Below are 144,179 nucleotides of genomic sequence, written 5' to 3' on the forward strand. Positions count from 1 at the left end.
TAAGATCATGAAGGAAAACACCAGCTTTAGCACTGGCCAAGCCATTCTTCTGCTTGACCCAGCTTAATGTTAGCATGGCCTTCGGAGATCTGTCTAGATCTTGACTGAAGAAAGTCTATTAAATGGCTGTACTATTGGCAGAACTGTAAGTCCACCACTGCTCAGGTTTCTCATCAGTGAAAATTGACTAGTAAAACTCAAGGATGATCTAAAGATCCATTGAAATGATACAGGCAAGGAAAGCTTTCTGCAGACTACAAAATGCTGCCAAGGTGAACTGAGACACTACTTTTAAAAGTCTCTCCTCTCTTCCCACAGTTTGATTGCCGTCGGCTGACCTAATCGAGTCTCGGCATCTCTGAAGATATACCCACTTTGCTCACCTCTTGTCCCCTTCCTGTTCTCAATGAAATAAACGCAATCCTGTTAACTTTTCTATTAACAGAGCCTTCTTGTTGCCACATGGTGTATCCTAAATCCATGACTCTCAACAGCCATGTCTTGCAACAGAGAACCAAATCCATATTCCCACTCTTCCCAGACATCCACCAGGCACTATCTCTGACTGTTAATACTGTTAATATAATCTCTTCCCCTCTACTAGACTGGTGAGTGTGTGTGTGTGTGTGTGTGTGTGTGTGTGTGTGTGTATGTATGTATGTATGTGTGTATACGCACACATGTATAAAGGCCAGAGGCCAACCTTGAATGTTGTTATTCCTCATAATCTTCTCACAAAACAGCTAGTCTGGCTGGCCAGTGAGATCCAGATGTCTCTGCGTCCTCAGCATTAGGCTTATATGTAGTTACCATCACACTTAGCTGTTTAAAGTTGGTTCTGGGGCTCAAACTCCTGTCATAAAGCTTGCAAAGCGAACACCAGCTGAGCTTTCTTCTTGGCTCTGTCTATATGCTGTCTATAGGCCACAGACAGTCTCTGCCTCAACAGCATGAAACAAGAAGCTTCAAAACTGCTCACATAAGAATGAAGTTAAAATGAATTGAGGCAAAATAATTTCATTAGATATTGTTACCCTTAACTTAGTTCTTAGATAGAGAATATTCTTTTCACATATTACCAAATTGTGTTTCCAGTTATTGTACATGGCTGTTCTGAGCTCCACTCCACATTTAAGCAGACATCGCACTCCTTGAGTAGATGACAGATGCAAAAGCTAATGAAGCATGCTCCAAGCAAAGACTCCAAAGTATTCACTTTACTGTCCCTTAGCAAGACAGACAACCCCCAACTCCTTTCCTTTGGATTTATAGGAAAGTCACTACACTATGTACGTATTGAAGCTCCAATATCATATTAACCCAATCTTATTTAACAGTTCAACTTGACATCTAGCCCTTTGGGTTGAGTTCTATATTTCTAAAACTTGGAAATACACACACACACACACACACACACACACACACACACACACACACACACACGGGGAAGGAGAGGTTGCGGGGAGAAAAAGCATTGACCAGGGCCTAACAGGATTATCTGAACCTTGTATTCATAGCTGTCCCTTCACCCGTTCATGGATTCTTCCAGGAAGGACCCATATTTTCTGTTCTCTGTTGTCACTGTGCTCAGTTCACTATGCTCAAATTATATTCATCAATTGTTCTATGCAAAGGGTTAGAAGCCCTATTCTAACTGGTTAGAGATAATATTTATTTTTCAGAGCAACACACATGCTGATTTTGTGAGCACATGGAAGACAGACCTGGTTAGGAATAGAAAATCGATCAAAAAATGGCTCTGAGATTGGTGGATCTGGCATGGGGCAAGGTGACAACAGAGTATGGTGGGAAGTGTGTGGAGTTGAGAGGCCCTGAGAGTGAGATCAGAAAGCCAGCTCCCGGGGAAACAGAGAAGGCTGCATGCACCTCCACCCTTGGCTCCAGGCCTCTGTTATTCCTTATTCAACTGTAAAGTAGGCTTGGCAGAATCTGTGTAGTTCTCATGTTTTTACTTTAAGGAGTATTGAGACACCTGATTACAGATTGTCTGTAAAAGCTTTGAGCTCTTCAGAAGACAGATACCGAGAGCTGTTCAAAGGATGGCTCCCTCTACTGATGGACAGTTGTTACACTCTGTTACATAGAGACAGAATAAATGTTACATTGAAACAGAATAAATGACCATCAGCAATGCACCTGACTGCCCCCCCCCCTTAAATCACTACTTGTGGGATTTTCTCTTTCAAGGCTAAATTAGAATTGCTCTTCATTACTTTTTCACTGGCAATTAAAAAAAGATCAAAATGGGACTTTTAACAGGAAGTCAGCATGCTAATTTAAAAACAACAGAACGCATCTCAGGGATTCCTTCTTTTTTAGACTATCTTTAAGACTTTCTGGAGATAAGTGAATTTGCTTTGGGGGAGGAGGAAGCCAGAGCTCCAAGAACTAGAAGAAGAAGAAGATAAAAGTTGCTAGTTTTGAATATTTCCTTTTTTTTTTTACACCAACTGCCAGACTCACAAACTTCCAGGAACCCTGCTACTGTTTTGATAACTGGAAGCTCAGAATATGCCTGTCACCTCATTATCAGGATGCTGCTAACAAGGAAGCAGGGGGATGCTCACACTGTGCTGCTCTTGGTATCTGTTTCTGCCTCACATCTCTTTCCACAAAGAACAGTAGTTAGAAGATGAGCTCTCAAGGTTAGAATGACACTGGAGTTAGATAATTTTCTTTTTCTGATTTGCTTATTTCTTTGCAATCTACTTTCCTTCCTGGGTTGTTGACTATAACTACTTGCTGATGTGTTCTGGCTTTATTTCCTGCCTTTCTCTTGACCGGTTTGCTTCTAGAAGCATCTTCACTGAGAATCGTAATTGCTAGAATTTTCAACAGTGAATGATCACTAGCCATAGTCATTGTTCTTGCTTCTTCCTTTTTCTTTTTCCTCTCTCTTTGTCTCTTTCTGGCTCTCTCTCTCTCTCTCTCTCTCTCTCTCTCTCTCTCTCTTGCTCTCGCTCTCTTGCTCTGTCTTGCTTTCTTGCTCTTACTCTCCTGCAATCATTAGCTCATTTATGGAAGTGAGCATGTAGACAAGAGATTAAGAAAGAACAAAGATTGGATGTAGGAGCTGGCTCGCTGTAGGGAGTGAGAGGGAACGGCCCAGGCTGAAAACTAAATATTTCTCACACATGCTGCAGTGTGGACAGAGGCTGAGGTAAAAGGGAAGGTTAAGGGTTAAAATATCAGACTTCAAAGCACTGAAGAAGATTGATAAGAGTACTTATAGTTGGATATGAATTAACCATTTTAGATGCAGAAGAAGAAGAATAGGACTCTGGGCCATTGATGAACAGTCTAGCTATCTTCCCCTTTGAAGGATATATGTAAATCAGTATTCTTTCCAATGCTGTTAAATGTTACAAATTAAATTGTAAGTAGGAGTGGTTTCTATTAAGAAACTTCCAGCAAGGAAAGAACCCAGATGCCCTTCAACAGAGGAATGGATACAGAAAATGTGGTACATCTACACAATGGAATATTACTCAGCTATCAAAAACAACGAGTTTATGAAATTCGTAGGCAAATGGTTGGAACTGGAAAACATCATCCTGAGTGAGCTAACTGAATCACAGAAAGACATACATGGTATGCACTCATTGATAAGTGGCTATTAGCCCAAATGCTTGAATTACCCTAGATGCCTAGAGCAAATGAAACTCAAGACGGATGATCAAAATGTGAATGCTTCACTCCTTCTTTAAAAGGGGAACAAGAATACCCTTGGCAGGGAAGAGAGAGGCAAAGTTTAAAACAGAGACTGAAGGAACACCCATTCAGAGTCTGCCCCACATGTGGCCCATACATATATAGCCACCCAATTAGACAAGATGGATGAAGCAAAGAAGTGCAGACCAACAGGAGCCGGATGTAGATCACTCCTAAGAGACACAGCCAGAATACAGCAAATACAGAGGCGAATGCCAGCAGCAAACCACTGAACTGAGAATAGGACCCCCGTTGAAGGAATCAGAGAAAGAACTGGAAGAGCTTGAAGGGGCTCGAGACTCCATATGTACAACAATGCCAAGAAACCAGAGCTTCCAGGGACTAAGCCCCTACCCAAAGACTATACATGGACTGACCCTGGACTCTGACCTCATAGGTAGCAATGCATATCCTAGTAAGAGCACCAGTGGAAGGGGAAGCCCTGGGTCCTGCTAAGACTGAACCCCCAGTGAACTAGACTGTTGGGGGGAGGGCGGCAATGGGGGGAGGGTTGGGAGGGGAACACCCATAAGGAAGGGGAGGGGGGAGGGGGATGTTTGCCCGGATACCGGGAAAGGGAATAACACTTGAAATGTATATAAGAAATACTCAAGTTAATAAAAAAAAAAAGAAAGAAAGAAACTTCCAGCAAGCTAACTACCCCAGATGTCACAGACTGAGAGATAACTATGAAATAACCAACATGGATTGTATTCATATCTTGGTAGTTGTGACATTAACTCCCTGTCATGGGAAAGCTACAAGCTATTCATGTAAATGGGAGAGAAAAGAGAGTTGAGAATACTTAACATCACTTGAAATACCTGCAGAGTTAGATGGTAGAATTGACCACCAAATGACTAACTCCTAAGCAGAAAGTCTAGAACAATGGTACTTAATCTTACTAATTCTGCAGCCCTTTAATACATTTCTGTGTATTGTGGTGAACCCCCTCCCTGTATAAAATTATTTTTGTTGCTATTTCACGCTTATAATTTTGCTACTGTTATGAACTATAATGTAAGTATCTGATATGCAGAATATCTGATAAGAGACCCCCATGAAAGAGTCACTTGACCTACTCCCCCCAGATGGGTCATGACCCACAATTTGAGATTGCCGGTCTAGATTAATAACTAAGAAAACTACAGTCAGAGCCAAAGATGAACATAGAGGGGCTTCAACTACTTCTAACAGGCTGGAAAGCACACACAGGACACATGATTTTCTCCCTGTTGGGTTTAGGGGAACATGCATGGAGCGTGAATGGCTTGATCTATGGGAACCTAAAGGTCTAACGAATTCCATTTCAATTACCTCAGTCTTTGTCCCGTTTCTGACAAGGCCCTATAAAAGGTTGTAGACAAAAGAGTGTAGGAATGTTTTCATAGAGGCCCCTCCCACTCTTAAGAGTTTCTCTCAGTTTTCCTTAATTCCTTGCTTTTCTGCCATTCTTCTTAATAAAGCTTGCTTTCACTGGGCATACTTCTACAAGAGTCTGTGTCTTTAATTTTCACTGATACTCAATATCAACCTCAAAGACACTGTCTCGGGTTGATATATGGTGACCACTGGAGATCTGGTACCTTAGAACTCTTCATCACTGTCAACTACTCCGTACCTTCTCTATGTTAGTTTCATCCTCCAGGGAGCCTGAAATAGTCTCTACATTTTAAAATAATAATTAACAATGACAAGCCAAAAATCAGTTGACTTAGAAAACTGAGCCGGAGTACTTTTGTTTCAATTGCCAAAGTTGGATGCTAAAAGATTCCGTATCAAAATTACCCTCCACACACAGTGGTAGACTTGATCTGAGCAACAAAAGGACACAATATTCCTCATCTCAGCCGGTTGCTGGAATAATGTCCACCATGACTGACCAGTAGAAGCAGAAGAAGCTTCTGGGTGTTGAAAACACCAAAGCCTTCCAAAGACTCTCTGAAGGTCTCAGGTGTCTACTTAACATGTTTCCGAGTACCCTGAGAGGGGCCATTCATGACACAGTAATAATTGCTGCCCATATGACTTTTCAGTGTAAAATATACTGAACAAATGTTTAATGAGTCCTCTGTTTTGAAACCTTTTCCTCCAGGAATTCAATGCCTTTTAGGATTTAGTATTACTGTTGTAGCTTGGTGTCATTGGTTATTTTAAATAACAAAAATGGGCCTTCTCAATAATGGTTCTTTACCCTATTATATAATTCAAGAAAGAGAGAGAGAGAGAGACAGAGACAGAGACAGAGAGACAGAGACAGAGAGAGACAGAGACAAAAACAGAAGCAGAGATCTTTAATATTCACGGAATGCTAGGGTAGAAGCAGTACAATGTTCTGGCTTCTTTACTCCTTGCCTCAAAGTTTTACTTCTAGAAAATCTCTGACTCAGTGTTCTCCTTCAGCACACACATACATACACACACACTCTACATACATAAGCATATAATATCTACATTATGTCTTACTGATTTGTGTATGTGTGTGCATGTATATGTGGGCCTCTGTGTATGTTTGTGCCTATGCCTGTGTGGGACTGTGTGAAATTGGACATTAACCCAGAGCCATTAAGTGTTCATCAGTTTAAAATTTTTAGCTAGGTCACAAACTAACTTATATGATACATCTCCATTAAGAAGTCTGAAATGCCCTGGCCTAGAAACTTAGCTATGATCTCAACCAGCAAATACACATTTGTGTGTGTGTGCCACACCTTATATGCCATTCATAATTAGGCAGGGAGGATGGACAGTCAGCAGGCATTTGGAAGTGTGGTGTATGGTAAGTAAAGGGAAAGCTATCACCGTTGGAAAAATATGCTAGCACACTTAGGTAAGAGAAGATTTTCCATGAAAAACAATATGGTTTTCATTGGGTACAGGGGCTAGAGAGGAGATAAGTAGGTGAAGGGAAAGAAGATGATAGTATAATAATGACTTGTAGTATGCTCAGCTCATAGAAAGACCTGCACACACTCACTCTGTTTCACACAGCTTATCATTTGGCATTATTGTTAACAGTTGGCCTTCTTTTGCAAGAATAAATTAACAGGAGTTAACGCATATTCAAGTAACCTGGGATGTAATTTCTGATCCCTGAAAGTGACATGCCCAGAGGACCTAAGGCCACAAAAAGCTATGGGAAGTCTGGAAAGGAGCCTAGACTTGGTCCTTCTGTAAACTTTGATGGGCACAGTATGACCATGTATGTATCTCAAAGGCAATTGCACTTCAAACCGCCTAGCTAATTATATGGAGACTGGAGAATTTCAGTCCTTTTTTCCAGACTTACTTCTTCAGGACAAGGTCACTCTCCTAGGCAGAAGCAGAAACATTGAATACATAGGATAGGCTTCCTCTCTACATTTTTATTAAAGTTATGCTGTATACCTGGATTCTTCCCAGATGTCTATGTATAGATTCTAATGAAATCCAGAAATCCTTAGTTACAGGATAATATCAAATTTACAAATGGAAGCTTGTTTTATTCCCTGCTGAATGTGTGAATGGGTGGATATCTTCGTCTTCTCCTAACACTGAAGAAATCTCTAAGCAATGAATAAGGAGCATTGCTGGTCACAGAGTCAAAGTGAACTTAAGGAAGAGAAGCGATGTATGTATAAGAAACCCTCCAAAATAAGTCTATTCCAAGACATGTGACGGAGGGCTATACAAGACAGCACATGTAGGGACTTGAGGAGAGAACTGAGGTAGTCAAGTGACTTAAAGCCCTGTTCACTGTGGAATACAAAGTCTTCCTTGACACCTTCTGTGTTCTATTAGTTCAACGGGGAAAAAAATACACAAATAACTTAAGAAAAATCAATGTTGACTTTGTAAACTATTAAAAACTTGACTAGAGTGAATTATTTTGTTTTGTTTTCATTAGTTAATCTGTGTCCAGAAGTGGAAGCATGTGGCACAATCTCACTTAGGTTTTCTGGTGCTGTGGTCCCTCTTAAGATTCACGAACCCTGAATATTGACCTATGGGCCACGCAATTCCTCTTTGCCCTCACAAAGATAAATTTCATATCAGCCCAGCAGCTAGCCATCATCTATTCTCAGGGGAAGAGTATATAGCATGACCTCCCTTGAAATATTAGCTCTATTTACACTTGCTTGTGTGGACCACATTACTCAGGAGTCACCACAGGGAAATGGAGCCTCCAGTAGATAAAGCGATCAGAACAAACCCCTGTAAATAAATCTGAAATTTCAATGAAGGTCGTGCCAGGCCTGATTTATTCCTCGGAACCCTATGAAATAATGTTGACCAGGTAAGTGGTTTTCATTTCCTCCCTCCATCCACATGAGAGAGAAACATTTAGCTCTAAATGCTTGCCTTTCATGTTACAATGAGTGGCCAGCCAGAGAGATGTTACCTGAAGGGAAGTAACCTTTATTAATTTATTAGATTCTCAACAATGAAAGGCCAAGTCTTCTAGCAAAAATTTTCTTGATTTTAACTTAATGGAACAGTTGAGTTTTACAATGTAATGATTCTACTGAGAAAAATAAAGCCAACAGGACTAAGTGATTTTTGCCTGTTTATTTTTAATTTTGGAGCTCAAAAGAACTCATATGTCTTTTTGAAAGTGAAGTTTCTAGTTTTCTATTTGTCTTATTACACATAACTCACATGTAGCCAAGAGACAGAGGCCCCAGAGGATCACCCACTGAGCAAGAAAACTAGATACTTATTAGTTTTTAAAAAAAAAAAACAACAACAAAAAACAAACAAACAAACAAACAAAAAAACAACCAGGGGCTAGGAGATTAGCTTTGTAAGTAAAATCTTGCCACAGAAGTGTGAAAAGCTGAATCCCATCCCAGGTACCCATCTAAAGAGCTGACCTTATGGGGTATGTTTTCCAACACTGGGGATTTGGGGTGGATTGGAGACAGACTCCTGGGGCTTGTTGACCAACCAGTATAGCCAGATGCTGCTCAAAGGAGGGTGGCAGGAGCAGCACTTAAGGAACAACACACATCTGACCTCCACATGCATGCACACCAATGTGCAGATGCATAAAAACCAACACATTTATATACACGAACATACAAGTGCACATGCATACACACATAAATGCACATGCACGTGTGCACACACACACACACACACACACACACACACACACACACATACACACGAGTCAAGAACTCTCACATGAGCCTGGGGCTGACATCACTATGATTCTTGCTTTCCCTGATATGTGAGAAATGGCTACTATGTGTAGATATCAACAAGAACTGCCGTGAAGAGAAAAGGAGACTGTCCCTGAATTACTAGAAACCACACCCTGACTTCATGTAAGAAATATGAGTTCTTGTTTAAATCTACCTAGTGTCTTCATGTCCCTCACACTTCCCCAACTTTGTGCAACTTTACTTCTCTTCTAACAAATATGTCTTCTGAGGGCATGGTTACCCTGTGGAGAGGAACTCAGTGCTTAGTCTTTCTAGCAATTCGATCTCCAATATAGTGTGATCCCCCACTCTGGGATATATATATATGTTGGAGTTTCAGTCCCGGCTCACAAAGGTTTGAGGACATTTTAACCAGGGAGAGAATTAGTGAAAACCTGAGGGCTGCTCTTTGTCATGCTGAGGCCCTTGCCTGAGTCCTTCCTCTTTTTTCCATTCGATCGGGCTTTATGTGTGCTTTGATCCAAGCAAAACATAACAAAGATATTTTTCAGTTTCAAAACTCCAACTACATATCCACTGAGGGCAAATCCGGCACTGTCGTTAGGCAACAATGATGCTTTGAAATCCTGGCTGTAGAATTTTGTGGAGCACAGTCTCCTTTGCCTTTATGTGAATAAAACTCTTTACAATGTCTCTGATTCATGATGCCTCCCAGTCTCCCCAGCACAGCCTTGCTTTGTGAGTCCCTTCTTGCTGCTAAAGAAAGAGAGGACAAGAATGGCTAAGTGACTCACCCAGTTATTCACAGGGATTAAAACTACTGTAAGGAACAAAATGAGCTATCTCTGTGGTCCCATTTTCTGCCTTAGTGATGCTAATACCAAGCACCACCTGGAGTACCTGGTCCTTTGTCTCAGTTCCAGCTTATTCCATTCTGGTCCCTTGTTGGAGGAGGGTGAGGGGTGGCTTACTACCTAATTTCCCAGCCCCCTATAAATGTATTTTGTGAACTTCTCATAGGCCTTCTTCACTATATGTCTCATTTTTTTTCCATCATAAGCTGAAGAGTGAATCCAGGGTCTTGTGCTTGTTAGGCAAGCGCTCTACCACTGAACTTCATCCTCAGCTCTTAGGTCGCACTATTGAGAGACTGGACAATTTCTCATGAATCCATACAGGGAACCTCAAGGACAGGAACATGGCCCTGCTTCTTTCTGTTTACAGAGGCGCGCGTTCTACTTCATGGTAACAGTGTTTGTTTGACAATTAGTCCAATGTACCTGGGCTGTCCTCTGGTAGGTCCCATGCACCTCAACTCAGGGACTCAGATGGATCTGAGCATTGCGGGTAATCTTGAGAGGACCTAACTCACCCCATTTTAGAATAGGCAGCTATGTCAGGCCTTAAGCTTCAATTTCCCAGGGCAGCCCAGGTTTCTCAGAAAAACCGCAGAGAAAGGATAGGCAGTTAACAACTACCCAGACAGCTGGCCAGGGGTTTACAACAAACATGGAAAAAGGCTGAAAGACCCCTGGAGTGGGGAGACCCTCACTCAAGTCTCGGGATGATGCGACCCCCCAAGAACTCACGTGAGACCGACCGTGCTGTAATAAACATGAGGTTTATTGATAGGAACTAGTGCACTGGGGTCGAGACTCATATCCCACACAGGGGCAGTGGAGTTCGACCCCAAAAGGCTGGGAGAAAGGGTATTTAAAGGGAGAAACCACAACCTGAGGGGGCAGGGATGGTGTCATTGGAAAGTGTCGAGAATACTAGGGAAATATCACAAGGAGGAGCTTCCTGTTTCTCAAGATTGTTAAACTTTATGGTCCACCAGTTCCTGGGAGGAGCTTCCTGTTTCTCAAGATTATTCTCTAAGATTTTAATCTAACTTTATGGTCAGCTAGTACAGGTAGAGGGCAGGGTCTGGAATTTGAGGTATTTGGGGCTTTTTTAAACTTCTGACTTCTTAGCTGCATTTTGTATTCTTTCAAGGCCATTTAAGGTAATCCTCTCTTCTTCAAGATAGGAATCAATCAGAAGTTTACAAATATCCCATGTCGTATGCTCAACCAATCCTGACAAAGTTGACCAAACGGCAACTGGAAAACCCCTAACTGGCTTTAAAAGGAGGTTTCGAGCTTTCCTCGTGATTGCTATTTGGCTTGGAAGGTTGACCCCTGCATGTTAGCTGTCCTTCCGTACTATCTGAGTCTGGGCTCTTCTTTCAGTGACTTTTCCGATCCTAAAATTCTGACTAGGGTTATTGTTGCCATTTCTTCTAGACTCTGACCCACAGTTACCTGGCAACGGCTAGATGAGCTTGACTCACTATAAAAGGGGTTGCTTGCCCTCCTCACTCTCTTCTATCTTCCCTTGCTCTTTCCCCATGTCCCTGCTTCTCTTCCCATTCCCCTCTTTCCCTCTCTCTCCACATGCTACTCATGGGGCCGGCCTCTACTCTCCTTCTCTTCTCTTCTCTTCTCTTCTCTTCTCTTCTCTTCTCTTCTCTTCTCTTCTCTTCTCTTCTCTTCTCTTCTCCCCTCCCCTCCCCTCCCCTCTCCCTCCCTCCCTCCCTCTCTCTCTCTCTCTCTCTCTCTCTCTCTCTCTCTCTCTCTCTTCCCTCAACTCCCCTCCTCATGCCCTAAATAAACTATTCTACACAATACTGTCCTGTGGCTGGTACCTCAGAGGGAAACGATGCTTCAGTATGGGCTTGCAGAGGCTCCCCCTTCCCTGCACCATACCTCACCTCCACCAAACGTATCCCTGGCTTCTCTTTCTTTTTTATAAAACATAACAATTATAAAGAACCTGGAATAAATTCTGAAAAACAAATTCTCTTTTAGCCCCACCTACATTTTAAATCACAGGAGTCTGGTAGTGATGGTGGCACCTTCCTAATTCTAGATGAACAAAAACATTGTAGTATGTGGTCATCCTTTGGTACAATTATTATCACCATTATTATTGTTATTATCTCACTAAATGAAAAGAATAACTACCTAGAATTTGGGGATATTGAGGTTGTACGCTGCAATTAACAGACTACAATTGATCTCCACTGAGTTTCAGTCTTCTAATCTATAAAATGGTAATGTTAAAAGATGCTGATAATTCACAAGCTAAAAGTCTATGGTTAAAGTAGGGTCTTTCTTGACAAAAGCCTAAAGGTCTGCTGCTGAATAGGAGTGGACGCTTAGACTGTGTTGGGCTATTGGCTGTGGGACTTAGGCTAGATCTGACAAGTTGTGAAGGGGATTAGCTGTACTCATGAATATGGTGTGGTGGGGTGGGGTACTCACTGTTAGAATAAAGGCAACAAAAGATACCTTTGGCTCATCTGGGGTCAAAGTAGGCCCCTAAGAGATTGTGCCATGCAAAAGATGTGACACAGGTTTATTTCAGAAAGAGTGAAAGACCATCTTCTCGTGGGGGTATAACAGAGAGAGTCTGTGAGGTTGGGGGATGGGGGGAAAGGAGGAAGGGGGAGAGAGAGAGAGAGAGAGAAAGAGAGTTGAGGTGGTCAAGACCTTTTAAAAGATGTGTGTGTCGCATAGTGGAAACATACAGCATCTGGCAGCAGGGGCGGATGATCTAAATAGAACCTGAGTCATTGAAAGGCAGACTAGCAGCGCCTAATTTACAACACTCACCTGACTAGACCCTGGGAAAGAACATAGGAAATCTGTGTGTGGAGTATGATAATCAATTGCTCTTTTTTTAATTTATTAAATACACCAGGTATTATTTTTCTTTGTGAAAGTCTGCCAATAAACATGAAGGCCCTCTGAAATTTTCAGAGTAAGCAGACAGCATCATTATCGTTAACCTGATAATAGTCACTACAATAAATAAAATCTATGCAGAAATCTCTGAGTCTGAGTCAACAAGGTTGAAAGATGAGTACCTATCAGCCATGGCTACATCTGCATTGCCTCCACCACCCCATTCCACACCTAGATTCCATACATCCTCTTCCTTGGCCCAGCCTGGTTAGTATTTTGACCACTCATCATCATTTTCCTGCAACAGCCAGTGTTTCAGCCTAGTCTGGCCAACCATATCTTCTTAGCAGCCTACCTCTAGGCTTCCGTAGACTAAGCCCATATTCCTTTGGCCAGACCTGTCTTCTCTCATCCAAGATTTAGGATTCTGCCAGGACCCACTCTATCTTCAACTACCCTACGAATACTTCTGGGCCAGTTCTTCCACCATACCACTAGACTTCACACATCCTCTTCCAGGGTCTAGAATGGTGAGTACGCCTGACTTCTTGCCCATGCCTTTTTAACTCTCCAGGTTTAGCATGCATCCCACAACTAGTGGACCTACTCTACTCAGAGGAGCTCTAGGCTTGGGCTGGGATCCTTTATACCTATATGAAACCACAGAGGTTGCCCACATCATATTCAACATTTCTATCCAGACATACTGAACATATACTACATCCTATATACTGACACAGTCTGCTATGTAGACCTCATTCATTCTTGCAAAGTCATTCCCAACCTCTAGACCCAACCCAGTCCACACTATCTTTTCTTTCCCAACCTGTTCGATCTATAACAAACTCAGAGTCAACAAAAGAAGTCCACATGCCCACATCTCATCACAAGAAAACCAATAGTAGTAAAAATCAGTGGTTGGATGACATAAAAAAGGGTCTTAGTGGTGTCTTAGTTAGGGTTTTACTGTTGTGAACAGATACCATGACCAATGCAAGTCTTAAAAAAAAGTACAACATTTAATTGGGGCTGGCTTACAGGTTCAGAGGTTCAGTCCATCATCATCAAGGCAGGAGCATGGCAGCATACAGGCAGCCATGATGCAGGCAAAGCTAAGAGTTCTACATCTTCATCTGAAGGCTGCTAGCAGAATATTCACTTCCAGGCAGCTAGGATGAGGTTCTTAAAGCCCATACTCACAGTGCCACACCTACTCCAAAAAGGCCACACCTATTTGAACATGGCCATACCTAATAGTGCCGCTCCCTGTGTTGAGCATAAACAAACCATAACAGGTGGTAACCACTAGGGTGGGTCTGAAATAGACTGTGGAGAAGGATATGGAATATCTGGCTTGGTAGAGAGGTTGAATGTACTACAGAAGGGACCTGTAGTCCAGCAGCAGATAGAGTAGGTCCTAAAGTATGCCTAGAGGTAAATTGTAGGGCAGACAGGGAATGGGATGGCTAGACTAGGCAGAACATTGTATGTGGGACCCAGGTTAAATATGACTAATTGGTGGTGAAATCATAGATGGAGAAGGTCAGGGAATCTCACTGGTATAGACTCCAAATATGGAAGGAAAGGGTCAATTTTAATCATTCTTACCATAAATAAGTTAAATCTGTGGAATAACATACATATGGTATAAATCTTAACCAGATGATTAGAATGTATATATATTTCAAAACATCTTTAAAACGAGAAATCTATCTATGTTATTTTAAATTAAAATTAATTAGTTAAAATTAACTAGGACACATTTTTTGTCACCAAAATTTCTCAAAAATATTTTTAAGAATATGTATGATTGTTTGCCTATGTGAATGTTTGTATGTATGTGTGCCTTATATTTGCTTGGTGGCCTCAAAGGTCATAAAAGATCATTAGATTCTCTGGAACTGTAGTTACAGATGACTCTAAGTGACCATGTAGGTGACTGGGACAGAATCTGGGTCCTCTGGAATAGTAGTTGTGCTTCTAAGTGCAGAAACATTCCTTCAGGCCCTTGAGACTTCTACTCTTTACAGAAAAATCATGATCATTGGGCTTCTACAAACAATAAACATTTATTGGAATCATATGGTCATCATATGATTATGAACCATAGTTAACAGTATATATGATTCAGTAGTTGTCACTACAATGTCAATAAAACATCAATTAAAGTCAGGGAGTTTTCCTCAGCTTAGAATGTACCACAGTGGTAGAGAATATGTCTAGCATATGCAAGGCCCTGGGTTTGATTTCCATTACTGCAAAAATTAAAAAGTAATAATTAGACAGAAATACTTGCTAGCATTCCTTTTCATGTGAATATATACCATGTATTATAAAGACTCTTAAGATTGATAGCACTCATTTTATTAAAGAGCAAAGACTGGCAGATTAGAAGTAGAATTTTAGTAACTTGGAGAAATTGAGGAATTGGTCCACTTTAATTTTATTTCAAAATTTTCTTGACTTTTTGTCAGAATATAGAGCAATCCTCTTCTCATTCTGGGCTTAATGTTGCCTCTCATACCACTCTTGTTCCTCACAGTTGCTTTTTTTTTGTGCCTTCCTTTCATATCCATGTACCAGCAATCAAAGGATAGTACAAATCTGACCATGGGGGGCTCTCATCTCATCACAACCCTGACAGCCTGTTGGGAAAGTTCTCACCCATCAACATGGTGTAGGGGTCTTCCCAGTTGCTACCTTCAAACCTCTGAGAAATTCTCTTGGACATAGAGTGGCTTTTAGCAATCCATGGCTGCATCTCTTGATCCTTTCCTGGTTCCCCATTTTCTTGTCACTCCCCTCAATCTCTGTGCACTCTACTCACCAGACTTCAATCTTTTGTTTGCCTGCTGCTCATGCCCAGCTGAGTCCCTGAGCATCTACTGTTTTCTACTCCTATAATACTTAGTAAACACTCAACAGACATTTTGGAAGGCATGAACATACGAATAAAGAGTCTGTGTTCTGTTTTATTTTATGGCAATGAAAACTCACACACAAAAGCGATATGAAGACATTATTATAAGCCTAGACAGAAAAGAGAAGTTGGTGTTTTGAGACAAAATGGGAGTGGGGCAAAATTCCCAAGTAGACATATCTCCTGCCATATTTGCCAGTTTTCAGCAGAATGGAGGGTTAGAGAGTAACAGGCTGCATAGGGTGATGGCACCAATTTCTTGAAGTGCAGAGAATGCTGTATTTGAAAGCTTTTCAAAAAATCACTTGAAGTAATTAATGCTCTAGGAGACACTAATGAACTGGCAAAGGGGCTAGAAATTTATGAACTTCTGTAGTGATTTGGGTGATGGTATAGCCAGACTATTTAAATTTAGAGGCAATTGCCATTTTAGTGAACAGTTCTTTTCTCCCCATGCCAACATTTGTGAATAATTATATCTACTTCAGAATACTTAGATAGGAGCTGACTCCAAGTCCAAGAAATCTCAGGAAATTTTGGAAAATGCCAGAAGACTAAGTAGCACCCCATCTGTGTCTTAATTTATAGTATATTTTTAAAAGACACCTTCCTTTTTTTCTATGTCCATCTCTTGTCTGGAAATGGTGCAGGAAACTACCCTGATAAATGAAAGACGAATACCAGGTGGTCTTTTCCTGATCTCCTGTCTACCCAAGTGACATGAGCTCCACAAAAAGATGCCATTGCTTGTTTGGTGATATGGTAATGGATACATTGAGAGACATTCTAAAAACATTACCATCTGAAAGTCATTAAGTCTATGCTGTTGATAAGTGTTTTAATATTTTTGACTACCTAAGACTGTTTATCTAGGAAAGCTCTGCTGTTGATAGCAGCAGAATCCTGATTCTTCAATGTGTTGGGCCTGGGAGTTACCTTACAGGCAGTCATTGCTCATACTACAAGCAGGCACTCAGTGTTGGCTTCTCTTGTGTTGCAATGATTTCAGAAGCTTAAAGATGAGTTGTGGTATCATTTATAGAAAATGGATTGTATTTTACTTTAGTGTACACTTTAATTCTACTCTAAATCTGCCCACATATAATCAGTTACAAAATAAAATTCATTGCTTGGGATTTAATCTCAGGTTGGTTGTTCCACCATCCATTTCGTGTTACGTTGCCTGACTCTATATATGGAGGTCAGCCCATATTAGCACTGGCAAGTTATGACATACAACCTTTTTCCTTAGTTCATGCAACTTCACTAATGTGTTTATTCTAAGTCAGTCTCCTTGGTAGCCCAGACTGGCCTTGAGCTCAAGATCCCCCAGTCTTTACCTCCCAAGTGCTGAGATTAAAAGTGTACACCACCACACCTAGCTTAAGTTCATTAATATTTAAGAGTATGTAAACCACACAGGCTTCATGCATCTTCACTATCAATTATTTGTGGTTATCACGGTGAGCTAGAAAATAGCTAATTGTGTGAAATTCCTGTGGTAATGTGGTTAGGGCCCTTTCTTCATGTGGAAACTTCATGTCTCTATTGATTTCAGTTGGTAAATATTAAAGAAAGCTAAATCCTGGCAGGATCTATGAATCACTTTTCTGCTCATTGACAGAATGCCTACACTAACCTCACATTTTTTTTAATGGGAAGGCTTGCATATATTCCCTATTTAGGCTCTCAGAATTCAAGATGTGGGTTTGAGAGAGTTGTCCTCTACTAAATATGTGCCAAGAGAAAAAGGGGGGATTTTTGATGGCACATATAGTCAAGTTTTATACCACTAACTGACTTAAGTGAGACAAAAAGATAGATTAAAGAAAACACACTCTGAATGAGACATTTCTGGATTAAATCAATAGGACAGGAGCACAATCCACATAAACCTATAGAAATACTGATACCAGTCTGGTAGGCCTCTGAGGAACATACTACAAATGTATTCTTACTAGACACTTGCTATAACTCCAGACAGAAGCAAAGAAGTAAAGAAGGTTGAATTAGCTTGCTGGGTGACCACGTGGGTATAGTTCTTAGCCCCCCATACCTGCATTCCATCAAAGGACACATTTACTGTTTTCCAGGAATTCTCAAGCAGTTAGGATGAGTGTAAAATTTGAATCACTTATGATTTACATGATGACCAAGCAGTTGGTGCCAACCTGGTTATATTGAATTCATGGTGGCAGATAGAGATGACTGAAGGTGCTGAGGAAGCACTGACTTTGACAAGGAGACAAGAAAAATCACAGACAGGCAAGCAGTGTGAGGAGGAAGCCTCAACAGTTCAGAAGGAGAATGAAAGTCTATGAGTCAGTTTAGACTAGAAGACACAGATGAGAAAAACAGGCCTTTGCTGGGCATGTACCTCGTGGTAAAACATTTTGCTAAGCGATATCACTTGTGGAATGCCTGGGATTCAATCAACAGTAACCTGCACACAGAAGAAAGATTATCTTTTAGTTTCAAGGTGATCCTTGGCGTATCTCCTTTGGTCCATGAGCTATGAACTTCTTGTAAAGCAATCTGCACAAGGCACTTAAAACGAAGCCACATTTAGTTGGCCGTGTTTTCAGTTGTAACTAAAAATGTTCTGTCATCAAAATCACCTAACCTAGATTTTGTTTGGTTGTTTATTTTAGCATCATGTAAAACACCCCTCTGCAATTTTACATGTTTCAACTCTCTAGTGCTTTGATCTGGTTAGAACATATGCTTACTAATTCAACACATAGTTATTGAACTCTTCTCTATGAGAGTCCCCTAGCTGGGTTCTGGGAATCTAAAGACTAATGAGATACTACCTTTCTCAGAACTCACAAGCTCATAACTAGCATTTGTAGGAGAAGCATAAAATTAAATTTAATGAGATGTACTGCATTATGGTAGTAATATCACATAAGCTTCTTTGGTGGAAAAAGAGGAGGAGGAGGGGAGGAGGAGGGGAGGAGGAGGGGAGGAGGAGGATTGGAAGAGGATTGGAAGAGGAGAGGAGGAGGGGGATTGAAGGAGGAATGGAGGAGGAGAGAGGAGGCAGAGGAGGAGGAGGAGCAGGAGGAGAAGGAGGAGGAGGAGGAGGAGGAACTAGTCTGGAAGGACTATGGAGATTATGGTCTCTCTAGAGAAAGTTTCTATAGGGCACTTTAGGAAGTCCTGTCAATGGTGGGAACCCTAGGCTCTATATGATAAGATAGAGCTACAATTTGACTTTCATATTTTCTTATTATCTAGAAATTATGCTTCATGCCAGGATATGAAAGTGATCCCTGACCTTCAAAGGGAAGAAAATCCCTCCTAAGAGGAAAAGAGAACCATAAATGCACTGTTCTTACCTTTTGGACTCTTTTTCCCCTCTCCTTCCCTCTGGTCTCCTCTCCTCACTTTCCCTCTCCTTCTCTCCCTTCTTTTTTTTCTTTTTCTTTTTTTTCGGAGCTGGGGACCGAACCCAGGGCCTTGCGTTTGCCAGGCAAGCGCTCTACCAGTGAGCTAAATCCCCAACCCCCTTCTCTCCCTTCTTTTTCTCTCCTCTCTTTTCTTCTTCTCTCCTCTCTTAACCCCTCCTCCTCCTACATTTTTCCCCTACTCTCCACTTCACTGTCTTTCCTGGAGATGGTGTACCCAGGAACTCACACATGTTAAGCATAGTCAAAAATCTCTACCACTAAACTATATCCCTCACCTAAACTTATTTATGTTCTTTCCCATGCCTGAAACTCTCTCCCTTATTTCTATAAGGAAAATGTGGTCACCTATATTTAGGATAAAAAAATTGAGGTTATCCTGAAAGGAAAGAGCACATGCCAGAGTACATTTTTCTGGTATTGTAGGAATGGCAATTCAGGGGTAAGTATGAGTTTTGAGAAAGTAGAGGAAGAAGAAATGGAACAAATGAAATAATTGTAGGAAAAACACGTTTGTCCCGTGTCAAACATTTATATAAATCCCTTATCTGGATTCGTTAGTTAGACCCAGATTAAAGGTGTCTTTCTACCTCAAAATTTGGATTAGAAGTGGATTATCCTACTTCAAATTAAGCAAAAATTCTTTCACTGGCATGTACTCCATTTTTGAATTTTAGTTAAATCCAGTCAGGTTCACAACCAAGAGTAGCCATCACAGAGGGCTTGGTCTGTGCTTGAGTAGGAGAAGGATGAAGGATGAGTGGAGAATCAGGACACTTTTCAAGGTTTCTACCTTCAGGTAGCTAGGTAGATGCTTTTACCACTTGTGGAAGAAGAAGAAGGAAAAAAAAACAAAAAACAAAAACAAAAACAAAAAAACCTGAGAACCGGATATCCGTGGATAAAGGCTCAGTTTCGGTATGTTGAATTTGAGTTTCTTATAGGGTGTTCCGCAGGAGTATATACTTCAGATACTTTCTGGTCCTGAAGCTCTGGATCCAACAACCACCATATATACAAGATGGTTATGAACACACCGCTATCCACAATATCCTGAAAGAAAATAAAATAACTACAAATAAACCTAACTAATGAAGTGAAGGACCTCTACAATGAGAACTTTCAACCTTTGGGGAAAGAGATAGAGAGATAGTAAAGAATTGGAAGACACCCAATGCTCATGGAGAGGTATAATTAGTATTGTGAAAATGACTATTTTACCAAAAGCTATTTACACATGCAATATAATCCAAATCAAAATTCCTGGTCTCCTTAATCATAAAGATTTTTAAAAAATATCCTAAAATTCATTTGAAACTAAACCTTAAAACACCCCAGATCACCAAAACAATCCAGAACAAAAAGAATAATGGGGAGCAATTACCGTCTCTGATCTTAAGATATCTTACAGAATCATCTTAATGACATTCTGGTATACTCATAGATCAGTGCTTTATTCAACCTTCGTCAGGGAAGCTTCCTCTTGTAGCAGATGGGAACAAATACATCCAGACACTATGCAGAGAAACAAACAGGGGAGTGGTGTGGAAGAAAGAGACAGAGAGAAAGAGCGAGGTAAGAGACAGACAGACAGAGACCTTGGAATGCTCAACTCTAAATGGGATGTCTTTATTAAATATCTCCCTTCAACTCTCAGGGAAACCCAAGGAAGAGGAGGTGGAAAGATTGTAAAAGCCAGAGGGGATGGAAGACACCAAGAGAACAAGGCCCTCTCAATTAACTGAGCAAAACTTGTAAGGACTCAGAGACTAGAACAGGAAGAACAGAGCCTGTGAGAGTTAGCATCAGGTCCTCTGTGTATATATTGTAGCTTCCAGATCAGTGTTTCTATAGAAGTCCTGAGTGTGTGAGTGAGTGGATCTCTGATTCTTATGTCTCATCTTAGGCTCTTTCCTTCTGTTGGTTTGCCCTGTGGACATTGATGTGACAGTTTTTCTAATATCTTATTAAATTTTACTTGCCATGTTTTCTTGTTATCTCCTAAAAGGCTGTTCTTTTCCAATGAAAGACAAAAACAGAGTTTGAAGATCTAGATAGGAGGAGAGATAGGGAAGAACTGGGAGCAGTAGAGGGAGGGGAAACTGTAATCAGGATATACTGTATAAGAAAATATTTTATTTTCAATAAAAGGAGAAAATATTTAGATGTATAAATTGTTTTCATTTAAAAATACAATACCCAACTTAAGAACCAAACCAACAGAAATTTTCAGATGATATATATATATATATGTGTGTATATATGTATATATATGTATATATATGTATATTCATGGCAATAAAACAACATAGTGTTAGCACAGAGAAGGACATGTGACATAAACCAATGGTGAAGAACTGAAGACCTAAGCAAAGCTACACATTGCCTCGGTTATTTAATATTTGACAAATATGGCAAAAATATAAGCTGGAAAAAAGAAAGACCTTTAATAAGTGACGCTGGGAAAATTGGATAATCACATGAGAAGAAGAGTTATACACATAATCTATAGCATTGCACAGAAACTAACTCCAAATGTATAACTCACATAAGCATGGAATGCTGCAAAGAGTGTAGCAGCACCCGCCAAGACACAGGTGTAGGAAAGGGCTTCCTGGGTAGGACACAGTATGCCCAAGAGTTAAGGCCAATAATTGAAAAGCAGACTTCATAAAATAAAAGGCTTCTGCATAGCTAAACAAACAGTGAACGAGGTGAAGAGGAAGCCCACAGAATGAATCTTTACCAGATATACCTCTGAAAGAAGATTAATATTCAAATACATAAAAAACTGGAAAACCAAAATGTCAACAAAATAAATAAACCATTCAAAAAGTGGTCCTGGGACCTAAATCGTGTACTCTCAAAAGAAGAAATAAAATGTCTAAGAAATATCTCAAAATAATTATTATCCTTAGGAATTATAGAAATGCAAATTAAAAATTTTTAGAATTTCTTTTTACCCCAGTCAAAATGCCAAACCCCAACAAACCCAGCAACAACAAATGCTGGAGGGGATGCTGGGAAAAGGGAATCCTTCACTGCTGGGATGGTTGTAAACTGGTGCAGTCACTATAGAAACTAGCCATACCCCTCCTTAGCATATGACCACAGGACTCAATATGTTTTTTCCCAGATACTAGTTCAGCCTTGTTCATTGCTGCTCTATCCCCAGTGGCTAGGAAATGGAAACGACTTAAGTTTCTTAGGAGGGACAGACAGATAATAAAATGAATGCATGGAGACTAAGGATCACCATTCAGATTTAAGGAAAACTGAAATCATGAACCAAGAACACTTCTCTTTGCAATAGAAGGAGACCATTACCAGAAGCTGAAACCAATCAAAATTCAGAGTTGAGGAGCTGGATTCCAATGGATATACATCTAAAAACAACTCCAGCATCTAAGACTCGGAACAAGGCAAAGGGGGTGGAAAGATTACAAGAATCTGTGAGACTGTCTCCTAGAAATGTTAAAAGCTCGTCCCATAAAGTCTCTCCAATATGACTACCCACACATGAGATTAATAAGGATGACACCAATAGACAGAGCCAAGTGGATGGGGGAAAACCTAGGAGGCCTCAGTCCTACACAAAGAACTATAGGTAACTAAGGAATGCTGAGATGGGAAAAATAGTTCTTTTCAGGAGAGAGGACACCAGTTGGTCACCCGATAAAAAAAGATCAGTCCTAGAAAGTATACATATATGTAACATTCTAGATTGACCAGGCTGTATTTAGTAATACCTGTGTATACATATACATATACATATACATATACATATACATATACATATACATATACATATACATATACATATACATATACATACACATACACATACACATACACATACACATACACATACCCATACACATACACATACACATACACATACACATACACATACACATACACATACACATACACATACACATACACATATACATATACATATACATATACATATACATATACATATATATACATTCAATGAAAAACAAGGTTATGAATTTGAAAGACAGTAGAAAGGCGTGTAGAAGACTTTAGAAGGAAGAAAAGGAAGGGAGAAATAATGTAATTATATTAAAATCTTAAATAAGAAAATTTGTAAACACTTTCTCCAAAAGAAAAAAATAAGTTTGGAAATGTACCTCTTTGGTAGATGCTTGTGTGGAACACACAAAGCCTTGAGTTTAATTTTCAGCATTAGATACATAAATGTGGCCATTTACAGAGCCATGCACATACAAATTAGTCTGTGGTGTTGAAAAAGAGCTCAACTGTTAAAACCACTTGCAGATCTTGCAGAGATCCCCACAACCACATAAAGGTTCATAACTGTCCTTAAGTGCAGTTTCAGAGACTTCTGGTACCCTTTGAGGGTACAAATATTATGCAAATACATACATACAAACAAAACACCATATACATAAATTGTAAAAATATTTTTCTTAAAAGAAATACTGAGGTTATATTAAAGAGCATTGGTGACAGACTGACTCTCAGTTTCTTATTTACAACTACTGTAGCATCCAAATTAGTGTTTTTAAGGGTGTGATTAAATCTACTCACTTAGAAGTTCTTTTTTTTTTTTTTTGCATGATTGTCTTTTTTTTCCTCCATCTTTATTAAATTGGGTTTTACGTTTCACTTGTTACTACCTTTCCCGGTTTCCAGGCAAACATCCCCCAACCCCTCCCCATCCCCTTCTCTATGGGTGTTCCCCTACCCATCCTCCTCCAATTACCGCCCTCCCCCAAACAATCATGTTCACTGGGGGTTCAGTCTTGGCAGGACCAAGGGCTTCCCCTTCCACTGGTGCTCTTACTAGGCTATTCATTGCTACCTATGAGGTTGGAGCCCAGGGTCAGTCCATGTATAGTCTTTGGGTAGTGGCTTAGTCCCTGGAAGCTCTGGTTGCTTGGCATTGTTGTTCATATGGGGTCTCGAGCCCCTTCAAGCTCTTTCAGTCCTTTCTCTGAATCCTTCAACGGGGGGTCCGGTTCTCAGTTCAGTGGTTTGCTGCTGGCATTCGCCTCTGTATTTTCTGTATTCTGGCTGTGTCTCTCAGGAGAGATCTACATCCAGTTCTTGTCAGCCTGCACTTCTTTGCTTCATCCATCTTATCTAGTTTGGTGGCTGTATATGTATGGGCCACATGTGGGGCAGGCTCTGAATGGGTGTTCCTTCAGCCTCTGTTCTAAACTTTGCCTCCCTATTCCCTCTCAAGGGTATTCTTGTTCCCCTTTTAAAGAAAGAGTGAAGCATTCGCATTTTGGTCATCCTTCTTGAGTTTCGTGTGTTCTGTGTATCTAGGGTAATTCGAGCATTTGGGCCAATAGCCAATTATCAATGAGTGCATACCATGTGTGTTTTTCTGTGATTGGGTTAGCTCACTCAGAATGATATTTTCCAGTTCCAACCATTTGCCTACAAATTTCATAAAGTCGTTGTTTTTGATAGCTGAGTAATATTCCATTGTGTAGATGTACCACATTTTTTGTATCCATTCCTCTGTTGAAGGGCATCTGGGTTCTTTGCAGCTTCTGGCTATTATAAATAAGGCTGCTATGAACATAGTGGAGCATGTGTCTTTGTTATTTGTGGGAGCATCTTTTGGGTATATGCCCAAGAGAGGTATAACTGGGTCCTCAGGTAGTTCAATGTGCAATTTTCTGAGGAACCTCCAGACTGTTTTCCAGAATGGTTGTACCAGTCTGCACTCCCACCAACAATGGAGGAGTGTTCTTTTTTCTCCACATCCTCGCCAACATTTCCTGTCACCTGAGTTTTTGATCTTAGCCATTCTCACTGGTGTGAGGTGGAATCTCAGGGTTGTTTTGATTTGGATTTCCCTTATGACTAAAGATGTTGAACATTTCTTTAGGTGCTTCTCAGCCATTCGGCATTCCTCAGCTGTGAATTCTTTGTTTAGCTCTGAACCCCATTTTTTTTAATTTAGAGAATACTTTATTAGTTTTTGTAATCAAACCCACATAGATAAGACCTTACATATTTAATACAGTGTGTTACCCCTGTACAAATGGAAAAAACTTAAGTTCAACATTTCTAGACCAATATGGCTGTTAATTTCTGTACAGTGCCAACTCAACACAGTAAACGGGGATACTTTTTTCCAAAGTTGACAGCACAGGTAAAGTTTCAAAAAATTCAAATTATATATCTGTATATATATATTTATATTTATATAAAAAGACCAATAATAGCAGTGTGTTATGCATCAACAGCAGCAACAGCTTTTCCAGGTTCTGCAGTCATCTGAACAAAACTGTAGAGACATCCAGCACACTCCATTAAAAAAAAAAGTAAAAAAAACAAAACCCGAGAAAACAGCAAAGTTCTGTTACTCTTGTGGTACCTGGCACCATTTTTTTTTTAAATTAGCTTCTCAATCATCATCTGGAAAGAAAACATTCTGAGCAACATCATTAAAAACAGCTCTGATAAAGCACGGTCACTACTACGTATCATAAAGCAGGTACAAGCTATTTTACATCCACAGAGGTATGATACAGTACTGTCCTACATCTATAATACTAGAGGATACAATTTAAAAGGCATTATTTGAGACTTGATTCTACTTTTCCAGCAGAGGGCCCAAAGGATGGTGTGACACAGCTTTGTAAAGAAACATACTCTAGACAGGATTTCCTTTCACTAGTGGCACAGTTCTAAGGATTCATTCTCTCCATGAATGTCAGCTAAAACCGTTATTAAAAAAATGAAATATCCCTAGAACAAAACCGTATAACCACCGGATTCACATGAAGATGACCTAGTGGAGACAAGCTGGACCTCACCTTACCAACAAGCTATCAAATCTGTTATGTTTAAACAGTGAGACCTCCAAGGAAGGAGATGCCAAGTAGTGCTTCAAAGCTTCGGACCACAATCAAACACAGCATCCTTTTCAACAGAAGCAGAAGCTCATCTGAATATGCTCATGGATGCTGACATCAACATTTAATCATCTCCTCACTCATTCAGGAAGAGGGGGAGATCAGTTACTACTGTACTTTATTGTGTTCAACCAAATCACCATGTTACAAAAATAGCAAGCTGCCATAATAAAAAATAAGGCTCCTCTATCCAGCACCAGATAGCATCATTTTACTTTCAAGCCTAGAAATTGCACACTTGTATATAAACCAATCGAAGATGATGATTGAGAGTTCATCTTGGTGGATTTTTCCTTTGATGAATATGAAGTTGTCCTTCCTTATCTTTTTTGATGACTTTTAATTGAAAATTGATTTTATTTGATATTAGAATGGCTACTCCAGCTTGCTTCTTCTGACCATTTGCTTGGAAAGTTGTTTTCCAGCCTTTCACTCTGAGGTAGTGTCTGTCTTTGTCTCTGAGGTGTGTTTCCTGTAGGCAGCAGAATGCAGGGTCCTCATTGCGTATCCAGTTTGTTAATCTATGTCTTTTTATTGGGGAGTTGAGGCCATTGATGTTGAGAGATATTAAGGAATAGTGATTATTGCTTCCTGTTATATTCATATTTGGATGTGAGGTTATGTTTGTGTGCTTTCATTCTCTTTGTTTTGTTGCCAAGATGATTAGTTTCTTGCTTCTTCTAGGGTATAGCTTGCCTCCTTATGTTGGGCTTTACCCTTTATTATCCTTTGTAGTGCTGGATTTGTAGAAAGATATTGTGTAAATTTGGTTTTGTCATGGAATATCTTGGTTTCTCCATCTATGTTAATTGAGAGTTTTGCAGGATACAGTAACCTGGGCTTGCATTTGTGTTCTCTTAGGGTCTGTATGACATCTGTCCTGGATCTTCTGGCCTTCATAGTTTCTGGCAAAAAGTCTGGTGTGATTCTGATAGGTCTGCCTTTATATGTTACTTAACCTTTTTCCCTTACTGCTTTTAATATTCTTTCTTTATTTTGTGCGTTTGGTGTTTTGACAATTATGTGACGGGAGGTGTTTCTTTTCTGGTCCAATCTATTTGGAGTTCTGTAGGCTTCTTGTATGCCTATGGGTATCTCTTTTTTTAGGTTAGGGAAGTTTTCTTCTATGATTTTGTTGAAGATATTTACTGGTCCTTTGAGCTGGGAGTCTTCACTCTCTTCTATACCTATTATCCTTAGGTTTGATCTTCTCATTGAGTCCTGGATTTCCTGTATGTTTTGGACCAGTAGCTTTTTCCGCTTTACATTATCTTTGATAGTTGAGTCAATAATTTCTATGGAATCTTCTGCTCCCGAGATTCTCTCTTCCATCTCTTGTATTCTGTTGGTGAAGCTTGTATCTACAGCTCCTTGTCTTTTCTTTTGATTTTCTATGTCCAGGGTTGTTTCCATGTGTTCTTTCTTGATTGCTTCTATTTCCATTTTTAATTCCTTCAACTGTTTGATTGTGTTTTCCTGGAATTCTTTCAGGGATTTTTGCGATTCCTCTCTGTAGGCTTCTACTTGTTCTCTAAGGGAGTTCTTTATGTCTTTCTTGAAGTCCTCCAGCATCATGATCAAATATGATTTTGAAACTAGATCTTGCTTTTCTGGTGTGTTTGGATATTCCGTGTTTGCTTTGGTGGGAGAATTGGGCTCCGATGATGCCATGTAGTCTTGGTTTCTGTTGCTTGGGTTCCTGCGCTTGCCTCTCACCATCAGATTATCTCTAGTGTTACTTTGTTCTGCTATTTCTGACCGTAGCTAGAGTGTCCTATAAGCCTGTGTGTCAGGAGTGCTGTAGACCTGTTTTCCTGTTTTCTTTCAGCCAGTTATGGGGACAGAGTGTTCTGCTTTCGGGCGTGTAGTTTTTCCTCTCTACAGGTCTTCAGCTGTTCCTGTGGGCCTGTGTCTTGAGTTCACCAGGCAGGTTTCTTGCAGGGGAAAAGTTGGTCCTACCTGTGGTTCCAAGGCTCAAGTTTGCTCGGGGGTACTGCCTAAGTCCTCTCCGCGGCGGCAGCAACCGGGAAGATCTGCGCCGCTCTTTCCGGGAGCCTCCGTGCACCAGGGTTCCAGATGGCGTTTGGTGTTTTCCTCTGGCGTCTGGATGTGCACAGAGTGCAGTCTCTTCTGGTTTCCCAGGCGTGTCCGCCTCCCTGAAGGTTTAGCTCTCCCTCCCACGGGATTTGGGTGCAGAGAACTGTTTATCCGGTCTGTTTCCTTCAAGTTCCGGCGGTGTCTCGGGCGCAGGGGTCCTGCCGCTCCTGGGCCCTCCCCTACGGGAACCCAGAGGCCTTATACAGTTGCCTCTTGGGCCAGGGATGTGGGCAGGGGTGGGTAGTGTTGATGGTCTCCTCCGCTCTGCAGCCTCAGGAGTGCCCACCTGATCAGGCGGTGAGGTCTCTCTCCCACGGGGTTTGGGAGCAGAGAGCTGCTGCGGGCCGGGATCCGCAGGTGTGGGACTTCCGGTCCACTTAGAAGTTCTTGATACCCAGTATTGGTATTGCTTCATGCAGCTATGATGTCAAGAGAAATGTCAAACGATTTGATCATGGCTGCCACCACAGAACCCACATGAAATTCTCAGTGACATATACAGAGCATTTGCGCACGTGCGCGAGCACACACACACACACTCAATCTTCTGTGCAGTATGGGCAGCAGGCACACATATGGTACACATACATCCATGCAGACAAAACACTAGTACACATAAGATAAAATAAATGTTTAAATTCTTTGTTTAGTTTTCAGTTCTGCCATCTGTGCTGAGGAGAATGAAGTGCTTGCCTGCCCACCTCTGGAAATATGGTGGAATGAATTTGCTCAACTCTGTGGGCCTCACTTTCCTTGTCTGCAAAATGAGGATGACAGCAGTGAGGAATTAAAACAGACGGATTCTTGGTGATTTGTTAAAATACAATACACTACCATTATTCTATACAATGGAAGTCTTGGACACATTCCTTCTAATCAGAAATTTGTATCTTCTCGTATCACCCCACTGTCTCTCCTAATTGTAAACAGTACTCATCTGTGTTTGCTAATTCAACTGTTAGACTCAATAAAAGAGTAAATATGTGGGGCTGGAGAGATGGCTCAGTGGTTAAGAGCACTGACTGGTCTCCCAGAGGTCCTGAGTTCAATTCCCAGCAACCACATGGTGGCTCACAACCATCTGTAAAGAGATCTGATGCCCTCTTCTGGTGTGTCTGAAGACAGCTACAGTGTACTTACATATAATAAATGAATAAATCTTTTAAAAAAAAGAGTAAATATGTACTCACTTCTCAATTTGCCTTATTTCATTTAGACACCTGTGTTGTAAATAGCAGAAGTTCTTACTTTTTAACAGTTGGGTTGGATTATTGTGAGTAATCACGTTTTCTTTATCCACTCATTTGTCTTTAAACATTTAGGTTAATTGCAACTTCGGTTATGTGAACAATTCTGCAACAAACACATCTCTTTGACACATTGGATTCATTTCAGTGGAATCAAACTCAGTACTAGGATGGAGAGATCATATAGTAGTCATATTCCTGAGTTTTAATGAAAAATTCTTTTAAAGGACTTAAAAAAGATAATTTTTAGAAAAAAATTAATAATTTTTTTTAATCTTTAAAAATAGTTTCCATAATGGCTGTCCTAATTGACAGTCCTTGCGGAGCCAACACACACAGCTCCTTACCAACATTTTTCATTTTTCATTTCCACAGCAGTTACTCTAATGTGTGTGAAGCACTGCTCTCCCTGTGGTTTTATTTGCTTTCCCATGTTGTCAGTGATTTGAAAATCTCTGACTTCCACTAGCCTTTTCTGGATCTTCTAAGGAATGTCCACTTGGGAAACTGTGCACACCATTAATTGTGCTGTTTTCCTTTCTGTTGCAGCGCATGCATTGTATGTTTTAAATAATGCCTATTTTTTTTTCAGAATTCTACTTGCAAATATTTTCTTCTATTCTGTAAATTCTCTTTCCCTCTATCCATCATTTGCTGTGCAAATCCTGTTTGGTTTAAAGTATGTCATTCTGTCGTGATATGAATAAAAGAAACTCATACACTTCTTCAATCTGTACATGCGAATCCTCTTTCTCAGGCAGAGCCCAGTTCAGCACCACCCAACATCAAGTATGTTTGATACTAAGTACCTAGAAGTAATTTAAAATTTTCTGAATTTTTTCTCATGCTTTTCTGTGAAATTTTTTTATATGTTGGCCTTATTTCCTCCATAAAACTGTAATTTTTCTGGATAAGTAGGATAAGGTACACAAAGGACTCTTGATGTCCTTTGCACCTCCATAGACACAAAACATAGTAAAACATACTTGGCCAAATAGCTTATGGAAGAATGTACAGTTTATCTGCCTTTCTATATATTTTCGTACAAGGAAATATGAATTAAATACAATGTAATATTTAAAGAAAAGACATGGTAAAAATTAGGCAATCATAAAATATGGAGCAAATTAATTTTTGCTGTATTTATTTTATATTTAAATTATGTGTGATTCCTATGGTCACTTGATCTTTGACAAAGGAGCTAAAACCATCCAGTGGAAAAAAGACAGCATTTTCAACAAATGGTGAACAAATGTTCAACTGTAGGTCAGCATGTAGAAGAATGCAAATTAATCCACTCTCATCTCCTTGTACAAAGTTCCAGTCCAAGTGGATCAAGGACTGGACATCAAACCAGACACAAAGAGTCTTGAACACATGGGCACTGGGGAAAATTTCCTGAACAGAACACCAATGGCTTTTATTCTAAGATCAACAATCGGCAAATGGGACCTCATAAAATTGCAAAGCTTCCGTAAGGCAAAGGACACTGTCATTAGGACAAAACAACAACCAACAGATTCAGAAAGACCTCTACCAATCCTACATCCAGTAGAGGGCTAATATCCAATATGTTCAAAGAACTCAAGAAGTTATACTCCAGAGAACCAAATAACCCTATTAAAAAATTGGGTACAGAGCTAAACAAAGAATTCTCAGCTGAGGAATATTGAATGGCTGAGAATCACCTAAAGAAATATTCAACACATCTTTAATCATCAGAGAAATGCAAATCAAAACAATCCTGAGATTCTGCCTCACACCAATCAGAATGGCTAAGATCAAAAACTCAGGTGATAGCAGATGCTGGTGAGGATATGGAAAAAAGATGCACACTCTTCCATTGACTCCTCCATTGCTGGTAGGATTGCAAGCTGGTACAACCACTATGGAAATCAGTCTGGTAATTCTTCAGAAAATTGGACATACTACTACCTGAGGACCCAGCTAAACCACTCCTGGGCATATACCTAAAAGATTATCCAACATATAACAATAACACATGCTCTACTATGTTCGTAGCAGCCTTATTTATAATAGCCAGAAACTGAAAGAACACAGATGTCCTTCAACAGAAGAGTAGATACAGAAAATGTGGTACATTCACACAATGGAGTACTACTCAGCTATCAAAAACAATGACTTCATGAAATTCATAGGCAAATGGATGGAACTAGAAAATATCCTGTGTGAGGTAACCCAGTCACAAAAGAACACACATGGTATGCACACACTGATAAGTGAATATTAGCTCAAAATCTTGGAACACCCAAGATAGAGTTCACAGACCACATGAAGCTCAAGAAGAAAGACCAAAGTGTGGATGTTTCAGTCCTTCTTAGAAGGGGGAACAAAATACTCATGGGAGGAAATATGGAGACAAAGTGTGGAGCAGAGACTGAAGAAAAGGCCATCCAGAGACTGCCACACCTGGGTATCATTCCCATATACAGATACCAAACCCAGACAAGAATGCCAAGAAGTGCTTGCTGATAGGAGCCTGATACAACTCTCTCCTGAGAGTCTCTGCCAGAGCCTGACAAATACAGAGGCAGACGCTCGCAGGCAACCATTGGACTGAACATGGGGCTCCCAATAGAGAAATTAGAGAAAAGACTAAAGGTACTGAAGGGGTTTGCAACCCCATAGGAAGAACAGCAATAATAACCAACCAGACCTCCGCCCCCAGAGCTCACAGGGACTAAACCACCAACCAAAGAGTACACATGGAGCTCCAGACATGGCTCCAGACACATATTGTAGCAGAGGATGGCATTGTCGGGCATCAGTGAGAGGAGAGGGCCATGGGCCTGTGAAGGCTTGATGACCCAGTGTAGGGGAACTCCAGGGTGGGACTGTGGGAGTGGGTGGGTGGAAAGGAGCACCCTCATAGAAGCAGGGGGAGGAGAGATGTGATGGGGGTTTCCAGAGGGGCAACTGGGAAAGTGGAAAACATTTGAAATGTAAATAAATAAAATATCCAATTAAAAAACAATTAAATACAAAAGCAGATTCTTAATAAAAAGTACGTGTGATTTATGTAATAATGTAAGTTCTATGTGACTATAACTCACCCACGGAAGTATATGATGTACAAAGCCCTTTCATATACAATATCTTATTTAACTTAGAAAAGAAACCCAAGGGAGCATGGAGCAAGTGGCTGGTGCTCTACACAGAGGAATGAGTTACAACTTCTTTCCAGTCAGCAGAGAAAGACTCCAGAGGTAATTGCATATCAAACCGAAAGTTCATATAGTTTTTACCATTTTATTTTGTCTATGACCTCTACAAAGAGTAGCATCTAGTCTAAAAGAATAAATAGGACCTTGAAGATGAAAGACAGTTGCAAATATGACAAGAGCTTCTACAAAGCAAGTAACTCAAAATGAAAATAAAAGTATTTCCTCCAGTACTACTCTTAATTTAGAAGACTTTTTTATTATTTTAGCAAATAATTACATTTTATGCCTTGGAGAATATTATTATTGAACATGTTAGCATCAGTCATATATGTGTCTTTTTCCTTACCAAACATCGTAGTGAATAAGGAAATTAGGTAATATCTATGTTCCACTCCATACATAGATCTTCTGGGCATAGATTCTAAGAGCCCAGCTCATGTAATCACTGTTGATAGCTAAAGACAGCAAACCAGAAAGAGAAAGCTGAGAACAGAGTAGATCACAGGTCTGTTACTATGGTAGTATTTTACATTAATGTATCATGTCCTAGTTTCTTAGAATCTCCTCTACCAGGAAACATGGTCTTGTGTCCAAAGTCTACTAAAAATCAGACAGTAGTTTCCAATACATGAAATATGCTCTATTACACTTTCCAGGTTTTTTTAATTCTATTTTTGTGAGCTTCTTTGGCTGAGGAAAATGTGGCTGAAGTAACAATGTCTTATGTTCCAACTGTAAGCTGGTATATATTTCAGGAAGCATACTCCCAACCCTCTTGCTTCACAGAATGAAGCCACAACTCCCAATAGTGATGTCGTGGCAACATAAAAATTAATACATTTTTATGATACACAGTAGGATATTTGAAAAGGATGCTTTAAACTATGGGAACCATGTTCCTCCCCTCAACCCTGTTTGACCATCAAGCCAAGATCATGGCATACACACCAACTGATATTATTGTAACACGTCAATAGTTTACTAAGGAGCAGATTTGATCTACATCTGTATAAGAGAAGATTTACAAAGGAAAGAGAAATAAAGTTTGAATTTCTACCCTTCCAAAAGCACCATTATTGAAATGCTTTTATCATTAAAGGCATGAGTTAGGAAGAAGTAGAATAGTTCTGAGCAAGCAAAGATTTGTGGATGAAAACAGTAGTTGCCTAGGAGATTTCTGCTGGTCTTATACGACATGCATAATGCCTTCATGTTTCACATTTCTGTAAAACACTTGGTTTTGGAGACTGGCAAATTTAAATATAGAAGATGAGCTGAGGCGGATGTTTCCTTGAACTGACAGCAGTCCATGTGACCACAAGCCAAATACATTGCCTCAGACTCTCTCTACTTGAATGCTAGCATTTCCATGGTAATTATTGTTGGTAGTTTGTAGTGATACTGATACAAATAACAGAGCTCAAGAATTTTCAACTCTTTGATTAATGAATAAGACTAAGACAGTACCTTCATTCAACTCTTTTTAATGAAAGTTACCACCCAGAATTTTTAAGTGAAGAATGTTATTTCAAAAACATGCAGCTAAATCTATAGACCATGTACACTTACACAGGACTCACGGAGTCTATCTAGAAATAATTAGTATCCTTTGCCATCTCAAGTTTCCTATTATACTTTTTAGTTATATTTAACTCTCATTCTCTTAAACAGTTATGCAGAGTAGAGTGTCTCCGAAAGCATGACAACAATCTGAAAACTTTTTATACTTCGTTCCATGTCATGATACTGCCTATGTGAACAATAGTTAATTTTACATAGCACTGGAGTAGAGCCAAGACTGGGGATCTAAAGCAACGATAACGTACTGGTGTTACAGTATGTTACAAACCTCCCTTGCCAATGGCTTTCACATTGAATTCTCTTCTAATGCTTAACTCTGGGGTATCTAGCTTCTTCATATGCTGCATATTTAAATATTTGACAAAACCTCCTTTGCTGAACTAAAAACGTTACATTATAAGTTCAAGCACTACAGAATACTTTATCAAAAGAAACACACACACCACACACACACACATGCACACACACACTCACACGCACACGCACACACGCACATTGGAAACATATTTTTGTTTTCCCCTTTCTGTACTTGCGCCGAGCAGAGAAATCTTTGCCTATTCATTTCTTTTGACTCCTTTTTAATCTCGGTTTTTACGAGGACACTAATGACCCTCCCAGATTGTTGCCCTCCAGTGAAATAGCAGAACATTCATAGTGGCAGAATTCCAATGGAAAGTGTTCTGAGCTCATTGTAAATCTTCCTGTTCTGTTGGTCTTCAAACAACAGGCTTTGCCATCTGCCTTATGAGTCCAATTCTTTTTGCAGTATTTCACACGATCTAAAATAGGGTTATTGCCATGCATGTACTAGGGTTCCTGGAAAGTATTAATTAAGTCCAAAATATTGCACCAATGTGCAGAGTGAAATGTAAGACAAAGGCCATGGTGTGTTTATCACACCACACGCTCTGCATTCCACATTGACCGTTCTCTCCAAACTGGAGACAATTGGATTGTAGCTGCTAACAAAGTTAAACCTGAAGGCTTAAATTCAGGTGAATGAGATAAATTGAAACAGATCTTATTGCTCCCAAACACTCTCTTGGAAATAATAGCATCTTGACATTTTATCAGTCACTCAAGCGGTCATTCCCTGAGGTATCAGCCAGAGCTTGAAGGATAGAGCCGTAAAGAAAAGACTGTCAGTCATAAACATCCCTCAAAACCAGGAAAACCACAAATGAGCCCTTAAGTAACGGAGGACGCAATACCCTTGATATTTCAACAATTACTGGCAATAGCAGGCTTTGTTCTGGACATCCGGTCATTTTTACCCAACCCTTACTTGTCAGGACAGAACAGAAGGTTAAGAGGGATGCAAAGAAAGACAAGAGGGACAGAGAAGAAAAGGCAAGAGATGAAGAGGGTCTAATGTAATTACATTGGGCTGAGAGCGAAGACTTAGCTGCATATTTAGAAAACCTTATAGGAACTTCCCAAGGACAAAAGCCAGTGAGGACTGATTGAATGACATTAATATTATTAAGCTGGAAGTGGATCTTGGAGATCATTAGAAAGATGTTTGTACCGCTTAGCTGTTTCCTCTGTGGCCATTTCAGGTGTCAGTTTATAGTGGAGAAAAATAGCAAGGAACACATTGGAAGGAAGGGGAAATTGGAATGAATAAGAAGGTGAGTAAAGGGAGGTGAAATGAATTTAACTTTGCAGGGCGCTACGACCTTAGCACTGTGCTGTGGAGAGAGAAAGACTAATTTTAAGTGAACTTCGGTGCAATTATTTTAGCAACTGAGACTCAAGAAAATGAGATTCCGCTTAGCATACATCGTCACAGAGTCACCCACACTCGAGAGACAACAAACACAGGAAGGTTAAATGCCCTAGCAATAATATTTGTGGACTTTCTCAATGCAGAGATCAGTGATTCCTTAAAGCAAAGATATAAATACTCGCCCGTGACCGTTATCGAGGAAAACACAAGTCTCCACTTTCTTGCCTTATCAGATCAATTTTAAGTAGGTTTCTCTTGGACGTCTCTAACATTTAATGAGGAGCGAATTGTTTTTTTTTTTTTCTTTCTGTTTCCTCTACCCATGTTGACTTTTTGATAATACCTAGGAGAAAACAATTAAAATAAATGGGTCTCTGACAGAGTGTTAATTTGGTTGTCTCTGAAGAAATTGGAAAGGTTCGTTTTATGGCTGTTTCCTCTCGTTTCGCAGTTTATCATAAGTGCTTAGACTGAACAGAGGACTTCTCTGAACAGAGCAAGAAGTTTAACTGTCTCTGGATATTTCTTCAGCCTTCACGTAAGAACCTGCCCAAACAGACTCAGCTCAATATGAATCCACTTTCTTGCCAACAGCTCCCAGTCTATAGCAATCAGTATCAAACCGCCATTCAGATCTATCTCTATGCCGCAGAAATAAGTAAAAATAATCACAAAATAAGTGAATGAGTTCAGTACCCATCACATAAAATGTTCCCAAGCAGTTTAGTTTTGAGCAAAGCCATGACATAGCTCATTTTTAAGTTCTATGGAAAATGGGAAGAGAATGAAATTAATTTACCAGAGCTTCTTGACCATCTATATACATATACACATGGTCATATACACATACACATGGTCACATACACATACACATGGTCACATATACATACACATGGTCACATACACATACACATGGTCATATTCACATACACATGGTCACATACACATACACATGGTCACATATACATACACATACTCATGGACATATACACATACACATGGTCACATACACATACATATATATGCAGTCAAGAAACTACATGTGTATCTGTGCATGTGTATGCATGCGCGTGTGTGTGTGTGTGTGTGTGTGTGTGTGTGTGTGTGTTCGTGTTTTATGTACAAAGCTTCCTGATAAGGCATTAACCATGAGGGAGCACAAAGGTCAATGCCTTCAAACTCTACTGATGTCGTTCTTGGCCTAGGATTCCTTTGTCCATCTTCCTTTTCTTCACCTCGTTCCCATTTTATGACTTGCTTTCCTGTGGTGGAGCGTTGACTAGCTTGACGACGTGAAAGAACAAACTCACCTCTTGATATAAGTCGAGATATGCTTCTTAACTTTTTAGTTACTTTTTAAAACTTTTTCTTTCTTTATCTGTACCTATAGTTCTAAATTCGGTTAGAAATTTGGAATATCTAAACTTTTCAATAGGAAACAAGCAGAGCAGAGCAAATATTGAGTTAAAATGGTCCCCGTTTGAAATAAACAAATGACATTTTGCCTCCTTAAATGAACCATGCATTTTGTTTTCATTAAAAGAATAACATTTCTCTCCCGTGGCTGTATTTTGTAATCCGGCATCAATACAGGAACATTTGAGTGCTTTTGTTTGGCTGACCTGTAAAACAATTTATGGCGACCCCAATATTTTCCTCTGTGGACAATAAAGTCCAAAATAGCTTAATTCCAACCATATAGAAGCCGCCTGCAATATCACAACAAACAAAACTGCACAGTGGAGGACACACAAGCCTTCCACACAAAGGACTGCCCATTGATTTAAACCTTGAGTACACACACAGCCTGAAAACACAGGTCACAAACAAAGGAAGCTTTGAGGAGACCATTTCATGGGAACAAAAGCCCCAGTTCTTTTGGTGCTCCTAAGAGAGAAAGAAAGAGAGAGAGAAAAAAAATGCGTGTCATCTCTCGGTATGAAATAAATGGCGCATTTTGTATCTTAGCTATGGTGCCATTGTTCTTTAAAGCAGAAGCTTTACATGGAGAATCTGGTTGGTATAGGAGGGTGCTGAGATGAATAAAGGCTTTCTATTTCTCCCCCACCCATCCTCCCCTCTCTTTCCTTCTCTCTCTCTCTGTCTCTGTCTCTGTCTCTGTCTCTGTCTCTGTCTCTCTCTCTCTCTCTCTCTCTCTCTCACACACACACACACATACACACTTATGCATGCACAAATGCACCCATCCACGCCTATGATGCGCTTGGTCCAGCTTCCCAGATAGTGTCTCAGGGTTCTATTTTCTATCTTTCTCTTATTGTGCTTGGATCCTTGTCATATACTAGTTCCCAATTTGGGGATGTTGCCAACCAAAAATATCAGGTTCTGGAATCTAACTTGCCTCCCAGAGAAGGATATACTTGCTGAGATGTGAGGTCAATTAGTCAAAACAGTAAGAATCAATAGAAGAGAAGAAAGATAAAATGATTCAATGGGAAAAGGGAAAGAATCCGACAAGGGAAAATAGGAAGTAAGAAGAATATTGAGGCAGGGAGGAGAAATAATTAGTTCCCTGGCTATCAGCTGTCATTCAACCACCACAGACACTCTTAAACAGCTCCAAGAGTGCCATATTTCTAGGCACAACTGAGGAACAGGAGAGGTGATGGGATCATGTTTATTTTGTCCATTTCCTTTCCCCAGTTCATGTTTATATGCATTCTTCGTTCAGCCAAAAAGTATGAGTGAGTCAAATCCTATATTATATTTATTTACAGCCTATGCTATTGTGAAGACAGAAAAGAGAGACTCTGACCCAATTGTTAAGGGAACTTACCTGCAGATTGAAATGGGAGAATTGGATATATATTAATGAGTAGGTGGAAAAAAATCCCTACTTGCTCTGGAAGTGGTGTAAGAAGCCATGCAGTGTCTGGCTGTACAAAGAAATACCAAGAATAGGATAGATGTCAGGAACAGCAGAGCACTGAAGTCTGTGCATAAGAAAGGAGGGGCAGGGTTGTTAAAATGGGGATAAAGAACAGAGCAGGAGGGAGAGCATAGAGAGTGAGTGCTCCAGTGAAGGTAAATACGGAGGCTTTGTGAGAAACGGGGCCAATACCTGAGGATAAGTTCTTGTTTTGTTAGCACGCAGACTTTCAGCATAGATTTCAAAAATCATATCCGAGGGATTAGCTGCAAGTCATTCTTGGACAGTGGACATATCAGAAATAATCAGGAAAAGGCATATTACGAAAGGGATCTAGAATTCAGGAGGTGAGAAACGGAGCCTCACTCTGACTTTGACAACAAAACCAGAGATGCACTTACCTCAGACAGGGAACAGGAGTTCAGGATAGGCTACAGCTTAGGAAGAGAAGAAACTGGATCTGGCATGGACGTATAGAGCTATAGAATACAATGTCAACCATGTAACAAAGGCCCAAAACTCGCTCAAGAAGAAAAAAATCAGAGCAGGCAGAATTGAGGTGGTAGTGGGTCAGACAAAGTAGAATTCCATGCTCCAGCCTCACCCTGCTCTCATTAACTCAAATGAAATATGTACACATATCACAACAATAGTAAATAATTTGAAAGCTGTGTCCTGGTCTTGGAGGCTTTGTAAAGACATTCAAAGCCCAGAGTGGATTAGTAAGCGTGTACCTCTGCATCCCAGTACTGGGGGAGATAAAATTACATTGGAGTATCACCAGGAGAGCGCTAGCTGTCATTGACCTTTCCACTCTGTCAAGCAATTATTCGGATATATATTGTTCCACATTATCAATGGTAGTGTCCCTCCTGTGACTTCCCTGTATTGGAGACACAGTGTGCCCTTGCAATGCTACTGGATTCTTATCTGAAGCGAGAGAATAGAGTTGCCAGCTGTCCAGGGTCTCACTTCTGATACTAAGAGCAATGGAACACTGGGAATCAAGGCAATAAAACTTTTCATTATAAAAAGAAACCAAGGTGGAGGCACAGGGGATTAAGATCAGATATTAAAATGCAGCCAGTATTAAAATGTGTCAGAAGGAGGGAGCAGGGAGCAAGAAATAGATTTTCATGTAGAAACAAGTGAGTTTGGGAGAGAAGCAAGTCATGGAAACTCAAAGCTTTGCAGGTGATTAGAGCTCCAAGTGAATTAACACTGGGAATGCAAACAAGTGTCTTTAAAAAATAAATAATTAGCCCCTGAGAAACTTCCACTGTACATAGAGAACCTTCTAGAGCCAACCCCCAGCAGCCATCATGTTGCTTGAGTGATCATTACCATGTGGCAGATCCTGTTTTGTACCAGCATCGCCTCCACTCACCCCCATCACTTACCAGGCGGCCATTCCAGAACATTGACAGGAACGATGTAATGATCCCATGAGTGAGTCAACAGTGAGACCTCTGGAGAGGGAGTCTTCTCCAGAAGTGGTCAGTAGCTGAGCCTACTCAGAATTCTGTAGTAACCCAGCCATTGATGGGAATTTACTATGATCGTAAGTGCTGGCTCCTGGAGAGCGAACCTATGTATCATGCAACAGAACGGTTAAACTCAAGCACCCTTCCTTCCATGTTTTTATTTACTGTAAAGTCCTCACAATGAAACTCTCTCCAGCCAAGGATAGGCCATCTACCACCCTTGCTTCTTTGGTGTTCAATCCACCCCTGGACCATCTTCTGGAAGATCTGTGGTCAGTACTAAGCACATATAGAATTGAGTACATCAGGCCACATCCCCTATTGTCCTGTATAGTCATCTCTAATTCTTATTATTATTTGCCTTTGGAGGAAAGAACATGGCTAACAAGCACTGCTTCTAAAAATTCCCTTCCACTTCATGTGGCCTTTACAGCTCAAAGCACTTGAGCAGAGCTCACCAGAAACCAACATCTGTACTCAGACTGCACAGAAGTGGCAGCTCATTGTTACCCTGGAAGTTTACTTTTTGTGTTTGGTTCAATATAGTATGACCACAATAGGTAACTCCCCAGTGGTGTGGATCTCTCTTGTTCTCTTTTATTCTCTCTCTCTCTCTCTCTCTCTCTCTCTCTCTCTCTTTCTCTTCCTCCTCCTCCCCTCTCTCTTTTTCATCCCTTCCTTAGTTTCCTCCTTTCCTCCTTTCTCTTTTTTCTTTTCATGTTCCCCTCCTTTCCCTTTTTCTTTTTCTCCTTTCTGTCATAAGCCTCTAATTTTATCATTATTCTGTTAATGATGCCTCAAGCTTTTTAATATGCTCAGAAGTCCTGGCACTTTTGAGGGTACAGATGCAGTAACTCTGAGTGAGCAGGTCTGAGCTGTGGCATTTAGAACAAGGCCCTGGTGATCCCACTGGCTATGCCACTGTCCTGCCGAGGGGATTTTGAATAACTATCCTCAAAATACCTCCCAACATTTCAGTTCTAAGAATTTTCTGGAACATCTAAACATAGATGGGGAAACAGAGAAAGGAGATGTATAAGAGCATTTGCTCCCTTAAATTTTCTGACCCTCCAGGAGGAAAAGGTAGCAATCATTGAAGACTCTTTGCCCCCCTCCTGTGCATTGTACTCTTATTATCTCAATGAGCCTTACAGCAAGGAGACATAGGGATTATCACCCCTATCTGTTGCATAGTTAAGATGCAGAATATCAGAGTGACTGGGAAATCTACCACAGCAAACAGCAAGTGACTGTGAAACCTAACACAAGAAACACTGTGTTCTTTTCTCCATCCCCCTTGAGACTATGTTTACATAGCAAATACTAAATGCATTATTTCTAAGGCAATAGGTGAATCACTGGTTCACACCAGAAGCCTTCCCTCCAACCACTAGGGTAGAATGAAGTACAGGTGGTTTCCTGACTGTCTTCCCAAACCATCACAGATTTTATCTATCAGCCCCATCATACCTCGAAACAACCGGCTACCACCCATCCATTAACCAATGTCAATGGACTCTTCTTGATTAGCATCCCTGCCTCTCATAATTGTGAACTTGAAGATCCCAGTAGTCCCATGCCGAGCCATAGAAAATCAGCTGAGTCCACTCTATACCCTCGGACAAATCCCAAGATTACTGTTCTCCCACCAATTAGAGCAGTTTAGATATTAAGCAAGTTTATCAACCACAAACATAATTTCAAACTTATTAACCTCTAGTGAAGAAAAGCTTTAATAGGGCTAAAAATATGGTTCAATTAGTAAAGTGCTTGCTGTGTAACCACAAGGACCCAAGTTCATATCCCTAGAACCGCAGTAAAAGCCAGTGAGCTGTGGCACGCAGAGAGCCACTGTGCAGGACAGATGGATACAGGAACTTGCCACTTAGTTGATCTAGCGAACTTGGTGAGCATGAGGTTCTGTGATTGTCTCAAGAAAGCCAAGACAGTGAGAACTGAGGAAGACATCTGACATGAACTCCTGGCTTCTCCCTGCACACCTGTACCACCTGTGTACACAAGTGCATACCTATATAAATACATACAACTTTAAAGAACAAATAAGTAAGAAGGGCCCTAGCAAATCAGGTGCCACCATCTCCAATTGCCAAAACAGTGAAATGTGTTATCTCCTGTTCCATACAAATCAGTCAGGACTTCTCATGCCTTTAGGGTTCTCTATTTTGAGTCACAAATGATAAAGCACACAAAGTTTTAGTCATTTCTATCATGGGAATAGGGATATTAAAAATTACATTCCACTTCTAATAGCTTAACTAACAACTCGGGTAGTAACATTGTCCCACCTCTTATTTCTTTATTTTTTAAAAAGGATTTATTTATTTATTTTATGTATATGAGCACACTGTCACTTTCTTCAGACACACCAGAAGAGGGCATCAGGTCTTGTTACAGATGGTTGTGAGCCACCATGTGGGTGCTGGGAATTGAACTCAGGACCTCTGGAAGAGCAGTCAGTGCTCTTAACCACTGAGCCATCTCTCCAGTCCCCACCTCTTCCTTCCAACTGTTGTTCTAGCCAGTTTTCTAAGTGGGGAGTTAATGCAGCAATGTGGGCTTTGGTTTACTTACACTGACTGTGGGTAAGAGCTTCACCGGATACAAAAGGCATTAACATTTCAAAATTCACTGAAATTTTTAAATTGATTTAAATGATATGTGACATTTCTTTATATTTTTCAGGTTTGTGTGAGCTTGCGTGTGTGTGTGCGTGTGTGTGTGTGTGTGTGTGTGTGTGTGTGTGTGTTTATTATCCATTTGATCCTATACTATCTTTCAAGAGAAATTCAGTAGGTAGGTATTCTACCAACTGAGTGGATTTTTTTTTTAATGTGATAGAGGCTAACTGGTGTAACTGGAATGTCCTAGATTAAAAAACAAGTTTTGTCATTTTGATATCTGGACCTTGGAATCTCTAAACCCTTTCTTATGTTCCCTTTATAAATATTAAATATAAAAAAAAAATCTCAAAAGTCTGTACTAACCACCCCAAGTTGATAAATGTTTTTAATTACTTTTGGAAAGAAGGGACAAAAAGGAAGACTGAAGGAGAAATAATGAAAGGGGAGAAAAAGCAGGGGTGGGAGGAGTAAAGCAGGGAGAAGGAGAGAGGGAGGGAGATGGAGGGAAGTAATATTTTTGTCTGATTCATTCAGAAAGGAAGTAGAATTTTTCTTACTCTTGAAGGATAGTTGAAATATTCCTGGTCAGCAGAATCAGGAGTTGACAGGATAAAAGTTCGTTTGAGGCTAGCATTGTGTGTACAAGTGGACTTGGTCAAGCATGGAGCACTCTCCAATAGGAGAGTTAATCAGAAGTAAGGGCTGTGTTTTTAGTGAGATTTTGCTGTGCCAAACTCTGTCTGCTGCAAAGAGAAAGAAAAACTGAAATAAGAAAATAAATATCTCTCTTTCCAGAATCTAAAGCAGAAAAAAAAAAAAAAAAAAAAAGAAGTAAGGGCTGGAGAGACATTAAGAAAGCAAACTGCCGGGGTTGGGATTTAGCTCAGTGGTAGAGCGCTTGCCTAGCAAGCGCAAGGCCCTGGGTTCGGTCCCCAGCTCCACAAAAAAGAAAAGGAAAATAAAAAAAAAAAAGAAAGAAAGAAAGCAAACTGCCCTTGCAGTGGATCCACATGTGGTTCCCATTACAAATCAGGCACTTCATGACCATCTGTAAATACAGCTTGACAAGCTCTGATGCCGTCTTCTGGCATCCCCTGGTACCTGTTGCCACATATGCATACCCATACACAGACACTCATACAGAACATTCAAAGTAAATCCAGACCGAATCTAAGACCTCAGTTGAGATCAAGGTGTAGTGGGAGGTTTTAGCTTCAGAAGTATGAGGCTATCATTATTTCTATTTCGGATAATTGCATACTAATGTTTTATTATCATTATTGAATAAAACAATTAAGGAGAAAGTAAATAAAGCTGAGAGGGAAAGTGTCTACAGTAGCAGCATTCCAGATATCATTTTCAAAGGTCTTCAGCATTAGTTATCCACCCCCATACTTCCTTCTCTATCTTCCTGTCTCCCTCCAATTCATTCATTGTTTCCTGTGCTGGAGCTACATTCCCCATCCCCTTTCTCGATCTGTGTTGTAGCCCACTTTCCTTGAAGTCCCCACCCTCACTGACACATTGCTAGTTTCCTGTCTTCTAAATCTACATGTCTAAAGATTTAGGGTTGGGGCTGGGGATTTAGCTCAGTGGTAGAGCGCTTACCTAGGAAGCGCAAGGCCCTGGGTTCGGTCCCCAGCTCCGAAAAAAAAAAAAAAAAAGTAAAGATTTAGGGTTATATGTAACTGTTCATCTAATAAGTAAATCAGCTTGTACTATCTTTATTAATCTAATTCTAGCTGCTTCTCCTCCTCCTCCTCCTCCTCCTCCTCCTCCTCCTCCTCCTCCTCCTCCTCCTCTTCCTCCTCTTCTTCCTCCTCCTCTTTGGCATTAGAATACAATCTGAGAAAAATGGGTAGGACTTTATAAAAAGTCCTTAGAAAATGATTTTGAATTATGGTCCCTGGAGCCCACAGGTCACATAAGAGTTTATCAGCTTCAATGCTGTGAACATTTTAAGGCTGGAAATTGTTTCTTGTGTCAGATTTTTCTGTGCCTTTAGAGAATTTATATCCATATCAATGACTTCTACACACTCGATTTCAGTGAAAACAGCCAAATGTATCTGAGATATAGCCACATACCCCTGTCTGACAAAGTCATTCCTTCCTGAGAAGGAAGGAAGAGCTCTAGAGAGAGCTGCAACAATTGCTTTGAAAGAACAAAAAATTAAGAAAAATAAATGAACTAGGTTTTCTCTTTCCTCTAAGCTTCTCAAGTCATCAAACTTTGCTACATAATATCATTCACCCAGATGAACCTTATTCAAACCAGTAAGTAGACATTTAAACACAACCACATTAAATACACCCCAGCTATGAACTAGTTAACTAATATTCCACAGGAACTTATAGACAATTTCCCTGAAGAAATTAATTCCTCTACAAAAGTACCCTGAGGACTCAAACACAAATCACTCTTCTTACTTGAGACGATTTATCATTTTTTAGAGCTTATAAATTATACACACCAAGCAGCAATTTTATACACCAACAAGCATAGTAATGCAGTCAGGAGGCAGAGCGGCTGAAGGGTACTCTCTCCCAACAAAGGAGGGGGCCGGCTAACGGCACTCTGCTTTAGAAGTCTTTCCAGGGACACAGCTTTGTTTTCTGTCCTCACTGTCTTAATAGATTTCATCTTCCTCTAAAAGACAAGTCACAATCCTTCCCCGAAGACAGCCTTTATCATTAAGATGGTTCACTGGGGCAGAGGGCCAACATCATTCAGTGTGTGACAGGACACACTGACCATGTGTGACACCTTCCTTCAGGGCCAGTGTTCGGGAGAATAGAGGAGCTAAGGTGGAACTTGCAGAGGTTATCTAGTCCCTCCTCCTACCTCTAGGGAAACTGAAGTAGAAAGCCATTTATAAAGGACAGTCATCACTCCCTCCCCCTATTTTTATTCTCTCAAAATGGGGTCCCACGAGTTGATGAGTTTGGCTTTTATTTCACAGTAATTAAGAGAATGTGCAGTCCTAGCATACCTCAGTCACCACATTCACCTCTGCTGTACCCATCTAAGCATCACTCATAATGGCCAAGAATTCAGTGTTCAGTATCCGTACATTCAGTTCATACAGACACAGCCTGACTGCCTTCCCGTGCTTCAAATGAAAAGACTCACTCGGACAAAGGTCAGATGCCATGGCCACCTTCATTGTAATGTTTTCTATTTTCCCGTGATTTTGAGTAGGAACTTCCACATCGCAATTAAGCTGTACACAATAGGTACAAATAGAAAATAAAGTCATTACGGTATTTAGAATCAGAAGGCACCTTGAGATGCCTTTACGAAAAGCTGCATGAATCAGTTCTGAAGTTCTAACTCATAGTATGGTGAGAATTGACTATAATACTTGACACACATTATGAGATAGTTTCTGCGCATTTGCTAAATATACATAGACAAGAGCATACTCTCATGTGTACATACACAGACACATATATGTGCACAGGCATTCATACAAACATATATACAGATGTAAACATACATACCAACACCGAGCCTAGATACACAGACACATGAATACACATACACAAACATCTATGTGCATATTGTACCTAAGTGAGTTTGTGAATTTGTTACTTAATATGATCGTGTATACTGTTTTCCACTGTATGTAAATATCAGATCATTTAGTTGTAGAACTTAATAAAGCCAAAAATTACCCAAGGTCACTCAGCTTCTCATCAACCTGTGAAAGGTAGGGCTGCTGGTCGCTGACTCAATCCAATGTTCCACTGATAGAAGTCATATTACTTCTCAGGAGCAGCAGCAAAAGCTCTACTCCTATGGACTCCTGGTTGCCAGTAACAACCAGGAAGTCTTGGAAGTCTTGTACTCAGGTCAAAAGGAGCATTTATTTTCTGTTATCTTTTGAGGATGCCCAGTATCCATCTTCTCCCTCCCCACTTCAAGAATCTATTCTTTCCCCGGTAGCATGACAAATCCCTTATCACCATGTCTCTTCATCTCAGCCGTGTTGTTTAAGTGGATTTGGCTTTAGCATCTGCTCCATGAGCTCTTTTAGATCCAAACAGTGCTGGAACTCACTCAGTTGTGAGCTCTTCAAGATCAATTAATTTGTCAGACTCCTTTCTTCCTCATGAACAGGAATAAGATATCTGGGAAGGTTGGATAACATACAGCATGATTGCAGCCAGGAATCCCAACCCCCCCCCACTGGTTTGTGCTGTTTGGAGAGGATTTTATTCTACCATTTTTCTTAAGAATTTGGAAGAGCCCAAACCTAAAGATATAAGATGTCCTATTAGAGGTCACAAAGTAACAACTGTAGAACAGGTCTCCATCTTAGTTATATACACTTTTACATAATTCCAGAAACAAAGAAAGTATTATGGAACCTGTCACCAGCTAAAAGTGCTTGTTCCCAAGCCTGATGACGTACATTCAGTCCAGGAACCCACACAGTAGCAGGAAAGACCCAGCCCCCAAACCTGTCCCCTCATATCCACATGCATGCATGTCATAGCATGTGTCTATACTGTCCCCTTTCTCACATGAGATAAATAAACCAAAATATGATTTTTAAAAGCTTTTTAAAATTAATTATTCTTTGCATTACAGCTCTGGGTAAGCCCTCTAAGCTGCAATGAAACATGTCTTCTGAAGACGTAAGAATTCATCTTTTGAACCAGTTTTGAGTTTATACTATTCTACATGTTAAAAAAAAGTAATCTATCTTATACTTTTACATATAATAATGATCATCTTTAAAAGTCATAAATGTCACATTTGGTTAATACTTTTAGTCTTTAAAACACAACATTGATTGTCGAAAGCATTTTTATCACTTCACAGTGGAGAAATCTAAGGCACATTCTCAAGGTGACTAAAGAAAATTGCACAGAAAGTGGTTGATAGAACACACGACAGAATTAAGACATGCTTGCTTTATCACAAGCACAGAATAGTTCTCCCTTCAGTCATTTTTCTTGCTATGGTTACAGATATATAATATTCTCTTTACAGTTTTATTATGATGTTCATAATTAAAGACCCTTTGTGGCCAGAGAACTCAATATGCCAATGTTTTCATAATTTCAAGATTAGTGAAAACTTACACAAATGTGAAATACCAAAAGGCTACTGGAAGAGAGAGGATAAGAAAATGACATATTTTTTTAGTGTTGCTCTTAATTTTTGTTGGTATTAGTTGATGAGACATCCACTTTGGTCATCTGAAGTCCAAAACATCTTTGTAGCTAAAAAAAGTCACACTCTTCCCTTCCAGTGAATGATGGTATACATCAATACACGTCCTAGACCATAATGAAATTGGTGTTTGATGGATGGACGATACAGTATTATTGAACTGTCTTGGAAGCACCAGCAAACCAGGCAGAGACACTGAGTTCTGACTTCAGGGATTTATTTACACAAACTACTCATCCCCAGCTCCCATCTAAGGTCAGGAACTTTCCCCATTCAGTGGATATTTTAGAAGATTTAGTGAGGAGTTCAGGGAAATGAGCTCCCCTAATCCCCTTTATTTTCTGCGGGTTGGAGGAAGGGAAAGAAAGGAACCAGTTATGGATGCTATCTAAGCTTCAAATATGATAGCAGACATACTCTCTCAGACACTGCCTTTGAAGAAAGAAGAGATGACAAGAAGGTCAGGAGAAAAGAAGAGTCTCTAAAAAGGCTGTACCCTCTTCTTCAAACCACTAATTTTCTTGTATATCTATTTAATGTATTATGGATTTTATTATGATTTAATTTGGTAAGCTCTGCTTCAGTCTACATATCCTGAAAGAATAGCAAACTGTGAGACAAATCAATGAAAATGATATACACCCTATCTTTTCATCCTGAGACACGACTCCATAGGCCTATGCATGTTCTCATCACCTCATCCAGCAGACCACCGGGTTCTGATCTCATTTCATCATTCTCGCACCTAGGTAAACAAGGCTTTATCAACAAAATCTTATGGAATTCAAAAGTGAATTCCAGAAGTCAGAGTATCTTGGCTAAGATTGAAATACATAGTCAACTCATTACAAATGTCCTATATATCCTATTGCATTAAAGAAAAAAGAGAAAAGAAAAGCATATTTTTAAATATGAATTACTGCCTTTCTATTTTAGCTTGAACTGTCTTCTTTAGAAGCAACCTTGCCTCTCCTGAAAGAGTATTTTTCCATTGTGTTAGAGTCTGTTTCTTCTCTGTTGGTGTCTAGTGCCCTTCATAGATGACCTCCGCCTGGCAAAAAATACCAAGCAACGGGCCAATTGTCACACCTCATCTCTTCCCTTTTACAAAAGAGACGGAAGACTATCTTTGAGACCCCCTTGGAAGTATTTTCTCACTAATCCAAGAATGACTGTTGTGTTTGTTTTCTGGCTGGTGCCATGTGAAAGCATTCATGGGGCCTCATGGACCTTGTCTTGTCTCATTCCAATCCATTCTTGGAACATTTGGGGGAAATGCATCATTGCTCCGCTGGTAGGAGACAAGTCTGTGTCCCTGCCCGAGGCTGACAGCCAGTGCATCTATGTCCTTGGTCGCCCATGAAAACATCGCCTGCCATCTCTGCCAGGCATCTGAAACCTCATTCACAGGGAGGGGAAGGTAAAAAAAAAAATTAACTCATGTGTACTCACAGGAGGGAGATAAACAGAACTAAGTGATCATCCGAGACAGACCAAGACCAGAGAGGAAACAACAGTCTCATCCTATATGAGTACTTTTCTAGAAAAGAACTGGAGAGGGAATGAGTTCTGCAGGTAGTATGGTGAGAAAATTTAACCTTCACATAAACACCTGGGTTGCAATAGAAAGCTACAAATGGGACCGTATGGAACTAATTGGTATAGAGCCACTAACTAGCAGTAAGATTGGAGAAGGCTAGTTACAGGTATCCACTATGCATTAAAACAAAACACCTGATACAACAACTTAATCAGAGAGGACCATTCAGTTAATGTTTTCTGAGGGTTTATCCCACGGTTGCTTAGTCCTGTGCATTTCAGAGCACCCAGATACTGGAGGCATGCAACAGAGGAGCTTCACCCTGTGAGAGACAGAACGCAAAAGAGAACAACCACCATGGTGAGCTTTTTCCCCTTTCCTCTCTTCGATCACACCTAGTCTCACAAGCAAAGCTGTTGCTTCCATTCAGGGGGATTCCACCACCCATAAGTCAATCATCTCTGGAAATGGCCTCACAGACTCACCAGAGAGGTGTGACTTACTAATCCCTTCCGACTGCTGTTTCGTCAAGTTGACAGTTCAGATCAGTTATAATGCACCAGACAGCTAGTGTTGCAAACACCAAGGATCTGTGTAAAGTTAAAGGGGATGCTGTTCACTGCTGCACTTGACAAACCAACCAAACATTCACTGCTCTTGGTCAGGATGTTTAATCACAGGAACAGACAGGTAACTGGAACAAATAGCTTCTGTTTTGGCATATTTCACACATACCCTTCTGCTCAGATTTGACCCCCTTCCCCACTGCCCTTTCTTGTCCCTCCTGGTTCTATCCACACTGTTTCCCTTCCTCCCCATGACAATCCAAAATGTGGATTCTGTTCTTAATTCTTTTAAATTTGTTCTTTGATAATTTCATACGTGTATACAATGAATCTCATTCATATTCATTCTACTGCCTTCCTCCCTCTCTGCTAAACTCGCCCATGCCATCATCATATTATACACACAAACACACACACACACACACACACACACACACACACACATTCACTAATTCCACTTAGTGTTGACTGTATGCACATTAATGTTGAGATAGATATCCATTGGGTAACCCATTAAAGACAACATCCTAAAGAAATTTCAACTCTCCCTTTCACAGGGGGAATTCTTAATTGCTATAGTATACATGAGACAGAACTCGCTAAGAATCAAAGCAATGCATGTTTACTCTTACATAAAGTGACTTGTCTGTATTAGCAAGAAAGTTAATATGAGAAAATAGAGACTAGAAACATCACAGAATGAAAATCTCAAACTCGAGATTCGTGTTTCATCTCTTAAGTACACACATGTGTATGATTCAAATTCAATTCACTTTTGGTCTGTGATCAACTCTGCTTCTCAGCAACAACATTCAAGTTAAGTAAACTGATGCATCTGGACTTAAAATGGGTTATGTCTTGATGAACTCAGACAAGAGTTGAAAATAATATAAGTTGGATATGCAATTAACTTATCTAACATGTGTAGTATCATAGTTATTCCAGCCTGTCTTAACTGTACTCAAAACACTTAGGTACCCAACCATTGGTCTAAGTTTTCTAATGTAAAGCCTGTTGCATAATAAAGCGTTGAGGATATAGGAAAGATCTCTGGGTGGGTAAGGGTGCTCACCATGAAAGCCTGCGTTAGGATCCCTCCCAGAAAGTAATGAAAAACCCAAGCATATATATGAGATATATATATATAATAGATAGTTAAGAGATAGAGCTAGATGAAAGGAAGAGAATGAAAAGGAAAGGAAAGAAGAGGAGAGGGGAAGAGAGGGGAGGGACAGGAGAAGAAAGGAGAGGAGAGGAGGGGAGGGGAGGGGAGGGGAGGGGAGGGGAGCAGAGGGGAGGAGAGATCAGGGAAAGGAAAGGGAAGGGAAGGGAAGGGAAGGGAAGGGAAGGGGAGGGGAGGGGAGGGGAGGGGAGGGGAGGGGAGGGAAGGGAAGGGAAGGGAAGGGAAGGGAAGGGAAGGGAAGGGAAGGGAAGGGAAGGGAAGGGAAGGGAAGGGAAGGGAAGGGAAGGGAGAAAAGTTGAAAACTTAAGTTGTTGATTGAAATCCTTAACTCAAAATCACTGGCAACATGGTACACTATATATCATAGCCAACTTACCCTCATGCTTCATTGGCTAACAGGAACTACACTAACACCACCACCAGGGTCAGACTATTAGTCAAGCATGGAAGAAAATCAGTGCTCAAAGCTTGGACCCCAGTTTCTATTGAACTTGCACCACTGTAACTTGAAAAGTTCTAAGTTGAAAGATTCACATTGGGATGATCTAGAAACTATTTGCTAATGATAACTTGTTTCTGTTGTCTTTAGCACATTTTGTTCCCATTATATGTCATGGTCTGTACAAGCAAAGTTCATTCAGCTGCTCAAAGGGTCAACCAAAGCTCATATAAATAACAAAACAATATGAGGATGCCTTTGACCTTCACAAACCAAATACAAAGGCTCCTGAGGGATCTCCTGTTCTTGACAGGTCCTGTAGTTAGTCAAAGAGAGACTTTGGGCTACCCAAATTCCTTGCTTGATATCAGCAGTCCCATAACCAAACCCAATATGGTCACATGTGGGGACCTAGTGCACCAATACTAAATATGTCTCTTCTCAATATCAGAGTTTTGCAAAATTGCTTGTCTGACTAAAGTTACTTGCTTTGACTTTATTTCTGAGAGATGGCTCCAATGAGTAATGAGCCTTCCTTTACACCCCTATTCTCAAATAGTCATAATAGAAGGTGCCAAGCACCAGGCTTGGGATTTTAACAAAATAAACAACCTGGTTTGCTATCTCCTTTTATGCTGGAAAGGGAATTTGTCAATTGTCAACTTAATTTTTCCTCTGGACTCACACCTATTTGCTGTAATAAGACTTTCCCCCTGGGTTCCACTCCAATGTGTGGCAGGAAACAGGATTTGGGGATTGGCGTCATCCTTCTTGGATCACATTTTCCTTCAGCAAGTCTGCTATCAATTCTATAAGCTGAAATAGCATTTTAATGCCTTACCTGCCGGTCAAGAATGTTCCGTTCAGTCGACCTCCACCTCTGCTGTGTTTCTGATGCTGTTTACCACCCATTTTCCTCCTGTCGTAACCACATTTTTATTTTTTTTATACAAATGTGCATTGCGCTCTTTCACTTGTGTCTCTAGTCTACAAAACATTAATCTAAGATAATAAAAAGACAGAGTGGGTGGAAGGGTAGGAAATAGTCTTCTCTTGCCGGAAAGACCATTTTAATGAGTTTTATTCTTCAGTTGGGGAGATGCTCTTGACCTCCTTGGCCTGACAGGATGTGATTTCTTGACACTTAAGAGTACCACAAATGCATTTTCATCAGTGCTGGGTAAGGTGGCCACCAAGGGGATTTCTACTGCACTTAACAAAGCTGTGGATTTGCAACACAAAGTAGGGTTTTGTTTACCCTCTCCCTCTGTCCTGAGCATGGTATTATTCCAGAGGCATTTCGGCTTCCTCACAAACTGTCCGTGACCAGAGTACTTTTCAGTGTGTTTAGGATCATAATTGGCTAAAAAACCCAAGAAGTATGCCTGTGGTGCAAGACAGCTAAAGGTCAGGTGTGACCCCGTGGGGCTCTTTCTGAGGTTTGCATAACACAGAAACACAGATTTCAAAGCACCTTGTCCACTCTCCGGAAGTTTCCAAGCCCTCCTCTGCCTTCTAGGGAGTCTTTTCTCCCTGCCAGAGCCTCCACTGCAAAAGCAACCGGACCAAACTGTCACTGAGCACCCAAGGTGCGGCTTGCCTCCATGCTCGCTTCCTAGGAAGATGACCACCATTCTCATAAAGATGCATGGCGCAAACTGTTCCTTCTGTTACCCAACAGCTCTGAGCAGGGACATTTGTATTTTCTGCCAAGGAAAAGAATAGCATTTATTTAATGGATGCTAAGCAAAGGATATTCACAGTTCACGATTCTGAGCCGAAGCCCATCCTTCACAGACAGCGGGTGGGAAGGAGGTCATCTGTGTATTTGACTTGTACAGCTAGGCATGCACACTGGCTCCCTACCCTTCTGGCTGCATGTTGGCATGGGCTGAGGGTCGCGGTGCCCCTACCTCTTCTCAGCACTTGAATTTGCTCACAAAACATACCTGTTCCCCCTTCCTTGCTCCTTTCCCCTGAAAACTTGAAGCCGCTCATGTTTCTTACATCTGGCACTCCTCCACCAAATCAGGGTCCTGCTTCCACATTATCTCGTACTCTTCTAAAATGTAGCCACAAAGCTGAGAGAAAAAAGAAGCCTAAGACCATGGCGGGAGGGATAATTTTCCGGGAATTGATCGATCCAGGTTCTTCCACGGGTGCCCTAAATAGATGAGAAGTAATAAATTATCACTCATTGATGTTCAGTTTAGTCACCCTATGTGTGACCACTCATATGTATGGTAATTAGTAATGTTTATGTGCATGTTCACGCATGTGTATACACATGGAAAGCATGTGTTTGTAGAGGCCAAATCTCACCTTATTTATTGAGAGAGAATCTCTTACTGACCTGGAGTTAGTCAAGTAGTATAGGCTGTCTGGCCTGCGAGTCCCAGGCATGTAGATTCCTCTAATCCCTCAGCACTGGGATTCCAAGAATGCACCGCCAGGCTAAGCAGTTTTATCTGGGTTCTAGAAAGGAATCCGAGGTCATTGTTCTTGCAACCCAACGTTGCACAGACTGAGCGACCTTACTCAGCCAGTTTTACTGACCTTTAAGAGGGAACAAGTTCACCTTGAAGCATCACTGTGAGATCACATGAAGCCACAGGTCAGCATGTGGTCCACAGAGGACACAAGTTAGATGCACTTCCACTTTGCCCGGGAGAAAACTGCAACTGGAGAAACTAGCAGGAACTTTCTGAGCAACTTCTGCCAAGTCATTCAAAGTTTCTGTAAGTCCATCTACAAATAAGGAAAACAAAACACTCCATCCTCCCTTCCCTGAAGGATTATTGCAAGGATTAAATGAGATGTTCATTAAGATGAGAATTTTGCAATGCAAAGAAAGCAAAAAGTGTTGCCAAGAAATTAAGTGTTGTTATGCTTGTCTCATGCTTACTCCTAGTAACTTTGAATTCTAGAAACTGTGACTTCTGAAATATCATCTGCTTTAACCAAGCCTATCTGAAAATATAATTGTACCTTTTAATCACATGCAGACACCAGTCATAATGCTTGGTACTCGAGTTCTGGAAAGGCTGATGATACTATACTGTTTCTTGAGTAGGTTTGCTCCCACAGCTGAGACAAAAAAAAAAAAAAAAAAAAAAGAGGTCTTCATACCCTGAGCTACTCACAAAATGGACAGGTACCTACGTACCTGTAATCGTGTTGCCATTAGTCAAAGCCTCGTGCACATCATGTGTCTCTGGTTTCAGTTGCTCAGTTAACTTCTGAGAGTACCCTGAGTTTTCAGATTTGGGATTTCAGAGCCATGTCCTGAGTCTTTTTTACTGCTGGCCTCTTGATCCTCTCCACCTTCCCCTAACAGATACTCTGTAAACTCCAGTTGCCAAGGTCATCTGGGATGAGGAGTAGTAATAGTCAAGCATGTCCAATTGCTTGCCCAATCCTAGCTTCCTTCCTTGGGTATAAATTCTCAGGCTCCTACTTAAGATTTTGCTCCCAGTCTTGATGTTTATTCCTATTCTTGGTTCTAGAGCCATTCCTTGTTATATGTAAGAGTTTTGATCCTTTCTTGGGTGACTTTTCACAGTTCCCCACCTGACTGCAAATTTAGCAGAATTCGCAACTCTTTCTGGCTGCAAATACCAACAGTCAGATCAGTCTGTCTCATTCTATATTACATGATTTAAGAAATGTACTGGAAGACAGAGTCCAAGTTTCAGCTATGGGTGGACCCTCTTCCTTACAACTCTATCTTTACCTTCCTACCTCCTGAAGACATATTGCTGATAGCTACAGAGAATGCAGACCCAAGACTCAGACACCCGGAGAGAATAAATCCACCCAAGATCCATCTGCAGATTCCACATGACAGCTTAGCTCCTGTGGCCTCAACGGATTAAATACCAGTAAGAAACAAGTAGGGCACTATGGATAAAATCTGAGGAAGAGGGAGACATTCTGCATTGGGGAGACTGAAGGTATTGCTGGCAGATAATTGTATAAATTCCGGCACTGCCCTCCTTACTTGACTATTGGAGGTCCCTTGGGGTATGCATACTACAGAGTCCTCCACAGCCTGTAAATACCCTCAGGCTGGGCTGCTGGCTGCAGGTAAAAGTTAGTCGCTGATGCTGAACACTTCTCTCTATTATCTGCCTGAATGGGCCAGCCCTGTTACCTAGGCTATACAACCCTATCCAACTCCCAGAAGACATTGCTGCTCTCCTGGGTACCATGGTCTCATGAGGCACTAAAGATGCTTCAGCTGTACTCCATCACATATTTGTCAACCTTCCTCTTGATTGAGCACTGGGGCTGTGTCTGAACACTATCTATCTATCCAGCATCTTGATTGATGAGTGTCACAGTGCCTATGGCTGTCCTTCCTGCACCTCATCAGGCACTCTCATTGTCTCAGGAGATAAGAGTGTCAAAATACTTGGGGGTGATCAACAGAAGAGTCTGAGACAGAAGCAAGGCTCTGGTTTCTATTTCATTCTTTTTCTGGGTCTAATCACAAAGTTTCAAACATAGCATTCTCATGCCTTCTGTATTCAGAGGCTTGAGTGGAAACAGCTTTCCTGTCTTTGGATATCATCCCAACCATGAGATTTTGTCACAAGCTTAAAGTCATTGTGCTTAGCTCGTCTAGACTTTAGGCTTCTTTTCTCCAAGAGACTGCTAGCCTATTCAAGTAAATTGACCTTGATACATCTATAGACCTGATGATGGGTAGACAATCTTCAGGAACCTCGTCTCTGGTTAGGATTTTACCACACAGTCAGAATTAAAGAGAAATAACTGGATCAATCATTAAACTAAAATTTAACGTTGAGTAAGAGTTCTTTTTTTTTTCCCTCAACATAAGATTAGCAAAATCACTACTCTTGGGGCAGGCTTATTACAAGGACAACAAAGATTACAAGTAGATCTGCCAGACATTTGAGTAGTTTGAAACTGGGTTTGTTTCCAGTGCCGATCCCATACGGAGCTGACTGACTTGCTGATGACGGCAGTTTGAGAAGCCTGGGATAAAGAAGCACGGAAAGGCTGCAGTCAGAGCACCACGTTGACATGCTGTGGAATGTTGGTGTCGCTAAAGGCATTGTCCTAAGCTGTTTCTCCCAGCATCCCCTGGAAGAACTGTCAATTGTCTGGCCTTTACAAAGTGAAATTGACATTTACAAGCTGAGAGTCAACAGAACCTGAAGGGAGGGGTACAGATGCTCCAGGCAAAGCCAGGGCCCAGCTCCCTGTAGGCAGGAAAGCAGGCCCAGAACTCTGTGTGAGTAATGGGTCAATATCCAATACCACCAAATCAAAGGCTGAAGTCTCTTTGCATTCTGAGGAATGGAAATAGCCTTTAAGGTATGGAAATCATCATTGTCAACCCAAGCCTGACCTATAACTTCTCCAACATCAATTAAAACCCTCTTGTTTAAAGGAGAAAATAGCATCACTTGGGGGAAAGATATTGCAGGTCAAACTTTGTCCATTTGGCGTCAGAGAGAGGAAATGTTATGCCAGAAGCAAGCCACTGTTGGAGCTGTTTTCACACTGACTAAGGATCACTGTGTCTTTACTCTCCCTGTCCTTGGGTTCCACAGGTCTTGCTGGAACTGGGAGGCAGAGTCTGGGTACTATGCTTCCTGCATTCTCTTCTTTACAGTGACGAGCCTGTTAGGGATACGGGTGCAAACTCGGCTCTAAAATAAATTTGAATAGGTGATTGATTGTCTAATTAAAAGAAATTAACTAAATACTTAACTTTTTTTGCATGCTAGAAATAAAATGTAAACCAGTCAGAGAAAAAATGAGATTCAAGTACATGTGGTACTGCATTCCACTCTATGTGAATATTAAACTGAAGATATAGAACACAATTTGAATATTTGTATTTAAGCTACTCATAGAACATATTTTAATCACATTCTGTCCCTTCCCCTAACTCCTATTGTACCGTCCACCAAACTTCATATTTTTCTTCCTTTCTCTAAAAAAGATGAAGCACAAAAATAACTTTCAAAAATAAACTGAGGATATATACATCAAATTGACAATTGTCATTCCCTTGGGTCAGGAGTATGAAGGACCAGAACAACAACTAAAATAAGCTTCATCTATATATTCTAACTTCTATACAGAAAAGAACTAAAATTCACAATCCATTTGTGTGATTAGAGAAAAATGGTATAGCCTTCTTTTTTGTAGCCTTAAAAAAAACAGTTCATTTTATGTCATTATTCATTTATACTTTTTAAACATTCTATTATATCTATTTGGGATGTGTGTGCATGTGCATGTGTATGTGTTTGTGTGTGTGTGTGTGTGTGTGTGTGTGTGTGTGTCTGCATGCACACACGTATGCACACAGACAGATGTTCCTACCTGTCATAGCATGGCATATAGTAGTTAAAAAAATATAAGTTCTCTCCTTTTCTCACCTTTCCCTATTTAGATTTCTGTGGATCTAGGGAAACAAACTCTAGTAATCAGGTTTGACAGCAATCACCCTACCCACTGTGCCCTCCAGCACAGTATTTGTCTTGCCTCTTTGTCTTAGAGCTGTTGTTTGGGATTGTGAAGCTCTTTTTCTTCTTTCCAAATGCTAAGGGTTGAACCCAGGTACACCCATGAGTACCAGGTAAGTATTTTACCACCAAGATACAACTGTAATTTTACTTTGTGTTGAAAAGTGACATTTCTATACTTGTTCTTAGACAAACCTTTATTGTCAAATCTAAGAACATGTCTGAATATATCTTATATAGATGTGGTGGTCGAATTTGATTCTGCCTTATCTGTCTGAGCCGAAGCAACAGGAGGCAGGCTTCTTTTTAAAGAGCAAATGCCCTTCTTCTAGTATATCCTCAGCCAAGAAGCACTTTAGGCTGAATTCAACTATCATGTAAGAGTCCTTTTTTTAAACATGTTGTTTTATTTACCTGGAGGGCACATTTTCAGTAAATTGCTGCTTTTATTCTTTTTATTATTTCTTCTCTCATACAGTACATCTAGATGGCTACCTCCCGTCCCTCCACTCCTCCCAGCTCCTACCACACCTCTTCCCCTTGTCCACTGCTTCTTAGTTGCCCTTCAGAAAAGAGCAGTCCTCCCAGAGATATCAAGTGAGCACAGCATAAGAAGATGCAGTGAGACGATGCACAATCTCTCATACCGGGAGTGGGTAAGGAAAAACAGTGGGAGGTAAAGAGTCCCAAGAACAGGCTAAAGAGTCATAGACTCCGCCACTGTCAGGAGTCCCTCAATAACCTAAGCTGGTAAACAAGCTAAACAACCACCATGTATTTGCAGAAAACCTAATGCAGACCCATGCAGGCTCCAGGATTGCTGCTTCAGTCTCTGTGAACCCTTATGAGCCCTGTTTAGTGTTCTCAGAAAATTATTTCTAAATCTTTTTGCATGTAATAAATAGGAGAAAATAAAAATAACCCTCAAAATTATATAGCATTCTCCACTTACAAAGAATTGCTGCTTCGTGATTTTGTTAATTATGATGCAACTCGGAAGGTATTAAGGTTGGTATTACTTTATGCATTTGAAAAAGGAAAATGAAGCTCCAAAGAAAAAAAATAAATTCTTCTGAATCACAGCGAGGTTTATAAGGACTGATAGCAGGGTTCAGGTCTGTCGTTTATGAGCTATCTATCCAACTGTGCATGTTTCCTTCCTTCCTTCCTTCCTTCCTTCCTTCCTTCCTTCCTTCCTTCCTTCCTTCCTTTTATCCTTTTAAAAAATTAACTTGGCTATTTACCTTAAATCCTAATCACAATTTCCCCTCCATCCTTTCCTCCCAGTTCCACCTCTTATGGCTATCAACCCTCCTTGGCATATCAAGTTCCAATAGAAATAGGTGCTTTTCCTACTGAGCCTACATAAGGCAGCCCAGTTAGGGAAACGGAATCCAAAGCCAGACAACACAGTCATAGACAGCCTCTGTTCCAGTTGTGAGGGGTCCCATGTGAAGACCACACTCCACATTTGTTCCACTTGTGTGGAGGAACTTCGTCCATTCCATGAATGCTCTTCTGTTGGTGGTTCAGGCTCTGTAAGCCCGTATGGAGCCAGGTTAATTAATTTTGAAGGTGTTCTTGTGGTGTCCTTAACCGCACTGGCTCCTCCAATCCCTTTCCCGATCTTCCATAAAATTCCCTGGGCTCTGCCTAATGTTTACTTGTGGGTCTCTGCATCTGTTTCCGTCAGCTGCTGATTGAAGCATCTCAGAGGACAGTTATGCTAGTTTCATATCTGCAGACATAGAATATTATTGAGTGTGACGGGTAGGCTCTCTCTCATGTCATGCGGCTTGAGTTGGTTCAGTCATGAGTTGGCTATGCCCTCAAGTTCTGTTTCATCTTTATCCTTGAACTTCTTGTAAGCAGAACAAATTGTGGGTCAAAGGCTTTCTGGATGGGTTGCTGTCCTCATCCCTCCATTGGCAGTCTTGCCTAGTTACTGGACGTGGCCATTTCAGGTTCTATGTCTTCTATTGTTGGGAGTCTTAGAGAGCGTCACTCTTATAGGTTCCTCAAAGTTTCCATTATCTAGGGTTCTAGTTTATCCCTACGATGCCCCACACCACCAATCTGCATTCTACCCCACCTATTTCCCCTCCCACCCCAACTCCCATCCAGTTTTCTCATTCTATCCACCCCCGATGTCTATTTTATTTCCCCTCCTGAGTGAGATTCATGCATCCTTCCTCAGGTCCGCCTGTTAGGCAGCTTCTTTGGATTGTAGCACGGTTATCCTGTACTTTATGACTAAAAACAAATTATAATTAAATACATACCATATATGTCTGTGTCTACATGACCTCACTCAGCATGATATTTTCTACTTACATTTATTTGCCTGCAAATTTCTTGATACCCTTGCTTTTAATAGCTAATTAATACTCCATTGTGTAAATGTACACTTTCTTCATTCATTCTTCAGCTGAGGGACATCTAGGTTGTTTCCAGTACCTGGTTATTATGAATAAAGCTGCTATGAACATAGGTCACCAAGTGCCCTTGTTGTATGGTAGAGCATCTTTTGGATATATACCCAGGAGTTTCTGAGAAACTGCCAAATTGATTTCAAAAGTGGTTATTTATAGGGTTGCATGTCTGCTCCCCCATAGGGCATGGCCACTCAGAAATGGGATGTGGAAAGTTGACCTTGCTTACCCCACAGTGTCGCCAATAGGGTGTTGGGCTGTAGGGAAGCCCTGGGACACTGCTCTGGGGTGGGAAAATACACGGGACAGCTGGAGCTGGCTTGGGGGTACTAGGGCCTGCAAGGAGGCTGGGCCCATCTGGTTCTCAGGTTCTCAGACACCCAGGTACCACTGAATGCTGTGGAAAAGCTGAGAATGGAGTGCGGGCGTGCAGGCTGCATCTATCCCAGGGCCGGGATGGAAAAGAGGGTTGCTCCGGTTGGTCCTGAAGGGAGAGTCCTTGGCTTGGCAGCTTGAACTTGGTTTGACTTGGCTGCAGCCGTGGCGGAGGGCACAGAGAGGCCTTCTATGGGAGATTAGACAGTGGCTCTATAAGCGAAAGCTCCCCATGGCAGATCCAGATGAAAAAAGGCAGTCCATTTTTTTTGTTGTTGTTTTAATGCTTTTTGGTATTATTATTATTATTATTATTATTATTATTATTATTATTATTATTATTGGATATTTTCTTTACTTACATTTCAAATGTTATCCCCATTTCCCTATTTCCTGATTTCCCCTCTGGAATCCCTATATCCCTTCTCCCCTCCCCTTGCCTCTATGAGAGTGTTCCCCCACTCACCCAACCACTCCCTCCCTCCCTCCCATCTCCACAGCCTGGCTTTCCCTTACACTGTGGCATTGAGCCTTCAGAGGGCCAAGGGTCTCTCCTCTCACTGATGCCTAATAAGGTCATCCTCTGCTACACATGTGGTTGGAGCCATGGGGGTCCCTTCATGTATACTTCTTGGTTGGTGATTTAGTCTTGGAGCTCCGGTGGAGGGGAGGTCTAGTTTGTCGATATTGTTGTTCTTCCTATGGGGTTGCACACCCCTTCAGCTCCTTCAGTCCTTTTGCTAACTCTTCCTTTGGGTGGGGGAAGGGGCTGTTTTCAGTGCTGTGGTTGGTTGAGAGCATCTATCTGTTTTTCTCAGGCTCTGGCAGAGCCTCTCAGGAGACAGCTATATCAGGCTCCTGTCAGCAAGCACTTCTTTGCCTCTGCAATATTGTCTGGGTTTGGTGACTGCATATGGGATGGATCCCCAGGTGGGGCTGTCTATAGATGACCTTTCCCTCAGTTTCTGCTCCATACTTTGTGTCTATATTTCCTCCTGTGAATATTTTGTTCTCCCTTCTAAGAAGTACTGAACCATCCACTGTTGGTCTTGAGCTTCATGTGGTCTTTGGATTGTATCTTGGGTATTCCGAAATTTTGGGCTAATATCCACTTATCATATGGATAAGTGACTGAGCTACCTCACTCAGGATATTTTCTAGTTCCATCCATTTGCCTAAGAATTAGGTCATTTATTATCATGGCAGAAAGTGGATGAGTAAAACCATACCCCAATTCTCAGGGAGGAGTGTATGAGAAGGAAAGCTTATTGGCTAAGCCTCCAGGCCTTTAGGCACCTCATTAAAATGGAGATCTGTCTTGAGCCTGTGACGTGTGATCATGTTGGAGTGTTGCCCTTACATGACTGATGGCCACAAATCTATGGAGGGCTGTGGCTAGTGAGGCTAGTGACAGGGGCCTGGTGCCCAGGAACAGGTGAAGCACCTACAGGTTTCAAGCCTGAGCTCAGCCGGGAACCAGGCTACCTTTCACAGTCCCTCAGTTGTACAAGTTTGAGCTCCAACCAGCAGTGGAGGAGTGTTCCCCTTGCTATACATCCTGACCAGCATGAGCTTTCCCTTGAGTTTTTGACCTTAGCCATTCTGACAGTTGAAGGATGGAATCTCAGAGTCATTTTGATTTGCACTCCTCTGATGAGTAAGAGTGTTGAACATTTCTTTAGGTGTTTCTCAGTCATTAGAGATACTTTTGTTGAGAATTCTCTGTTTAATTCTGTCTCCATTGTTCCTTTGGGTTATTCAGTTTGCTGATGTCTAGTTTCTTGAGTTCTTTTTATATTTTAAATATCAACCCTCTGTCAAATATAGGGTCAGTGAAGATCTTTTCCCAATCTATAGGCTGCTTATTTGTCCAATTGATGGTGTCTTTTGCCTTCTAGAAGCTTTTCAGTTTCATGAAGCCCCAGTTATTAAGTCTTGATCTTAGTGCCTGGGTTGTTGATGTTCTGTTCAGGAAGTTGTCTTCTGTGCCAATGAATTCAAAGATAGCCCCCATTATATTTTTTATCTGATTTATTTTGTCCAGTTTTATGTTGCAGTATTTGATCCACTTGGACTTGAATTTTGTGCAGGGTGATAAATATGGATCTGTTTGCATTCTTCTACATGTAGATATACAGTTAAACTACCACCATTTGTTGAAGATACTTTCTTTTTACCATTGTATACTTTTGGCACCTTTGTCAAACATCAAGTGTCTATGATATGTGCATTTATTTCTGAACCTAATTCTATCCCATTTATCAACCTCTCTGCTTTTATGCCAATACCAATGATATTGCTCTGTAGTACAGCCTGAAATCAGGTTGCTGATACCTCCGGAAATTCTTATTGTACAGGATTCCTTTAGCAATCCTGGAGGGTTTTTTGTTTTTCCATATGAATTTGAATATTGTTCTTTCAAGTTCTGTAAGGAGTTGTGTTGAAATTTTTATGGGAATTACATTGAATCTGTAAATTGCTTTTGTTAGAATGGCCACTTTTACTATGTTAATCCTTCCAATCCCTGAGCATGGGAGATTTCCATCTTCTGTATCTTTTTCAATTTCTTTCCTCAAAAACTCGAAGTCTTTCACTTGCCTCACTACAGTTATACCAATATATTTTATATTATTTGTGACTATTGGGCTATTGTGAAGGATGTTGTTCTCTTAAATCTTTCTTAGCCCATTTATTATTTGTATAAAGAAAGTTTTCATTTTTTTAGTTAATTATGTATCTAGTCATATTTACTGAAGGGGTTTATGAGCGTAGGAGTTCTGTGATAGAATATTTCGGTCCATTTATGCATACTACCATATCATCTATAAATAGATATACTTTGAATTATTCTTTCCAATTTGTATGCCCTTGATCTCCTTTAGTTGTGATATTACTTGAGCTAGAACTTCAAATACTATATTACAGAGATAAGGAGAGAGTAGGCAGCCTTGTGTTGTCAGTGATTTTGTGGAATTGCTTTAAGTTTCTCTCCATTTAATTTGAGGTTGGCTATCAGTTTGCGGTATATTATCTTAATTGTACTTAGACATGCCTTGTTTCCTGATCTCTCTGAGATTTTTATCATGAAGGGATCTTGAATTTTGCCATCTAATGATGTAACCATATGTTTTTTTTTTCTTTCAACTTGTTTATATAGTACATTACATTAATGTATTTCTGCATGTTGAAAGAATGCTGCATCCCTGGGATGAAGTCATGGTGGATGATGATGTTTTTGATTTGTTCTTGAATTTGTTTTGTAAGGCCCAGCTCTCAGACATCCAGGTGCCTCTGGATGCTGCAGAAGAGCTGGGAATGGAGTATTTTTGTCTCAATGTTCATAAGAAAATATTGGCTGAAAATTTCTTTCTTTCTGTGCTTTAGGTATCAGGGTAACTGTGACTTCATATAATGTTTGGCAATATTCCTTCTGTTTCTATTTTGCAGCATAATTTGAGGAGTATTGCTCTTCTTGAATGTCTGGAAAAATTCTGCCCTAAAACCCTCTGGCCCCAAGCTTTTTTTTTCTTTTTTCTTTTTTTTCTTATGTGTCCTTCCTTATCTCTTCTGTTTATATTTGGTATGAATTCTGTTTTGTCAGGTATTAAAGTGGCTACACTGGCTTTCTTTTTTAGGTCTATTTTGTTGGGATCCCTTTTCCCATTCTTTTAGCCTGAGGTGATGTCTATCCTTGATGTAAGGTGTATTTCTTAGATACATCACAAGGATGGATCCTGCTTTCTAATCCAATCCAATAGTTTGTGTCTTTTGGGGATGGGAATTGAGATCATTACTATTGAAAGTGCTCATGGAACAATGTTTATTGATTTCTGTTATTTTGCATTACAGTATGAGGTTTTTCTTCCTCTTGATTTGCAGGTCTAGGATTATTTATTCCTTGGTTTCTTGGGTATAGGTAACCTCTTTAGACTGAATTTTTAATTCTAGTGCCTTGTGTAGTGTGTGATTGGTATAGATACTGCTTAAGTTTGATATTATTGTGGTATCTTTTTCTTTCTTCGTCTACCATGAATGATAGTTTTGCTGGGTATAGTAGTCTGGGTTGGCATCTGTGGTTTCTCAGAATTTGTAGAACTCTGAGTCTCCATTGAGAAGTAAGGTATTATTCAAATGGGTCTGGGTCTGTCCCCCCCCCCCTCCGCCCATGTTGAAGGATACTTCTCCTTCCTCTATTCCTATTATATTCCAAATTATATCCCTATATTTTATTCTTAGTCTATTCATGGATTTGATCTTTTCATAGTGTCCTAGGTTTCCTGGATGCCTTGTGTCAGCATTATTTTTTTTTATTAACTTGAGTATTTCTTATATATATTTCGAGTGTTATTCCCTTTCCCGGTATCCGGGCAAACATCCCCCTCCCTCCTCCCCTTACTTACGGGTGTTCCCCTCCCAACCCTCCCCCCATTGCCGCCCTCCCCCCCACAGTCTAGTTCACTGGGGGTTCAGTCTTAGCAGGACCCAGGGCTTCCCCTTCCGCTGGTGCTCTTACTAGGATACTCATTGCTACCTATGAGGTCAGAGTCCAGGGTCAGTCCATGTATAGTCTTTAGGTAGTGGCTTAGTCCCTGGAAGCTCTGGTTGCTTGGCATTGTTGTACATATGGGGTCTCGAGCCCCTTCAAGCTCTTCCAGTTCTTTCTCTGATTCCTTCAACGGAGGTCCTATTCTCAGTTCAGTGGTTTGCTGCTGGCATTCGCCTCTGTATTTGCTGTATTCTGGCTGTGTCTCTCAGGAGCGATCTACATCCGGCTCCTGTCGGTCTCCACTTCTTTGCTTCATCCATCTTGTCTAATTGGGTGGCTGTATATGTATGGGCCACATGTGGGGTAGGCTCTGAATGGGTGTTCCTTAAGTCTCTGTTTTAATCTTTGCCTCTCCCTTCCCTGCCAAGGGTATTATTTTTCCTCATTTAAAGAAGGAGTGAAGCATTCACATTTTGATCATCCATCTTGAGTTTCGTTTGTTCTAGGGATCTAGGGTAATTCAAGCATATGGGCTAATAGCCACTTATCAATGAGTGCATACCATGTATGTCTTTCTGTGATTGGGTTAGCTCACTCAGGATGATATTTTCCAGTTCCAACCATTTGCCTACGAATTTCATAAACTCGTTGTTTTTGATAGCTGAGTAATATTCCATTGTGTAGATGTACCACATTTTCTGTATCCATTCCTCTGTTGAAGGGCATCTGGGTTCTTTCCAGTTTCTGGTTATTATAAATAAGGCTGCGATGAACATAGTGGAGCACGTGTCTCTTTTATATGTTGAGGCATCTTTTGGGTATATGCCCAAGAGAGGTATAGCTGGATCCTCAGGCAGTTCAATGTCCAATTTTCTGACAAACCTCCAGACTGATTTCCAGAATGGTTTTACCAGTCGGCAATCCCACCAACAATGGAGGAGTGTTCCTCTTTCTCCACATCCTCGCCAGCATCTGCTGTCACCTGAGTTTTTGATCTTAGCCATTCTCACTGTTGTGAGGTGAAATCTCAGGGTTGTTTTGATTTGCATTTCCCTTATGACTAAAGAAGTTGAACATTTCTTTAGGTGTTTCTCAGCCATTCGGCATTCCTCAGCTGTGAATTCTTTGTTTAGCTCTGAACCCCATTTTTAATAGGGTTATTTGTTTCCCTGCGGTCTAACTTCTTGAGTTCTTTGTATATTTTGGATATAAGGCCTCTATCTGTTGTAGGATTGGTAAAGATCTTTTCCCAATCTGTTGGTTGCCGTTTTGTCCTAACCACAGTGTCCTTTGCCTTACAAAAGCTTTGCAGTTTTATGAGATCCCATTTGTCGATTCTTGATCTTAGAGCGTAAGCCATTGGTGTTTTGTTCAGGAAATTTTTTCCAGTGCCCATGTGTTCCAGATGCTTCCCTAGTTTTTCTTCTATTAGTTTGAGTGTGTCTGGTTTGATGTGGAGGTCCTTGATCCACTTGGACTTAAGCTTTGTACAGGGTGATAAGCATGGATCGATCTGCATTCTTCTACATGTTGCCCTCCAGTTGAACCAGCACCATTTGCTGAAAATGCTATCTTTTTTCCATTTGATGGTTTTGGCTCCTTTGTCAAAAATCAAGTGACCATAGGTGTGTGGGTTCATTTCTGCGTCTTCAATTCTATTCCATTGGTCTATCTGTCTGTCTCTGTACCAATACCATGCAGTTTTTATCACTATTGCTCTGTAATATTGCTTGAGTTCAGGGATAGTGATTCCCCCTGAAGTCCTTTTATTGTTGAGGATAGCTTTAGCTATCCTGGGTTTTTTGTTATTCCAGATGACTTTGCAAATTGTTCTGTCTAACTCTTTGAAGAATTGGGTTGGTATTTTGATGGGGATTGCATTGAATCTGTAAATTGCTTTTGGTAAAATGGCCATTTTTACTATATTAATCCTGCCAATCCATGAGCATGGGAGATCTTTCCATCTTCTGAGGTCTTCTTCAATTTCTTTCCTCAGTGTCTTGAAGTTCTTATTGTACAGATCTTTTACTTGCTTGGTTAAAGTCACACCGAGGTACTTTATATTATTTGGGTCTATTATGAAGGGTGTCGTTTCCCTAATTTCTTTCTCGGCTTGTTTCTTTTTTGTATAGAGGAAGGCAACTGATTTATTTGAGTTAATTTTATACCCACCCACTTTGCTGAAGTTGTTTATCAGCTTTAGTAGTTCTCTGGTGGAACTTTTGGGATCACATAAATATACTATCATATCATCTGCAAATAGTGATATTTTGACCTCTTCTTTTCCGATCTGTATCCCCTTGATCTCCTTTTGTTGTCTGATTGCTCTGGCTAGAACTTCAAGAACTATATTGAATAAGTAGGGAGAGAGTGGGCAGCCTTGTCTAGTCCCTGATTGTAGTGGGATTGATTCAAGTTTCTCTCCATTTAGTTAAATGTTAGCAACTGGTTTGCTGTATATGGCTTTTACTATGTTCAGGTATGGGCCTTGAATTCCTATTCTTTCCAGGTCTTTTATCATGAAGGGGTGTTGAATTTTGTCAAATGCTTTCTCAGCATCTAATGAAATGATCATGTGTTTTTGTTCTTTCAGTTTGTTTATATAATGGATCACATTGATGGTTTTCCGTATATTAAACCATCCCTGCATGACTGGGACGAAGCCTACTTGATCATGGTGGATGATTGTTTTGATGTGCGCTTGAATTCGGTTTGCCAGAATTTTATTGAGTATTTTTGCGTTGATATTCATAAGGGAAATTGGTCTGAAGTTCTCTTTCTTTGTTGGGTCTTTGTGTGGTTTAGGTATAAGAGTAATTGTGGCTTTGTAGAAGGTATTCAGTAGTGATCCATCTGTTTCAATTTTGTGGAATAGTATGGATAATATTAGTATGAGGTCTTCTATGAAGGTTTGATAGAATTCTGCACTAAACCCGTCTGGACCTGGGCTCTTTTTGGTTGGGAGACCTGTAATGACTGCTTCTATTTCCTTAGGAGTTATGGGGTTGTTTAACTGGTTTATCTGTTCCTGATTTAACTTCGGTACCTGGTATCTGTCTAGGAAATTGTCCATTTCTTGAAGATTTTCAAGTTTTGTTGAATATAGGTTTTTATAGTAAGATCTGGTGATTTTTGAATTTCCTCTGAATCTGTAGTTATGTCTCCCTTTTCATTTCTGATTTTGTTAATTTGGTCGCACTCTCTGTGTCCTCTCGTTAGTCTGGAGAGGGTTTATCTATCTTGTTGATTTTCTCAAAGAACCAACTTTTGGTTCTGTTGATTCTTTCTATGGTCCTTTTTGTTTCTACTTGGTTGATTTCAGCTCTGAGTTTGATTATTTCCTGCCTTCTACTCCTCCTGGGTGTATTTGCTTCTTTTTGTTCTAGAGCTTTTAGGTGTGCTGTCAAGCTGCTGACATATGCTCTTTCCTGTTTCTTTCTGCAGGCACTCAGCGCTATGAGTTTTCCTCTTAGCACAGCTTTCATTGTGTCCCATAAGTTTGGGTATGTTGTACCTTCATTTTCATTGAATTCTAAAAAGTTTTTAATTTCTTTCTTTATTTCTTCCTTGACCAGGTGATCATTGAGTAGAGCATTGTTCAATTTCCACGTATATGTGGGCATTCTTCCCTTATTGTTATTGAAGACCAGTTTTAGGCCGTGGTGGTCTGATAGCATGCATGGGATTATTTCTATCTTTCTGTACCTGTTGAGGCCTGTTTTTTGACCAGTTATATGGTCAATTTTGGAGAAAGTACCATGAGGAGCTGAGAAGAAGGTATATCCTTTTGCTTTAGGATAGAATGTTCTATAAATATCCGTTAAGTCCATTTGGCTCATGACTTCTCTTAGTCTGTCTACATCTCTTTTTAATTTCTGTTTCCATGATCTGTCCATTGATGAGAGTGGGGTGTTGAAATCTCCTACTATTATTGTGTGAGCTGCAATGTGTGTTTTGAGCTTTAGTAAGGTTCCTTTTACGTGTGTAGGTGCCCTTGTATTTGGGGCATAGATATTTAGGATTGAGAGTTCGTCTTGGTGGATTTTTCCTTTGATGAATATGAAGTGTCCTTCCTTATCTTTTTTGATGACTTTTGGTTGAAAATTGATTTTATTTGATATTAGAATGGCTACTCCAGCTTGCTTCTTCTGACCATTTGCTTGGAAAGTTGTTTTCCAGCCTTTCACTCTGAGGTAGTGTCTGTCTTTGTCTCTGAGGTGTGTTTCCTGTAGGCAGCAGAATGCAGGGTCCTCATTGCGTATCCAGTTTGTTAATCTATGTCTTTTTATTGGGGAGTTGAGGCCATTGATATTGAGAGATATTAAGGAATAGTGATTATTGCTTCCTGTTATATTCATATTTGGATGTGAGGTTATGTTTGTGTGCTTTCATTCTCTTTGTTTTGTTGCCAAGACGATTAGTTTCTTGCTTCTTCTAGGGTATAGCTTGCCTCCTTATGTTGGGCTTTACCCTTTATTATCCTTTGTAGTGCTGGATTTGTAGAAAGATATTGTGTAAATTTGGTTTTGTCATGGAATATCTTGGTTTCTCCATCTATGTTAATTGAGAGTTTTGCAGGATACAGTAACCTGGGCTGGCATTTGTGTTCTCTTAGGGTCTGTATGACATCTGTCCAGGATCTTCTGGCCTTCATAGTTTCTGGAGAGAAGTCTGGTGTGATTCTGATAGGTCTGCCTTTATATGTTACTTGACCTTTTTCCCTTACTGCTTTTAATATTCTTTCTTTATTTTGTGCGTTTGGTGTTTTGACAATTATGTGACAGGAGGTGTTTCTTGTCTGGTCCAATCTATTTGGAGTTCTGTAGGCTTCTTGTATGTCTATGGGTATCTCTTTTTTTAGGTTAGGGAAGTTTTCTTCTATGATTTTGTTGAAGATATTTACTGGTCCTTTGAGCTGGGAGTCTTCACTCTCTTCTATACCTATTATCCTTAGGTTTGATCTTCTCATTGAGTCCTGGATTTCCTGTATGTTTTGGACCAGTAGCTTTTTCCGCTTTACATTATCTTTGACAGTTGAGTCAATGATTGCTATGGAATCTTCTGTTCCTGAGATTCTCTCTTCCATCTCTTGTATTCTGTTGGTGAAGCTTGTATCTACAGCTCCTTGTCTCTTCTTTTGGTTTTCTATATCCAGGGTTGTTTCCATGTGTTCTTTCTTGATTGCTTCTATTTCCATTTTTAATTCCTTCAACTGTTTGATTGTGTTTTCCCGGAATTCTTTCAGGGATTTTTGTGTCTCCTCTCTATGGGCTTCTACTTGTTTATTTATGTTTTCCTGGAATTCTTTCAGGGATTTTTGCGATTCCTTTCTGTAGGCTTCTACTTGTTAATTAATGTTTTCCTGTGTTTCTCTAAGGGAGTTCTTCACATGTTTCTTGAAGTCCTCCAGCATCATGATCAAATATGATTTTGAAACTAGATCTTGCTTTTCTGGTGTGTTTGGATATTCCATGTTTGTTTTGATGGGAGAATTGGGCTCCGATGATGCCATGTAATCTTGGTTTCTGTTGCTTGGGTTCCTGCGCTTGCCTCTCGCCATCAGATTATCTCTAGTGTTACTTTGTTCTGCTATTTCTGACAGTGGCTAGACTGTCCTATAAGCCTATGTGTCAGGAGTGCTGTAGACCTGTTTTCCTCTCTTTCAGTCAGTTATGGGGACAGAGTGTTCTGCTTTCGGGCGTGTAGTTTTTCCTCTCTACAGGTCTTCAGCTGTTCCTGTGGGCCTGTGTCTTGAGTTCACCAGGCAGGTCACTTGCAGCAGAAAAGTTGGTCTTACCTGTGGTCCTGAGGCTCAAGTTCACTCGCGGGGTGCTGCCCTCGGGCTCTCTGCAGCCGCAGCAACCAGGAAGATCTGCGCCGCCCTTTCCGGGAGCTTCAGTGCATCAGGGTTCCAAATGGCCTTTGGTGTTTTCCTCTGGCGTCCGAGATGTATGTGCAGAGAGCAGTCTCTTCTGGTTTCCCAGGCTTGTCTGCCTCTCTGAAGGTTTAGCTCTCCCTCCCACGGGATTTGGGTGCAGAGAACTGTTTATCCGGTCTGTTTCCTTCAGGTTCTGGCGGTGTCTCAGGCAGGGGTCCTGCCGCTCCTGGGCCCTCCCCCACGGGAGCCCAGAGGCCTTATACAGTTTCCTCTTGGGCCAGGGATGTGGGCAGGGTGGGCAGTGTTGGTGGTCTCTTCCGCTCTGCAGCCTCAGGAGTGCCCACCTGACCAGGCGGTGAGGTCTCTCTCCCACGGGGTCTGGGAGCAGAGAGCTGCTGCCGGCCCCAAGCTTTTGTTAGTTAAAAGACTTTAATGACTTCCTCTATTTCTTTATGGGTCATAGCTCTATTTAAATTGTTACCTGATCTTGATTTAACTTTAGTAAGTAGTATCTATTAAAAAATTGCCCATTTTGTTTAAATTTTACAATTTTGTGGAGCACAGGTTTTAAAAGTAAAACCTAATGATTCTTTGAATCTCCTCAGTGTCTGTTGTATTATTTCCCATTTCATTCCTGATTTTATTAATTTGGATATTGTCTCTCTGCCTTTTAGTTAGTTTGACTAAGGGTTTGTATATCTTGTTGATTTTCTCAAAGAGCCAATGCTTGTTGAGTCTTTGTATTATTCTCATTCTGATTTTTTTTTCTTAAAAAAAAAATTTCAGCCCTGAGTTTGATAATTTCCTGCTGTCTATTCCTCTTGGGGAGTGTTTGCTTCTTTTTGTTCTAGATCTTTCAGATATGCAGCTAAGTTGCTCCTATGAGATTTTTCCTATTTCTTTATAAAGACACTTAGTGCAATGAACTCTACTTCTTAACATTGTTTTCATTGTTCAAACATTCCATAAGTTTGGATATATTATACCTTCATTTTCATTGAATTCTAGAAAGAGTTTAATTTTTTTCTTTATTTCTTCCTTGACCCAGTGGTCACTGAGTAGTAAATTGTTCAGTTTTCATGACCTTTCAGACTTCCATTGTTTCTGCTTTTATTGAATTCCAGATTTTAATGTGTGATGATCTGATAAAACTAACAAATGGTTAGTTTAATTTTCTTGTTATCTGTTAAGGCTTGCTTTGTTACCAAGTATGTGGTCAATTTTGGAGAAGGTTCATGAGATGCTGAGAAAAAGGTATATTTTTGTGTGTTCAGATAAAATGTTCTGTAGGTATCTTCTAGGTCCATTTTATTCATAACATCAGTTAGTTTCATTATTTATCAGTTTAGTTTCTATTTTGGTTGCTGAGAGTAGAATGTTGGAGTGTTGACGTCTCCCACTATTAATGTGTAGGGTTTGATGTATGATTTAAGCTTTAGTAATTTTTTTTGTCAGACCCTTCTGGGCCCCCTCAGTGTTTATCCCCTGCTGAACCTTGCTGATGCATGTGAAAGCCTTCTTTCTTTAGAAAGGAACATTCTGATGACCTTTCGGTTTGGTCAATGAGCAGTTACACCTGGGCAGTAATATCATTGAGTCAGTTCCTGTTTTATGTTCCTGTTTTTCTCCTGAGGGCATAAACTTGTTTTCCAATGTGCTTCCTGGAATTTTCTACCTGGTGGACTTGGGATATATGTACTGTGAACCTCAACAAAGCTTTGGCATTCTTGTAATACGAATGACACGAGTATGTGTCTTTTCTTAAATCCTCCAGGCCTATGCCTGGTTCTTGGTACCGTGGTGGCACAGGCGCTGTCAGTTTCTGTTTATTTGTTTTTGTTTAGTTTTTATGAATGTGGGTGCCTTACAATTGGAGCATAGATTTGACACATCATCTTGGTGGATTTTTTTCTTTGATGAATATGAAATGTCTTTCCCCATCTCTTTTGATTAATTTTAGTTGGAAGCCTATTTTATTATATATTAGAATGGCTATTCCAATTTACTTCTTGGGTGTATTTCCCTGGAAAATCTTTTTCCAGCTCTTTACTCTGAGATAATGTCTGTCTTTGTCACTGAGATGTTTTTCTTGTATGCAGCAGAAGGATGGATCCTGTTTTTGTATCCATTTGTTAACCTGTGTCTTTTTATTGGGGAATTGAATCTATTGATGTTGAGAGGTATTAATGACCAATTGTAGCATGTAATTTTAAAATCTATGTTATTGCCTTCACAGAGAAGTGCTTTGAGCTCAGCTCTGAGAACACGCAGCTGCTGGTCCCACTCCCCACATAGCTCTACCAATGGCTAGTTGGTTCCCTAACTGGGAACTGTACTCCCTCAGCCTCTCGAAGCTAGCTCCGCCAATCCTCTAACAAGTGCCCAGGCTCTGCCCATTCTCCTGCCCACCTTAGTCACCTTAGGTTATAAACACCAGACATCCTTAATATTTTAAAACTAGCCCAATATCTGGATGACTGAACAAAGAATATCTTGCTCCATCCTCCTTAGCCTCTGCTGCCCGCAGAGGATACAAACTATTTGTACCCTGAGACCTACATGTCTGCTGCTTCCTCCAGTCCACCGTCTCCTCTCCCTTCTCTTTTTGTCCTATTCCTCTGGCTAAGAACCAAAAATTCCATCTTTGCCCAGTGATTTTTATTGACACAATCAAGAAGGAGTTAGGAAAACAATACCTCCACCTACAACCAATGGGTGTTAATTTTTGTTAATTTGATATTGATGTGTGTGTGTGTGTGTGTGTGTGTGTGTGTGTGTGTGTGTGTGTGTGTATGGTGTTTTTCTTCTTTTGGTTTTGCTGGTGTGGGGTTATTTGTTAACCTCCTTGGATTGGTGTTTTCCTTCTAGTATTGTCTATATATTTATGTTTGTAGAGAAATAATATTTAAATTTAGTTTTGTCTTAGAATATCTTGGTTTCTCTACCTATGGTGATAGAAAGTTTTGCTGTGTATAGTAGTCTAGGCTGGCATCTATAATTTCTTAGAGACTGTAAGACATCTGCCTAGTCCCTTCTGGATTTTAGACTCTCTGCTGAGAATTTGGGTGTAATTCTGACAGGTCTACCTTTATTATTTGTCTTTTCCCCCTTGCAGCATTTAATATTCTTTTGTAAGGCTCAAAGTGAGTCTTAATTACCAGGAAATGCCCCCCTCAAGTGAGAAAAGAGACAAGAGGTTTATTTTTCTGGTGCTTCAGGGTCGACCCTCAATCAGTCCCTTGCGCCAAGTGACTAGAAGGTGACCCCAAATGGCTATAACAAGCAATTTTATACTCTTTAGGGGTACAGGTTCCATCAGCAAGGTTATAGTTTAAACATTTGGCTAAGCATATTGACCCTTTAATCTATTGGCTAGCAAGCATATGACATGCATTTGAACTCTATCTGGGACCAGAGGGTAGATAACTATTAATAAGTACATTCTTCAGATTTTCAAGAATGTCCCTGCTTTTCCTGAGAACTGTTTGTAGAGAATGGAACTTGGCTTAGCCTTGACCTGAGGTGGGTGTAAGGCTGGTGAAAGCCCCTAGGGTCCTTCACTTTGTTCTGTACATTTAGTATTTTGGTTATTATATGAGAGGACAATTTTCTTTTCTGCTCCCATCTACTTGATGTTCTGTAAGCTTCTTGTATGTTTTTAGAAATCTCTTTCCTTTCAGGTTGGGGAAATTTTCTTCTTTGTTTAAAATATTTCCTGGGCCTTAAAGAAAAGAATCTTCTCCTTCTTGTGTTCCTAGTATTCTTAGAGTTGGCCTTTTCATAGTGTCTCAGATTTCCTGAATGTTTTGCATTAGGAATGTTTTGATTTAACATTTTCTTTGACCTTCTTTTATTGTATCTTCTATGCCTAAGATTCTGTTGATGATGCTTGCATCTGTAGTTTCTGTTCTCATTCCTGAGTTTTCCATCTCCAGGGTTCCCACAGTTTGTGTTTAATTTAATGCTTTTATTTCCATGTTCAGTTCTTGAATGTTTTATCCATTCTGTCACCTATTTGTATTTTCCTGTATTTCTTTAAGGAATTTATTCATTTCTTTTTTAAAAATATCTATCATTTTCATGAGACTGGATTTAATGTCATTTTCTTGTGCTTTGGCTGTGTTAGGATATTTAGGACTTGGTGAGGTAGAATAGCTGGGCTGTAGTGGTGCCATACTGCTCTGGATATTGTCATGGTTTTTTGCTGGCCTTTAGGTATCTGGTAGTCCTTGGTGCCAGCAGACCACCAAGTATGAAAGCAGAGTTGCAGGATGGAAAATGGAGTATACAGGGTAGAGGTATATTTTGCCAGAGTTGGGTGTGCTTTAGGGGGACTTGGCAGGCAGGGGATTGGTAGGGAGAGTTTTTCTCTCATAGTCCTTGGTGCTCATAGACCTCAGGGAATACACATAGCTTTGTGGCTAGAATCAGAGTGCAGGAAACAGAGCACAGTTCATTGTGTTGGGCATGCCTAAGGGGATCTGGCAAAATGGGCCTGGTGAAAAGTCTTACTTGATTGTCCCGAATGCTGGCAGTCCTGATTTTCCATGGTGCCAGCAGAAAAGCTGGATATCTCTGCTGCCAGCATGCCTCTGGGCCTGTTCATGTTTTCAGTGAATATATATTAAACATGTACCACATGTGTGAGGTATTTTGAGTTGTTTAGTTCCTCTGGCAATTATGCTTATATAACTCCTTATTTTGGTGTTAAAAGCCACTGTTGTAGACCAAATTACCTATCTTTGCCTTGTTCTTCATGTTATTTGCTGAATTAATGTTAAAGTCCTTGTCTAGTTCCAGAATTCTAAGAAATTTATTTTTTCAAATTCTAAAATTCTATTTAAAATAAGCTAGTCTTTCTTACTTGACCAGTTTCTGAAAAATATTTTAGAGAGATAAAAGCCTAGATAGAAAAGAAATTCATTAAAAAGAAAAAAATGAAGGAAGGGAGAAAGAAAGGGAAGATTATCCCATAGACTTCTTGCTATAATATGGAGCTAGAACCACATTGAGTAAATGTGTCCTGTGACTGAGGACATAAAGCAAATAGTGGAGCTCCACAACTGTGTGGAAGCTTTTAGAATGTCCTCAGTGCCTGATTTATACTACAAACTGCTTTAAGATTCTGAATTTGATCCCTACTTAGAACAAGTTACATACTACTAAAACACAGTCTTATAAGGCCTCTGCTTTAACAACACAAAGCACATAGGCATCCTCCTTCTTCTCAAAGCAAGGTACACTTTCCAGGTCACATATCATCTCATTTCAGCCTCATGGTCTAGCATGGCATTCCTACACCTGAGTTCTAATTTTCCAGCTCTGTGACCACAGGGAATTATCTGTCTCACAAAGCCTGGGTTTCTCCATGTGTACAATATTAGTCATGAGGTTCTAGGAAGACTGAAAGATAGTTCATGTAAAGCATCTAGCAATGTCTGACACAGATTCCTCTACAAATGCCAGATGTTCCTTTAGTCATATTTGTAACTCCCCTGTCACATAGATAAGACCTCTATTATTTATACATTAAAAAATAATATAGAACAAGGCTGAGAGAAACTGAGCTGGCTATAAATGATGGTAGGCCTAGTAAGGACATTAACAGCTGCTTTTACCTGCTAGGTGACAGCCCTACATCATACTATCTGTCAGAGATACAGTTGCTCAGAAGGAGAGATGACTGTTCTCACTGAAAGCCTTGCTTTAAAACCATCTGACCTCTTGTGCCTGTAAGTAGACTTGAAACTAGAATGTTCTGTCCTATTAATCTTAGATTTTATTCTAGGCAAGGTTAACCCAAAGACTTATGATTATGTATTCTTATTTGCAGACAATTCTACCCTATACATCAAAGACCCTAAAGACTACACGAGAAAAACCTTCAGAACTGATATCCACTTGCAGTAAACTTGGATGTTACAAATCACCATACACAGATTAGTAGCCTCTGATATACCAGAAGCAAATGTCCCGAGAAAGACCTACAAAAATAATAGCATTCACAGCAACTCAAAAAATTGTTTGATTTAAGTAAATTCTTTTAAATGACAGAACTGTTATCTCAGAGCTGTGATGAGTGAACTGTATGGCCTTCTATATTAATTATGAAGCATGTAAATTTTGAAACTGTGAAGAAAGATCATGTTAGATGTTTTAAATTATTTGATATTTTATTATGGTTTTATTTTAATTTTATTTTTAAGTATTTATTACAATTTTAAAATATTAAAAAAGTTCCCATAGAGGAGGGCCCAGGAGCAGCAGATCCGCTGCATCTGAGACACCGCCAGAACCTGAAGGGACCGACCAGATAAACAGTTCTCTGCACCCAAGTCCCGTGGAAGGTAGAGCTAAACCTTCATAGAGGCACACGGGCCTGGGAAACCAGAAGAGACTGCACTCTGCACACATTACTGATTCCAGAGGAAAACACCAAACACCATCGGAACCCTGGTGCACGGAAGCTCCCCGAAAGGGTGGCACAGACCTTCCTGGTTGCTGCCGCCGCAGAGAGCTTGTGGGCAGCACCCCGCGAGCGAACTTGAGCCTCAGGACCACAGGTAAGACCAACTTTTCTGCTGCAAGAAACCTGCCTGGTGAACTCCAGACACAGGCCCACAGGAACAGCTGAAGACCTGTAGATAGCAAAAACTACACGCCCGAAAGCAGAACACTATGTCCCCATAACTGGATGAAAGAAAACAGGAAAACAGGTCTACAGCACACCTGAAACACAGGCTTATAGGACAATCTAGCCACTGTCAGAAATAGCCGAACAAAGTAACACTAGAGATAATCTGATGGCGAGAGGCAAGCGCAGGAACCCAAGCAACAGAAACCAAGACTAAATGGCATCATCGAAGCCCAATTCTCCCACGAAAGCAAACACGGAATATCCAAACACACCAGAAAAGCAAGATCTAGTTTCAAAATCATATTTGATCAGGATGCTGGAGGACTTCAAGAAAGATGTGAAGAACTCCCTTAGAGAACAAGTAGAAGCCTACACAGAGGAATCGAAAAAAATCCCTAAAAGAATTCCAGGAAAACATAAATAAACAAGTAGAAGCCCATAGAGAGGAGTCACAAAAATCCCTGAAAGAATTCCAGGAAAACACAATCAAACAGTTGAAGGAATTAAAAATGGAAATAGAAGCAATCAAGAAAGAACACATGGAAACAACCCTGGATATAGAAACCCAAAGGAAGAAATAAGGAGCTGTAGATACGAGCTTCACCAACAGAATACAAGAGATGGAAGAGAGAATCTCAGGAGCACAAGATTCCATAGAAATCATCGACTCAACTGTCAAAGATAATGTAAAGCAGAAAAAGCTACTGGTCCAAAACATACAGGAAATCCAGGATTCAATGAGAAGATCAAACCTAAGGATAATAGGTATAGAAGAGAGTGAAGACTCCCAGCTCAAAGGACCAGTAAATATCTTCAACAAAATCATAGAAGAAAACTTCCTTAACCTAAAAAAAGAGATACCCATAGGCATACAAGAAGCCTACAGAACTCCAAATAGATTGGACCAGAAAAGAAACTCCTCCCATCACATAACAGTCAAAACACAAAACACACAAAATAAAGAAAGAATATTAAAAGCAGTAAGGGAAAGAGGTAAAGTAACATATAAAGGCAGACCTATCAGAATCACACCAGACTTTTCGCCAGAAACTATGAAAGCCAGAAGATCCTGGACAGATGTCATACAGACCCTAAGAGAACACAAATGCCAGCCCAGGTTACTGTATCCTGCAAAACTCTCAATTAACATAGATGGAGAAACCAAGATATTCCATGACAAAACCAAATTTACACAATATATTTCTACAAATCCAGCACTACAAAGGATAATAAAGGGTAAAGCCCAACATAAGGAGGCAAGCTATACCGTAGAAGAAGCAAGAAAGTATTTGTCTTGGCAACAAAACAAAGAGAAGAAAAGCAAACAAACATAACCTCATATCCAACTATGAATATAACAGTAAGCAATAATCACTATTCCTTAATATCTCTCAACATCAATGGCCTCAACTCTCCAATAAAAAGACATAGATTAACAAACTGGATACACAACAAGGACCCTGCATTCTGCTGCCTACAGGAAACACACCTCAGAGACAAAGACAGACACTACCTTAGAGTGAAAGGCTGGAAAACAACTTTCCAAGCAAACGGTCGGAAGAAGCAAGCTGGAGTAGCCATTCTAATATCAAATAAAATCAATTTTCAACTAAAAGTCATCAAAAAAGATAAGGAAGGACACTTCATATTCATCAAAGGAAAAATCCACCAAGACGAACTCTCAATCCTAAATATCTATGCCCCAAATACAAGGGCACCTACACACGTAAAAGAAACCTTACTGAAGCTCAAAACACACATTGCACCTCACACAATAATAGTAGGAGATTTCAACACCCCACTCTCATCAATGGACAGATCATGGAAACAGAAATTAAACAGAGGCGTAGACAGACTAAGGGAAGTCATGAGCCAAATGGACTTAACAGATATTTATAGAACATTCTATCCTGAAGCAAAAGGATATACCTTCTTCTTAGTTCCTCATGGTACTTTCTCCAAATGTGACCATATAATTGGTCAAAAAACAGGCCTCAACAGGTGCAGAGAGATAGGAATAATCCCATGCATGCTATCAGACCACCATGGCCTAAAGCTGGTCTTCAATAACAATGAGGGAAGAATGCACACATATATGTGGAAATTGAACAATGCTCTACTCAATGATAACCTGGTCAAGGAAGAAATAAAGAAAGAAATTAAAAACTTCTTAGAATTTAATGAAAATAAAGGTACAAAATACCCAAACTTATGGGACACAAGGAAAGCTGTGCTAAGAGGAAAACTCATAGCGCTGAGTGCCAGCAGAATGAAACAGGAAAGAGCATATGTAACCAGCTTGACAGCACACCTAAAAGCTCTAGAACAAAAAGAAGCAAATACACCCAGGAGGAGTAGAAGGCAGGAAATAATCAAACTCAGAGCTGAAATCAACCAAGTAGAAACAAAAAGGACCATAGAAAGAATCAACAGAACCAAAAGTTGGTTCTTTGAGAAAATCAACAAGATAGATAAACCCTTAGCCAGACTAACGAGAGGACACAGAGAGTCTGATTTAACAAAATCAGAAATGAAAAGGGAGACATAACTACAGATTCAGAGGAAATTCAAAAAATCATCAGATCTTACTATAAAATCCTATATTCAACAAAACTTGAAAATCTGCAGGAAATGGACAATTTCCTAGACAGATACCAGGTACCGAAGTTAAATCAGGAACAGATAAACCAGTTAAACAACCCCATAACTCCTAAGGAAATAGAAGCAGTCATTAAAGGTCTCCCAACCAAAAAGTGCCCAGGTCCAGACGTGTTTAGTGCAGAATTCTAACAGACCTTCATAGAAGACCTCATACCAATACTATCCAAACTATTTCACAAAATTGAAACAGATGGAGCACTACCGAATTCCTTCTATGAAGCCACAATTAAGCTTATACCCAAACCACACAAAGACCCAACAAAGAAAGAGAACTTCAGACCAATTTCCCTTATGAATATCGACCTAAAAATACTCAATAAAATTCTGGCAAACCGAATCCAAGAGCACATCAAAACAATGATCCACCATGATCAAGTAGGCTTCATCCCAGGCATGCAGGGTTGGTTTAATATACGGAAAACCATCAACGTGATCCATTATATAAACAAACTGAAAGAACAAAACCACACGATCATTTCATTAGATGTTGAGAAAGCATTTGACAAAATTCAACACCCCTTCATGATAAAAGTCCTGGAAAGAATAGGAATTCAAAGCCCATACCTGAACATAGTAAAAGCCATATACAGCAAACCAGTTGCTAACATTAAACTAAATGGAGAGAAACTTGAAGCAATCCCACTAAAATCAGGGACTAGACAAGGCTGCCCACTCTCTCCCTACTTATTCAATATAGTTCTTGAAATTCTAGCCAGAGCAATCAGACAACAAAAGGAGGTCAAGGGGATACAGATCGGAAAAGAAGAAGTCAAAATATCACTGTTTGCAGATGATATGATAGTATATTTAAGTGATCCTAAAAGTTACACCAGAGAACTACTAAAGCTGATAAACAACTTCAGCAAAGTGGCTGGGTATAAAATTAACTCAAATAAATCGGTAGCCTTCCTCTACACAAAAGAGAAACAAGCCGAGAAAGAAATTAGGGAAATGACACCCTTCATAATAGACCCAAATAATATAAAGTACCTCGGTGTGACTTTAACCAAACAAGTGAAAGATCTGCATGATAAAATCTTCAAGCCTCTGAAGACAGAAATTGTAGAAAATCTCAGATGGAAAGATCTCCCATGCTCATGGATTGGCAGGATTAAAATAGTAAAAATGGCCATTTTACCAAAAGCAATCTACAGATTCAATGCAATTCCCATCAAAATACCAATCCAATTCTTCAAAGAGTTAGACAGAACAATTTGTAAATTCATTTGGAATAACAAAAAACCCAGGATAGCTAAAACTATCCTCAACAATAAAAGGACTTCAGGGGGAATCACTATCCCTGAACTCAAGCAGTATTACAGGGCAATAGTGATAAAAACTGCATGGTATTGGTACAGAGACAAACAGATAGACCAATGGAACAGAATTGAAGACCCTGAAATGAACCCACATACCTATGGTCACTTGATTTTTGACAAAGGAGCCAAAACCATCCAATGGAAAAAAAGATAGCATTTTCAGCAAATGGTGCTGGTTCAACTGGAGGGCAACATGTAGAAGAATGCAGATCTATCCATGCTTATCACCCTGTACAAAGCTTAAGTCCAAGTGGATCAAGGAACTCCACATCAAACCAGACACACTCAAACTAATAGAAGAAAAACTAGGGAAGCATCTGGAACACATGGGCACTGGAAAAAATTTCCTGAACAAAACACCAATGGCTTACGCTCTAAGATCAAGAATCGACAAATGGGATCTCATAAAACTGCAAAGCTTCTGTAAGGCAAAGGACACTGTGGTTAGGACAAAACGGCAACCAACAGATTGGGAAAAGATCTTTACCAATCCTACAACAGATAGAGGCCTTATACCCAAAATATACAAAGAACTCATGAAGTTAGACCGCAGGGAAACAAATAACCCTATTAAAAAATGGGGTTCAACAATAAAGTACAGTAGTAACTGATCTCCTCTTCTTCCTGGATGAGTGAGGAGATGATTAAATGTTGATGTCTGCATCCTTGAGCATATTCAGATGAGCTTCTGCTTCTGTTGAAAAGGATGCTGTGTTTGATTGTGGTCCGAAGCTTTGAAGCACTACTTGGCATCTCCTTCCTTGGAGGTCTCACTGTTTAAACATAACAGATTTGATAGCTTGTTGGGAAGGTGAGGTCCAGCTTGTCTCCACTAGGTCATCTTCATGTGAATCCGGTGGTTATACGGTTTTGTTCTAGGGATATTTCATTTTTTTAATAACGGTTTTAGCTGACATTCATGGAGAGAATGAATCCTTAGAACTGTGCCACTAGTGAAAGGAAATCCTGTCTAGAGTATGTTTCTTTACAAAGCTGTGTCACACCATCCTTTGGGCCCTCTGCTGGAAAAGTAGAATCAAGTCTCAAATAATGCCTTTTAAATTGTATCCTCTAGTATTATAGATGTAGGACAGTACTGTATCATACCTCTGTGGATGTAAAATAGCTTGTACCTGCTTTATGATACGTAGTAGTGACCGTGCTTTATCAGAGCTGTTTTTAATGATGTTGCTCAGAATGTTTTCTTTCCAGATGATGATTGAGAAGCTAATTTAAAAAAAAAATGGTGCCAGGTACCACAAGAGTAACAGAACTTTGCTGTTTTCTTGGGTTTTGTTTTTTTACTTTTTTTTTTTTTAATGGAGTGTGCTGGATGTCTCTACAATTTTGTTCAGATGACTGCAGAACCTGGAAAAGCTGTTGCTGCTGTTGATGCATAACACACTGCTATTATTGGTCTTTTTATATAAATATAAATATATATATACAGATATATAATTTGAATTTTTTGAAACTTTACCTGTGCTGTCAACTTTGGAAAAAAGTATCCCCGTTTACTGTGTTGAGTTGGCACTGTACAGAAATTAACAGCCATATTGGTCTAGAAATGTTGAACTTAAGTTTTTTCCATTTGTACAGGGGTAACACACTGTATTAAATATGTAAGGTCTTATCTATGTGGGTTTGATTACAAAAACTAATAAAGTATTCTCTAAATTTAAAAAAATGGGGTTCAGAGCTAAACAAAGAATTCACAGCTGAGGAATGCCAAATGGCTGAGAAACACCTAAAGAAATGTTCAACATCTTTAGTCATAAGGGAAATGCAAATCAAAACAACCCTGATATTTTACCTCACACCAGTGAGAATGGCTAAGATCAAAAACTCAGGTGACAGCCAATGCTGGCGAGGATGTGAAGAAAGAGGAACACTCTTCCATTGTTGGTGGAATTGCAGACTGGTACAACCATTCTGGAAATCAGTCTGTAGGTTCCTCAGAAAATTGGACATTGAACTGCCTGAGGATCCAGCTATACCTCTCTTGGGCATATACCCAAAAGATGCCCCAATATATAAAAAAGACACGTGCTCCACTATGTTCATCGCAGCCTTATTTATAATAGCCAGAAGCTGGAAAGTACCCAGATGCCCTTCAACAGAGGAATGGATACAGAAAATGTGGTACATCTACACAATGGAATATTACTCAGCTATCAAAAACAATGACTTTATGAAATTCGTAGGCAAATGGTTGGAACTGGAAAATATCATCCTGAGTGAGGTAACCCAATCACAGAAAAACACACATGGTATGCACTCATTGATAAGTGGCTATTAGCCCAAATGCTTGAATCACCCTAGATGCCTAGAACAAATGAAACTCAAGACGGATGATCAAAATGTGAATGCTTCATTCCTTCTTTAAAAGGGGAACAAGAATACCCTTGGCAGGGAATAGAGTCAAAGATTAAAACAGACACAGAAGGAACATCCATTCAGAGCCTGCCCCACATGTGGCCCATATATATATATAGCCACCCAATTAGACAAGATGGATGAAGCAAAGAAGTGCAGGCCGACAGGAGCCGGATGTAGATCGCTCCTGAGAGACACAGCCAGAATACAGCAAATACAGAGGCGAATGCCAGCAGCAAACCACTGAACTGAGAACGGGACCCCCGTTGAAGGAATCAGAGAAAGAACTGGAAGAGCTTGAAAGAGCTCGAGACCCCTTATGAACAACTATGCCAAGCAACCAGAGCTTCCAGGGACTAAGCCACTACCTAAAGACTATACATGGACTGACCCTGGACTCTGACCTCATAGGTAGCAATGAATATTCTAGTAAGATCACCAGTGGAAGGGGAAACCCTTGGTCCTGCTAAGACTGAACCCCCAGTGAACGTGATTGTTGGGGGGAGGGCGGCAATGCGGGGAGGATGGGGAGGGAAACACCCATAAAGAAGGGGAGGAGGGGTTAGGGGGATGTTGGCCCGGAAAACGGGAAAGGGAATAACACTCAAAATGTAAATAAGAAATACTCAAGTTAATAAAAAAAGATTAAAAAAGTAATAGATATAAAACTGGAACATACCTTTGACTAAACCAAACAAAGGCAATGAAAGATGGCTACAATGAAAATGTTAAAATACTGAAGGAAGACATTAAAGAATATTTCAGAAGACAGTAGGCTGTCCCATACTTAAGAATCAACAGAATTGTGAAAATGGCACTCTTACCAAAAGCTGTCCTCACCAGTGCCATCCCAACCACAATTCTAATGGCATACTTGAGAAAAGTAGAAAAAAAGGCCTAAAATTCATATGGATTTACCACAAAAAACACTATACAGAGTCCTGATAAAGGGAACAACTGGAGGGTATCCTTAGTCCTCAGTACCTGGTACCCTAGAGAGTCACAGTAACAAAAATTGACATGATGTCAATGAATCTGAACAGCAGAGCGAGACATATTTTTCTTTAAAAGTTTCTCAGAACACTAATTGAAGAGAGTCTGTGAAACTAATGATGCTGGGCAAACTGGCTATCAAAAGGCAAAAGAATGAAATCACATTAAATCATGTTTCTGCATCTCAATCCTATACAAAAAAAAATCAATCTTTTGATCAATTCTAAATGGATCAAAACTATTCATATAAGACCTGAAACTTCTGAACTGTTTGAGTAAATATAGGAAAAGTCTTTAAGATCTAGATATAGGCAAGAACTTTCTGAAAAGGACTTGAATGGCTTACAAAATAAGATTAACAATTGCAGGGAGCCAAGCCCACTTACACACCCTCTGTCTCAGGAATTTTTCTCAGGAATGCTCAGCTCACTATATGGCCTCTATCTCCAGGAAAATTAAGTCAGTTACAGCCTCCAGCTCTGGGACACGTAGCCAGTTGTCCGTTCTTATCACTTTTACAGTCTCTGTCTCCAGCCATCTGTTCTTATCAGTTCATACCTGCAATTTACGGTTTAGGGGTATAGGGAGGGTGGTGGCAGTGAAGGATCAGTCCTGGGTCCTGGGTGATCTTCACACCTGCTTGTCTTTATAAGCCCCTGTTTTTAGATAAACTTTGAGAGCTTGATCAGATCATAGACTTGCTCTCCTTCTTCGTGCCTCTTGTCCCCCATTCTTTTGCCCAGGTCTCCACTGAACCCCCACAGGTTGGGACAAACAATTAATAAATAAGTTTATATAAAATTAACAAGAGCAGCAAAGGAAACTGCCAAATAAGTGAAGAGACAATTACAGTATGGGAGGGAAATCTTTGCTAACAGCCTATCTGACAAAGGATTACTATCTAGAATATATAAAGAACTCTAAAAAACTAAATTACAGAAAATAAAACAACTCTGTCATTAATGGGCCAATGATGAGAACGATGAACTAGAAATTGGTCAGTAAACATTTGGAAAAATGGTCCTCCTCACTGACTATCAGCAAAATGCAAATTAAACCTTCCCCAAGATTCCCAGTCAGAATGAACACAATTAAGAAAACAAGTAACAAACACTGTTATGAATATGGAGAGAGGGAATCCTTATATACTTCTAGTAGAAAACTAAAAATAAATCAGCCACTGTGGAAATCAGTATGAAGGCTTATCAACTAAAGTTAGAACTACTATGTACCCAGCCATACAACTCCTGAGAATACACCTAAGGGTATATAATGGTATCTGTCAGTAGAATAACAGATGCCGAAAATGCAGCACATATACAAAATTGAAATTTATTCAGCCATAAAGGTTTTATATCAGTTTCAGGAAAATGGATGCAACTGCAAAGTGTCTTAGTAAGTAAATTAATTCAGACATGTTCCCTCATCTGTGGATTCTAGATTGCATATACCATACTACTAATGAAAGGTTAAAAACAAAACAAAAACCATTTCAGTCCACAAAGCTGAATATCTCAACTGGTCTTTAGTATAAGCCAGGACCCCAAAAAAGTAAGCTCTGATGACAGTGAAGCAATAGACATACTAGCAAGGTAAGAGCAAGTAGGTGCCAAGTCCAGTATGGCCCTGGTTGGGACAGAATGACATGGTTCCTGCCCTTGTGAGACTCCAAGAGTGTTGATGGCTGTTGTGTGCATAGGCTTGTTTGTATAATAAAGTACAAATTTCACATTCCTCTGAGGAATTTCCTCTCTGTTAACATTAATGACTCCATGAGATTAAAAACAGTGTCAGTCCGGGAGTCAAGGGTGTGGCTAAGTCTCAGCACAAATGGTAAATGCTGAGACCTTCAGGATAGCCCTTTAGGCTCTGGGAAAGAGCTCTAAATAAATGAGTTTAAAAATATATAATTTCTCAACTATGCAAAATGAATTATGAGAGGCTTCATGAATCTATAGGAACAAAGTCAGCTATTATACTATCTACCAGCTTCTCCAAAAGATACAAAGGCAGACAGATTCCTGAATTCAAGGTTATCCTAGAACAGAGCAAGGTTGAGCCCAGGTGCAGTACAAATGGTAATTTCAGGGCAGGGTCCTACCCAACTAGCTGTCCCAAAGGCAGACAGATCACTGAAGTCTTTTGCAATGTTAAGGAAAACATTTGATTCTAGCTGTAGCTTAAGGATCAAAGAGCTAGGTTCCTGGGATGCTGATTCATAAGATAAACAAAAGGAAACCAGGAGTAAATGACTGGAGTGATATGTAAAATAAAAGACTGGACCTGTGTTCTGCAAAAGATGAGCTATCCAGAGAATTTTTTAGGATAAAAAGAGAAAAGAAAGAATTGCTTGAAGATCTCTCTCTCTCTCTCTCTCTCTCTCTCTCTCTCTCTCTCTCTCTCTCTCTCACACACACACACACACACACACACACACACACACACAAACAAACAAACAAGCAGGACATGGACAGAGAGATTGTAAGGCTCGAAGTGAGTCTTAACTACCGGGAGACCCCCAAGTGAGACACGAGAAAGGAGTTTGATGCAAACACAAGAGGTTTATTTTTGCTATGCAGTAGGGTCGATCTTCAACCAGCACCTCATGATGAGTGACTGGAAGGCAACCCAAATGGCTGTAACAAGCAGTTTTTATACTTTTTAGGGGTACAGGTTGCATCAGCAAGGTTACAGTTTAAACTTATTGGCTAAGCATATTAACCTTTGAATCTATTGGCTAGCAGGCATATGGCATGCAATTGAACTCTATCTGGGACCAGAGGGTCAGGTGACTATGTCAATACATTCTTCAGATTTTCAAGAATGTCTCTGCTCTTCCAGAGAACTGTGGGTGGAGAGTGGAACGTGCCCTAGCCTTGACCTGAGGCAGGAAGCTGGTACTTGGCCTAATCTTGACCTGAGTCAGTAGGTGTAAAGCTGGCGAAAGTCCTTAGGGTCCTCAAAATCTACCTTCTTTCTACCAAGCCAAACCTCCTTATAGTTCTTATGCTTCAGTAAGACCTAGGGTCCTTCAAGATCTCTTAGAATAGCAAGCAGAACACAGGTCATCAGCTTGGATCCATGATTCAACTTCAAGTTATTCCTTTTGCTTCTCCCAGACACACATTTTCTCAGAACCCTTCTCCACACCGAGGTTGATTCTTGGCAAGTAAGCAAAGAATGAAGCTCCCGGTAGAAGGTGTGGTCCAGATTAGAGGTGAATCTTCCTAACTCAAAGTTCCAGAAGTATATCTTCCCACTTCAAATTAAGCAAATTCCTCATAAGTATGCCCCTCCACAATTGGGTTTTTAGTTAATTGCAGATGTAGTCAAGTTGACAAGAATAGTTATCACAAGTCCACCACACCTCAACTTGATATACAATTGTATCTTCTTATATCATGACTAATTTCCAAATGAAAACAGTTCATAATTACACCTAAACATGTTATAACTAGCCCTTGTTTGGTCACATAAATTGTGTGTGTGTGTGTGTGTGTGTGTGTGTGTGTGTGTGTGTGTGTGTGTGTGATGGACCCTAGGGGCTTTCACCAGTCTTACCCTCACTGCCTGAGGTTAAGATTAGGCCAAGTACCAGCTTTCATTTTCCACCCACAATTCTCAGAAATATTCTTAAAAAATCTGAAATGTACTGACTGATAAGTCACCTGACCCTCTGGTCCTAGATAGAGTTTGATTGCATGTCATATGCTTGCTAGCCAATAGATTCAAAGGTCAATATGCTTACCCAATAAGTTTAAACTGTAACCTTGCTAATGTAACCTGTACCCTTAAAATGTATGAAAGCTGCTTATTATAGTCCTTTGGGGTCACCTTCTAGTCACTCGTCATGAGGAGCTGATTGAGGGGTGACCCTGTTGCACAGGAAAAATAAACCTCTTGCGTTTGCATCGAACTCCATTCTCATGTCTCGCTTGGGGGTCTTTTTTTTTCCGGAGCTGGACACCGAACCCAGGGCCTTGCGCTTGCTAGGCAAGCGCTCTACCGCTGAGCTAAATCCCCAACCCCTCGCTTGGGGGTCTTAACAGTAATTAAGACTCACTTCAAGCCTCACATGTGTTTGTGGCATGAAATTAGAAGAACAGGCATCTACATAAATGAATGGAACTAAGATGAGGTGAATGAAAAAGAAAGCCACCCATAAGAGGAGGTCAAGGTATGTTATATTCTTGTACAAGAATATCTTTATGAATCCCATTACTGTGTACAATGAATGCAAGTCAATAGAAATTGACCTTTTTTAACATCACCTGTGATGTTAAGTCTGTGATGTGAGGTTGGCCTTCAACCCATTACAAGCTTCCTCTTACCTCAATGTTAGGCATTCACACAAGGACTAGTTATCATTAGTCATTAATGTGCTCAGAAGAATCATGAAAGAAGCAAAATGAATCCCCATGTCCATGACAATAACCTACATCTTGTTACCAAACTTCATAGAGCATCAGAAACAAACAATATAGCAATAGTTTCATAGGTTGCATGTGAGGTAATTAGATCCAGGGAGCTCTAGTTTAATCATTCAGTGTATTGCTTCTTTGGGGGATTCATATTATGACACCATATTTTAAGGAGGTAGCAAAATATAAGAGTGAAAAGGTGAGGATCAGTGCTGGAGTCACTGTCGCCGAGTCGAGGCCACACTGCTGCTGCTCGTCCGTTGTCCCCCATTGTGCACTAGTGGTCTCAAAAAATTCAAAGTCCAAGATGACAACCCTCAAGGACCAGCTGATTGCGAATCTTCTTAAGGAAGAACAGGTCCCCAAGAACAAGATTACAGTTGTAGGAGTTGGTGCTGTTGACATGGCTTGTGCCATCAGTATCTTAATGAAGGACCTGGCTGATGAGCTTGCCCTTGTTGATGTCATGGAAGACAGGCTAAGGGGAGAGTTGATAGATCTCCAGCATGGCAGCCTTTTCCTTAAGACACCAAAAATTGTCTGCAGCAAAGACTATAGTGTGACTGCAAACTCCAAGCTGGTCATTATCACAGCAGGGGCCGAAAAGCAAGAGGGAGAGAGCCAGTTCAATTTGGTCCAGCAAAACGTGAACATATTCAAGTTCATCATTCTGAACATTGTGAAGTACAGTCCACAGAGCAATCTGCTCATTGTCTCAAATCCAGTGGATATCTTGACCTACGTGGCTTGGAAAATCAGTGGCGTTCTCAAAAGCAGAGTTATTGGAAGTGGTTGCAATCTGGATTCAGCTCAGTTTGTTACCTGATGGGAAAAAGGCTGGGAGTTCACCCAATGTCATGGGTGGGTCCTAGGAGAGTATGGTGACTGCAGTGTGCCTGTGTGGAGTGGTGTGAATGTTGCCAGCATCTCCCTGAAGTCTCTGAACCCAGAACTGATTAAGGGTCTCTATGGAATCAATGATGACATCTTCCTCAGTGTCCCATGTATCCTGGGACAAAATGGAATCTCAGATGTTGTGAAGGTGACACTGACTCCTGAGGAGGAGGCCCACCTGAAGAGTGCAGATACCCTTTGGGGAATCCAGAAGGAGCTGCAATTCCTAAGTCTTTCCAGTGTCCTAGCACTTCACTGTCCAGGCTGCAGCAGGGTTTCTATGGAGACCACACACCTCTCATCTGAGCTGTGGTTAGTACAGTTGTGTTGAGGTGGTCTGGGGAAAATCTCAGTTCCCACAGCTCTACCCTGTTGCTAAGTGGTACTTGTGTAGTAGTAACCTGGTTAGTGTGACAGTCCCACTGTCTCCAAGACACACTGCCAACTGTTTGCAGGCTTTGATTATCCTGGGAGCCTGCTGCATTGCTGTGCTGCACACCCTCACCAAACATGCCTAGGCCAATGAGTTCCCAGTCATAACCTGGCTGCAGTGTGTAAGTCCACCATGCATATCTTGTGCATAAATATTCTATGGGATATTACTGTACTATATGCGTCTGTAGTGTACATTGCAATATTATGTGAAATGTAAGAGCTGCATATGGATGATGGAACCAACCACTCAAGTGTCATGCCAAAGAAAAGACCAGATAAACCTTGAACAGTGAAAAGAAAAAAAGGATCTATTTGGAGAAAGTAGGCTACGGCGGGGTGTGGGGGGGTTGAACTTCCTTCTCTTCCTCTTCCCCTCCTCTTTCTCCTCCTCAACCTTCCTCTCCTCTTTCTCCCTCCTGTTAGTCCTCCTCCTCCTCTTCCTCCAACTTTTGACTGACAGTCTTCTACTACCATGGAATTCTGCCCTACAGTAAGCCTAGAAACATGGAATCAAGTGACCATGAACTGATTTCTCTACCCTGTGAGCTAAAGAGTTTTTTCTTTTTCTCTCCTTAAAACTGTTCTCTAAGGCATTTCAGTCACTGTGACACACATAAAAATAAAATAAAATAATAGTCTCCAATAGCTCCTTGAATAGTTTTACTTAAATGATTTGGAGTTTTGGATATGCTGTTCACTGCTGATTTACAGTCTTCATTTCCTCTCCCCACTGCTTCTTCAGAGTTGTCCGGGATGCTCAACTCTCAGAGCTGATAAAGTGAATGTGTCTTAAAAAATGTTCTTTCATTTCAGTACTTTCCTTCCATAGCTACTACAGCTTGTATAAAACCAGTTAATTGATGGTATTATAATCTCTTTGAGGGGAGCACTTAGGCCCACCCCTTACAGAATCCTGATTACAATCAATATGTTGTCATTTTGAGTTAAAAATTTCATTTTGTTTTAGTTTTTATTTTATTTATTAAAAAACCCTATTGATCATTCATTCAGCACTTAGTAGGTATTATATAATTTACCAGACACGAGTTTCTCAATTAACATATATGGAAGTAATCAGTATGTGAATGAGTATTTATCAAATGAAAGTCATTTTTTTACTGTTCGATTTCTACATTCACCCAAGTTCACACTTCTGGACCTGGGCATTTTTACTGATGAGGGTAGGGGTGGGGTGCAGCCAAGTTCTGATAACAAAATGATTTCACAGGAAAGATGTGAGCTTACCCCAGATAATTTGCATATAGTTCTCATCTACATCTAATCTAAAGGAAGAAGCCCCTCTAATCTGACAACTGCACCCTCCTAGTCCCACATTCCATCAATGCTTTGCCATATCATGTTCATTGTTTTTGTTTTGTTTCTCCACTGAGTGGCAAGAAAATGCTAGCATCAATTTTAGAGAATGCTCTCCCAGAATCGAGAAGCTTGTGGTTATTTTTTTTAACAGCACTTGGACATTTATAGATGTGAAGAAGAAAAAAAAAGGTAATTTATAGAGACATTTTTAAGTTTGAGAGGTCTAAATATTTCATTCTTAGTTCTGTAATTAGCAGCTTTGAAAGTATTTCGCTAGAAATGTATTTATAAGCATATGAGAGGAGTGGAAATATTTGTCTATATAATTATTCTCCAAATGATAAAAACCAAGGAGAGCTGGAAGGCAGGTAATAATTGCCTTCAAGTAAATAAAAGACTATTTCTGGGAGATCCTGAAAAAATGAAGTGCTCTAACATTCATATTGAAAATAAATTTCTGAGTGTTAAGATTTGGGGAAAATCACAGGCTCTCCTTCTATGCCTTTGCATGATATAGCAACCAGGACTCTTACAAACCAGCCAACAGTTGTGAGAACTAGGTGAGAGTGCTTAAGGCTCACATAACCTGTTCACTATTCCCTTACTTCTAATTCATATCCTTCTAAGTGTCTTCCAGAGCAGACTGCCCGAGTACCGGTCAACCCAGAACAAGAGTTTTCTGTTTTCATAAAGGATTTTAGATTTCATTGTTCATGATCAATGTGGCTCCACAGAAATTCTCCTATATACAAATTCTTAGTTTAAGGAACCATGACATTTGACCTTTGTTTGACAGATGCTTGTAGTTAATAGGCAATTGATTAAAACTTTAAAATCTAACTTTATGTTTTGCCATATTCCTGGAATAGGCCTATTATATTCTCACTCTTAGAAAAATGTTTGCAAACCACTAAAATTTAAGTTTCATGTTCAGAAACCTTCAACCCAAGGTTTCTGCTAGGAAGTTAACATATAACTCACACAGCAGTCATTGATACATTTGCATGGCAAGACCTCTAAAAGAATGAAGAGACACAGAGCCTATCTACGGAAGTGCAGAACCGGAAGCCATTGTGTGCTCCCTGAGGTACAAACGTAAAGGCTCATGAAGATGGAACTTCGTCAAGTCAAGTTGAGGAAGTCAAACAGCTTAGCAGCATAAAATAAATGAAAGAAAGGAGCTATCTCATTATTGGAATTATGATTTTGTTGGTAGGTTCCAGTCTACAAGCACAGCAGAGTATCATTAATAGTGTCAGGAGTTGAATCTCTTCCGTGGGATGGGCCAACTATGTTCCTAAGAGCGTTATTCATAACAACCGGAAGTTGGAAACAACCTAGATGTCCTTCAAGAATGAATAAAGATGTCCTGAAGAATGAATAAAGAAAATGTGGCACATTTACACAATGGAATACTACTCATCTATTAAATACAAGGACATTGTGAAATTTGAAAGCAAAAAATGGAACTAGAAAATATCATCCTGAAGGAGCTAACCCAGACCCAGAAACACATGCATGGTATATATACTCTCTTACAAGTGGATATCACCCACAAAGTACAAGGTAACCACGCTACAATCTACAGACCCAAAGAAGATATGTAACAAAGAGGGTTCAAGGGAGGATACTTGAATGTCACTCAAAAGGGGGAAATAAAATAGACATTAGAGGTAGAGGGAGAAAGGGAGCTAAGTGGGAGGGAGGGGAGAGAGGGAGGGAGGTGGGGGGGAGGGCTAGTAGAAACACCTGGGATGGGGGAGGCTCCCAGGAGTCTATGGGAGTGACCCTAGCCAAGACTTCTAGCAACTGATTTATGGAGACCGAAGTGGCCACCTCCTGTAGCCAAGCAGGAATTCCAGTGGAGGGAGGAAGACACAAACCCACACACAAAACCTTCATCCAAAAATTGTCCTGCCTACAAGATATGCAGGGATAAAGATCGAACAGAGACTGAGGAAACAGCCAACCAATGACTAGCCCAACTTGAGAAAATTCAGAATAAAGATATGATATATCCGTGAAGTATAACTGATTGTGACATACTCATCCCCTCTGTGTTAGCTTCCAAGTGATATAGAAATGATGCAAGAATTGGTAAGGACAGGTAGGCCTTCTGAAGGACAAGCTGTAATAGCAGTCAGGAAGACAGTGCTAAAAATGCTTTCAGAAATACCAACCAAGAAGTAATTTTCTGGGGCTGGAGAGATGGCTCAAGAATAAATGACTGCTTGTTCCTTGTGGTGGTTTTAATCGGTATGGCCCCCATTGGCTCATGTGTTTGGATGATTGGCCCATAGGGAGTGACAACATTAGGAAGTATGGCCTTGTTGGAGTAAGCGTGGCCCTGCTGGAGGAAGTGTGTCACTGTGGGGATAGGTTTTGAGTTTCCTTTGCTCACGCTCCCCCATATGGAATCCAGTCTCCTTATGCCACCTATGGATTAAGATGTAGAACTCTCAGGTCCTTCTGAAGCACCATGTCTGCCTGCACTCTGCCATGTTTTCGGCTATGATGAAAACGGACTGAACCTCTGAAACTGCAAGCCATCCCCAGTTAAATGCTTTCCATTACAACAGTTGGTTTGGTTCTGTCTCTTCACAATAAAGTCATAACTAAGACACTCCTCACAACTCAGCTCCCAGACCCATCTGAGGCAGCTCACAACAGCCTGTAACTCCAGCTCCGGGGGACTGGGCAACATCTTCTGAACTCTGAAAGCATGTACATGCCTGTTTGAATATATATAGGCAAATACACAAATATGCACAATTTTAAAAACAGTTTTTGAATCTTACTAAAGAAACATATTCTGAACATTTGCTTAGCATTTCCTTTTAAATCAGAACAAAATGGTACTAGATGACTTTTAGTGCAGCTGGTATCTTTTAATTTTAGCACTGTATAGTGCATTGTGATTTTCCTTAATGTGCTTCAAGGGTCTTATACATGGCTCCCAAAATCCTTATAAGAATAGTCAGTGACCACCTCAGTACCTAAAAGATACATTGGATGTTGCTAAATGAGGCAACGTTAAACATATTACCAGAATATTCCACAAGATAGGATTGCCAATATTTTCAATTTTCTGTAAGGATCTCATTCACTTTAGTATGCTTCCCTGTAGCTTCTGCCGATGAGGACGGCAGTGCGCGGACTTCTCATCCATCTTCATGACGAGTGAGAGACCAGGATCACAGACGAGCCAGGCTTCAGGAGACGTGGCAACATTCAACTCACAGAAACTCTCCATGGTTGGTTTAATGTTTTTTAAATGAATTTTATCTTTGTATATGTGTTCTGTACAGTGTTCCCGTGAGATAAAGGAACAGACGTCTGAATCTAGGTGATAGAGAGGGAAAAAAAACTTTGTGTTTACCTTGAAATAACTCATTTTGAACATAGATAGATAGATAGATGATAGATAGATAGATAGATAGTAGATAGATAGATAGATAGATAGATAGATAGATAGTAGATAGATAGATAGATAGATAGATAGATAGATAGATAGATAGATAGATAGATAGATAGATAGAGTTGGAGTAATTTGCTACAGCATAGTCCAAGCTTTATCATATTTTAGATAAAACTGCACTGTAGTAGGTGTGAACTCGTCATGTAAGGTACATGAACATTGTTACCTTTCTGTTTCAGTCCGTAACGAACAAGGAGTCCAGGTAGAAATCAATCCTGACCTTCTTTCCAAAGTAATTCCTGGAATTAAAAGCAAAAGAAATATTAACACGGAGAATTTAAAAGCAAAAAAAGAGTAAAATTATGATTCCAAACCATCCAATTGGCATTACCTAATATCTTTCATGGGACTAACTATATTTACATTTCGCTTTGATTTTCAGCACCGTCTGGTTTGGTTGAATGGGTACAGGGACACAAACAGGCACGCATGCATAATGGCAGCAAACACATTTGTTATACTCATGGTCTAAGGGTATTGATGTTCTGTTTGGGAGAAAGTCAGACAATACATAAAAGCTTTAGGGAAAAGTTTCTTTGCATAACAAAAGAGCTAATGCATCAAGTTATGGTTTGTTAATGGCATTCAATTAACACATAACTGTTGTTAGTTGATTAAAAATTAACTGAGAATAACCATTTAGCATTTAGCACTTACAAATGTTCCTTGATTTATTAAAATGTAGGAGCAAAGGAGTCTGGGGAGAAGTGAGAGATATTTGGCTAGATTTTAATGGAAGCTGTAGACACATTGTAAAATATTTCTTCCTGGTAAATATACATTTGGAAATCAATCTTCATGGTTTAACCACTCATGAAGAATTTTGCAGATCTTCTGTTTTAAAAGCACTTGAGAAATAAGTATCTGCCAGGGAGAGAATTCCCATCCGTCTTCTTGTTTTTCTTCTACAGATGGCAACCACACTGTGATATCTACCATTCTTCGATTGCTCTATTCTGCGTGCACCCCAAGGAGCCTCAGAATCATAGAAACTAAGATGTAGTAGACTAAATAGGTCATCTATTCCAATAGAAAAATTTGCCAGATTTATATAAGACTTCTTGAATTTACAATACAACTCACTTCCAAGGGGGTTCAAATGCTGCACAGAAAATTGGCTTTTTCCCCAGCTATCCTTTAGAGTAATATATTATGTTCTGCTATTAATCATGCTCTTCTCCTGTGAAGATAATACACCAGCAGAATGTACACACTGAATTGCTTTTTCAACTAAAGGATTAGACTTGCAGTGATCCATTTCCAGACACTCATCAGCACATCCAAACCAATGGCTATATTTGTAAAATACCAACAGATGTCTCAGGAATAATCCATGACCTTTGGTAAGATAACATTCAACACTTTGATATTGGAGGGAGAAGAGGGAAGGGAAACTGTGGCCCAGATGTAATATACAAGAGAATTAATTTAATTTTTTAAAAATAAAAATAAAGAAAAAGAAACATAATAAAAATTTTAAAGAAAAAATAGAGAAAAAGAAAGATACTAGTTTGGCTGGGGTGATAGTTCAGTGAATAAAATGTTTCCCTTGTGAGCATGAAGGCCTGAGTTTGGTCCCAAGAACTCACACAAAAATTCAGGGGGATACCCTATTGTAATATTAGCACTGTGAGGGTGGAGAAAGGGGAATCCTTGGGAGTCACCAGACAGAAGGCCTACACTACTTGTCCAGTTCCAGATTAATGAGAGACTGTATTTAAAATCAAAGTGGATAGCACCAGGAATAAGAGCTAAGGTTGTCCTCTTCCTTCACATAATACACACATAGATGTGTGTATAACCATATGAACATGTGTGTGCACACAAAATAGGATAAAATAAAACTATACTTAAACCAACTACGATAGCCAACTGCAGATCTATTCCTAGATTATTCCAAAATACGTTGACATATTTTTGAATAGCAATAATGGGTAAGGAATAGTCAAGAAAACAAAGCAATTTGAGGCAGAATTCTAAGCATGGAGGATTTACATTATTATGTAACATTAAGTTCATGAGAACAGAGTCCTTCTAAGTGCCATTTCTGCCCTCTGTTGTCACCTGGCATCTATCATTATCCTGTTCCTATAGGTAATAGTCTTTCTGTGGTTTGCATGGATCAGACATCACAGTAACTCCTCCTTAACCATAGCAGTGGGTGTAGAATTCATCAAAGGGCTAGGTTTAATAAATCATGGTGTTCTCATGAATTTCTTGCTGGACATCTTCTGGATCACATTCTGTCACTAAGAAGTGCTAATCAGAAAGATTGACAAACAGGAGGAGCAAATCTGTGAGGAAAAGGGCCACTGAGAAAAATGAATAGCATCATTAAACTGTAAACAGCTGCTCCCAAAGTTGGCTCTGTATTTCTAATATGTGTATTCTGTAACTTTTGCACTTTCAACCATGTTCCCATCAATTATAACTGCAAGAAACCTCATATGAAGCAGCATCCACCCAGAAATGGACACAGAAGTTAAGAGTTAATATCACTTGATATCAACATTTAATAAAATACTTCTCAAGAAAGTTGTAGCATGAGTTATAAAGAATAGCCTAGTAAGGGCACCACTGGAAGGGGAAGCCCTTGATCCTGCCAAGACTGAACCCCCAGTGAACAGGATTGTTGGGGGGGAGGGTGGTAATGGGGGGAGGATGGGGAGGGGAACACCCCTAGAGAAGGGGAGGGAGAGGGGTTAGGGGGATTGTTGGCCTGGAAACCGGGAAAGGGAATAACAGCTGAAATGTAAATAAGAAATACTCGATTTAATAAAGATGAGGAAAAAGAAAAAAAGAAAGAAAGAAAAAAGAACTTGGGGAAAGGACAGAATGAAGAAAGGAAACTCCCAGGAAAGTGGTTTTCAAGAACCACTAAAAAGCTTTAGCTAATTATGCATGTTGAAAAAAATTGACTCTGAATGAAGCAGTGTCTCTACATAGGATAGGAAGTAAGAAGGAAGACCCAAAGTGAGATGCATTATTCTTAGTACATGGGAAATATGATTGATAGTAGAAAAAGAATGACTTTTAATGAGCTTGAAGGGAGGGGAAGGCATGGGAAATCGGTGAGGGGCTTGCTACCAAACTTGACAAACTGAGTCTGATGCTCCCAGAAACCTCATGATGGAAGGAAAGAACCAACTATCACAAGTTGTCCTCTTACCTCCACACATATTATGACATACACTCACATAAATATATATATATAAGCACACATACAAATATGAATAAATATGTATATACATACAAAGACATACAAATATGTACACACATACACAAACACACATAAAATGAACTGCTGACCACTCCCCATTGTCTTTACCAAGCACCAATACAAATGAACTCTATTCAATCAAAGCTTCATTGGGGGCTCATATTCCTCCAAAGAGCATCCTAGGCACAAGCAACAGAAGAGCCTCCTAGTGGTAGAAGCAGTGTCTGAGTTCTTCACTCCTATGCAGACTCCAGCATCCAGGGCACCTACTACACATTTTTCATGATGACATAATCCTGTTAGAAAGACCAATAGAATCGACTTTACTTATAGATTGCAATTTTTCTCCTCTCTTACTCTCTTATCTCTGAAAAATAATTCAATTAGATGCTCTTTTTTCTTCTCTCTTACACCATTTTTTCATCTATATCTTCCAGACTATGCCCTAATTTTATCTTGACCTAATATGCTGCTGAAAGAATGACTCAAAAAGAAAAAACAGTGGTCTCTCCCACTTTTATCTGAGAAGTTTCTTTGTGCTCATGTAGAGGATGGAAAACACATGGAAAGTGTCGATGGAACTACTTACTTGTTTTTACTCTTTGGAAGTCATGGTCAGGTACTAGTAACAACTTGTAAAGCCAGGTTTTGTAAGCCATGCTAACAAGAACAGGTTGACCTTAATGGATACATATTTGCATGCACATATGGATTTAGATATACAGGTATGGGTGTAGGTAAAGGTAGAATTAGATAGAATGTCTTATGTCTGGGATAGCCAAGGCCCTTTGTTCTGTCTCATTTAATCTCCTTTTTCCATGACATCTACTCAGAGAAAACTCCTTTGTTCTGTTAGAACTGGAAAATAATCTGTTTTTTCATTAGACTGAACTTTCTCCTTGAAGCACAGCACTTCATGCTGGACAACTGCAAGACAGCATCACAAGATAAAGTCATTTGAATCATTTCTTAATGCAGCTAAAGAAAAGGAAAAGTTCTACTCCATCTAACAGAGAGAAATAAGGTAGTGAAATAGCTTTCTACAGGTGCCATTTTTATCTATTCATTTGGACTTTATAATAGACATATGTTATATGGGCCAGCAAATGGGCCACTGTCCTACAGTAGATATGGGGCTTTAGGTGAGGGATGGAAGCCAGCTTTTATCATTTCTGAACACATAAGGATTTGTTAATTTGTTTAATAAGCATTGATTGAATAGAGTGTTCTGTGTCAAAATGACACATGTCTTTATGTATCTAGATCATAAACTGTTAAAACAGGAATTGTGTCTTTTCCTTTTCATATGTAACGGAACTCAAATCAGTGAAAGCAATGTTGTTGATAGTCAATGGATTCTTAACAGATTAGTGTTAAGATGAATAAACACTGCTACGGATCCAACTTAAATCAAATATATTTCATAAACAATACTGCAGTTTTTAACAATAACATTTAAGGAGAGGTAGATCAAAATGAACCTGCAGAGACTACAAATAAAGAAAGAATGAAATCAAACAACAATGGCACAGGGGACATCTTCCATGACAGTTTAACAAAGGGATGTTTCCCTACTCTTTCTAACTGAACTACTCTCTGTTCCTTAAGACTTGGCTGTGAAGCCATAACTCCCATAACAAGTTAAATGTAATTCCTTGTCTGTGGTTTCAGGTTCCGCCTAAGAGCCTGTTTACTCTTCATGGTTATGGAAACCACTGAGGCTAAGATCATGAAGTAACATTAGACTCCTACTTCATAATCTTGTCTACAATTTACATTCTCTGGCACCCTTGTTTTTGATTCAGGGAAGGTTGGGTGAGTACCTACAGTCTGGGGCATGCCCATATCTGGAGAGTAACCAGTATATCATTGCAAGACAAGCACCCAAACAGGTGTTTGCATAAACAGGCCTGTCCCCACACCAAGGTGTATGTTACAAGTCACTGTCATTGCTGTCATAGCCCAAAATCATAATCGTCATAATCACTAGTGTGGTTTACAGGAAACTGATGATGGTCACTTGTCCTCAGTCATATTCAACAAGCTTAAAAATTCATGACTGATAAAATAAGAACCTTAAAAAGTCTACTGGCTTGAAATGTAGGTGTTCCTTCGCCCCCTGCCAGGAACTTAAAGAACAACAGGAGACATCAGAAGGAATTAGGGTATATCCTAAACAGCAAGTCAAGAGTCTTGACTGTCATCAAAGGAGAGAAGCAACTCTAGACTGTCAACTGTTCATTGGGAAGGAATGTGAGTGAGTTGTGTATGTGTGTGTGTGTGTGTGTGTGTGTGTGTGTGTATGTGTGTGTGTATACACATATAACCATTTGTTTGCACATGCTTATGCACATATATAGAGCTTATGTGAGCATGTATCTGTGGGTCAGAGACAAGGTCTTTCATTGCCCTGATAAAGTACATTAGCTAGAAGAACTCTCTTGTCTCTGGTTTTCTACCACTGGCATTACAGACAGGCCTCACTATATCTGACTTTGTAAAACATGGATTAATGTTAAGTCCTTTTGGAGTTCTAAATAAGTAGTTAGAAAAGGATAGCCATCACCTACAGGAAGTTGAGGGATGGTGAAGGAATTTTTCACAAAAGTTAAGTATGGATCTGGAGTTGGTGATGAGACAGCTCACAAACTATGAGAGGGCAAACATTCGTATTACTGTAAGGGGCACTGTAAGTTCAGCAAATCCCACTAAGACCTCCACTTAACCTCTTAAAAAGTATCATAATCTATATAACTAGTCTCTAAATGATGGCCTCTTATTGCTCAGCCCATTTTGCTCTCTGAATAAATCATGTAGGTGTTTCTGAACACTGAATTGGATCATATGTTGGTAAGTGGATAAGGATAATCTGAAACACCACTTCTAATTCAAAACCATCCATCCATTTAAAGGTCATTTGCTCAGCTTGGCCTCAGTGTAGTTCTTCATTTTCTCCTACCCCTTTAATAATTAACTATCTGCCCTAAATAGGCCTGTAGGGTCTCAGGCAACTCTGTTCCTCTCACCTTGCACTCTTTCTTGCCTGGCTGTCCCATCTCCATCTCACGTTCTCTTTGCTTCTTTCCAGCTATCATAAATCTTCATGTCCTTCCAAGCGCAGCTTTACTTTAACAGTTGGAAGTGATGTCTTTGTCCTTCTCCTATCTGAGCACATTGCATCCATATGTACTTTCCTGTGTGAGTGACTCAAAAACCAAAACGAAACAAAAAACAAAAACAAACGAACGAAAAAAAACCCCACCTTCATCAATCACGTTAGATCCTGCATGAAAACTATTGGTGTCTTTTACTTCTAGGGACTACCCTAGCAGTTTCTCCATAAATAAGTGAGAATGTGAATTCCTTATGAAAACAGGTCTTCTGTAGTTTTAAGCTTTTGGTTTAGGGTATGCTTGTGGGTGAGGGAGTGCGCATGCGTATGTGTCCAAGTTCACGAACAGGCAATGATCAGAGTTTCCCTCCATCACTCTTCACCTCGTTTTTTTGAAACACGGTCTCTCACTGAACCTTGAACTCACACATTCTGCTAGACCAGCTGGCTAGCAAGCCCTTAAAATTCTCCTAATTCTGCTTCCCCAGATGTGAAGTTACAGGTGCGTGTCTCCATATCTGACTTTTTATGTGGGTTGTAGAGATCATAACCCAAGCCTCTGTGCTTCCGTGGCAGTCATCTTATATACAGAGCCATCTCCCCAGCCCCTAGAAACTCTTGTAGGTTCTTGTTTGTGTGATGGTTGTTTTGTTTTTAACTTTTTAAGGCAGTGGGCAGTCTTACCATTAGAATATGGCACCCAGACAAGGTCTTCAGAAGGAAACCAATGGCGTGGGACAGAAATCTTGAATTGTTATTGAAAGCTTGGCAGTGGAAAAGCAGGCACCGGCTCCACCTGAACGACAGGGTGGGGAGGGTGTCTCCAGTGTCACTCATCAGAGAGTATGCAGCTCCTTTGGCAACCTCCCATTATCCCATCACTCTCGCAGACGGTGGCCAGTGGAATCGATATTCCCAAGGCTTTAAAAAGCTTCCAAATGTGGTGCCATTCACTCAACAACAGGGGAAGAAATAAGAGAAGGAAAAAAAAACTGATGCTGGCTTCTGATTTTGCTTATGTTGTTAAAAGCCGCTCCAATGCTGCGGTTCTGGAATCGGTCCCCTCTTTCTTTGAAAGCATGCTGTGTGATAGACTGTCATTTGTCCCCTGCTTCCAGAAGAGCCAGCTGGCAGCTAAGTGCTAAAGCCAGTGACTTGCATGTGTTTTTCTGACATTTAACAAATGGGAACAGCTTGCAAATCTGCATTAACTCACTCTGTCTCACAAATAATCAGGGCCTACGCAGTGTAGACGCTGGGAACATTAGCTCCGGCACAAAAGAGTGAGAGGCTGGGGGAAGGTAGAAAACAAGTCAGCAAATAACGAATGTTTTAATGAAGGGATGAATGTAGCATTCTGGTTCAGAGGGAAGAGTTTTGAAGTCATTTTAGTTTTCCAACAAGCTACTGCTAATGGCGCTAAATTCGTCTGTCAAGGCTGAGCGCGGCAGCTTGCAGCCCTTAGCCTATACCTCACAGATGCAGAACTGCTTGCTGCCCCCTGCCCCTCCCCCTCCCCGTGAGTTCAAATTCTTCATGCCACAAAGATAAGACTTTTTCAAGAGGTTGTGTTTGACCCCAAGTGGACATTTATAAGCCACCACAGTCAGGTGTTAAATGAAAGTGTGTTGTGGCATTTCATTGCACACAGTTCCATATATTGGGGTACAGATTTAACCCATGGCAGCATTTTGGACTTAAGGTAAATACAAGTACCTGCTTTATTCATACATACTAGGAGCCACAAACATTTCTCTCCTTCATGAGACAGTTCTATTGTGATGTCTTTACCCCAGGCCTGAATTACCAAAGAAAACGGACTCCTAGAACTAAAAATTAATAATAATATACAGAGAAAAGCATATACCGTGAAATCTACTTGGCAAAGGACGTGGAAAATCTAACTTCAAGAGAGAAAAGAAATAATCTTTCTCCTTTCCTTAAACTTTCAGAACAGCTTATTGAGAACTCCAGTGAGTTCTCATTATACCATAGGGGTTTGTAGGAAACTGAGGCAGACACCAGACGTTCTATAAAAAACAACAGCAGGATGTGGCTTCTTGTTCATTTGTTTTGGTTTTGTTTTTTTCTATCAGGTTACTAGAATTCACAGAAAACAAAAGATATAAATAGACTACCCACAGGTATGAATGTTAGAAAGGCAGATATGGAGCCTCACAGCCATGCTACGTGGGCCGTAGTCAAAATTTATTAAGCAATATCTCTCCAATCTACCCAATGACAAACGAAAGGTTTTCAATAAAGGTGGCCCCACTTCTTAGGAGGCCTTTAAGGAATGGGCAATCATGGTGAAGACCAAATCCAACGCAGAATGAACTGCAATAAAAGCTGAAGTTGTCATTGTGGCCTACAAGAGCCTTCTGACTCCAGCAGACAGGGGAAGAGGTTATCAGCAGGCTTTTGCACTCTGTGAGAAAGCTCAGGAGATCACCTGTTAGAGGTTGGGATTAAGGCCTCTGAGGCCAGGCTAGCATGATGAGAGGGTTCCTACAGGCTTGAGACTAACTGTTCGTGCTCATGGCCTGATCTGAGTTGTTGGTGACTCTGGGACGAAAGACAAAAAGACTCTTGCTTCAGTGCAGGACACTGTATAGGTTGCCACTATTAGACTAGACATGGCTTAGAGGCCTTGTACCTATCACAACAGTCCTGGCTTATTCCATAGCAGCCATGTTGGAAAAACAAGAGTTCCAGATACAGTTCGACTACAAAAGATTCATTATTTGTCTGAAGATGACAAACCTTAAGATTGAATCCTGAACCTGTATCAAGTAGCTCATTACCAACTAATTAATCCTTCTTAAATAATTAATCCCGGATCCAAATCCTTTATCTCCCGTGCCATTTCTAAAGTGCCCGCCAACCTTGGGTTGATATAATGGCTCAGCCGGTAGAAGCTCTTGCTGGCAAGCCTGAACCCCTGAGTTCCCCCAGATCTTGGAATACACATTGTGGAAGGAAAAAAACAGATCCCCCAAAGTTGTACGTTGACTTCCAATGTGTGCTGTGACAAACATACGCGCGCACACACACACACACACACACACACACACACACACACACACAGAGTCGATTAATAGATGCACTTTGAAAAGCTCTACAACCTTACACAATTACGCCTTTCTTCTTGAATACTAGCCTCCCCTCCTCACTCATGAGCCCATGTTTGGTGACATTACCTCAGAAGGTGGTACCATATTACCTTCCCTGTGGCAATTCCAACTTTACTCTTGTCTTGTTTAGTAAAGTGCCAGAATGGCCATATGAATCCTCTTCTTCGATGTTCCAATTCAGGGAACACATCCTTAGGAAACTTAGGTCTACATTTTAGAATATCCGAGAGAAGTCCTAAGGGGAGGCCTTAGTGTTCAAGGACATCATACTAGTACATGTCCATCAACCTTGCAGTGAGTTTTAAAGTGTATGTGTATGGCAGTGGAGGTAGCATGTGTTTATGTGCAAGTGTCTGTGGAGTTCAGACAGAGGTGTCAGGTCCCCTAGAGGTGAAGATACAGATGGTTGTGAGATACTCTGGGTCAGTGCAAGGGACCAAACTCTGGTACTCAGCAAAGGCAGGGAATGTTTTTAACTGCTGAGCCATCACTTCAGTCCCGGCTCTGCAAGGTCAACATTAGGAAGAGCTGCAATTCCTTCATGATGCCATGTCTTTGTGAGTCTAGGTTTTGAACAATTGCCATGATAAGAAAACCCACAAATACTACACAGTAGTCACTATGGGACAGGAAATACAAACAAAACCATTAATTACATCTCCAGAGTTTGACGAGGGGTTGCAGCTACTTATCAGTTCAATATCGAGATTTCCTATTTATGTGCTTTGCTCTCTCTCTCTCTCTCTCTCTCTCTCTCTCTCTCTCGTGTGTGTGTGTGTGTGTGTGTGTGTGTGTGTGTGTGTGTGTGCGCATGCGCGCACAGGCACGCTTTATTCTTTTAAAGACACTCCTATGTCTTGTGACTGTTAGATCATAAGCTATCTGTATCTAATCAGCAGATAGTAAAGAGAGTTTCTAGGTTTATCTTTGGACTTAAGGCCATGAACCTAAGGCTTAAGAACATGAGCTTGCTTCTGAAGTCTGAGGACCCTGAACATAATTTATAAGATCTGCCTGGTGTTCCTCAACTTCTCTTAGTGTGATCTGCGGGCAGGAGAAAGCCTTTTCCTTTGCCAAATATCCTATGCATTTGTTATTTAGAACCTTTACATAGTCTCTTCTTTTTGACCACAAGAATTTTTTCTTCCTCTCCTACCACCCTAGCTTGTGCCTATAAATACCATTTTCCCTACTTAACACCATCCCTGCGTTTGTGTACACCCAGAGTTAGTCTATCTGCAACCTAACCAACGGAAGTTGCTTGGTGGGTCAGGAAGCTCAGCATTCAAGAGAGCTATAGCCTGTGTGAGACCCTGGAACAAGACTAGCACCCAGAAAGCAAGACGAGAAAAAGACACACGCTAGTTATATGTTCTGGTATCATGCTATATTTCCCTTTAAAACACATTTGTACATGAAGCAGTTTAATAAAGTCATTAGTCTTACAAATCCTGGAGCCAGTCTGCCAAATTCAAAAATTCCAATATACTGATGGCCAAGTTACTGAACCTCTCTGTGTACTCAGTTGAGAGAGTGGAGTTACTTGTTATGTGATTTCCTCAGTTTTTCTTTTTTGTTAATGTGATTAGGAAATGTGATTTGGAAAGCACGTGCAGTAAATGCCTTCTCCTCCCATCCACCCCAGAGAACTCCATGAAGAAAAAAAGCCACACATCCTTACTTCATGACTATACCTGTAGTGTCAGAGCAAGTCTGTCACATGACTTGTACACTAAATATTTACGAAAGGAGGAAATGAACACAAGAAGGTTCATCAGGTAAGAGGACCGGCTGCTCTTCCAGAGAACCTGGGTTTGAGTCCTAGCACCCTTGTGGTGGTTCACAACCATCTGACTCTGGTTCCAGTGAATCTGATCCCCTCCTCTGGTTTCTGGGCTCACTACACTTAGGAACATGATCCTGAGTATTCCTGGCCTTGAGTCCTTGCCTCCCTTGAGCTGATCGCACTAAGCCATGATGAATCCAATGTAACACAACTCAGGTAAGTGGAAAAAGGAGAACCAGCCTGTTGTTCTTGCTCATCCTTCCTCACCTTATCCTGCTAGACCCTTTCTCGGTGGCTCAAGAAAAAGCAAAATAACTCTAGATCTCAAAACGGGATACTGGAATTGAAAGCCTCTATCCAGAGTATCACAGATTATGTTTTTCACTCAGTATATGCCAAAAGACAGGAAGCCACAGCTTATGGGAAAAACACCAGATGATAACATTAGAAGGGACCCTGAGGGGACATCTTTAATTTATGGACAAGATCTACTAAAAGATGTGAAAATACAGCCACCCTGTGGGAAGCCTAATTTTAAGACAATAACATTAAAAATTAATAAGACATTAACTTTTGAGCTTTGCTAATTGTACTCTGGTTATGTAAAATTTAACATTTGTAAAAGCTATGCAAAGGGCATATGGTAACGCTTTAAACTAGATTTACTTGTAATTCTATATAAATCTGAATTTTTTAAAATAAAAAATTCCAAAATAGTTGTAAAATATTTAATACTAATGGCTACACAACAGCAGGAGCTGACCCACTGATAAAGCTAGCCTCTGTGGTGGCACTAACAGCAGGTTTCTTAATGGCCACAGGCAGCATGTAACATCCTAGAACCTGCAGAAAAAGTGGAGAGTAGATGTTGGATGGGCTGTCATGAGGATGCTAGTAGACAAGGGCCATTACAAGTTAATTCTGCTCTCCTGTTCCGTATCCCTAAGGGATCAAACAAAGAGGAGAGACTAGGTGGGTGCCCCCTAAATAAGCCAAAGCTGTCTCACCTCACCAAAGCACTGAGAAAGACTTTAATTGATTTTGTTCCACTCTAACTCCTTCAACCAAGTTTCTCAAATGGTTATCACTAATGAATCAATTTAACTGATCATCCTGGTCGTATGTCACAAATACCTTGCAAGACCACTTTTATTTAAGCTTCGTGCACATTGGAAAAGAGCAATTAAATTTAAAAATACCTTCCTGAGTGCTCCATCAACAAAAATATCACACAAACAACAACATCAATTTTCTTGAAGGTCCAATTGAAGGTAACCAGGGTCTTGAGAGAATGGGCGAGGGCGGGGGAGCAGATTTAAAAGTCAGCATGCTTTTCTTTCTTTTTTTTTTTATTGGATTTTTTAAAATTTACATTTCAAATGTTATTCCCTTTACTAGTTTCCTGGACATATCCCATCCTCCTCCCCTTCTTCTATAAGGGTGTTCCCTCCCTATCCACCTCTTCCTGCCCCCCATATCCCTACACTGGGGGTCCAACCTTGGCAGGTCCAAGGGCTTCTCCTTACATTGGTGCCCAACAAGGCCATCCTCTGCTACATGTGCAGCTGGAGCCATGGGTCAGTCCATGTATAGTCTTTGGGTAGTGGCTTAGTCCCTGGAAGCTCTGGTTGGTTGGCACTGTTGTTCTTATGGGGTTGCAAGCCCCTTCAGCTCTTTCAATCCTTCCTCTAATTCCTCCAATGGGGGCCCTGTTCTCAGTTCAATGGTTTACTGCTCCAGCATTGCTTTTCACAATATGGCTATTCAAGTCATTATGTAACAGTTTTTCTGTGAAGAGTTCATAATCATGTACATCGCAGACCATAGGAAAATTATATCCTGGCATGAAGTAAAAAGGTGAGTATGGCCCTAGAAAAGTTTGATATACAAAATAAAAGGTTAAAACCCAAAGAATTACACACATACACACACACACACACACACACACACACACACACACACACACGTCTTTCCTCATGTTCATGACCTGTGGTGCTGAGTTTCACCTCTCAGTGTGTCCAGTTGCCGAGGCCACTGATACATCAGCTGAGAAAGGACTGGGTGATGTCTGGAACTGGTGGAGTTCACAGTCCATCTCTTCCCTCCAGGGCATCAGCCGCAGCTGCCTGCCAGGAAACAAGATCCCAGTCCTCTTGGGAGTGAAGGCCAGAGTCGAGAGAAGAGGACAGAGAACTTCTTTGAGAATCTTGGTGTCACCATTCTTTTAGGTGCTCTTTAATGAAGCAACTCTCTGAGATGATCTTAGATTGTTTGTATTTTGTTATTCCAGGTGGCTTTGAATGCTTACCCTTTATTTGGGGTGAACCAAAGGTTATATGGTTTGGGGGAAGGGTGTGAGAATATGCAGGAAGGGAAAGTGTCATTCCCTGAAGACTAAGGCTACTGACATGCTTCAGTTACATGAGGAACAATTCCAGGTGCCGAGCTCCATGACTACTTGTGACCACCTGGTTGGGAGTCTCCAGGTCACTGTCCTCTGAGACAGACACAGCAACAGGGAGGGAGTTAGCCATACTCTGGCCAGTCTCAGGATAAAGTTCTGATCTTAATTTTTGAGAATTCCGAGGTTTGGACATGATCCCTCTCACCCGTTTCATGCCAGTTCCTCTCATGGCATGGTCCATGCACTCCACAATTATCTAAGGTGCATACTGACTCTGTTTGGTCCAACAACAATAGATAGAAAATAAGGTCAAGAGTAGTGGTGGAGACACCCGCGGATCCCGGCCCGCAGCAGCTCTCTGCTCCCAAACCCCGTGGGAGTGAGACCTCACCGCCTGGTCAGGTGGGCACTCCTGAGGCTGCAGAGCGGAGAGGACCACCAACACTGCCCACCCCTGCCCACATCCCTGGCCCAAGAGGAAACTGTATAAGGCCTCTGGGCTCCCCTAGGGGAGGGCCCAGGAGCCGCAGGACCCCTGCCTGAGACACTGCCGGAACCTGAAGGAACACACTGGATAAACAGTTCTCTGCACCCAAATCCCATGGGAGGGAGAGCTGAACCTTCAGAGAGGCAGACACGCCTGGGAAACCAGAAGAGACTGCTCTCTGCACACATCCAGACGCCAGAGGAAGACACCAAACACCGTCTGGAACCCTGGTGCACGGAAGCTCCCGGAAAGGGCAGCGCAGATCTTCCGGGTTACTGCCGCCGCAGAGAGGACTTAGGCAGTACCCCACGAGCAAACTTGAGCCTCCGGACCACAGTTAGGACCAACTTTTCTGCTGCAAGTGACCTGCCTGGTGAACTCCAGACACAGGCCCACAGGAACAGCTGAAGACCTGTAGATAGCAAAAAACTACATGCCCAAAAGCAGAACACTCTGTCCCCAAAACTGGCTGAAAGAAAACAAGAAAACAGGTCTACAGCACTTCTGAAACACAGGCTTATAGGACAGTCTAGCCACTGTCAGAAATAGCAGAACAAAGTAACACTAGAGATAATCTGATGGCGAGAGGCAAGCGCAGGAACCCAAGCAACAGAAACCAAGACTACATGGCATCGTCGGAGCCCAATCTCCCACAAAAATAAACATGGAATATCCAAACACACCAGAAAAGCAAGATCAAGTTTCAAAATCATATTTGATCATGATGCTGGAGGACTTCAAGAAAGACGTGAAGAACTCCCTTAGAGAACAAGTAGAAGCCTACAGAGAGGAATCGCAAAAATGCCTGAGAGAATTCCAGGAAAACATAAAAACAAGTAGAAAAACATAGAGAGGAGACACAAAAATCCCTGAAAGAATTCGAGGAAAACACAATCAAACAGTTGAAGGAATTAAAAATGGAAATAGAAGCAATCAAGAAAGAACACATGGAAACAACCCTGGATATAGAAAACCAAAAGAAGAGACAAGGAGCTGTAGATACAAGCTTCACCAACAGAATACAAGAGATGGAAGAGAGAATCTCGGGAGCAGAAGATTCCATAGAAATCATTGACTCAACTGTCAAAGATAATGTAAAGCAGAAAAAGCTACTGGTCCAAAACATATAGGAAATCCAGGACTCAATGAGAAGATCAAACCTAAGGATAATAGGTATAGAAGAGAGTGAAGACTCCCAGCTCAAAGGACCAGTAAATATCTTCAACAAAATCATAGAAGAAAACTTCCCTAACCTAAAAAAAGAGATACCCATAGGCATACAAAAGCCTACAGAACTCCAAATAGATTGGACCAGAAAAGAAATACATCCCGTCACATAATTGTCAAAACACCAAACGCACAAAATAAAGAAAGAATATTAAAAGTAGTAAGGGAAAAAGGTCAAGTAACATATAAAGGGAGACCTATCAGAATCACACCAGATTTTTCGCCAGAAACTATGAAGGCCAGAAGATCCTGGACAGATGTCATACAGACCCTAAGAGAACACAAATGCCAGCCCAGGTTACTGTATCCTGCAAAACTCTCAATTAACATAGATGGAGAAACCAAGATATTCCATGACAAAACCAAATTTACACAATATCTTTCTACAAATCCAGCACTACAAAGGATAATAAAGGGTAAAGCCCAACATAAGGAGGCAAGCTATACCCTAGAAGAAGCAAGAAACTAATCGTCTTGGAAACAAAACAAAGAGAAGAAAAGCACACAAACATAACCACACATCCAAATATGAATATAACAGGAAGCAATAATCACTATTCCTTAATATCTCTCAATATCAATCGCCTCAATTCCCCAATAAAAACACATAAATTAACAAACTGGATACGCAACGAGGACCCTGCATTCTGCTGCTTACAGGAAACACACCTCAGAGACAAACACAGACACTACCTCAGAGTGAAAGGCTGGAAAACAACTTTCCAAGCAAATGGTCAGAAGAAGCAAGCTGGAGTAGCCATTCTAATATCAAATAAAATCAATTTTCAATTAAAAGTCATCAAAAAAGATAAGGAAGGACACTTCATATTCATCAAAGGAAAAATCCACCAAGATGAGCTCTCAATCCTAAATATCTATGCCCCAAATACAAGGGCACCTACATACATAAAAGAAACCTCACTAAAGCTCAAAACACACACTGCACCTCACACAATTATAGTGGGAGATTTCAACACCCCACTCTCATCAATGGACAGATCATGGAAACAGAAATTAAACAGAGACGTAGACAGACTAAGAGAAGTCATGAGCCAAATGGACTTAACGGATATTTATAGAACATTCTATCCTAAAGCAAAAGGATATACCTGCTTCTCAGCTCCTCATGGTACTTTCTCCAAAATTGACCATATAATTGGTCAAAAAACGGGCCTCAACAGGTACAGAAAGATAGAAATAATCCCATGCGTGCTATCAGACCACCACGGCCTAAAACTGGTCTTCAATAACAATAAGGGAAGAATGCCCACATATACGTGGAAATTGAACAATGCTCTACTCAATGATAACCTGGTCAAGGAAGAAATAAAGAAAGAAATTAAAGACTTTTTAGAATTTAATGAAAATGAAGGTACAACATACCCAAACTTATGGGACACAATGAAAGATGTGCGAAGAGGAAAACTCATAGTGCTGAGTGCCTGCAGAAAGAAACAGGAAAGAGCATATGTCACCAGCTTGACAAAACACCTAAAAGCTCTAGAATAAAAAAGAAGCAAATACACCCAGGAGGAGTAGAAGGCAGGAAATAATCAAACTCAGAGCTGAAATCAACCAAGTAGAAACAAAAAGGACCATAGAAAGAATCAACAGAACCAAAAGTTGGTTCTTTGAGAAAATCAACAAGATAGATAAACCCTTAGCCAGACTAAGGAGAGGACACAGAGAGTGTGTCCAAATTAACAAAATCAGAAATGAAAAGGGAGACATAACTACAGATTCAGAGGAAATTCAAAAAATCATCAGATCTTACTATAAAAGCCTATATTCAACAAAACTTGAAAATCTGCAGAAAATGGACAATTTCCTAGACAGATACCAGGTACTGAAGTTAAATCAGGAACAGATAAACCAGTTAAACAACCCCATAACTCCTAAGGAAATAGAAGCAGTCATTAAAGGTCTCCCAATCAAAAAGAGCCCAGGCCCAGACGGGTTTAGTGCAGAATTCTATCAGACCTTCATAGAAGACCTCATACCAATATTATCCAAACTATTCCACAAAATTGAAACAGATGGAGCACTACCGAATTCCTTCGATGAAGCCACAATTACTTTTATACCTAAACCACACAAAGACCCAACAAAGAAATAGAACTTCAGACCAATTTCCCTTATGAACATCGACGCAAAAATACTCAATAAAATTCTGGCAAACCGAATCCAAGAGCACATCAAAACAATCATCCACCATGATCAAGTAGGCTTCATCCCAGGCATGCAGGGATGGTTTAATATACGGAAAACCATCAACGTGATCCATTATATAAACAAACTGAAAGAACAGAACCACATGATCATTTCATTAGATGCTGAGAAAGCATTTGACAAAATTCAACACCTCTTCATGATAAAAGTCCTGGAAAGAATAGGAATTCAAGGCCCATACCTAAACATAGTAAAAGCCATATACAGCAAACCAGTTGCTAACATTAAACTAAATGGAGAGAAACTTGAAGCAATCCCACTACAATCAGGGACTAGACAAGGCTGCCCACTCTCTCCGTACTTATTCAATATAGTTCCTGAAGTTCTAGCCAGAGCAATCAGACAACAAAAGGAGGTCAAGGGGATACAGATCGGAAAAGAAGAAGTCAAAATATCACTGTTTGCAGATGATATGATAGTGTATTTAAGTGATCCCAAAAGTTCCACCAGAGAACTACTAAAGCTGATAAACAACTTCAACAAAGTGGCTGGGTATAAAATTAACTCAAATAAATCAGTAGCCTTCCTCTACACAAAAGAGAAACAAGCCGAGAAAGAAATTAGGGAAATGAAACCCTTCATAATAGACCCAAATAATATAAAGTACCTCGGTGTGACTTTAACCAAGCAAGTAAAAGATCTGTACAATAAGAACTTCAAGACTCTGAAGAAAGAAATTGAAGAAGACCTCAGAAGATGGAAAGATCTCCCATGTTCATGGATTGGCAGGATTAATATAGTAAAAATGGCCATTTTACCAAAAGCAATCTACAGATTCAATGCAATCCCCATCAAAATACCAATCCAATTCTTCAAAGAGTTAGACAGAACAATTTGCAAATTCATCTGGAATAACAAAAAACCCAGGATAGCTAAAACTATCCTCAACAATAAAAGGACTTCAGGGGGAATCACTATCCCTGAACTCAAGCAGTATTACAGAGCAATAGTGATAAAAACTGCATGGTATTGGTACAGAGACAGACAGATAGACCAATGGAATAGAATTGAAGACCCAGAAATGAACCCACATACCTATGGTCACTTGATTTTTGACAAAGGAGCCAAAACCATCAAATGGAAAAAAGATAGCATTTTCAGCAAATGGTGCTGGTTCAACTGAAGGTCAACATGTAGAAGAATGCAGATCGATCCATGCTTATCACCCTGTACAAAGCTTAAGTCCAAGTGGATCAAGGACCTCCACATCAAATCTGATACACTCAAACTAATAGAAGAAAAACTAGGGAAGCATCTAGAACACATGGGCACTGGAAAAAATTTCCTGAACAAAACACCAATGGCTTATGCTCTAAGATCAAGAATCGACAAATGGGATCTCATGAAACTGCAAAGCTTCTGTAAGGCAAAGGACACTGTGGTTAGGACAAATCGGCAACCAACAGATTGGGAAAAGATCTTTACCAATCCTACAACAGACAGAGGCCTTATATCCAAAATATACAAAGAACTCAAGAAGTTAGACAGCAGGGAGACAAATAACCCTATTAAAAAATGGGGTTCAGAGCTAAACAAAGAATTCACAGCTGAGGAATGCCGAATGGCTGAGAAACACCTAAAGAAATGTTCAACATCTTTAGTCATAAGGGAAATGCAAATCAAAACAACCCTGAGATTTCACCTCACACCAGTGAGAATGGCTAAGATCAAAAACTCAGGTGACAGCAGATGCTGGCGAGGATGTGGAGAAAGAGGACCACTCCTCAATTGCTGGTGGGATTGCAGACTGGTACAACCATTCTGGAAATCAGTCTGGAGGTTCCTCAGAAAATTGGACATTGAACTGCCTGAGGATCCAGCTATACCTCTCTTGGGCATATACCCAAAAGATGCCCCAAAATATAAAAAAAACACGTGCTCCACTATGTTCATCGCAGCCTTATTTATAATAGCCAGAAGCTGGAAAGAACCCAGATGCCCTTCAACAGAGGAATGGATACAGAAAATGTGGTACATCTACACAATGGAATATTACTCAGCTATCAAAAACAACGAGTTTATGAAATTCGTAGGCAAATGGTTGGAACTGGAAAATATCATCCTGAGTGAGCTAACCCACTCACAGAAAGACATACATGGTATGCACTCATTGATAAGTGGCTATTAGCCCAAATGCTTGAATTACCCTACATCCCTAGAACAAAGGAAACTCAAGACGGATGATCAAAATGTGAATGCTTCACTCCTTCTTTAAATGAGGAAAAAGAATACCCTTGGCAGGGAAGGGAGAGGCAAAGATTAAAACAGAGACTGAAGGACCACCCATTCAGAGCCTGCCCCACAGGTGGCCCATACATATACAGCCACCCAATTAGACAAGATGGATGAAGCAAAGAAGTGCAGACCGACAGGAGCCGGATGTAGATCGCTCCTGAGAGACACAGCCAGAATACAGCAAATACAGAGGCGAATGCCAGCAGCAAACCACTGAACTGAGAATAGGTCCCCCGTTGAAGGAATCAGAGAAAGAACTGGAAGAGCTTGAAGGTGCTCGAGACCCCAAAAGTACAACAATGTCAAGCAACCAGAGCTTCCAGGGACTAAGCCACTACCTAAAGACTATACATGGACTGACCCTGGACTCTGTCCCCATAGGTAGCAATGAATATCCTAGTAAGAGCACCAGTGGAAGGGGAAGCCCTGGGTCCTGCTAAGACTGAACCCCCAGTGAACTAGACTATGCGGGGAGGGTGGCAATGGGGGGAGGTTTGGGAGGGGAACACCCACAAGGAAGGGGAGGGGGGAGGGTGATGTCTGTCCGGAAACCGGGAAAGGGAATAACACTTGAAATGTATATAAGAAATACTCAAGATAATAAAAAAATAAAATAAAATAAAATAAAATAAAATAAAAAAAAAACAGAGACTGAAGGAACTCCCATTCAGAGCCTGCCCCACATGTGGCCCATACATATACAGCCACCCAATTAGACAAGATGGATGAAGCAAAGAAGTGCAGGCCGACAGGAGCCGGATGTAGATCGCTCCTGAGAGACACAGCCAGAATACAGCAAATACAGAGGCGAATGCCAGCAGCAAACCACTGAACTGAGAATAGGTCCCCCGTTGAAGGAATCAGAGAAAGAACTGGAAGAGCTTGAAGGGGCTCGAGACCCCATATGTACAACAATGACAAGCAACCAGAGCTTCCAGGGACTAAGCCACTACCTAAAGACTATACATGGACTGACCCTGGACTCTGACCTCATAGGTGGCAATGAATATCCTAGTAAGAGCACCAGTGGAAGGGGAAGCCCTGGGTCCTGCTAAGACTGGACCCCCAGTGAACTAGACTGTTGGGGGGAGGGCGGCAATGGGGGGAGGGTTGGGAGGGGAACACCCATAAGGAAGCGGAGGGGGAATGGGGATGTTTGCCCGGAAACCAAAGAATAATTATTTTTTTTTCTTTTTTTTTTTACTTTTTTTATTATTTTTTTTTATTAACTTGAGTATTTCTTATATACATTTCAAGTGTTATTCCCTTTCCCGGTTTCTGGGCAAACATCCCCCTCCCCGAAACCAAAGAATAATTTTTTTTTCTTTTTTTTTTTTAATTTTTTTATTTTTTTTTTATTCACTTGAGTATTTCTTATATACATTTCAAGTGTTATTCCCTTTCCCGGTTTCCGGGCAAACATCCCCCTCCCCCCTCCCCTTCCTAATGGGTGTTCCCCTCCCAAACCTCCCCCCATTGCCGCACTCCCCCCATAGTCTAGTTCACTGGGGGTTCAGTCTTAGCAGGAACCAGGGCTTCCCCTTCCACTGGTGCTCTTACTAGGATATTCATTGCTACCTATGGGGTCAGAGTCCAGGGTCAGTCCATGTATAGTATTTAGGTAGTGGCTTAGTCCCTGGAAGCTCTGGTTGCTTGACATTGTTGTACTTTTGGGGTCTCGAGCCCCTTCAAGCTCTTCCGGTTCTTTCTCTGATTCCTTCAACGGGGGACCTATTCTCAGTTCAGTGGTTTGCTGCTGGCATTCGCCTCTGTATTTGCTGTATTCTGGCTGTGTCTCTCAGGAGCGATCTATATCCGGCTCCTGTCGGTCTGCACTTCTTTGCTTCATCCATCTTGTCCAATTGGGTGGCTGTATATGTATGGGCCACCTGTGGGGCAGGCTCTGAATGGGTGTTCCTTCAGTCTCTGTTTTAATCTTTGCCTCTCCCTTCCCAGCCAAGGGTATTCTTTTTCCTCATTTAAAGAAGGAGTGAAGCATTCACATTTTGATCAACTGTCTTGAGTTTCGTTTGTTCTAGGGATCTAGGGTAATTCAAGCATTTGGGCTAATAGCCACTTATCAATGAGTGCATACCATGTATGTCTTTCTGTGAGTGGGTTAGCTCACTCAGGATGATATTTTCCAGTTCCAACCATTTGCCTACGAATTTCATAAACTCGTTGTTTTTGATAGCTGAGTAATATTCCATTGTGTAGATGTACCACATTTTCTGTATCCATTCCTCTGTTGAAGGGCATCTGGGTTCTTTCCAGTTTCTGGCTATTATAAATAAGGCTGCGATGAACATAGTGGAGCACGTGTCTCTTTTATAGGTTGAGGCATCTTTTGGGTATATGCCCAAGAGAGGTATAGCTGGATCCTCAGGCAGTTCAATGTCCAATTTTCTGAGGAACCTCCAGACTGATTTCCAGAATGGTTTTACCAGTCTGCAATCCCACCAACAATGGAGGAGTGGTCCTCTTTCTCCACATCCTCGCCAGCATCTGCTGTCACCTGAGTTTTTGATCTTAGCCATTCTCACTGGTGTGAGGTGAAATCTCAGGGTTGTTTTGATTTGCATTTCCCTTATGACTAAAGATGTTGAACATTTCTTTAGGTGTTTCTCAGCCATTCGGCATTCCTCAGCTGTGAATTCTTTGTTTAGCTCTGAACCCCATTTTTTAATAGGGTTATTTGTTTCCCTGCAGTCTAACTTCTAGAGTTCTTTGTATATTTTGGATATAAGGCCTCTATATGTTGTAGGATTGGTAAAGATCTTTTCCCAATCTGTTGGTTGCCGTTTTGTCCTAACCACAGTGTCCTTTGCCTTACAGAAGCTTTGCAGTTTTATGAGATCCCATTTGTCGATTCTTGATCTTAGAGCATAAGCCATTGGTGTTTTGTTCAGGAAATTTTTTCCAGTGCCCATGTGTTCCAGATGCTTCCCTAGTTTTTTTTCTATTAATTTGAGTGTGTCTGCTTTGATGTGGAGGTCCTTGATCCACTTGGACTTAAGCTTTGTACAGGGTGATAAGCATGGATCGATCTGCATTCTTCTACATGTTGCCCCCCAGTTGAACCAGCACCATTTGCTGAAAATGCTATCTTTTTTCCATTGGATGGTTTTGGCTCCTTTGTCAAAAATCAAGTGACCATATGTGTGTGGGTTCATTTCTGGGTCTTCAATTCTATTCCATTGGTCTATCTGTCTGTCTCTGTACCAATACCATGCAGTTTTTATCACTATTGCTCTGTAATACTGCTTGAGTTCAGGGATAGTGATTCCCCCTGAAGTCCTTTTATTGTTGAGGATAGCTTTAGCTATCCTGGGTTTTTTGTTATTCCAGATGAATTTGCAAATTGTTCTGTCTAACTCTTTGAAGAATTGGATTGGTATTTTGATGGGGATTGCATTGAATCTGTAGATTGCTTTTGGTAAAATGGCCATTTTTACTAAATTAATCCTGCTAATCCATGAGCATGGGAGATCTTTCAATCTTCTGGGGTCTTCTTCAATTTCTTTCCTCAGTGTCTTGAAGTTCTTATTGTACAGATCTTTTACTTGCTTGGTTAAAGTCACACCGAGGTTCTTTATATTATTTGGGTCTACTATGAAGGGTGTCGTTTCGCTAATTTCTTTCTCGGCTTGTTTCTCTTTTGTATAGAGGAAGGCAACTGATTTATTTGAGTTAATTTTATACCCAGCCACTTTGCTGAAGTTGTTTATCAGCTTTAGTAGTTCTCTGGTGGAACTTTTGGGATCACTTAAATATACTATCTTGTCATCTGCAAATAGTGATATTTTGACCTCTTCTTTTCTGATCTGTATCCCCTTGATCTCCTTTTGTTGTCTGCTCTGGCTAGAACTTCAAGAACTATATTGAATAAGTACGGAGAGAGTGGGCAGCCTTGTCTAGTCCCTGATTGTAGTGGGATTGCTTCAAGTTTCTCTCCATTTAGTTTAATGTTAGCAACTGGTTTGCTGTATATGGCTTTTACTATGTTTAGGTATGGGCCTTGAATTCCTATTCTTTCCAGGACTTTTATCATGAAGGGGTGTTGAATTTGTCAAATGCTTTCTCAGCATCTAACGAAATAATCATGTGGTTCTGTTCTTTCAGTTTGTTTATATAATGGATCACGTTGATGGTTTTCCGTATATTAAACCATCCCTGCATGCCTGGGATGAAGCCTACTTGATCATGGTGGATGATTGTTTTGATGTGCTCTTGAATTCGGTTTGCCAGAATTTTATTGAGTATTTTTGCATCGATATTCATAAGGGAAATTGGTCTGAAGTTCTCTTTCTTTGTTGTGTCTTTGTGTGGTTTAGGTATAAGAGTAATTGTGGCTTCGTAGAAGGAATTCGGTAGTGCTCCATCTGTTTCAATTTTGTGGAATAGTTTGGATAATATTGGTATGAGGTCTTCTATGAAGGTTTGATAGAATTCTGCACTAAACCCGTCTGGACCTGGGCTCTTTTTGGTTGGGAGACCTTTAATGACTGCTTCTATTTCCTTAGGAGTTATGGGGTTGTTTAACTGGTTTATCTGTTCCCGATTTAACTTTGGTACCTGGTATCTGTCTAGGAAATTGTCCATTTCTTGTAGATTTTCAAGTTTTGTTGAATATAGGTTTTTATAGTAAGATCTGATGATTTTTTGAATTTCCTCTGAATCTGTAGTTATGTCTCCCTTTTCATTTCTGATTTTGTTAATTTGGACACACTCTCTGGGTCCTCTCGTTAGTCTGGCTAAGGGTTTATCTATCTTGTTGATTTTCTCAAAGAACCAACTTTTGGTTCTGTTGATTCTTTCTATGGTCCTTTTTGTTTCTACTTGGTTGATTTCAGCTCTGCGTTTGATTATTTCCTGCCTTCTACTCCTCCTGGGTGTATTTGCTTCTTTTTGTTCTAGAGCTTTTAGGTGTGCTGTCAAGCTGCTGACATATGCTCTTTCCTGTTTCTTTCTGCAGGCACACAGCGCTATGAGTTTTCCTCTTAGCACAGCTTTCATCGTATCCCATAAGTTTGGGTATGTTGTATCTTCATTTTCATTAAATTCTAAAAAGTTTTTAATTTCTTTCTTTACTTCTTCCTTGACCAGGTGATCATTGAGTAGAGCATTGTTCAATTTCCACGTATATGTGGGCATTCTTCCCTTATTGTTATTGAAGACCAGTTTTAGGCCGTGGTGGTCCGATAGCACGCATGGGATTATTTCTATCTTTCTGTACCTGTTGAGGCCCGTTTTTTGACCAATTATATGGTCAATTTTGGAGAAAGTACCATGAGGAGCTGAGAAGAAGGTATATCCTTTTGCTTTAGGATAGAATGTTCTATAAATATCCGTTAAGTCCATTTGGCTCATGACTTCTCTTAGTCTGTCGACATCACTGTTTAATTTCCGTTTACATGATCTGTCCATTGATGAGAGTGGTGTGTTGAAATCTCCCACTATTATTGTGTGAGGTGCCATGTGTGCTTTGAGCTTTAGTAAGGTTTCTTTTACGTATGTAGGTGCCCTTGTATTTGGGGCATTGATATTTAGGATTGAGGTTCATCTTGGTGGATTTTCCCTTTGATGAATATGAAGTGTCCTTCCTTATCTTTTTTGATGACTTTTAGTTGGAAGTTGATTTTATTTGATATTAGAATGGCTACTCCAGCTTGCTTCTTCTGACCATTTGCTTGGAAAGTTGTTTTCCAGCCTTTCACTCTGAGGTAGTGTCTGTCTTTGTCTCTGAGGTGTGTTTCCTGTAGGCAGCAGAATGCAGGGTCCTCGTTGTGTATCCAGTTTGTTAATCTATGTCTTTTTATTGGGGAGTTGAGGCCATTGATATTGAGAGATATTAAGGAATAGTGATTATTGCTTCCCGTTATATTCATATTTGGATGTGAGGTTATGTTTGTGTGCTTTCATTCTCTTTGTTTTGTTGCCAAGACGATTAGTTTCTTGCTTCTTCTAGGGTATAGCTTGCCTCCTTATGTTGGGCTTTACCATTTATTATCCTTTGTAGTGCTGGATTTGTGGAAAGATATTGTGTAAATTTGGTTTTGTCATGGAATATCTTGGTTTCTCCATCAATGTTAATTGAGAGTTTTGCTGGATACAGTAACCTGGGCTGGCATTTGTGTTCTCTTAGGGTCTGTATAACATCAGTCCAGGATCTTCTGGCCTTCATAGTTTCTGGCGAAAATCTGGTATGATTCTGATAGGTCTCCCTTTATATGTTACTTGACCTTTTTCCCTTACTGCTTTTAATATTCTTTCTTTATTTTGTGCGTTTGGTGTTTTGACAATTATGTGATGGGAGGTGTTTCTTTTCTGGTCCAATCTATTTGGAGTTCTGTAGGCTTCTTGTATGTTTATGGGTATCTCTTTTTTTAGGTTAGGGAAGTTTTCTTCTATGATTTTGTTGAAGATATTTACTGGTCCTTTGAGCTGGGAGTCTTCACGCTCTTCTATAACTATTATCCTTAGGTTTGATCTTCTCATTGTGTCCTGGATTTCTTGTATGTTTTGTACCAGTAGCTTTTTCCTCTTTACATTATCTTTGACAGTTGAGTCAATGATTTCTATGGAATCTTCTGCTCCTGAGATTCTCTCTTCCATCTCTTGTATTCTGTTGGTGAAGCTTGTATCTACAGCTCCTTGTCTCTTCTTTTGGTTTTCTATATCCAGGGTTGTTTCCATGTGTTCTTTCTTGATTGCTTCTATTTCCATTTTTAATTCCTTCAACTGTTTGATTGTGTTTTCCTGGAATTCTTTCAGGGATTTTTGTGATTCCTCTCTATGGTCTTCTACTTGTTTATTTATGTTTTCCTGGAATTCTTTCAGGGATTTTTGTGTCTCCTCTCTATGGGCTTCTACTTGTTTATTTATGTTTTCCTGGAATTCTTTCAGGGATTTTTGCGATTCTTTCAGGCATTTTTGCGATTCCTCTCTGTAGGCTTCTACTTGTTCTCTAAGGGAGTTCTTCACGTCTTTCTTGAAGTCCTCCAGCATCATGATCAAAAATGATTTTGGAACTAGATCTTGCTTTTCTGGTGTGTTTGGATATTCCATGTTTGTTTTGGTGGGAGAATTGGGCTCCAATGGTGCCATGTAGTCTTGGTTTCTGTTGCTTGGGTTCCTGTGCTTGCCTCTTGCCATCAGATTATCTCTAGTGTTACTTTGTTCTGCTATTTCTGACAGTGGCTAGACTGTCCTATAAGCCTGTGTGTCAGGAGTGCTGTAGACCTGTTTTCCTCTCTTTCAGTCAGTTATGGGGACAGAGTGTTCTGCTTTCCGGCGTGTGGTTTTTCCTCTCTACAGGTCTTCAGCTGTTCCTGTGGGCCTGTGTCTTGAGTTCACTAGGCAGCTTTCTTGCAGCAGAAAAGTTGGTCTTACCTGTGGTCCCAAGGCTCAAGTTCGCTTGTGGGGTGCTACCCACAGGCTTTCTGCAGAGGCAGCAACCAGGAAGACCTGTGCCGTCGTTTCCGGGAGCTTCAGTGCACCAGGGTTCCAGATGGTCTTTGGCTTTTTCCTCTGGCGTCCGAGATGTGTGTGCAGAGAGCAGTCTCTTCTGGTTTCCCAGGCTTGTCTGCCTCTCTGAAGGTTCAGCTCTCCCTCCCACGGGATTTGGGTGCAGAGAACTGTTTATCCGGTCTGTTTCCTTCTGGTTCTGGTGGTGTCTCACGCACAGGGGTCCTGCCGCTCCTGGGCCCTCCCCCACGGGAGCCCAGAGGCCTTATACAGTTTCCTCTTGGGCCAGGGATGTGGGCAGGGGTGAGCAGTGTTGGTGGTCTCTTCCGCTCTGCAGCCTCAGGAGTGCCCACCTGACCAGGCGGTTGGGTCTCTCTCTCAAAGAATAATTATTAAGTATTAAATAAATTTAAAAAAAAGAAAAAAGAAAAAAAAAGATTAGTGGTGGAGTTAGTTGCCTGAACTTAAGTTTGAAATAAATGAACAGAATTAGGGCAGGTCATTGATTATGCCCAGTGCCCTTTTGCTGAGGTACCAGTAATGCCCAGTTTGAGGTTTTGCTCATGAGAATTCACTACAAGCAGACAATTCTTCTTGACGGGGTTTCTTGCTGATATTCTTTTCTTGACTCCTTCCTATATTCCACTTGTCTGGGGCAACCTAATCACTTCCCCACTCTCAGCCTGGCCCATCCTCCCAGGACTGGCTACTGTGCATAATATAATCACATCCCAACATGTTCTATTTTCTCTGAACTACAACTCTGAACCAGACACTGCAATCGTTCACGGCTGACATGTCTCAGCTTTTTAACATAGCTCCTGTCCTTCAACAATAATGAGAAGTTATGGAACAATACAAACCACTAGGAAATTATGAGATTCGTGTAAAGAAAAGTTAGTGTGTACAATGAGAGAAACAAACAGAGCCAAGTCCACCAACTGGAAATGGGAAATGGTACAATCAAAAACAATTCAACAAGATACTTTCAAGCTGGCGTTAATGCCTTCCCTGTATGAATTTCAACTTGGATTATACTTTAATTGACCTTGTCTTTTTAAACTTTGCATAGTTTTTTCCCCAAAGAACAAAGGGCCACTGGAGATCTCAAATGCAACTTCTCATGCCTACTGAACCAGTATCCTCAACACTTCACTTCCAGAAGATCTCACAAATTTGAATTCAGATGACTATAAAAATTCCTGTGATAGTTAATGTCATGTACCAATTTGGCTGGATCATAGGATGCCCAGAGAATCAGTCAAGCATAATTCTGAGTGCTTATGTAAGGGTTCTTTGGGTACAATTCACAATTAAATAAATAGGTAAAACTCAAAATATGCATATGTATGTCTATATTTGTGTGTACAATTATGTACATTATATTATCTATGCATGTGATTTTTTTCTCATATAGTGTTGATGTATACATCTCTTTATAAGTAAATATGTAAATATTTATATACACACATGCATACATTTGCTTCTGTTTTATATAAAATTGGATTTTAACTCCCTATGGCCATTTGGAAATTAAAAATAGCTTCTTCTCTCAATAACAAAATATAAATCCAATAAAGCCTGATATAAGGCCATCTGAAACCAAGGGCAAACCATATGTACCCTTCCAATAAACATTCCTGATTGACTAGAGAAACAGCAATGAATTTATGAGCATAAGTGATAAAAAAAATAGAAAATCAAGGCATTTGGCCAAGCATTTGAAATAAGAACTACTAACTAGAGAACCATCTGAAAAACGGGATCATCTGTGCTGCATAATCATTAAGATCAGAAATGGAGGTGGGAAAAAGTAAGAAGATGCTTGTATGATTATTAAAATCAATATACCCAAAGTGGCAGAGGCAGAAATGGACTTGGGTCCCTATTAGATGGATCAGCCATGTCAAGCATCCAATGAAGACAATAACAGCATCTACTTCAGAAGGTTGTCATATGGATTAAATGAAAGCATGGATGGAAAGCATTTAGACAGACTCAACTCTACATGCTAAGTGCTCAGTACTGTCGGCTGCTCTCATTATTAACTGTCTCTTCTGTGTAATGAAATGTAAAACAAGACAAATGCAAAAGGCAAGAAAGTGGAACAGAATAAGACATAGACAGGTTAATGCAATGCAAATGACCCCCAACTTGAAATGGTTCTGCTTGCTGGGTTTTGACTTCATAACTTTGCAAAATGATATCAATAGACACTGTGCTTCAAGTTTTGAAGTTTGGCCTTTTCTTCGGCGAGTGATTTGCAGTGCAAAGACTCTCTTGTAATCCTGGCCATTATCAGTGAACCAGAGCTTCCCATCAGTTACACAGTCACAGAAGTAAACCTCCAGCACTCCACCATGTTCTGTGATAGCCCTGATATCTGTAAATGAGGCACATGAGATGCTTTTTTTTTCTCTACTCACACCATTTTCTGCTTACTGTTGAGCTTATCCAGATGTAATTCCACTACAGCATGTGGGGTGTCTGTTTTTATCCTGAGGAATATTAATTCATTAACAACCTCAGGCTGCATGAAGAATTCAGAGAAGTGGTCTGACTTCTCTCCTGAATCAGGCTGTCTGGTAATTCTGTTAACAAATACAACTATACACAGGAGCACTTAAGTGTCAGAAGAGAATTTCTACAATGTTATAGGAATTTGTGGAAGAAAAGAAAGAAGTCTAAAAGAAGCAAAGCAAGGGGAATTTACTGTTCACGATATATCGATGTGAACAAGAGTCATAGAGGAGAAATATGATTGGTATCAGCAGGAAGGTAAAAAGTGTCACAGAAAAGGTCAAGCAACTTTCCCTGAACCTTGCAGCTGAGATGAATCTTGTTCCTAATCCAGAGTCCCACTATCAATGGTGGTGTTTAAATAGAAAGAAAACCTTGCAGCAATTTCACAAAGAAATTAGAATTGTCATCTGAGTTCCTAACATTCAACACAACCTACAACATGCAGCCAGCATATACTTTAAAATGTACCACAGAAAAGGTAATAGAATGACCAACATGGAAAGATAACTGTCACAAGGTAGGAATCAATTATACACTTAATGAAATGTAATCAATATAGAATGCCTACTGACCAGTACTCAGGATTTCAATACTCATTGATCAATTACCAGAACTATGGAAAACTCCCTCAAGAGAGCTCTTACTGTATAGTATGTTCTTATTCCTCACTGATTACTACTACAACAGCAGTTCTCTCTATAGAGATTCATGTTGACCTCCTACACCTTTTATTCCTAGCCAAGTGTTTCCATCAAATCTTAGTAATAGAGGCAATTTCAAACTTCTATTTGGAAAACCATTTACAGGGCACCTCACTATTACCCATCTGTGCTTAGCCTAAACTAAACTTGTAATGAAGCCTCTAGTTGGCACTTGAGCCAGACTTGAGACAACATACCATAGAGTAATTTGTGAGGATCTGAGTCTCAGTAGATGACAAGACTGAGCACAAATTCCTCCTCAGACATCCTTGAACATCCCTTGCCTTTTCATGCCTGTCCAGTAAAGCAATTCCGCCAGTCAACAGTGATTTCTACCAGGAAATATATAGACAACATACAAAATCATATGACTTCTTCCTAGCTGTAAATATCCATTTCTGGTACTAGAAAAAAAGCATATGTTTGTTCTGTGATCTCTTTCTGGTGTTTGTTTAATTTAAAGAATTATTGAGCTGAAGAAATTAGCTTCCTATATCTGTTTGACACTCTCCAAGTCTTTTCTTCAATACTTGCTCGGCTCTCTAATGTATGTGACATGTATCATCACCTTCCAAAAGACCCACACATGTTTTCAGCTAACAAACGTGCTGAGCACTTGATATGGGCCAGACACTGGGTTGGAAGGCAGTAGGATTGCCAGTGATCCCTGCAAACAAACAACATAAAATTCTCCTGAGTTAGGAAATCAAGTTAAAGGGACAATCTTCTATGTCTACCCCAAGGCTGAGATTCTAAATTTAGATCTGCTTTTTAAAATTGTGTTTAGTTTTTTTTTTCATACCAAGATTTTAGGAATCAAGACAAATCACATTCCTTCCAACTTTAAAATTACAGTTTTGAAATTCCATTCAAGAGTCCCTAACATAGTATATATTTTATCAGCATACGTTTCTTTCCTCTATTAACTGCTCCAGTGGCCTCCCCAACAGAACTTAAGCTTACAAGTTACCTCTTTGGTACACTCTAATTTCCAGGCCAATTTAATCCCGATGTCCAGAAGTCAGCCCACTCTCTCTCACACAAATGCACTACCCACTCCATCCTGACCTGAAATGTTTTTCCTGACATTTCCATCTGTCCAAAGGCTGCCCATTTTTTGTATGCCTCAAGGAGAGTGTTTTCTATTCCATAACCTTTATCCTACTTGTATCAATTGACTTGAATTATTTCTTACATTAAATTTTATGCCATAAATAGATTTCTATCTCCTCAATATCCTTGTTTGTCTAAAAATCATCCTTCCCCCTTAACTTCTACTTTATACCCTCCGTATAGCATTCTTGATGAATGGTTTCAGAAAAAAACATGATTAACACATAATTTTAAGTAAGAGAGAGAGAAAGGAAATTACCTGGCAATGAGCAAATGCAAAACAATAGAAATGGGACCTCACTGACTAGCCACATCAGTGGTAACTTTTTTACACAATGGTTTTGGAATAGGAGAAGAGCAGTTTCTCAAATTTTGTGCTATTCACAACAAAATGGAGAAAGAAAAATGCACTTTTAGGCTTCATCTGAATTGCTTTTCTCATGCACACCATTCCTGGAATCTAGAAAACCAAACACAAAACAAAACAAAAACAACCAAAGGCCAAACAAACAATAACAACATCAACAACAATGCTGATTTGTTTTGTATAAATATCCATTGATGACTCATATTCCAATATCATCAAGATATTGATTTGGTGGCACCAAATGGAGTCAATGTGCTGAAAACCACCAGTTACTGGTTCCCATCCAACTTTTCAAGCCACCTACTCTCTTATCCCCATATTTTTCACAATTTAGTTAAAATCATTAATTTATTTATTTACTATCTCATATATTGATTCATTGTGAGCATCTGCAGGACATGTGTAGAGGTCAGAGGAAAGCTTGCAAGAGTCAATTCTCTCTTTTTACCATATGGGCCCCAGGGATTGAACTCAGGTCATCAGGCTTGGCAGCAAGTGCCTTTACCTGCAAAATCATCTTGCCAGCCCCTCCGTGGTCAAAGCCTCAGGCTTTGAGGTCACTAACAAAGGGTTTACAGCCTCCCTGTACCTTGGCTTCACGTGTCAAAGTACTCAGTAAGGACTCTTTTTTTTTTTAATCTTTTTAACATTTTCTTTTTTTTTTCCTCCATCTTTATTAAATTGGGTATTTCTTATTTACATTTCAATTGTTATTCCCTTTCCCGGTTTCCAGAACAACATCCCCCCTAACTCTTCCCCCTCCCCTTCTACATGGGTGTTCCCCTCCCCATCCTCCCCCCATTACCACCCTTCCCCCAACAATCACGTTCACTGGGGGTTCAGTCTTGGCAGGACCAAGGGCTTCCCCTTCCACTGGTGCCCTTACTAGGTTATTCATTGCTACCCATGCAATTGGAGCCCACGGTCAGTCCATATATATTTGGGTAGTGGCTTAGTCCCTGGAAGCTCTGGTTGGTTGATATTGTTGTTCATATGGGTTCTCAAGCCCCTTCAAGCTCTTTCAGTCCTTTTTCTGAAGGAATCAGTAAGGACTCTTAAGGGATGTTTCCTCACTAATCTCCCTGAAAGTTTAACACAGGAAGGGAGATCCCAGGTTAGTATGGTGATATGAAACCTTTTTTTTTTAACCAGCTCTGGACTCCCTTCTGCTGACAGCTGAAGGAAGGATGCTCCTCCTTCTCCAGCTAATGGGAAAAGCCACCTGGTCTTGGGCAGTTGGTCAGATAGCAGAGGTAACACTTACAAGGTCTGGACTGAAGCTACCTAGACTTCAGAAGGGTTGTTTTGCATGTCCATCATGTCTCCATATCCAAAGACAGCCCCTACTCTGATTATTGGTTCTTCAATCACATAATATGAAATCACATAAGGCTTCTCTGGGCACAACCTCTGATTTCAGCTTTCTCTTAACATTTCCAGACAACTTGGAAATTTGTGTTTTATAATACAGAGATTAAATTTTGACTAATATTTCCTAATTTTAATTACAAATACTTTGTAATTTTCAGTTATAGCCATTTGTTGTCATAAATGCTGTTTCTTGTGTTGTCTTTTTAGGTAGTAAAGATATTGTGCATGATGAAAGGGCCAACCAAGTAATGACTGGTATAAAACAACACTGTTGCATCTGTTTTATTACCCATGGTTGCCTTCCTTTCTTTCTTTTTAAACAAAGAACTCAAGTATGGGAACTTCAAATTTCCCAAACTTCAAACACATGAAAAATACAACCACAGAATTTAAATTGAAACACTTGTGTTAACAAAATGTAATCACACCAATCTCTCCCATTGCCTTCTCTTACTGTACTGATTGTCTCACAGCCAGTATAGCATATCTTCAGAACCAAGATCCTTTTTTTATTAAATTTTATTTTTCTTGGATATTTTATGTATTTACATATCAAATGTTATCCCCTTTCCCTCTTTTCCATATCCCCTTTCTCCTCCCCCCTGCTTCTGTGAGTATGCTACCACTCCCACCCACCCACTCCAACCTCAATGCCTTGGCATTACCCTACATTTGGGAAACAAGTCTTCACAAGACCAAGGGATGCTCATCCTATTGATGCTGGATAATACCATCCTCTGCTATATATGTGGCTGGAGTCATGGGTACCTCCATGTATACTCATTGGTTGGTGGTTTAGTCCCTGGGAGCTCTGGTTGGGTCTGGTTGGCTTGATATTGCTCAGAACCAAAATTCTTGAAAAGTCAAAAATACTCACAAGTGACAGATTATGTGATGTTTGAAACTGTCCTTGGGCACCAAACTGAATCATCATTCTGGCCCAGACAAGGTCAGTGCACCCTTGAGAAATCGTGATACATTGCTTGCTTGAGAAATCCAACCCTAGGAATAAACTCATTCCACTATTTCTGAATGATCCTAAAATCACTCCTGAAGGTTCTAAAAAGTTATCTAAATCATCCTTTTGGGGTACACCCTTTGCAATCTCCCATATTTGTACTCTACTTTGAGTTGCAGCCCTCAAGCACCAATCAACCCCTGTTTTCTGTATAACAGTTTATACCTTCACTAAAATAGCCTTGTATTTCGTTGATGTACAAATTCTATATTCCAGTGGCTTTAGAATACATTTATCTTCTTCAAATGTTCTAGAGAACAAACACAGATTTTATGAAGATAGAAAACAAAGGGGAAAAGGGAGTGGGATATCTTTCCTTTATAAGTGTCTTCCTATGCCTGCTTTCCAAATCCCTCGTGGTTTGGGAGAAAAGAGAGAAAGGGTGGTATGATGGTAATCTTGATTGCCACCTTGGCAGGATCTAGAACTACCTAGGGAGATATACTCTAAACATAACTGTGAAGGATGTTCTTGATTGGGTTAAGTGAGGTAGGAAGACTTACCATAAGAGTGGATATTACTTTTTCACAAGAACTCTCCATGCTGAATTTTTTTTTTTTTGGTTCTGCTTTTTTTTTTTTTTTTTTTTTTATTAACTTGAGTATTTCTTATATACATTTCAAGTGTTATTCCCTTTCCCGGTTTCCGGACAAACATCACCCTCCCCCCTCCCCTTCCTTATGGGTGTTCCCCTCCCAAACCTCCCCCCATTGCCACCCTCCCCGCATAGTCTAGTTCACTGGGGGTTCAGTCTTAGCAGGACCCAGGGCTTCCCCTTCCACTGGTGCTCTTACTAGGATATTCATTGCTACCTATGGGGACAGAGTCCAGGGTCAGTCCATGTATAGTCTTTAGGTAGTGGCTTAGTCCCTGGAAGCTCTGGTTGCTTGACATTGTTGTACTTTTGGGGTCTCGAGCACCTTCAAGCTCTTCCAGTTCTTTCTCTGATTCCTTCAACGGGGGACCTATTCTCAGTTCAGTGGTTTGCTGCTGGCATTCGCCTCTGTATTTGCTGTATTCTGGCTGTGTCTCTCAGGAGCGATCTACATCCGGCTCCTGTCGGTCTGCACTTCTTTGCTTCATCCATCTTGTCTAATTGGGTGGCTGTATATGTATGGGCCACCTGTGGGGCAGGCTCTGAATGGGTGGTCCTTCAGTCTCTGTTTTAATCTTTGCCTCTCCCTTCCCTGCCAAGGGTATTCTTTTTCCTCATTTAAAGAAGGAGTGAAGCATTCACATTTTGATCATCCGTCTTGAGTTTCCTTTGTTCTAGGGATGTAGGGTAATTCAAGCATTTGGGCTAATAGCCACTTATCAATGAGTGCATACCATGTATGTCTTTCTGTGAGTGGGTTAGCTCACTCAGGATGATATTTTCCAGTTCCAACCATTTGCCTACGAATTTCATAAACTCGTTGTTTTTGATAGCTGAGTAATATTCCATTGTGTAGATGTACCACATTTTCTGTATCCATTCCTCTGTTGAAGGGCATCTGGGTTCTTTCCAGTTTCTGGCTATTATAAATAAGGCTGCGATGAACATAGTGGAGCACGTGTCTCTTTTATATGTTGAGGCATCTTTTGGGTATATGCCCAAGAGAGGTATGGCTGGATCCTCAGGCAGTTCAATGTCCAATTTTCTGAGGAACCTTCAGACTGATTTCCAGAATGGTTTTACCAGTCTGCAATCCCACCAACAATGGAGGAGTGTTCCTCTCTCTCCACATCCTCGCCAGCATCTGCTGTCACCTGAGTTTTTGATCTTAGCCATTCTCACTGGTGTGAGGTGAAATCTCAGGGTTGTTTTGATTTGCATTTCCCTTATGACTAAAGATGTTGAACATTTCTTTAGGTGTTTCTCAGCCATTCGGCATTCCTCAGCTGTGAATTCTTTGTTTAGCTCTGAACCCAATTTTTTAATAGGGTTATTTGTTTCCCTGCGGTCTAACTTCTTGAGTTCTTTGTATATTTTGGATATAAGGCCTCTATCTGTTATAGGATTGGTAAAGATCTTTTCCCAATCTGTTGGTTGCCGTTTTATCCTAACCACAGTGTCCTTTGCCTTACAGAAGCTTTGCAGTTTTATGAGATCCCATTTGTCGATTCTTGATCTTAGAGCATAAGCCATTGGTGTTTTGTTCAGGAAATTTTTTCCAGTGCCCATGTGTTCCAGATGCTTCCCTAGTTTTTCTTCTATTAGTTTGAGTGTGTCTGGTTTGATGTGGAGGTCCTTGATCCACTTGGACTTAAGCTTTGTACAGGGTGATAAGCATGGATCGATCTGCATTCTTCTACATGTTGCCCTCCAGTTGAACCAGCACCATTTGCTGAAAATGCTATCTTTTTTCCATTGGATGGTTTTGGCTCCTTTGTCAAAAATCAAGTGACCATAGGTGTGTGGGTTCATTTCTGGGTCTTCAATTCTATTCCATTGGTCTATCTGTCTGTCTCTGTACCAATACCATGCAGTTTTTATCACTATTGCTCTGTAATACTGCTTGAGTTCAGGGATAGTGATTCCCCCTGAAGTCCTCTTATTGTTGAGGATAGCTTTAGCTATCCTGGGTTTTTTGTTATTCCAGATGAATTTGCAAATTGTTCTGTCTAACTCTTTGAAGAATTGGATTGGTATTTTGATGGGGATTGCATTGAATCTGTAGATTGCTTTTGGTAAAATGGCCATTTTTACTATATTAATCCTGCCAATCCATGAGCATGGGAGATCTTTCCATCTTCTGAGGTCTTCTTCAATTTCTTTCCTCAGTGTCTTGAAGTTCTTATTGTACAGATCTTTTACTTGCTTGGTTAAAGTCACACCGAGGTACTTTATATTATTTGAGTCTATTATGAAGGGTGTCGTTTCCCTAATTTCTTTCTCGGCTTGTTTCTCTTTTGTATAGAGGAAGGCAACTGATTTATTTGAGTTAATTTTATACCCAGCCACTTTGCTGAAGTTGTTTATCAGCTTTAGTAGTTCTCTGGTGGAACTTTTGGGATCACTTAAATATACTATCATGTCGTCTGCAAATAGTGATATTTTGACCTCTTCTTTTCCGATCTGTATCCCCTTGATCTCCTTTTGTTGTCTGATTGCTCTGGCTAGAACTTCAAGAACTATATTGAATAAGTAGGGAGAGAGTGGGCAGCCTTGTCTAGTCCCTGATTGTAGTGGGATTGATTCAAGTTTCTCTCCATTTAGTTTAATGTTAGCAACTGGTTTGCTGTATATGGCTTTTACTATGTTCAGGTATGGGCCTTGAATTCCTATTCTTTCCAGGTCTTTTATCATGAAGGGGTGTTGAATTTTGTCAAATGCTTTCTCAGCATCTAATGAAATGATCATGTGGTTTTGTTCTTTCAGTTTGTTTATATAATGGATCACATTGATGGTTTTCCGTATATTAAACCATCCCTGCATGACTGGGATGAAGCCTACTTGATCATGGTGGATGATTGTTTTGATGTGCGCTTGAATTCGGTTTGCCAGAATTTTATTGAGTATTTTTGCGTTGATATTCATAAGGGAAATTGGTCTGAAGTTCTCTTTCTTTGTTGGGTCTTTGTGTGGTTTAGGTATAAGAGTAATTGTGGCTTCGTAGAAGGTATTCAGTAGTGATCCATCTGTTTCAATTTTGTGGAATAGTATGGATAATATTGGTATGAGGTCTTCTATGAATGTTTGATAGAATTCTGCACTAAACCCATCTGGACCTGGGCTCTTTTTGGTTGGGAGACCTGTAATGACTGCTTCTATTTCCTTAGGAGTTATGGGGTTGTTTAACTGGTTTATCTGTTCCTGATTTAACTTCGGTACCTGGTATCTGTCTAGGAAATTGTCCATTTCTTGAAGATTTTCAAGTTTTGTTGAATATAGGTTTTTATAGTAAGATCTGGTGATTTTTTGAATTTCCTCTGAATCTGTAGTTATGTCTCCCTTTTCATTTCTGATTTTGTTAATTTGGTCGCACTCTCTGTGTCCTCTCGTTAGTCTGGCTAAGGGTTTATCTATCTTGTTGATTTTCTCAAAGAACCAACTTTTGGTTCTGTTGATTCTTTCTATGGTCCTTTTTGTTTCTACTTGGTTGATTTCAGCTCTGAGTTTGATTATTTCCTGCCTTCTACTCCTCCTGGGTGTATTTGCTTCTTTTTGTTCTAGAGCTTTTAGGTGTGCTGTCAAGCTGCTGACATATGCTCTTTCCTGTTTCTTTCTGCAGGAACTCAGCGCTATGAGTTTTCCTCTTAGCACAGCTTTCATTGTGTCCCATAAGTTTGGGTATGTTGTACCTTCATTTTCATTGAATTCTAAAAAGTTTTTAATTTCTTTCTTTATTTCTTCCTTGACCAGGTTATCATTGAGTAGAGCATTGTTCAATTTCCACGTATATGTGGGCATTCTTCCCTTATTGTTATTGAAGACCAGTTTTAGGCCGTGGTGGTCCGATAGCACGCATGGGATTATTTCTATCTTTCTGTACCTGTTGAGGCCCGTTTTTTGACCAATTATATGGTCAATTTTGGAGAAAGTACCATGAGGAGCAGAGAAGAAGGTATATCCTTTTGCTTTAGGATAGAATGTTCTATAAATATCCGTTAAGTCCATTTGGCTCATGACTTCTCTTAGTCTGTCTACATCTCTGTTTAATTTCTGTTTCCATGATCTGTCCATTGATGAGAGTGGGGTGTTGAAATCTCCCACTATTATTGTGTGAGGTGCAATATATGTTTTGAGCTTTAGTAAGGTTTCTTTTACATATGTAGGTGCCCTTGTATTTGGGGCATAGATATTTAGGATTGAGACTTCATCTTGGTGGATTTTTCCTTTGATGAATATGAAGTGTCCTTCCTTATCTTTTTTGATGACTTTTAGTTGAAAATTGATTTTATTTGATATTAGAATGGCTACTCCAGCTTTCTTCTTCTGACCATTTGCTTGGAAAATTGTTTTCCAGCCTTTCACTCTGAGGTAATGTCTGTCTTTGTCTCTGAGGTGTGTTTCCTGTAGGCAGCAGAATGCAGGGTCCTCGTTGCGTATCCAGTTTGTTAATCTATGTCTTTTTATTGGGGAGTTGAGGCCATTGATATTGAGAGATATTAAGGAATAGTGATTATTGCTTCCCGTTATATTCGTATTTGGAAGTGAGGTTATGATTGTGTGCTTTCATTCTCTTTGTTTTGTTGCCAAGATGATTAGTTTCTTGCTTCTAGGGTATAGCTTGCCTCCTTATGTTGGGCTTTACCCTTTATTATCCTTTGTAGTGCTGGATTTGTAGAAAGATATTGTGTAAATTTGGTTTTGTCATGGAATATCTTGGTTTCTCCATCTATGTTAATTGAGAGTTTTGCAGGATACAGTAACCTGGGCTGGCATTTGTGTTCTCTTAGGGTCTGTATGACATCTGTCCAGGATCTTCTGGCCTTCATAGTTTCTGGCGAAAAGTCTGGTGTGATTCTGATAGGTCTCCCTTTATATGTTATTTGACCTTTTTCCCTTACTGCTTTTAATATTCTTTCTTTATTTTGTGCGTTTGGTGTTTTGACAATTATGTGACGGGAGGTGTTTCTTTTCTGGTCCAATCTATTTGGAGTTCTGTAGGCTTCTTGTATGCCTATGGGTATCTCTTTTTTTAGGTTAGGGAAGTTTTCTTCTATGATTTTGTTGAAGATATTTACTGGTCCTTTGAGCTGGGAGTCTTCACTCTCTTCTATACCTATTATCCTTAGGTTTGATCTTCTCATTGAGTCCTGGATTTCCTGTATGTTTTGGACCAGTAGCTTTTTCCGCTTTACATTATCTTTGACAGTTGAGTCAATGATTTCTATGGAATCTTCTGCTCCCGAGATTCTCTCTTCCATCTCTTGAATTCTGTTGGTGAAGCTTGTATCTACAGCTCCTTGTCTTCTCTTTTGATTTTCTATGTCCAGGGTTGTTTCCATGTGTTCTTTCTTGATTGCTTCTATTTCCATTTTTAATTCCTTCAACTGTTTGATTGTGTTTTCCTGGAATTCTTTCAGGGATTTTTGCGATTCCTCTCTGTAGGCTTCTACTTGTTCTCTAAGGGAGTTCTTTATGTCTTTCTTGAAGTCCTCCAGCATCATGATCAAATATGATTTTGAAACTAGGTCTTGCTTTTCTGGTGTGTTTGGATATTCCGTGTTTGCTTTGGTGGGAGAATTGGGCTCCGATGATGCCATGTAGTCTTGGTTTCTTTTGCTTGGGTTCCTGTGCTTGCATCTCGCCATCAGATTATCTCTAGTGTTACTTTGTTCTGCTATTTCTGACTGTGGCTAGACTGTCCTATAACCTGTGTGTCAGGAGTGCTGTAGATCTGTTTTCCTGTTTTCTTTCAGCCAGTTATGGGGACAGAGTGTTCTGCTTTCGGGCGTGTAGTTTTTCCTCTCTACAGGTCTTCAGCTGTTCCTGTGGGCCTGTGTCTTGAGTTCACCAGGCAGGTTTCTTGCAGGGGAAAAATTGGTCCTACCTGTGGTTCCAAGGCTCAAGTTTGCTCGTGGGGTACTGCCTAAGTCCTCTCTGCTGTGGCAGCAACCGGGAAAATCTGTGCCGCTCCTTCCGGGAGCCTCCGTGCACCAGGGTTTCAGATGACGTTTGGTGTTTTCCTCTGGCGCCTGGATGTGCACAGAGTGCAGTCTCTTCTGGTTTCCCAGGCGTGTCCGCCTCTCTGAAGGTTCAGCTCTCCCTCCCACGGGATTTGGGTGCAGAGAACTGTTTATCCAGTCTGTTTCCTTCAGGTTCCGGCAGTGTCTCAGGCGCAGGGGTCCTGCCGCTCCCGGGCCCTCCCCTACGGGAACCCAGAGGCCTTATACAGTTGCCTCTTGGGCCAGGGATGTGGGCAGGGGTGGGCAGTGTTGGTGGTCTCCTCCGCTCTGCAGCCTCAGGAGTGCCCACCTGATCAGGCGGTGGGGTCTCTCTCCCACGGGGTTTGGGAGCAGAGAGCTGCTGCGGTCCGGGATCCGCCGGTGTGGGACTTCCGGTAAACACAGGAAGTGCCCGGCCTTAGAGGAATTTTGCCTCTGTGTGTCCTGAGTTCACCAGGCAGGTTTCTTGCAAGGGAAAAGTTGGTCCTACCTGCAGTTCCAAGGCTCAAGTTTGCTCGTGGGGTACTGCCTAAGTCCTCTCCGCTGTGGCAGCAACCGGGAAGATCTGCGCCGCTCTTTCCGGGAGCCTCCGTGCACCAGGGTTCCAGATGGCGTTTGGTGTTTTCCTCTGGCGCCTGGATGTGCACAGAGTGCAGTCTCTTCTGGTTTCCCAGGCGTGTCCGCCTCTCTGAAGGTTCAGCTCTCCCTCCCTCGGGATTTGGGTGCAGAGAACTGTTTATCCGGTCTGTTTCCTTCAGGTTCCGGCAGTGTCTCAGGCGCAGGGGTCCTGCCGCTCCCGGGCCCTCCCCTACGGGAACCCAGAGGCCTTATACAGTTGCCTCTTGGGCCAGGGATGTGGGCAGGGGTGGGCAGTGTTGGTGGTCTCCTCCGCTCTGCAGCCTCAGGAGTGCCCACCTGATCAGGCGGTGAGGTCTCTCTCCCACGGGGTTTGGGAGCAGAGAGCTGCTGCGGTCCGGGATCCGCCGGTGTGGGACTTCCGGTCCATGCTGAATTAAAACAAAACAAAACAAAACTTGGAAAGAAATCAAAGCTCTAGCATTCATTCATTCAGCTCTCTCCTTCCTGATTGTGATATGTTGTAGCCAGCTGCCTCACATTCCTACTGTCTTACCTTCGCAGCCACTATGAGATACACCTTCAAACCATGGGCCAGAATCACCTGTTTCTTAAGTTGCTTTTGTTTTGTATTTTGTAACAATGATGAGAGAATACAGAAAGCTGGGATTTTTGAGAAAATTAGGAGAGAGGTCTAAATTATACAAATCCAAAGGAAGTGTAAAGATCAACTCCATATGGTTGTGTTTAATGATACTGTTATCAAGGCTCATGTAGTTTACTAGTGTCATCACATTACAACCTCCTCTATAAGGTTCTGCATTTTCTGGTCCTCAGATAGGATGTCCTTTCTCTCTAGTTTTCAGACATGGAAACAGTATCTTAGCTAGGCTTTTACTGCTGTGAGCAGATACCATGACCAAGGCAACTCTTATAAGGAAAACATTTCATTTAACAGGTTCAGAGGTTCAGTCCATTATCATCAAGGTGGGAGCATCAAGAGTCTAGGCAGGCATGGTGCAGAAGGAGCTGAGAGTTCTACATCTTCATCTGAAGGCCACTAGGAGAAAACTGGCTCCCAGATGGTTAGGAGAAGGGTCTCATTGCCCATTTCCACAGTGACACACTTCTTCCAACAAGGCTACACCTTCTAATACTGCCACTCCCTGGGCCAAGCATTTTCAAACTACCACACTGAGACAAAGACAAAAATCGGGAACATCATTGCACTTAACCAGAAACGTGTTGGTAGAGCCAAAGTTAGAGGGCATTGTAATTCTTAAGACAACATGCATCCCTATAATTAAATATTTTGTGACATTGTAGAATACCAGAGTTAGAGAAGAGATTGCGAAGACTTAACACTGGAAGACATAATTACTGAATGAGTGGAATTATTAGAGAGGTTCGGCAGACATTCCAGGTAGATAAGTCCCTATAAACGGAATGCCCAAAGTAGCACCCAGCTTCTTACACTAAGTATGCCCCAAGGCAAAAAAAATGAATTCATGAAGAATATATCTAAAGCTTGATGGTGATATTTAGGGAATGTTCCTAACTTGCTGATTCAATATATTTTTTGTGACTTGCTGAAGGAAATTCTAGGTAGACAGAACACACATGGTTATAAAAATTGTGTGTGTTAGTTAATACATCTATATGACTATTAACTTCTTGGGGTCAAGGACCCTGACTTCTCCAGATTACCTAAAATCCTCCGAAAGACCACAACAATGCTCTCCATTCAATAAAATAATTTTAATCCCTTATTTATTGATGGAAAAAACATGAGGTATTTCAACAGCTTTGCCAAGCAATTGATCTTGGAAAACAGCAATTAAACTTCATCAAGAAAAATCAATGGCAAAAGAAATCAAGAAAAAAACAATCTCTTAGAAAACAGGAAACTGAGGGAACCACCTGATATAAAAGCCCCCCCAAATAACACTTGTTTCATAAATTATATATCAAGCATTGATTTTTATTTTTAGAATTGTATTTGATATCTATATTTTTACAAGTTAAGAGGTATTTTTCTGCAAAATAACTGAGCATCAGAAAGAGAATAACTTGGCTGACTTGGAGGAACACCATTAATAAGATAATACAGAAAGCTGACTACAGCCTTGAAGTAAAATAAAACAGGCAAGCAGTGTTTGGGGAAACTATCATTTTTCAAATATTGATGTTTAAGAACAGTCATATTGACTTTTTTTCACTATTTTTCAATAAAGCAATACCTTTAAACTCAATGGGACTTTTATTTTTAAATGGGACTTTTATTTTAAATTACAGCTATAGTGCTGTACTACCATATTTGATAATTTGTGGCATAAAACCTGAAAATCTGAGCCCCTAATATGTGTGTGTGCTTGTGTATGTATATGTTTGTATATATCTGCTTGCGTGTGGTATGTGTGTGTATGTTTGTGTATGTATATGTTTATGTATATCTGTTTGTGTGAGTGTGTGTGTGTGTGTGTGTGTGTGTGTGTGTGTGTGTGTGTGTGTGTAAAAGTGATTACTGTGAACCCAGTTTCCCTAGCATAAGACTAAGTAAGTTCACTGCCTGGCTCCCCCAGGAACCTTCCCTGATCATCATTCCCCACAAACTTTTTCAGTCTCAAGGGGAATGTACTTCTCAGAACTGTACCACACACACCCCAGCATCGTCTGATGGAGGCTCCTCTGTCCTGATCTGATCCCTGATTGTCCTGAAAGTCCCTCAAGATCAGGTCCAATTACTTCTCCGTGTGCAAGAGCAGGTGCTTGACAAATATTTACTGATGAATGAGTTTGAGCTGGGGAATTGTAATACAATTTAATAACTGTTTGAGAATAAATATGAAAAAATCCATAGAAATGCCAAGAAAGAAAAATGATTTCTGACCGGAGGAGTCAGACCAGACATTATAACGTGACATCTTCAAAAGGATGTTTGGATGCTTCAGAATAAAGATAGCTATAGTTAGGTAAGCAGAGACCAGATGAAATGGTGGGATACTGCAGCCCATAGCCCTTTATACTTCAATAGAGGTTTTAATTTTTCCAGCATATAGAAAGCCCAAGTGCATTATTATAAAATTAATAAAATGGCAGGTTCTGCATATCTCTTAGTGATACAATCTCTCTCTTTACTCAGAAGCCAGTTACATTTTAATGTCACTTGATAGCGGCTTATCTAGGATCAAAGCCACTCTAGGATGTGGGGCTGTCTTACAACAATTCTAAATAATGCTAATTAGACAAAACCATTTCCACAGGCTTGGTCAGGAGTTCTTGGGTCATGAGATCAATGGGTACTTCTCCAGGTACAGATGTAGTTTCTTTACCTTCTTAATATCACTTATTTTTTAGTATCCTGGTGAACTCTACCAAATCCTCCATTCATAAGAAAATTGAAAAATGAAAATCATCTTGTAGAAAGAGCATGGACAGAGGTGAGCTATTTACATTATTTGAGAATTCTAAGACTTGTGGTATCGAGATTTTGCTAGATTTGACTTCCTTCTATGATCTGTATGAAATCAATTAATTTATGCAAGTGTGTCAAAATTGCAAACAAAACTCTATCAGTGGGAAGTCTCAGCCCAGATGTTACTCTATTTTAGTACACATAAAATGAGTACTGGTTATTTGGGTATCTTGAAGATATAAGCCCTTAAGAGCTAGAAAAGAGATGTTAACATATTTTCTGTTTGCTGATTTTCTGAATTCCTTCACGTGTTGATTTGTTTGCTTTTTTATATCTACTGTCATGATAAGATCCAGAATCATGATGGGCAATGAGAAGACATATACTGAATGATTAAAGGAAAGAATGGTACCAGTTGCATTTCTCTTATAATGAATACACCATCATATGTCCCTGTCATTATAAGTAAAACACCCAAAACAGAATATAACATTCTAGGTATTGTTCAACAAGAACCAAAAGCCAAATTGATAGCTGCTCTTACGCTAGAGTCTAAACTTAATGGATTCAACCAATGCTGACTTTGTCTTCAACAATCCTGTTCCTGTGGATTCACATCAGGTTTAGAGTCAGCTAAGACACCCTAGAGATTTTTTTTCTCAGATCTAATGTTAAGCTACATCTCCCCTCAATTGAATTTACTGACTGAAGTTCAAGACCTCACATTATTCCCTGTAAGTTTTGTCTTATTGGATTTAGGCCATTAACCCAGCATCTAAAGACCTTTTTGAGCCTTGAATCTGACCTCCAGCATATTAACTATTCAGCCTTGCTTTGTGCCCCTATAAATTGGATCAACATTCATTGACTGTCTTCACAAAGGCCTACAGTGAGTAGATGGGACAAGTCTAGCTTGGAACCTGGAGACTTGCTTCAAGAGACTTTCCTTCAGATTAGTAGCCATTTATCTTGCAGTTGTATTATTGCTGTGAGCCGCATGGGAAGCCACAGGAAAGAGAACTAATATATCATCAAAGCTCAGAAAGACCAAGCATAACCCCAGCTCATCATTACTAATTGTGTAACTCCTAGTAAAAGATATGTGTTGAATCAAACTGAGAGTAGGAAAGCTCTACCAGAAAAGCAGAAGCGGAGTAGGAAAAATGAGGTGTGCACAGTAGCAGGAAAATATGCAGCTTTGAGAAAACAGTAAACTACAGATGTGGGTTTTACTTTTAAGTTTGACCAGAGTTTTCATGATCATGTATATGCGTATGTGTATATGTATAAATATACTGAACCTCAATACCTCATTTATGGAGAAAGATCATCATTTTAAATAATATCAAACAATTTATCTTATAACAATATGCACACACAACTTGTTATATCTAAAGAACACTGAGAATTCTGTTTCTTAACAGATATGCTTTGTAAGACTGGTTCAACGGTTTAGCCTCTAGGATCTCCTCTTCTACAAAATAAGGACATTGGACTAAGGTCCCTGCTACTTCTACAATAGAGGTAAGAGGGATGGGGGTAGAGAAAAAGTCTACAAAACTTGACTTGCACATTCAAGTTCAGGTTGAACTCTGATTTCCCTCCTTCACTCATATTAGCTGAGCTTAAACTCCAAGAACTACATTTTTCCCCTTCTACTTTTGATCTCTGTTAGAAGAAAACAGAAGAACATTACTGAATCTCGTTCCCCACAAATCATCACAACCTTTAAGAAAAAAGCCCAGGGGCTGGTGAGAAAGATATTCACTAAATTCCTTCATTAAGATGTGTCAAATTGCTGAAAATACTATTTCAGTCTGTCCTAAATATTACCTCTTTCTGGGAAAGTTAATACATATGCTTCAAGTCATAAAATGATAATAAATTGAGACAATCAAATATTGTATTATAGTTTTATTTTATTGAAAAGATACCAATTGTGATCTCCACTAAACTCAGCTGACAACTTGTGTAAAGACGGAATGTACAGTATGTACAGTATGTACAATACCATTTTAAACACCCAGGTGAACTTTTAGTATATCAGTTAAGATCCTTATGCTTTTCAGTGACTGAAAATCTGAAGAAAATTAGGTAACCCTGTGGGACCGTTAAAGGCAGTCTGGTTCCTGGTTGATCTAAGGCTAGAAACACCAGCACTTTGCCTGATTCCCAGGCACCAGGCCCTTGTCAATAGTCACAGCCCTCCTTAAATTTGTGGCCATCAGTCACCCAACCACCCAAGCCCCTCTACAAGTAGAGGTTTTGACCTGTGGACAAGTAGGCTCAAGACAGATCTCCATTTTAATGCTAAAATACTAACGGCTTGGAGGGCTTAGGCAATAAGCTTTCCTTCCCATACACTCCTCCCAGCAAAAGGTATTTAACCTCAGGCCCACCCTGAGAAGTGAGGTATGGCTTTACTCATTCACTTTCCACCATGATAATCAATGCTTTAAAGCTATGGACTGCCTCTTTTCATTGGGATCCACTGTGGAGAGCCACTGAGAAGGCCTTTGCCTACAGAGCCTCCGTCTAATCTCCTGTAGAAGGCCTCCTTGTGCTCCCATCCACAGCCACCACCAAACCAAGCCTGCAGCCTACAGCCTGCACCTGACAAGCCAAGGATCCCCCCACCCCAACCCAGAGGAACCAGCTGGAGCTGGAGCTTCCCCTCTTCCCCCTCCTTTCCCCAGGCTAGTCCAGCCTGCAGGTCCCTACTCCATTCTCAGCCCTTGCCTGGGTGTCAGAGAGCCTGAGAATCAGATGGCTCCAGCCTCCCTGCAGGCCCAGGGACCCCGAGACAGCTCCATCTGTCCCCCATGCCTCAGACTGCACTTTCTCATCCCTGGAGAGATGTCCCAGGGCTGCCCTGCAGCCTAACACCCACCCAGCAACAGTGTGGGGAAAGCATCATCAACTGCCTGCATCATGCCTCCCAGAGTGGCCGAGCCCCCTGGTGGAGCAGACTCGGGACCCCTAACCCTACATAACTGGACAATGGAATTAAGAGGTCATTTCCTATCAGACTCGGAATACAGAGCTGTTTGTCACTTCTATTCAATTCACATCTCTACATCTTACTTGTATTTGCCTCATTCTGTATGAAACAAGAAAAAAGAACAAGGGTGCCCCATACCTCTGGTTTCCATAATTCCTACTGGGTTATTCCAAAGAAAGAGGTAGCACTTTTATGTTTATCGAATCCATAAAATTCTGACTTGGGTCGTATACCAGAAACTGTGACTGATAATACTTGACCTGAATCAGAACACAAAGAGACTGTCAAACCCAAATGAACCACGGGGGAGAAAAAAACATGGATTCACAAAAGGGAGGATCCGATTCCTACTGGAAGA

General features: G+C 40.4%; 1 pseudogene; it reads left to right on the forward strand.

Annotated features, from left to right (window-relative positions):
* Positions 1-90,024: 90,024 nt before the first annotated feature.
* Positions 90,025-90,942, forward strand: Ldha-ps30 (lactate dehydrogenase A, pseudogene 30; annotated as a pseudogene).
* The last annotated feature ends 53,237 nt before the right edge of the window (positions 90,943-144,179 follow it).

The sequence above is a fragment of the Rattus norvegicus genome, chromosome 18 (assembly GCF_036323735.1).
Source record: "Rattus norvegicus strain BN/NHsdMcwi chromosome 18, GRCr8, whole genome shotgun sequence".
Lineage (NCBI taxonomy): Eukaryota > Metazoa > Chordata > Mammalia > Rodentia > Muridae > Rattus > Rattus norvegicus.